Below are 105,662 nucleotides of genomic sequence, written 5' to 3' on the forward strand. Positions count from 1 at the left end.
ATCTCCTGAGCCAAAGATCAAGTCCAGTCCAATGTTCACTGGGTAGCCTTGGGCAATTTGATGAGTTATGTTAGCTGCCCACCTGATTTTCCAGCTCAGGCCTTTCTTAGAGCTTCAGGATGCCAAGTATCTCTCTACTTCTACCACCTTTCTTCTGATTGACAGATGGGACCACAGGCCCCCCCACAGTGTTCAGGAAAAGCCACCCCAGGTAAGAGGTTTGCAGAGAGCTCAGAGAGGCGACACGTACAGGCTCAGCTCCCCGTCTCCCAGCAGCACCCCAGTGTCAGGCTTCAGTCAGGTGTTTTGTAAGTGGCAATACCTGCTGGTGCAACAGCCTCAGCTTGTTTTAGTTTCACCTCAAACCAGCATCTTCCCTGCTGTGAGCACCACAGATTCTGATGTGCAAGCTTGGTGGTCAGTGCAGCATTTCTAGAGAACCCACGTCCATCCGGATGGACCCGCCTTCACACAGCAGGTCCTGACCCTGACCTGATGGCCCCATGAGCAGACTACCCTGGCGGATCACTCGCTCCTACCTTGGGTTGGGAATTGTAGTCATCCGTCATAAAAGGTTGGCTGGGAATCAGTGTTAGAAATAACCTTCTCATTACAGGTGAGAAACAGGTTGAAAGATGGGAAAAGGGCAGCCCTGCCCTCCTGCTGCCTCCTCTGTTCGGGTCCCACGCTCTGGCTTTCCCCCCACGCTTGCCTCCTTCTGCCACATTCTCCACAGTCCTCTCTGGGAATGAGCTCTCCCAGCCCCCAAACCACAATGTGCCCTTTGCTGCCATGCCTTTGTCTGCAGGCCCATCTCCTTGAAATATCCGCTTTCCTCACTTGACCCATTTGTACTTCTTCAAGATTCAGCTCTGGTACCCGCTTTCTAGAAAGCTCCTCAATGGTGTTTGGGAGCCTTTTCCTGTTGCCTCCCCTGGTGCCTTGGGTCAACCTGTGTCCATTTTTCATTTTGAGGTGCTAGCTCCCACTGGGCATGTGTCAAGGAAAAGCCTGATGCCTGGCCGACTGAAGGAAAGGCAGAGAGGTGAGGTGGACAAGCCTGAATCCAGCCCAGCACGGTGCTAAGTACCTTATGGATGATTTTCCATAAGGCTTTGAGAGAGAGAGAGAGAGAGAATAAAAGGTAACCTGGTGAGGAGGGGCCCTGCCCCCTATTATGCCCAGCTCAGCTCTAGCACATGGAATGGTGGGCAAAGGCTGCCCAGTCAGCAGGGAGTCAGATTGAAGCCCTGAGAATCCAACAGGAGCCTGACTGCCGCCCAACTGCCACCCGACGACCAGAGGGCTGATGATTCTGAGCCTGGCCCCGAGGAGAAGCTGGGGTGGAGAAAAACTCAGACTGTTTTCTAGCTTCGTGGCCCTGCCATCAGCTGCCAGGCAGACAGCAAAGAAAGCACCGCATGGTTTCCTCCAGGAGCTGTCAGATGGTGTCCCATGCGATGAAGCCCCTAGTTACAAACAAGCTCCCAACGACTGCGCCTCTCCGGGACCCAGACCAGGGCGAGCGCGCTCCAGGTCTGCCCTTTACCCAAAGAGCGGCTCTCAGCTGTTCAGTTCTCAAAAGTGAAGGCCCTGGAATAGAGGAAAGTCAACTCGCTTTTCTCCAGACCACGATCAGTCTGGTTTGGTTTCCCAACCAGGAGGTGGGTCTAAAGAGACTTCAACCCAAACCTGAGGGCTAGTCTGGTGCTATATTTTGGTAATATTTGTAATTTCTCTAGTTTCTGAGATGTTGCTAATCCCAGATGAAAAGGGACTATATTTCACTGTTGAATTTCACATGCAGTTCCTTTTAGCTCAAGAAAGCAGTGAACAAAAATCTCCACTTTGACCCCCAAGCATTTCTCTCCCTGTCTACCTGTACCTCATCTCCAATTATGTCTTCCCCTCCTTTACTTTCAAGAGCCATGAAACACGTCACACGCAAAGCTTTTTGACTGGAGGAACGTGTTACCCATTAACCCAAACCCTTCCAATACAATTGAGTTAGAAAGTTCTTCAGTTTCTTTCAACAACATTATCAGCCTGTTTGTCCTGGCACCTTGCCATTGCTGGACTCGTAGTGACTTTAATACACATTTAAATTGCTCATCATAATGACTCAAGCCAAAATCCACATTCCAAAGCAAGGCTTACTTTGTTTACTAAATAATAGCCAGAAAACTACTGAGCCTGGGTGTCTAATTTTAAATAAATCAATTTAAAAGGCTTTGTAAATGTAAGCCCACACCTTTGTCAATAAACAGAATCCCTAGTTGAACCCTATATAAGGGACAGAGCAGAATCAGGGCCTGTGTTAGGACCTTCGTTTTGCTTTAGAACTTTTGTTTGTAATTATCAGGTTTCTAGGGTGTTGTTCTTACCTTTCAATTGGGAGGACGGTGGCCACCACCCATAGGGCTTCATTTACACTACATTCCGAGGGAACTTCCTTATTCCCAACCGGTGCCGGTCACACTCTACAGGGCGCTCACTCGCGTTGCTTGTTCCTCTGGTACAAACATCAGATAGCCTATCTGAAGATTATGCAGCTAAATTCAAGATATAGTGGAATTAATTTTCTTAGCATTTGTCACTTTAATGTACTCACTATTTCTATCTGCTTGTTAGTCTCAATTCAACAAATAACTTGAGTCCATATGAGGTGGGGCAGGGACATGGGACAAGCATCATGATTAATTTTTCCTGCCTATGATGAAAAATGCCAAGATATGAATCATATACTAAGAACAGGAGGGAATCCATCTTAAGGCTAAGATTCCATTTTAAAAATGAGGGAGTTAGGAGGTAAGATTCCTAACACACATTTTATAGTAATCAGCCAATAACTGACCCTATCTTAAGGCAGGGCAAGCAGTCCTAAATAATATGTCCCCACTACTTGAGGGTAACAACTATCTTGGAGAAGAATAGGATCAAGTAATTCCTTGTCTTAAGTTTATCTACAGAATATCTAGAGGATTGACTACAGATGGTGACATAATGTCTCTCACTGGAGACAGACATCCTGAGACCACATGTCAAGCCTACTGACCCACCCCCACCCTGTCTTATGCCCCACTCGTGAGTCTTAAAAGACAGAATCCTAAGCCTTGGAGAGTGCCTCCTGAGGCTGCCTGCACTCCCCTTTCTTTGAGTGTGTAGTTTGCCTTAAATACAGCCTTTTTGCTGCCCAATTTACTGTGTTTTGTCTCTTTGCTCTTCCAGTAGTGTCTTTGTTACTTTGCTATTTCATTCAGTTTTCTAGACTTGGACAAGTCTTCATTCTCTCTGTCCTACTTCAGACAAGTAGGGAAGGACTAACTGAGATCTCTGATTCGGGTCTGCCTGGGTGACCCGGACAGGACTGCAGCTGTATGATAATGATCGCGCTCTTTGGTAGCCTGCTTGAGAATCTCCTTTCTTTGCCTTTGGGAAGTTCTCAGAACATACTCTCACTCCATATGCAGTGCCCTGCAGCTCTCTCAAATCCTGGGCTGGTAGGGGCTTAGTTCCCACACCGTGCAGATTCAGGCGGACACTGGACACCAGGTGCCCCTGGCTTTAGGAGCTGGCAAGGGATCGGCCTTATGTTGAACAGGAGTTCAGTGAGCTTCCCTCCCCTCCCTCTATTCTTCCTTGCTCTCTGCTGCCTGCACGGCTGCTGCCATTCCCTACTCTCACTTTAATGAATTTCTTCCTTCCCTATACTTGTCTGACTTGTTTGAGAATTCTTTCTCAATCAGAGGCAGGAACCCTCTCCTGTCAGGTTGAAGCTTCACGAAGTGTGCAGGGAGAGGCCTCCCCAGACACAGCTGCCCTGCAACGCACAGGTAAATCTCTATTTGGAGGACCCAATTTTTAAAAAATTGAAGTATCATTGATACACACTCTTATATTAGTTTCAAATATACAACACAGTAGTTCAACAGTTACCCATATTATTAAACTCTCACTCCCCACTAGTGCAGTTACTATCTGTGGTGGACCCAATTTTAACAGAATCTCGGTCATGGTAAAAGAGCCAGCCCATAGCTTGTCATTCCGCGCACTGTTAGCGGGAAGGTTAAAGGCAGGATCGAAGCCTCAGAGGCAGCTTGGTGATCCTTACCAGAATCATTTTCTTCTTCACTGATTTGCCAGTGATCAAATTAGTGTCATTAGCATTTAATATTATTATATCACTGTTTCTCCTAAATGAAACATCCTCACGCTCTAGCATCAGAGAAACCTGAAAAACTTGTTAAAGATTCAGATTCCTGTTTTCCACCCCTACTCTAGGTGGACAAAATCACAGTATTTGGTGGGATTTTTGTGTGTGTGCTTTACTTCAGGCTCCCCAGGAAATTCTAATGCACACTAAAGCCAGAGAACCAACTGGTTCTCTTTTCTGCCTGTTCCGGTTGCCTTATTTTTCACATTTTAGCTAAGTCAGCATTGTAGAAGTCCTACTTCAGATTGCCTATAAATTTTTCAGTCTTCCAAGGCAAATTAGATATTGGTACTTATGCAAAGGTTCCTTGGAATCTTTGTACAAAAGGAATATTATTATCTTTGTAATTTCAAAGTCCAAGAAATTTCTAATGAGCAAAGTTGAAAACTGCATTTGGATGATAAAAATGGAACTCAACACTAGTTTTTCAAAGAACAGGTTAGCATTTTATTTTTCTCTTCCTGACACTCAAATTCATATGAGGTGAAGATAACAGAACATAATCAAAATAACATACAAACACAATTTAAGAACATTTAACCATCTATTATAGCTATTCTTTGTAAAATACATAAAGGTAAACAGAAACATCTTCATATAAATTATGCTTAACAATCTGAATACACTGTGAAACAATTGTTGAACTTCACACTGAGATGCTAGTGCAAGCAATGGAGTACAAAAGTGCAAACAAGGTGAGCGATGAAAACTTATCACCACCTTACCACTTCAACAGACTCTGCATTCAGCCGAACACTGGAGGCCTTGCTATAGAAAACACTTTGATCATTGTTAAAACACCTTGACTCTGTTCGCCCTGAGTGCGCTGGCCTCAGTACGGCAGCTGCTCAGGAGTCCAGGTTAGCAGCGGCCCCAGGGGACACAGCAGCCCACGCGGAGGCGGCCATTCGGATGTGAATCTTTACACTTGATGATGAAAACAATTCCAGAGACAACTTATATGTCAAAAACTGTAGAACTGTCATTCCCACTTTACTCCAAAATATTTAAAACTAGAATTAAATCTACCCTTCCCTCTGCTCCATCTCAAACACATGCTGAAGAAAAATTCATCCACTCCAGTGTAGCTTTCCCCAAAATAATTCTGCATGAAATCACTCAAAAGCCCTTTCCATTTCTGCCCTAAAATCTATTTGGGGTGGGGGAGGTGGTAATCCCGAAGCAAAATTTACTTTGGTGTGTTCACTTTACTTTGACTACTTTGGGTTCAGGTCAAAGCCCTGAACGATCAATTTGTGGTAATACATTAGCCATTTAATGTTCTAAACTATGAGGACACAAATTGACTGGTTCTAATCTACATCTTCAGTAGACTCTGTTACTGAACAAAGCCCTTCATACTTGAGAATCGTTTCATCCAGGTGTGGTGAGGGATGTTGGTGGGGAGGAGAGAGGGAGTTTGGGGGTGGTTGCAGGGTTCAGAAATGGAAACACGGTCTTAACAAAATCCCAATTACTTTAAACAGAGGCACAGCCCCCATATGCCAGGAGTTTGTTCTATTCTTTCTTTTCTTTTTGGTTAAAAGAGCACTAATTTGCATTTCAAAAAGAGAAGCACAATGATAGAAATGACCAGAAGTATCAAAACGTAGCTCTGACTATTCAGACCTCACTTTCTGAACTCTTATATATTTATAGCAAGAAAATTAAAGGTTTATGTAAAAGCTTGAATTCCCTATTGATTTTGCATTAAGGACTTTATATTTGCTAATCTCTATTTTCTCATGTTTTCTTGGAGATTTTTTGAAGTTTTACCAACTTTTACACATGTTTAAAATGATCCAAACAATATACTCTAAATAAAAGAAACACAAGATATTTTGAGAGACTTCCCTGCATATAAACTATTCTCAGTGTACTCTGGTCAAAATTTATTTGGCAATAAATTCTTGCAAACTTCAGTTATGTAAATGACTAACAAGACTGAAACACCACATTGAGTCACATACCAAATAACCTTTCTTTCAAAACTCTTAAGTCATGTCAACTAGAACTATACTGTTTGTTTGTTTTTTTTAACTATACTGTAAGTGTTTTTAATCATGGGACTTGTAAAAATGCTTGCTTTTGAATGCGGTTGATTAAATAATTCTGCAGAAGGCAAGAAACAGTATTATCACAACCATTACCCTATTTTAATAATTCACAAGTAGTGTATGTGCTCAAAGCACTATATTGAGAAGTGTGAGCCAGTTGAAACTAAGGAAAAGAGACAATGTTCTTTCTGCTTGTAATTGTAAGTCACACTAAATTTGCATATATACACAGGCACACAAAACTAAACTTTAGATCTATGTGGGCAATATCTGAATTGTACATCTTTGGCACTCAAAGATACTGTCAACTAAGCCAATGGTGAGGAATATTTTTTCATACATTTTAGTAAATGTCTATGCACTAACTTTTAAAAATGCTATTATCTCCATTCTAAAAATTCACTGACATAAAGACAAACTGGAATCTATCAATGTAACCAGTTAACCAAAAGTATAATTAACAGCAGTAAATGAAGCAGGTGTGGGGTAAGAATCTCTTTAAAAATATAAAAATGGGCTGAGACATTTTATTTTTAAGAGTTTTGGACTTAAGATTTTAAAACATTTTTTCAACAGTGCCTGATTTATATGGAATCCAATCTCAACTTGTATAGAACAGTGTATAATGCCATTTTCCCACCTTACAGTGGGAGGTACAGGCTAACTGGTGAGCCCAATACTACCGCCTTCTTGAAATACACACCACGGGTGCACATACTCCACTGCCACATACGAAGCGTATGTCTTCCTCGTGTGCTTCTACTCTGTCTTGCCATTCTCTTAATCTGCTTCTCTTGGAGAGGAGCAGTGACTTAGTGCATGTGCCCTGCAGGCTCCTGGAGCTGGATGGTAAGCCTGAGGGCTGCAGGACTCTGCAGGCCCAGCTCCCTGGACCCGAGAGGGAAGCCGGTTGCTGTGAAGGGCAGCTTCATTTCTAAAGGTTCAGGCTATAAGAATCCTACATCGTTGGAAAGATACCCACAATTTAGGTGTGGTCCACAAAGCCTTTGTTTCTTTGATTTGAGTGTCAGAACTAGAATGAAAATTCTGGAGCGAGATATTTTGTACCAGAGAACAGTTTTCCTCTAGAGAAACCAGAAAGCTTTTTCCTTTTTATCAACTTATGACAAATAATTAACTTTACAAGTATCCCAATAATACTAGGAAATACTTTAAGAAAGGCATATCTATGTAGGTAATGAAGACAGGTATCAGTGGGAGGCAGCTAAAAGTAAGGCTTAGTTCTGTTTAGTCAGGACATTAGAAGTACTTTACACATATCTAGCAGAATAAACAAGCTGAAATATATCACTTCCTATTTTTCCCGTGGTACTACTGATGTTTCTAAGCAGGGAAGAAGCTCTTTTATTTTCATTTAGAAGGAAGCTGAAAGTGAAATGGGAGAGCCAAGTAACTAAAACCAAATGTCATGTTGAAATGACCTTGGTGGTACAGCTACCTGGCAATTCCTTCCAGTACCTACTCCTCAATCCTAACCTGCCTCACAGTACATTACTGATGACAGAAAGAACTATTATAACTCTGACTTGGACAACAGCTAGAGAGAACACTAATCCTGCTATTAAAATTATTCTTGATGAAATTACAGCAATCTATTCTCAATAGAATTGGTTAAATATACTATAAAATCTTAGAATATAACCAAAAGAGAAATCCTAAGCTTGAAAGCCTTTAAAAATACCTATTTGGCACTTAACTTTCACTTATTTTATTAATTATGGAAATCTCAGACATATGGGGGAAAAACCTAATTTCTTAGGATAAAGAAATTCTAGGATAAAGAATGTCATTAATAACTCTATGAATGAAGCTTGCAAACCCTATCACACAGCATTTTATCTAAAAACAAAAGCCTTTGTACTACAGAGTAAAAGCTAGTTGAGAGCATGTAGGATAAAGAAAATTAAATACAAGGATGCATTTTCTTTCTACCAAGAAATAAATTACACCGAAGAATGCAAAAACACTATAGGATAGGAGCAGAATCCGCACACATCTCAGAGACAACTGAAGCAGACGGGCTTTCTTTTTCCTCACATATGCAGGCCTCCACAGTGAGACTGTGCACACGACCCTACTTGCTGATTGCCCTGGAAGTGCCACTAAGTATAGGGACTGGGGAGGACCTCAAAATGTGGAGAGATTGGTTCTCGTCACTACTTCTGATAGAGGCACGGATTATAAAACCTGGCACCAACAAGATCTGAGCACTTCAGAATTAGATGATTAGAATGGAGTTATAGGGCCTATCAAATCAAAACTTGATCTTGTGTTGTACCAGAAGATGTACTTTTCTTCAGAAAGTCAATCCCACAGGGACTAGGACATGAACCCCCAACAGCACTGATAATGGTAGTGTTACTGATAAAAATACACAATTCAGAAATAAATGTGACATAAGGTGCAACCAAATGCAGCTTGTCTCCTGGTAAACGCAAAAGTCTCTAGGGACTTAAACATTATTCTAAATAATCTCAAGCAATGTCCTTCTGCAACAACCCTTCATTTGTATACTACTAAATACTCAAAATTTCAGAGCACACTAGCTAGATAAGACACATTTAAGTGAAACATTTGCCCAACAAGGATGCCAAACATTAGGGTTTGTTTTATTGCATGACGTTTGCATTAGAAAAAATATTATTGAAAACTGTAAGGCATCATGCAATCATCCATAAGCTAATTATTAACTGTACCCTTAAGCTAGGTGGACATATAATCTAAAATTTAAAAACTAGTTCCAAAAAAGTACATAAAAATTTAACATGATGAACTTTTAAATATGGTTTGTATTTATAGTTTCATGTTGTTAAAAATTGCTTAAAATGTACTGCTGGAAAGTTGTTTTTTATAAATGCACTAGCGGGTAATGTCAGATTAGAAATTGTAAAAACTAATTATTTTAATTATTTTTATGGAATTAGAAAGCAAACATTGTGATATTCAAACTTTCTTGAAACAGTTTTCAATTCTCACTCAAATTAAGTTGATATAATATAATATTAACAATCTAAAAAACATTTGTTTTCTAACCAACAAGTCTATTGAATTCAAGTTATGCACGTTGAGTGATCAAATCTCTGAGGCGGCCTGAATGGTGAGCCCTAGAGCCGATGCTGGTTGGTGTTAATCAACGTACTGTGCCATCCAGCGGAAGCCTTCTCCATAACCTTGTCTTTTGAGCACACTGCACATGAAAACTTCTAAGGGTCGAGCATTCAGTTCTTTCAGAGATACATTGCCCTAGAAGGGAAGATAGACATTATGTTGCATGACCCCTTTATGAAAAAAAAGCTCCATTCCAAGTAGAATTGCACCTCACACATCTTAGAACAAAGGGTGACTGATCAAGTCATGGCTGTTTAGCACGAGGTGCCCTAAACACATAGGAAGCACCCTTTTCTCACGCTGCTTTCGGATGGGATGTCCACTCAGAGGGGAAGAGATGAATTTGGGAGGCACATGAGAATGAATATAATTGTTGACTTAGAAAAACCATAAGTTACCCAAACTGGCTTCATTAATATTAAAGACAAACATAGTCTGAGTAGGTTTATGACTAACCACGTTGTTTCATAAAATTAAGACGGAGTTGACATTTTAAAAAGTCGACACAGAAAACAGACTAAAGTCTACCTTGTCTAACCTGAGAGTCTTCTTTCACAGGCTGCAGTTACTTCTCTACTCTGGAAGGGTATGTAAACCAAGGAAATTTTATTTGTAAACCCTAGGATTTTTCAATACTAGGGTTCCTCCCCCAACCAAATCCTAGTAAAAAATGAATGCAAAAATAATGCATCTTAACATCATAAAGTTTATGCTCAGAAAACCCCAAACACTCATGTCCAACTTTTGTATTTTAATTTTATCTCTGGTGAATTAAGGGTTTAAATACCAAGCTGGGGGCCTAAATATACTACTGGTATGCTTAAACATTCAAGTATATTATTTGGTGGCTAATTCTGAAAATTTATGGTAAATAAAACTTAGAAAGTTTTCATGTAGTTTCCCATAAGCATGAGCTTTGATATTTTTGTTACCAGCAAGGAAAGGTTTCATTCAGTGGTAGAAAGAAAACAAATAAGGACATTAAAAAAGACCCAAATGTATAAAAGATAGTTTTCAAGAAAAAAACACAACACAAAACAATAATGGGCACATGTAGCTGGACAATAGTAATTTAAAAAGACACTTGGTTGTATACTTGAAACTAATAAAATGTTATATGTTAATAATACATCAATTAAAAAGAAAAAAAAGCCAGACTATACCAACTGGACTAATAAACACGATTACCGTTAGGGCTAGTACTGGAATAAACTACTTCAGAAAATGAAAATAAGTAAATACAAGAAAAAGATATTTGTGTTCTTGACTGAAATATTCACACTTGTCAAAGTAAATTATTTTTTTACCTTTCCTGTTGTCTGACCATATAAACCAAACATCTCTCGTAACCTCTCTTCACTGATGGCTTCAGGTCTGTCGATCTTGTTCCCAAGGATCAGTATGGGCACATTGGCAATGGTCTCATCTGTCATTAGTGACTGGGAAAAATGAAAACAAAACAAAACACAAGACAAGATGTTGATATGAAACCACCTGAAGGGCTCATTCTGACATGACACCAAATGGGTATCAAGGACTCCTTCTCTCCTATCACGTTAACTTTGCTTTCTTTGGCAAAATTTTCCTACATTTTAAAGTGAGCTCAATGAACCCATAAGCTCATTTCTTCTTCTGTAAATGCTCACTCTGTGAATCAGTGACACACACTGACTAGAACTAACACTGTGAAGGTGGGCGGGCTTGGTTTCATTTCTAGTAATGCTGCTTCTGAATTATGAGATTTTGATGCTTCGCTGAAGTTTAAAGAGAATTTAGAATAGTAGCACCTACCTTAGGGAGCTGATTTCAGAATTAAATGAGGTAAGATACACAGTGCCTGGCATAAAGTAGGAGTTCAGGAATTCCCTGAAATGTGTTTCATGACCACAGAACCTACCTGGACTTTTCCACATGAACAAGTATTTGCCTGCTCTGGGAGATGTATGGCCAGGCCAACCTGAGGTCAAATCATGGACCTGCTTTCTCTTTGTCCCAGATCTAGCACTGGCTTTGCCTGCTGCTTCTGAGCCCCTTTACGAAGAAGCATCTGACCTAAGAGAGGGGAGACAGGGTGGCTACACATGGCCCTGCTCACTCCTGGGAGTGAGGACAAAGATAGCATGTCATACCATTTCCAGGTTTGGGCCAACTCCTGCAGAGACTAGCATCCTAGGGACTCAAGACCAAGTCACCCCAGGAATGTCACAGATGTGAGCTCAAGTCTTCAGGAAGCAAAGTATGTGTTCGTACTTCCTCAACAGCTACAATTATGCCAAGCTACTCCCTCTGCATTCTAAGCAGAGTGATCACTGAGCTTCACAAATTGCCAGGAGTTACATCAGAGACTGCAGAAAAGCTGCACTATGATACCTAAATCTCCAACCTATTTCTTCAGGCTTACCAGAGTGATTCAATAATGTTTAATTTTAATTATTTAACTTACATCAAGTTCTTCTTTTGATTCTAACAGCCTTTCATAGTCTGCACAATCCACCAGAAATACAATGCCATTGATAGCAGGAAGGTAGTTTTTCCACACTCTTCGAGCTAACAAAAATAATCAGGAGTTAGATTTTATTTGCTGATCAAACCTAGAAGATGGTTTTATGGAAGAGTCCAATAGGGTATTCAAGTGTTATTATCCCTTAGCTGATGCTACTTCATTAAATACTTAAGTTAACCTTTCGTCAATATAATGTGCGAAAATCTTTCCAGAAGACCAAAGAAGGTATTTCAGGCTTTCCTTGATTGTGGACAAGTCAAATACTTTACTCTGCCCTAATTTTCCCATGTTAGAAGTAAAGTACTTGCTACCAATGAACAATGATACAATATTAAGTTCGCTGGAGGACCATTACTATTTTATTATATGTAGTATTCATTTTTTGACATTTCTAGTTTATCAGTTTTTTGCCAGTGATAAATTTGAAGTCAACAACAAAAGGAAATTAGTATAGTGTACAGACTTAAAATAATACAAGCAAAGCAAACTGTTCTATTTGTAACAGAAATTAACTAAAGTCTATGAAACCATTAGGGTAATTTTTCCATGACATTATTTTATAAAAGAGAAAACAGTTTTGGGGGTACCCTGGGGGAAATAACTTTCTTTTCCAACTTCAGTTTTGTGACATATCTTAAAAACAATATAGAAACAAAGTCTCAGGCAAACTCCATTAGGTTGTAATTCTAATCATTATATTTCATAGTCCATAAATATACTTTATCTATATTTCAAACAATTTTTACATGTTTCAAATACATTTAAGGCACTTAAAGTCTTCCCAACAATTTGTTATATGAGGTTTTTAGAATGCCCACCAATTTTGTAATATATATTATTTATCAGTTACTATGTGCTGGATACTGCAAAATCCTTCTAGGAATATAAAAAATGAAGGATTTTAGTCCTAGGAAGTTTAATAGAGGAGATAACAGGCTTTCCAAACTTGCAGACATGTACACAAATGCACTAAGTGTGACGGGGCTCCCCAACTGGAAATGGCTTCTCCGAGGAGGCAGCAGCAGTGATAATGGCCCTGAAGGTGGGTTACTCCTGTGCAGACAGGGACAGTTCGAACCAAAGCACAGAGGAGAGAGAACACCAAGAGGGTTTGGTTGGTGTTCAGAGAATGGGAAGGAGAATAAGGGGAAATAATCAAAAAGTAAACCTGAATTAGATTCCCAAAATCCCAAGTGCCAGGTCAAGTTTGGCCTTTATTTTGTAGGTTAGCCATTGAAGTTGTTGCATAAGCAGCAGTAGATATTCATAGCATGATAATGACAGTAAGTGAAAGGTGGACTGGAGCAGACAGAGAATGGAGGCTAAATTCTACTTACATGTTTCACCACCAAAAGCAATTCAGGCTTAAACTGACCAGGAGTATCATGAAAATCACCCTTGCTTTTAAAGCATCCATCTAGGGTAATAATTCCTAAATTTTAAATCTACTCTGGCCTTCCTTGAATAGAATGAGATTTCATGCACTGGAACATACTGGTCACATTTTTGTTAAATTAAAATACAATAAAGCAACTGTAAGAGTAACAGAATCTTACCTTGAACATGACCACCCAGATCAAAAGTTGTAAAGGTCATGCCAGCAATGGTTAGTTCTTCTGAAGCTAAATAACAGTACAAGGTATTTTTACAACATGAAATCAGAAATCCCTTCATAGTATATATTGCTACTAAATGTTTTATTAATTGCAAACAAAGTCAACTCAAACATTTAGGAACTAATAAAGGAATTTTGTTGTGATTAGATATACTTCAGTTCATATGGGCAACTTAACACAAGTAATGATGATACTCAATTCTATTATCCACCACCCACCACAAACCCAACATTTATTTTTCCTTCTTTATTTCTCCTGGTAAAAATGATAATCTATTCAGATAGTTACTGCTGTGAATTCAAGTAACTGTTCCAATCTAGTAATCTTTTCTGTAAAACATCTTAAATGATACAAGTGAAATAGTAACTTTTTCTCATGGCTGTCACATTTCACAGGTGACAATATTTAATGACAAATACAATAAAAATTTTTGGTCATTACTTCTTCAGGTATTTTCTCTGCTTCCTCCTTTCCTCTTCTGGAACCTTAAAGGTTTGCTAGACTGCTTGATATTGACCCCACCAGTCACCAAGGCACTCTTTGTTCTTTGTTCATTTTTTTAAAGTTATTTTTCTCTTTATGCTTAATTTTATATAGTTTGTATTGTGTTGACTTCAAGTTCACTGTTCTTTCCTTCTGCAGTACTAGCACTCTCTAATTTGCTGGTAATTCTATCCAGTGAAAATTTCATTTCAGGTAATGTATTTTTCATTTCTTGAAGGTGCACTTAGTTCTGACTTATATCTTCCATTTCTTTCATAACATTCATGTTTTCCTTATATTTTTGAGCACATTCATAATAACTGTTTTAATGTCCTTATTTGTTAATTCCATCATCTTTGTCACTTTTGGATCTGTTTCTACTGATTTTCTCCTGGTTATGGATCCAGATTTCCTGCTTCTTTGTATTTGTACTAATTTTTGACAGGGTGCTGGATTTTGTTGGATTCTCATGAAAAAAGCTGGATTTTGTTCTGGCAGGCAGTTAAACTGCTTGCAGACCAATTTTAAAGTTTCGTTAGGGCAGATCTAAAGTAGTCTTTATTTTGGGACTATTCAAGCCCCATTACTAAGGTATGATCCTTTTGGCATCTCTATTGAATGCCCTGTATATTCAACAAGGTGTATCCATCTGGCTGGCGGGAGTATGAATGATTTCCAGTCACATGTGCACTCTGGGAATTATTTGGCCAACAGCTCTGCTTGCTGTAACTCTTCTTTCTCCAGAAATTGTGCTTTGACTGGCCATGTGGATTTTACCCTATGCATGCAAAGACTGGTGCCACTGCTTTTACTCCTAGGACTTAGAACAATGTTTGACTTAAGGTAGGTGCTCAATATTTGTGAGTAAAAGAGAGGAACATCAAAAATTTAGCCATGAACATTTCTGGAGCTCTTCCTCTGCAAAGCTCCTTCCTCTCTGCTAGTCGCCCAGCATATTCTAGTCACTTAAGGACCCCCAAATTCTGGTTTCTGTCTCCTCAACCTAGCCATACTACTGGGTTATGTTTGGGTTTCCTCTCCCTGTACCATGGTCTGAAAATTATCTCCTGTGAATAAAGAAAGGGTTTGTTTGCTTTTTCTCAGGAATCATAGTCCTGTGCTAACTATTGCTCAATATCTGAAAACAGTTGCAGTATGTTTTTGTCCAGTTTTCTGGTTGTTCATACAGTGGGAGGTTAATGCCAGACTGTCGCTCACTCATGGCCCAAGTGGAGGTCCCCTACAATTAAACAAGGAAAGGTTCAGTGTAATTGTTAATTATTCAGTATAACTGCCGTGGCCCCATAGCTTATCTTGTTAAAAAATTCTGTATGTAGAGTGCCAAATGAATGAATAATTAATGCAATTTGTGTTTAAGTGTATCCCTTTCCATACGTAAAACACAAAACTTGGGTGTGATTGGCAAACTACCTCTATGGTTACAATTCCCAGAACACTCTCTGCTTTATAAAAGAAGTCCCAATTTTATTAGTGAAGATACAGAACACTGTTAACATCCCAAGAAGCCCTCTTGCCCCTGCCCAGTCAATCCCCGCCTCCATTCCCAGAAGCAACCACTGATCTGAATTCTATTACCACAGGTTAGCTTGCCTGTTCTAGATTTTCATATAAATGGTATCATACAATTTATAACTTTTTGTGACTTGCTTCATCCATGCAATATAATATGCATTGTATGTATCAGTAGTTCATTCCTCTTTCTTGTTGAGTAGAATTCCATTGTTTATCCATTCTTTTTTTGACAGACATCTGAGCTGTTTCCAGTTTTTGGCTATTACAAATAAAGCTCGTGCAAACATTCTTGTACAAGGATTTTGGTGAATGTGTTTCATTTCTCCTGGATAAATACCTAGCAGTGGAATTGTCAGATCATAGGTAAATATATGTTACCTTTTTCACATATGCTTCTGATTAATTGAAAAATGTAAATTGAATGAATGTGAGCTGCAAGAAGGTTGAGGTAGCAATTGTTTTGTGCCACTGCTTTTACGCCTAGTACTTAGAACAATGTCTGACATAAAGTAGGTGCTCAATATTTGTGAGTAAAAGAGAGGAACATCAAAAAATTAAAAAATGACTTACACCTAATATAATGCCATTCTATAGTCTCTTTCAATTCTGTTTTTGCAGACAATTTTATATACTTAATCTCACATGACCATTTTTTTTAATAGTATTGTTCTTGTATCAGAATCTTATTTGTCAAGCCTCACTCTTTTCTCCTAATACAAAAAAGAATTTATCAATTTTGTGAAATTTTCCTTTTCCAACTTCACTTACTAACATTTTATAGATAAAATGGTATTTTTTTGTTCTCCTTCCTTATTGAGTATTTACTATATTTACTAAATAGCTATTACATGATCTACTTTTTGTTCAGTTCTCAATTTTATACTCATTATTAAGGCCACACTTTATTTCATAATCAATCTGTGGAGTAGCTCATCTTTAAATTCTGTGTCTACTTGATTCATAGTCTTTTCAACAGTAAAAGTAAGGTCACAGCTATTTGTAAGTTAGGCCTCTGTTTCTAATAATTTTGTTACTTTACTTTCTCAAACAGTACCAATTACATAATACATATAGGATGGAATGTATGTGGTGTCCACCAGGTAGTTTTCCTTAAAGAATGCACAGTAAATTATTTTTCGAGTTGTTTTAAAACTTCCAATAAATGTATCAACACATGCCCTGCTTTTGGAATAGTTCCATGGTCTTTATATTAGATATCCTTGAGGCTGTTAATACTAGGCAAATAACTGGTTATAAATTGAGAGTTACTAGCAAAGTATAAGACTATAATCTGTCCACTAAATAATGATTAAAATAGTACAGTTTTCAAATTTGAAATTTAACTTATTTAAACAGGGTAAAGGAGACTATTTACAACCTAAGCAATGTATGGTTGGATAGACCTCAATCATGTGATAATCCCTGAGACAATAACTTTTTAATCCCTCTAGCTAGATGGGGGTGACTAACTGATAAGATTATTTCAATATCTAAATATACTCCCTGGGAGTTGGGTAACTTATTACTTACTGTACTATGTTAAGAATAGGTTAAATCACCTGATCATAATTTATCCATACACAAAAAAACAAAACACCCAAAACAAAAATTTTTAGTTAGCACCTATGAATTGGTATCACTGGACAAAGTAATCCATTGCACAGAGGAATATACTTACTGGGATGTAACGTGGGGACATGTTGTCCAAGTCTGTCATCTTTTAGCATGTGTAGCAATGTCGTTTTTCCTGCATTATCCAATCCAAGAAATACCAATTTACCGGTTTTCTTATATAATCCTGCAGAGTAGTAGCTATGATTAATCAAAGTAATACCTGACACAGTTATTCAAATAAAATGGCTTTAAATAAAAGTATAATACTTATAGCTTAGTTATTGAGATGTTTTCCTAATTACTCTAGAATTCTGATAAACAACTATTAACTTTTTACACTTTTAAGATTTTATATTGGCCTGAACAAGCATAGATTTCTAATCTATTTTTAGTTTTGAAAAGCTATTTTAAATCTATTATGATTGGGGAATTCCAGTCATAATAAAATTAAACGTTGCTCCAATCAATGAATGTGTGTTATGTAAACTTATCTGCAATGCCAAAATGTCAATTTCCTTAATAATTTAGTGGTAAATATTTGTGTCCTTGACTACTGAAACACTCACGAAATACTTGACCTCATGTATTTATGAAGCTAGAGCAAAAGATAAACTGAAGAGATTTTTCATGGATGAAAATAAATATTATTTGGCAATAAAAATTATGGTGAGTTTTTTCAGTAAAAAGATTTTAGTTCATTGTCAAATCATCCCTGAAAATAAGGTTAAACTATTCACAGGATTGCATAACTAAGCAACAACAACAAAAAACTCCAAGCAAATAATTTTAGATACATCAACCACATACTACTAGATCAAAGCTAGAGAGAAAAAGAGAACATTGACCAATTTATAGTAGACTGGCATTTACTGCAGAATTACATATTGACCTTTTTTTTTAAAGATTTTTTCAGAGCAGTTTTAGGTTTAAAATAAAATTGAGAGAAAGCTATAGAGATACCCCATATACCCTGTTCCAACACATATACAGCCTCCTCCATTATCAATACTCACCAAAATGGTATATTTTTAACCAAGGATGAACCTACATTGATACATCATAATCACCCAAAGTTTACCTTAGAGTTCACTCTTGGTGGTGTACATTGCGTGTTTGGACGTAAGCACAATGACATGTATCCATCATCATAATATCACAGATTATTTTCACTGCCCAAAAAATCCTCTGTGCTCTACTTATTCATCCCATACCACCCCCGCTGCCTGGCAAACTACTGATCTTTTTATTGTCTTCATATTTTTGGCTCTTCTAGAATGTCATATATTTGGAATCACATAGCCTTTTCAGATGAGCTTCTTTTACTTAGTAATATGCATTTAAGGTCCCTTGATGTCTGTTCCTGGCTTGATAGTTCATTTCCTTTTGAGTGCTGAATAATATTCCATTGTCTGGATGAACCAGTTTATCCATTCACCTAATGAAGGACATCTTGGTTGCTTCCATGGTTGGCAAGTATGAATGAAGCTGCTATGAACACCTGTTTACAGGTTTATGTGTGGACATGAGTTTTCAACTCCTTTGGGCAAATACAAAGGAGCACTACTGCTGGATTGTATAGCAAGGATATGTTTAGTTTTTTAAGAAATCAAATCCAAAGTGGCTGTACCATTTTGTATTTCCACCAGCAGTGAGTTAAAGTTCCTGTAGCTTCACATCCCTATCAGCGTTTGGTGTTGTCAGTCTCTGGATTTTGGACATTCTAATAGGTTTGTGGTGGTACTGAACTTTACCTTTCATGTGTTTGATTGCCTAATACCCATGGAATTATGTGAGGACAGGGAACACAGTAGCACCTCAAAAAACATTTACTCAATCAATAAATGAACTTTTAAAGATTTTAGGCAATTGTGATGCTATATTTTTAACATAAAGATCCTCACATTATTTTATACTATCACTCCACTACAGGTCAAATATCAGATCTCTCTATGCTACCTCCAAGAGAATTCTTAAATCTTTTTATCGGACTGAAATATTTTGAAACATTTTTTACAGAGGGGAATGAGGCCACCCTTTTTCATGCCAAAACAACACCTCATTCTTTATCCACATTTAAGGTTAAGAAATAAATTGTTTGAAATAGCAGTAGACTCATAGACACTGAGAAGTGACTAGTGGTTACCAAGGGGAAAGAGTTGGGGAATGGAGCAGGGGAGGAGGAGGGGGACAAAGGGCCCAGTAATTCGTAATCACAATATAAGTTGGTCCCTGGGATGGTAGCACAGCATGGAAGAAAATAATCAATTATTCTGTAATATCTTGCTACCCTGACATATAGTAACCACACTAGAGGATGTAAAGATTAAATAATATGGGTAATTATTGAACCACTGTGTTGTATATTTGAAACCAATATAAGATTGTGCACCAGTGATACTTCAATTTTAAAAAAAAGCAATGAACAAAAAAAGACATGGAAGTCATAATCATTTTTTTAAATTAAGGTATCATTGACATACAATCTTATGAAGGTTTCACATGAGCAACATCGTTTGTGGTTTCAACATTCACCCAATTATCAGTCACTATCAGTGTAGTAAGATGCTACAGTCATGCTCCTGTCTTTTCCGTGCTGTACTGCTGAAATCATAATCTTTTAATCACCTACTGAACAATAATTCTGATCCTAATGGGAAGATTATCTTCCACATTTGAGATTGAACTGGAATACTACATTTCTCCTTTAATTATGAATTCTGAGTAATAATTTATTTAAACATTTCTATTTCTTAAAAGGTTTCTACAAAGATTGTTTCTAACCAACACTATGAATCTTACCATCCTAACTTATAAACAGTAAAACTGCACTGAAGAGTGAAAAGGGAACACCTAGACTTTAACATTTAAAGTGGGTTGGAACAAATTCTTTTGTGGTAGGCACAGTTAAGCACACCTGTATACACTATTTCATTTAATCCTCAAAACAGTTCTTTGAAGTAAGCATTTATTATCCTCTTTTTTACAGAGGGGAAACAAAGGTTAATTTGCTCAAATATTGGAAGTCAGATTTGAACCCATGAATGATCCGAAAGCCTTGGTGTGCTTCCGTTTCTGTATGCTGCCTCTTAATGTTACCCCTATAAACCACCCTGGTTCCTGATTGTGATGTAATCTTTTTGCCTTTTTAATTTAGCAGATTCATTTTTCTATAAGCCAAGATATAGAGTCCTAACTGTTACAACCCAAAATCCCAGTATAATAAAGTTTAAAACCCCTATTTCTGACCCAGTTATTCTAAGTATATGACAAAATACTTCAGTCCAATAAGAAAATTTAAGAATTCTCACTACGCTGACGGACAGTGACTGTAATGGGGTATGTGGTGGGGACTTGATGGGGGGAGTCTGGTAACCATAATGTTGCTCATGTAACTGTAGATTAATGATACCAAAATTTAAAAAAAAAAGTGCCAGGAAGCCTGGGGGAGGATTGAGCCAATTTTTTTTTTAAAATTCGGTTTGCTAATATTTTATTGAGTATTATTGCATCTACATTCATCAGGGATATTGGTCTGTAATTTTCTTTTTTGGTGGGGTCTTTGCCTGGTTTTGGTATTAGGGTGATGTTGGCTTCATAGAATGAGTTTGGGAGTATTCCCTCCTCTTCTATTTTTTGGAAAACTTTAAGGAGAATGGGTATTATGTCTTCTCTGTGTGTCTGATAAAATTCCAATGTAAATCCGTCCGGCCCAGGGGTTTTGTTCTTGGGTAGTTTTTTGATGACCGTTTCAATTTCTTTGCTCGTAATTGGTTTGTTTAACTTTTGTGTTTCTTCCTTGGGCAGTCGTGGAAGGTTGTATTTTTCTAGGAAGTTGTCCATTTCTTCTAGCTTTTCGAGCCAATTTAAAAAAAAAATAGCATGACACATCTGTGTGTAATTGTGCACTAAATAAAGGCCAAGAATGAAAAAAAAAAAGAATTCTCTTGGAGGTAGCATAGAGAGATCTGACATTTGACCTGTAGTGGAGTGACAGTATAAAATAATGTGAAGATCTTTATTTTAAAAATAAAGCATTGGTTTTTAAAATTTTGCAAATATTGAGGTTCAACTAGGAAATAAAAACACTGTGATAAAATATGATCTTACATTTTATGCTTTTAATATATAGTAGTCAATAGCCAAGATACAGAATCAACCAAACTGTCCAACCCTAGATGAATGGATAAAGAAGATGTGGTACATAAACACAATGGAATATTACTCAGCCATAGAAAAGAATGAAATCTTACCAATTTGAGTCAACATGAATGGACCTTGAGGGTATTATGCTAAGTGAAATTAAGTCAGGAAGAGAAAGACAAATACCATATGATTTCACTTACATGTAGAATCTAAAAAACAAAGCAAATAAATAAACAAACATATAAATAACCCAGAAATAGGCTCATAAATACAGAGAACAAACTGGTAGTTACCAGTGGGGAGAGGAATTGGGGATAGGGAATTAAGGGGATTAAGAGGTTAAATTTCTAGTTTAAAATAAGTCAGTCACTGAAAGGTCTAGTCGGGGGAGTATAGTCAATAATATTTTAATAACATGGTATGGTGACAGATGGTAACCACACTTACCATGGTGAGTATTTTGTAATGTATATTAATGTCGAATCACTATGATGAACACCTGAAACTACTAAAATGTCAACTATACTTCAACAATAACAAAAATAGTTATGTGTGTGTATGTACATGTATCAGTCAAACACAATTTATATTTCCCAAACAAAATTTATTTCCTTGGTTAAGATTGTTATTTGTGGAGAAAGAAATATTTACATAGGAGATACTATTCCATTAAGTATGGTCGTGACCACTTTGGAACTATGTTGACCACTCTGTAATTACATGAAAAGCTTCTCTTTCTGCCAATGCACATGATGATGATTACAAGGAGACTACCCTTAGGGCAAAATTGGAAAATAGGAGGCCAGAAATATTTTCATTAATTATTACAATAATAATAGAGTTGTGTCTATCCCAACATAAAAGTTAATCAAAAGCTTGTTCCACTGAAAAATGTGGCAAGTCAAGTGTATCAATAAAAGAATGAGAAGCAAAGATTTCTCCTATCTTTAAATCTATAAAAAAAGGAAAATCAGTAATTAGAACTGTTGGGTAAACAAGTGCTCAGTTAGTAGATTGTAAACTGCCATTTATGATAAAGAAGGTGCTTCATGGAAAATGAACTTTTATAATAACAAAAATAAGGCAGTGGATTCCTATGAGGCTGAATGAGATAAAGTATGAAAAGCACCTAGGTAAACTGGCTAATAAATGGTAGCTATTCCTGTTAAAACTATTTCTATTAACAATCTTAAGAGATAGGAATTACTACTGTTATTTTACAGATAAGGAACCCAAGGCTAACATGGAGAAAGTAATGTACTTAAGATTATGTAATTTATTAGGGATACAATGAGTAATTGAACATATTTGTATTATTCAAAGCCCACATTAGTAACTACCGGGTTACATATAAAGATGCTTTAAATAAATAAGCGCTTTTATTTAAGTAGGCTTAAATGAGATAACAAAGATAATAAAGGGCCAACATTACCTAAAAACTGTAGCACACTGCTGAAACCACTGTAAATCCAGTCAAATATGAAGGACATATCCAAATCTTATAGGGTCTGGAAAAAAAAGAGTTTTGAATTTAGTCAAGCATTTAGTCAGCATTAAATACTAACAATATCAAACGTCAACTCTGAGTAAATCAACCTCTAACAACTGTACTACAAAGAGTTAAACACTCTTATCCAGGCTGGTCTAACCTAATATATACTGGTGCATAAAAAACAAAATGCTGTTAAAGTACCAAGTAGAGACCACTCTGCCCACAGAGTAGCAAAAATGAAAATGAGTTTTAACAGCCAGGACTAGAAAAGATGTGGTAAAAGAGCACTGTTAGTGGCAGCAAAAATTGGTACAAATCTTTTTCAAAACCAACTTGGCAATGATGTATCTGTTGATGTCATTTGACCCAATAATTCTATTTTTATTAAATTATCCTAAATATGGAAAGGCATTATGTGTAAATATATGCATCAAAATGTTACATAAGAAAAATTTTGGAAATAATCTATGTTCAATAATAAGTTAAAGTTAAATTAATTATAGTATATATGGCTTATGGAATATTTACTAAAACCTTGGAGTTGGGGAGGAAGATCAGGGAGAAGAAAAAAAGGAGAAGAAAGGAAATTTATGATAATGAAATTAAGTTTTTAAGTCACATTATACCTATACAGAGTATAAAAACCCTTTTTCTATTTCTTTTGGTCTTTTTTAGCTGTTGGTAACAAATGGTAAATTCCTGGGTTTATTACCTTTTTGCAGTTTTAAAATTTAAGTATTACTGAGTGTTAAAAAAATTTCTTACATCACAGTGCAGAGTCTAGTTCAATTCAGCATTTACTTGACATGTGCTTGATAAACTAATAGAGCTAATGTGGAAAATAGGAGAAAAAAAGCTTCTTGAGAAAAGAAAGATCACATACACAAAAATACACTTTCAGATCAACAGAGTTCATTTTCTAGAGCTTAACAAAAGAACCCAGGCCCCAAACTAGGGCCAAGTCCAACAAATTTGAAGGGTTATGCTATCTTTGACATTTAGACAAAGTAAGACACACAACACTGCTTTCTTTAACCCTCTCTCATTCCAGTAGGCTGTCAAGCTGGCACAGATGGGCCCACCAAACTCAGTTCCTAGAGGATAAGTTGTTAAGAGACCACACTGTCTTGAGTGTGAGAGATACAGAAAAGAGACAGCCTACTTCCAATATGTACAAGGCCTGGCAATATTTACTTGGAGATTCCCTGGATCCTGACAATAGTCTCTCCCCTCTTCTATTTCTTAACTTGAACTAGCATAAGCAGAATTCTGTTCTTGCAACCAGTAGATTCCTGATTAAGACAGAGTGACTGTCAAATTTAAATAGTTTCATTCACAAGAATGAGAACTACAACAGCAACATATACATAAAAGAATCTAGTATCTTACAAGTTCTTATTTAACTCCAGTTGAAAATTATACCTCCTTCTACTATTATCATTCTTGGTCGTGCAGAAAGTAAAACCTGTAGTCAGAGAAAACACATAGGGTTGGGATGTCTTTTCTGAAGATTTTCAGGTATGATAGATGTTTTTCAAAGAGGATCATACTTCCACTGCAGAGAACCAAATAAAGCAGTGATGTGTTGAGATATTTAATTCAGTACATGTTTACTGGGCTCATATTATATCCAAGGTGCTGAGCTAGCCACCATGGGAATACAAATATTAATGATAAACATGAATCTTTCTTTCAAAAAGGTTATAGTCTAGAGTGATAAGTCAGCTACACAAATGGGATTTAACTTAAAAATGTTAAAACTGAATAAGATATTATCAAGGATGGTAACAACTTATCCTATAAAGTTTCAAGACTTACACAAACACACACAAAAAAATTGCCCATACTGTAAAGTATAAACTTAAATTAGGGGATTAATGATCATCAGAGCACAAAAACAGAATAAATACTGCAACAAGAAGAGGTGTGGTATGCTCACAAATGTACTTTATATTATGCATAAAAATAGAGAAAAGAAAACAAGTCCTTCTTGTCTCTACATCCAAAGTCCTATTTCCATAGCTCTAAGGTGGCAACAAGGCATGGTTAAGGAAAGGTCTCCTGGATGATGTTAGGCCTGAATCTTGAAGATTATGTAACAGTTTGCTAGAAGACTGTGAAGGTTATACAATGTACAGAACTGCGAAACTGAATGGGTACAGCAGGTACAGCAAAATATTAGGTACTGCTGGATGATGACTGGGACCAGGGAACCACAGACTGAGAGTAAAAATTAATGGTGCTAACAAGTGAGGCAGGAGCCAGAGTGATAAACCTGGGACTAAATCTAGGCACCTGCTCTTCATGCTTGCTACCTATAACACGTGGACATAAGAAACAGCACTGAATCCATTTTTCAATTTAATGAAACAAAGCAAACAAAAAATAGCAGCTACCACTTCTTGAATCCCTAGCAGCATTATGGTCTAGAGGTTAAGAGCAACAGCTCTGGAACCAGGACTTTACTACTTATTATCTACCTTACCCAACTTACTTCACTTTCCTTACTTGTAAAATGGGAATAGTAGTAGCTGAGATGGCAGTTGTGAAGATTAAATGAATGACTACACACAAAGCACTTAGAATCTGGCAAGGAGTAAGCATTCAATGTTAGCTGCTGCTATTTTTTTTTTTTTACTATATAACCCACAGTACCAGACACTTTATATATATCACCACCAAATACCCCAATCTTTTAAAGTAAATATTTCATTGTTCCCATTTTATAAAAGAAGAAACTAAAGATATAATAATAATTAAAACTCAGCTACATATTAGTGATTGGCACATCAACGTTTCAAACCTAGGTCTCTCTGATTTCCCTGTTCATGACCTTTCCCTTATAGTGCAGTGGTTCTCTGAAGTTTTATAATAAATAGTTTTAAAGGTTTATTACATTTGTTTAAATGATTGGGTACGATTTTTAATCACCCCAGCTTACGACTGTGACCACATGCAATTCCTTCCTCTACCTCACATCCCACATACATTCCCCAAATCAATTTCTGCAGTGAAGTCTCAGCTTTCTTTGATTCCCACAGGAGCCACCTAGTGAAGAACTTTATGTTGCATTTCTAGTTACCACCTTAACTTCAAAATCTGTTTCTACCCATCTGTACACAGCCTCCAGAGCAGCTTCATCAAAATGTCACCTTGGACTTGACTTGTTGCATAGCCAGAGTGACTATAACTCCCAGTTTGTTATGGCCAGTCTCACAAAGTTATCTCAGTGTAATTATTTACAGTCCTTCCTTTCATTCGCAAAAGGATCCTGATTTAGGTGTGAAACTAAATGGTTACCTTACACATGTGGATGGCGAACCACTGGAGGTTTGACAAGTGAGCTCAGAAATAATCCAATCAAATGCCTAGTCCAGTATTCCAGAACTTCCATTATCTACCTCTAGCTACCTTTCCAAGCTTAATACATATTACTTCCTTATTTATAAGCTTTCCCTGGGTCAAAGTAAACCATTTGCTATTCACTACTGGTGACCTGTACTTTACCACCTTAAAACCTCTGTCCGTTCTCCTTCCCAACATTAGATTTTCTCTCACTATCTCTGCTTAAAGTCCTCCTGCCTCAAGCACCAACAAAATGCTATGGAAGAAATGAACTGTTGCTTGAGATGGTCTTTAAAGGACAGATGGGGCTGAAGAACTAATGGAAGGTAGAAGAAGGAGAAGAGATACTGAGAAAGTGGGAACGAGTCAGCTCCATCAAATCCACTACAGAGATGTCTCAGCTAGCGCTGGTGACAAGGAGACAGCTGCTGAGAGCATGAGCAGCCTGCAGTGGGTTGGCAGTGCTGAAGAGCCTATGGCCAGTACTTAAAGCACAGCAGAGCCTATGTAACAAGTTACAAGTTTCTTCTGCAAAATCTCTCAGGGTGCTGTAGAGATCAAATGAAATAAAATGCTCAAAGTATTTAACACCTGGTTGCTGTTATTATTGAGAAGTGAACAGGATAGGAGGTTAATAGGTGGAGCCACTGAGGAATTTGAAATGGAATGAGAGAAAGGAGATTTTTTTCTTACGGAAAGTGAGGCTTGAGTATGTTGATGAAGTGAAGGAAAGGAGCTAGTGGACAGGGAGAGATTAAAGATGAGAAAGAAGAGGGAATTAACCAAAAGGGGAAAAGTCTCAAGAGTAGTCAGGGCTGACAGCACATCTCTTCCTCTAATACTAGAAGGCAGGCAGGCCAGGAAATGTAGAGGGGAGGTGGTAGGAATCTGGCTCCAAAAGTGAAGAAGGGGCAAAGAGAAATTCTGAGGAGCACAGTGAAGATTAGAATAGCCACACTGGCAACGAGATCAAGTGAAAAGTTGGTTAAAAAAGAGCCATGTGACAGTAACCATAATGTGGTTGTTAGGGGGACCTGATATAGGGGAGAGCATAGTAAACATAGTATTCTTCATGTAAGTGCAGATTAAAGATTAAAAAAAAAAAAAAGAAAGAAAAGGGGGATTACTCCTTGATAGGATAAAACTATTGGTAAATCAAAGATCAACGCATGCTTTAAATATCCTTAATGTTGATCACTTAAAGGGTGTCAGATGATCAGCTATGGAGGTACTCTTTTCTGATAATATTCCTTTCTCTTAATAAAAAAAAAAAAAAAAAAAGAAGCAGTTCTTGTGTGCTGACCTCCAATGAGTTCTGCACAGTGGTATAGAGGGCATGTCAAAGTGTGGGCAAAGGGTCTGTTTGTTTCTATGCAGAAGATCAAGGCCTAGCTTGGATACCCAGAAAATGAACTAAGATACAATATGAGGAGGAGCTTCCGGCATCAGCACTCTCTGGGGGACTCGTGCCGGGGAATCATCATAAAAAAGCCTCCACAGGGATCTGGGTGATGCTGCGGTTGTGGCTGCATCCACCCCACCGTTTCCTGGACTTGCCATTGGAATGAGGAGGGAGATGTCTAGGCTGGCATGTGCATACAGTGAGACAACGAATTTGACCGGATCTGTACTGTTGGAACTCAACCAGGAGTTGGGAGGGGTGCAAGTTGTAGCACTCCAAAATCTCATGACTATAGACTATCTACGGTTAAAAGAACATATGGGATGTGAACAGATCCCAGAAATGGGCTGCTTTAATTTGTCTGATTTCTCTCAGACTGTTCAAGTACAGTTGGACAATATCCATCATATCATAGACAAATTTTCACAAATGCCTAGGGTGCCTAAAGGTTTTCTTGGCTTCACTGGAGATGGATGGTAATTATAGATTTGCTTTGTTTATGTCACCGTATTCCTATTATGTTAATATGTGTGTGCAAATTAGTTAGTAGTTTAAAACCTATACATACTTAAGGTACTCTACAAGAAGATATGTTAAAGAAATAATCAATCCTCCCATGTTTTCTTCCATATGCTACCTCTATAGCTTTTCTTCTTCCTTCCTAATTACAACCCTTAAATAGAATTCGTGCCTCATATCGAATTTACCGAGTATCATAATTCCTCCAGGTGGTAAAGATACCTTGACACAAGTGCTGGGCATAGAAGCCACAGGGCATAAATCTGCAAAGAAGTAAAAAGCTAACCTTTTCAAACAATATGGCTTCTCTCTCACTTACCAACTTTACATTTCCCTGTATGGCCCCGGAAGATGACTGGTTAGCCAGAGACGGGTAAGATTCCTCAAGGGAGGAACAACCTAAGACAGGCACAGTCGCAGGGGGGCCATCAGGTGAGAAATTGGGGATCAACAGAGGTGAGACTCAGAACCTCACCCCCCCTGCTTTGAGAGAAATCTTCTGCATCCGTGGATGTTTTGCTGCCCTTGTCTAGCTTGGATTAATACTTAGTCCATAGGCACACACCTGACCATCTACATTTGCCCTCTTACAGCACTAAACTATGTTTTCTACCTTTATCTTGCATCTACCTACCACTTCAGCATTTTAAAAATAAAAATAAAAATAATAATAATAAAGGGAGAAATGTGGGATCAACATATAAATCAAGTGTAAAAATCAAACAAATATTCATATTTGACCTGATTGTTTATAGTTCATAATGTGTGATCAAAACCGAAAGTTTCTGTGATTAATGCCCTTGTACTGTTCACCATGTAAGATTTTATTCACTATGTAAGAATTCGTTCACCATGTAAGAACTTGTTCGTTATGCTTCAGAAGATTGGAGACTGACGAGAATTAGGCTTGAGATGGATTAATTATTGTACATTGGGCATTGACCCCCCTATACTGAATTTTATTGTTGTTAACAACCATTTGATCAATAAATATGAGAGATGCCCTCTCAAAATAATAAAAATAAATAAAATAAAATAAATTAAAAAAAAATAAAAATAAATAAAATTAAAAAAAAAGAGCCATGTGTTCTACATATGGCCAATTAATATACAATGAAGGAGCCATGGACATACAATGGGGAAATGACAGCCTCTTCAACAGCTGGTGTTGGGAAAACTGAACAACTACATTTAAGAGAATGAAACTGGATTAGTGTCTAACTCCATACACAAAAGTAAACTGGTAATGGATCAAACACCTGAATGTAAGTCATGAAACCATAAAACTCTTAGAAGAAAACATAGGCAAAAATCTCTTGACTCTCTTGAATATAAACACGAGCAACTTTTTCCTGAACACATCTCCTTGGGCAAGGGAAACAAAATAAAAAATGAATAAATGGGCACATCAAACTAAAAAGCTTCTGTACAGCAAAGGACACCATCAGCAGCACAAAAAGGCATCTTACAATATGGGAGAATATTTTTGTAAACCGTTTATCCGATAAGGGGCTAGCATCCAAAATACATAAAGAATTTACACACCTTAACACCCAAAGAACAAATAACCTGATTAAAAAACAGTCAGAGGATCTGAACAGACACTTCTCCAAAGAAGAAATTCGGATGGCCATCAGGCATATGAAAAGATGCTCCACATCACTTATAATCAGGGAAATGCAAATTAAACTGCAATGAGATTTTATCTCACACCAATTAGGATGGCCAACATCCAAAAGACAAGAAACAACAAATGCTGGCGAGGAGGCAGGGAAGCAGGAACCCTCCTACACTATTGATGGGAATGTAAATTAGTTCAACCACTGTGGAAAGTAATATGGAGGTTCCTCAAAAAACTAAAAATAGAAATACCATTGGACCCAGTCATTCCACTCTTAGGAATTTACCCAAAGAAAACAAGATCCCAGATTCAAAAAGACATATGCACCCCTATGTTTATTGCTGCACAATTTACAATAGCCAACACATGGAAGCAACCTAAGTGTCCATCAACAGATGAATGGATAAAGAAAATGTGGTACATATACACAGTGAAATATTATTCAGCCATAAAAAGAAAAGAAATCCTGCCATTTGCAACAATGAGGATGGAGCTAGAGGGTATTATGCTCAGTGAAATAGGCCAGGCAGAGAAAGACATGTACCAAATGATTTCACCCATTTGTGGAGTATAAAAACAAAGCAAAACTGAAGGAACAAAACAGCCAGACTCACAGACTCTGAGAAGGGACTAGCGGTCACTAAAAGAGAAGAGTTGGGGAAGGTAGATGGGGAGGGAGAAGGGGATTAAGGGGCACTATAATTCACAATCACAATACAGGTAGGTCATGTGGAAGGCAGCAGAGCATGGAGAAGTAATGACTCTATAGCATCTTACTATGCAGACAGACAGTGACTGCAATGGGGGGGGTGAGGACTTGATAATGTGGGTGGATGTTGAAACCACAATGTTGTTCATGTGAAACCTTCATAAGTGTACATTACCGATACTTTAATTTAAAAAAAAAAGAGCCAAGTGCTCAGCCGGAGTTTAAAAACATTCACAGCAGTGCCAATCTGCACTATCTTCCAATCTCCCACCTCTCTCCCCACTTCCACCCTCCAACAATACTTAGCTTCAGATACATGGTGTGAATGGGGATTACGAATTTTCAGAAAAGGAACTGAAAAAAGACATGGGAACAGGAATTTGAGAGTACTAGTGAGAGAGGCTGAAGTGATCTGACTGGAAGTTCAGGCTGAGTGGATGAAGGTATAGGGGTAGTTAGTACATAGGAATGGGGTAGGGATCAAAGGCAGCCTTCCCACAGAATGGAATAGGGGGAAAGTCTTAAGTCAAAAAGCTGGTGCAGACCTAGTAAAAGGCTGAGAAAAGTGACAGGCGGGCCAGAGGTGTGCCAGCAAACTGAACGAGAATGTGGGATTCAAGAATTTAAAAGATCAGGTCTGGGTGGTAGCAAGGTCCAGGGCCTGGCACTGGCACAGACAGCTGAAGAGACCTGGAAGTGAGGTGAAAGATATGCGAAGCCAGGCTACAGGGCATACCATCCACAATAACAGGCGACAGAATCACGCAGAAGGACGGAGGTCATTACTAGAGAAAGCAAGACTGACTGTCAGGTGAGAGCTATGAGGGCTGATGGAGGGTGGGATTGAGGTAAGACTTGAAAGAAAAAGGAGTTTTTGCATAAAGATGGTACCAATATGCTGCTGTAAAATTTGTCCCAAGAGAAATAATCTAATAACACATGGGGAAACTCTGCTTTAGAAGATAATGAGATATTTATATTTTCATAAAGTCAGTTTCTAAGAACCTTAAAACAAGCTAGGAGTCATTAGCCATTTAAAGTAGAGGTAAAAATACCCAACCAGGAATAAAAGTTATTTAGACACAGATACCTGGGCCCTGAGAACAGGTTACACAACACCAAGAACACACTATTAAGACATGTGAAGAGCAAAGGTCAAGAACAAGGAAACATATACACGTCAGCAGATTTATTTATTGCATGAACACTGAACAGGAAAAGTACCGTATGCAGATTAGAAAAGTGACCTACTCAAGTAACATCAAAATCAGTGCAAAGGGTGTAATGGAACACAACCTCTCAGATTACAAATAACTTCTTAAAGCCTCGTCCCATTAAACTTATATAGATGACTCCATTTATACGAAATGTCCAGAACAGGCAAATCCTTTCAATAAGTAGGTTAGTGGTTGTCCGTGGGGAAGGGAAAGCAAGGAGTGACTGCTAATGGATACTGGGTTTCTTTCTGGAATGATGAAAATGCTCTGGAATTAGACAGTGGTGACAGCTGCACAACATTGTGAATATACTAAAACCACTGAAGTGTGCACTTTACAAATGTAAATTTTACGGCATGTAAACTGTCTCTCACTAAAGCTATTATAAGAAAAATTAAAGGCATAGTCTAAAAAGGCAAATATGACACCTGAGTAGGATTAAAGAATACATTAATAATTGGGGTAAGCAAAGTATGGCAGAACTATGAAATGGAGTGAAATGGAGTACCTATCCTGGAATTTAAAAATCTGGATTTTTATATGCATTTTTTGAAATGCTATTATTTCATTCTGGGAAAGCCAGTCTTTCTGAGTCCTAGTTCCCTCCTCCCAATAACAGGAGCACCACCTGCCTCAAAGAGTTGTAAGAATGATTAAGTATGAAAAATACTCCAAAACACCAGAACTACATAATATAAGATGGTATTAACTCATTCAGACTAAGTTAATTGAAATTCCAAATTTAAATGCCAACTTTCAAATTAACTTTAATATTAACAACTTCTAATATGAAAATGGTTTTAATGATATTCTGATTTTACTTTCAATATTAACACTACCATCACTGACTGTCACCAGAAAAGGCAGTCATTTCCTTCAACTCCAAGTAAAGAAATTTCACCAGAAGAGATCATAATTTTCTACCTATGTCAGATGTATGATTAAATATGTACACATTCCATAAATTAGTATATTATCTAATTAGTATATTAAGTATAATAATATAGTATATCAGGCTAATTTAGGAATTACACACATCTCTCTCTAGAATTCAAACAGTACTAGAAATACAAAGAAAGTAAAACTCTGCTTGACTGTTTCGTAGCATTTGGCAAGACCCTGGCTGGGCATTACTAAGAATGGACAGTAACAATGATGAACATTTCAAAACGATCTGCTTTGTACATATTTTTCCTTAAAACTGTTAGAGTTCTTTTTATAAACTTTAAAGTTTTGAAAAACTGATGCAAATAAAAATAAAACATTTTAGGATTGAATGCACAGCCATCATAATAGAACTAAACCTTTTGGTTCATGTAATCAACAAAAAGTCCATACTCAAGTTTCCTTTAGTGAAACTTAATTAAAAAGTAACACGATTAAAAGGTTAAATCTGTGGCAAATATAAGAAGTTGGATTCTTTCTTTCAAGAGTGAGAAAAGGGGAAAAAATTCTGTATTATGAAAAAAGCTGGTGAGTCTGAGTAATGAACTTAATTATAATGAATTAAGAAAATGAAAACTGACATAAGCAGTGACAAATTTCAATCTTTAAAATACTTTTAATTGAAATTGTTCTAAAGCTATACACAATCATGAAAAATTTTTCAACACTGTGATTTTAAAATTATTTGTTTAGTAATGTTTTGCAGAGAAATAGCTTCAAAGAGTTTCAGCCAAGAGTACTTAAAGAGAAGGGTGGAGAAATAATGAATCATTACTATGGAATTCTGATTTGTAACCTTCAAATGATGCGGCAGTGATTTTCATCTCTGACGGACATAATCTTTTGTCTCAATTCTTGCTTAAAATTCAAGGAAAGATTAAAATGTATCATATTTAAACTGCTAATCTTCATAATTACTGACAATGCTTTTCTAACATTTCTAAAATAAAGGCAACACCTTCCTTTTCTGCAACTCAGAAAATGCCAATGAATTATGATTAAAAATTTTTAATTCAAAGTATTTTGCTAACGAATGCAAATCCACTAAAACAATATTAAACATATACACATTGCTGTGATATATCAGCAGCACTAATTATTAACAAATAGTAAATCTTCCTTGATTTTTCATCTGTAAAATAAAGACAATACTACTACCTTCCATAGCCGTTGTGAGAATAGCTAGCGCCTTACACATATTAGAAAATCAATAAATGTTCCTTTCCTTTCATTTGCTTCATGAGACTTATTTTTAACTGATATTTTAGCACTGAACATAGGAGGACATTCTTCAGAGTAAGACACGTAGTAATACAGAGCTTGACATAAGAACATGAAAATAATTGCTTTAATTTTTCAAGTTAAAAGGATTTCTTCACTTGCCTCATTTTGTTTAACGTACCGAACACCTGACATCCCTGAAGAACTTGGTTCTTTTGGCCACGATGTCAGAGTTTTAGCTGTTGCCAAAACAAATTTCTACCTTGTTGGGAAATCTTGGAACAATTCATAAATCATTACAATTTTCCCCCAACAGTCTAACTTTTCCCCACTCAACTGGGACCCGGGCTATGGCAAAACGTTAACTACTATTAGTAAGGAAGCTCAGTTTGCCCCCCACACTGAGAGCTGAAACAACGCGCCGAGTCACAGCTTCTTGAGTGGTCAACGATCCCCGCCGCCTTCATCTCACCTCAGGAAACTGAGGGCGGAGGGTAAGGAAGGGCTTGCCTGTAGTTTCGAGTCATCTCCTCCTTTCCTGGAATAACCCACCGTTTGACAGCAGCGGTGTCCTGCTTGGAGGACCATAAGAGCTGCCCTGCAGACCAAGAAAGGAATCCGTCCTCCCTAGCGCCGCGTGACTGCGGGGCGAAAAACAGGCGCCCCTTCCTCACCCCCCGACAGGCAGGGGCCCTGAGGGGGCCCAGGAGCGACAGGTGCACCTTCCCCGGGGTCCGCGGCTGCCGCCTTCCGGTCCTCGCGGGAGGAGAGGTCGCCACTCACCTGAGATTGCGGAGAACACAACTTCTTGCTTGGCGTCAGCCCTACGCTCTCCGACTCCCAACCGCAAGGCGCGATGGCTACCGCGGTCTCAGGTTGAGTCAGCAACTTCCGGGCCGGCAGGTGCTTCACTCCCGACCGTCCGCAGGACCGCAGCGCCTTGAGCCCGAAGTTCCGCCTCCTCGCAGTTCCGCCACCAATCCCCTGGCTGAGCGCCCTCACCTACTTTTGAATTGTTTTGGTTTAATAAATACTTTTAAGTGAACTGAGGCACTTTACTGAGCTCCTAGAGATTACTTTACAGCTCTTGTCCTGGATAGCCTTTTTTTTCTCCTGCTATCCATTTTTAATCAGCCTTTGAAAAGTCTGAATTATGGTTTCTGCTGGCTTCAGCAACGAAGTGTAAAATGGCTGGGAATGGGGGGATGTGTGACAAAAAGCAAGACAGTGCCTTCCCTCAAGGACCTTTTGCTTGGCAAAGATATGTGTTAGGTCACAACTAACTATAAAGTAAGGTAGGCAGAGAGAGAGGATAACAAAGCACAAAGTGGCGGCAGACGTGAAGGAGTAGATAGGCTGGAGATGCCAGAGTTTCAGGAGAACCTTAAAGGATACATAGGCTACTTTCCCACAATTTTCTTGATGATTTTGATATCAGTTGTAAAAGTAATACACAGCAATTGTAAAAAGTTTGGAAAAATCAGAAAAATATAATGGAAACAAAAATCACCACCAGTTGTACCTTGGCAGATATAAATAGGATTATAATCATACCACAGTTTTTGTAAAACATTTAAAATTAAAAACTTATTTATTACAGGCACTTTCCCATGTAATTAAGTATTCTTCTGAATCATGAATTTTTAGTAGCTGTATTTTTAAAAGTGCAATAGTTAAGAGTACAACCTCTAGCTATAAGCTATGGTTCTAATATTACTTAGCCACTCAAAGATTCAGTTCCTGCATATATAAAATGGGGATTAAAATCTCAAAAGGATGAGAAATTATAACAACATTCAAAAAGGAACTGAGATGGGAAAAGCACCAGACAAGTATTATGGTTTGACTGGATAGATTTGGGCTGTGCTATGGGAATCTTGACTCCCAAACCATAGAGCTTCTGGGTGGTTTTGAGCATAACAGAAGCATGATCAGGGGTGTTTTTGAAATTCTGCTCTGACAGCGGTGTGTGGGCTGTACTGGAGGAGGTCAAAACTGAAAACTGAGGTCAGTAATAAGGCTGCTACAATCATGCAGGTGAAAGGTCTCCTGGGCCTGTTTTGGATCAGCGGGAATAGAGAAACAGAGGGTCACGTGTGAGAAAGTCTAAAGGTTGGAGCCTACAAGATTTCATGATTGATTGCATATTGGTAGCAAAAGTAGATTTCAAAGTCCAAAGTTTTTATTTGGATTAGTGAGTCTACTCTCTATCGCCACTACACCCACCTTACTACATACAGGCTCCCATCATCTCTGGCCTAGGTTACTGCAACAACTCTATTATTTCCCTTCCAATCAACAATCCTCAATGCTGGATTGGATCAAATTACTCCTCTGTTTACAGATCTTCAACTGCTTCCCAAAGTCTGTAAACTCCTGATGTCTTCCTTATCATGCTCTGTTGCTTTGGACCCCTTTATTTCTCCAGTCTTATTTCTTGCCATTCTACCTTGCTCACCAGAGGAAGCTCATTACTGCCCCTGAGCCTCATGGGTGCTGTTTCCCTTGCCCAGGGCCCTTCTTCTCCCCATTTCTTTTGCATAGTTAGTTTTCTTATACTTTAGATCATAGCTTAAATGTCCCCTCCTGTGCTAATCATCCTATCCAATTAGGTCCCTGCTTTCTATCCTCTATCTCAGTACCAATACCTCAATAGCACTTACCAAATTTTAAACTTGAAAATATGTATTTATTTACACTTTTATTTCATTTGCTCCACCATAAGCTCCACAGAAGGAAGAGACCTCATTTGTCCTGTTCTGTTTTTGCTTGGTGCTTAGCACAGTGCCTGGCATATGGAAGGCATTTAATCAATATTTTCTGAATGAATTAATTCATCAATGAAGGAGGCTGGTGATGTCAATTCAGCAGAAAGTATAATGAAAAGGATAGGTTTAGAGGGGATGTTGCATCTCAGATCTCTGATACTATGGTGCTAAGGTGTTTGTAGAGGGCGTTAAGGGCAGAGGGACATATTTGGGGTTAGAAGAGGAAAAAGAATTGGCATTTGATATTGCACCTCTAATGCTGATCAGGGGGTATGGGGTCTGACACTATTTCAGTTACACTATTAGGTCTGCATCAAATGGGACACCATACAGCATAATAGTTAAAATAAACTAAAAGAATTACAGAGGATATAGTTTAGAAACAAGTGCTAGGGATGTGGTTCAGGCTGTAAGTGCAATATGAACTTGTAGTATTGAATTAGTGAGGGTCAAAATAGTGAGAACAGAAGATTGGAAGAGATGACTATTTTTTTATTAAAGTATCATTGATATACACTCTTATGAAGTGTCACATGAAAAACACTGTGGTTACTACATTCACCCATACCAAGACTCCCCCATACCCCACTGAAGTCACTGTCCATCAGTATGGTAAGATGCCACAGAGTCACTACTTGAAGAGATTTAAATTTATTCACTCAAAAATATTTACTGAACACCTGTTAAGTGTAAGGCCCCAACCCAAGGGCTGAGACTACAAATGTGAGCAGGACATAGTCCCTGTGTTTCTGCTCTCTGACAGTCTAAACTAGTAGACAGACATGAAATCAAAACGATTATCTTAGAATTGGCAGGTTATGCACAGAATTTTATTCCATTAAAGATAAACACAGACCCAGATATATAACAATGATAAGTGTCACAAAGAAAAACAAAAACAAGCAGTATAAGAGGGATAGAGAGTTAGCAGGGAGGGTATGCTCTTGCATAGGGTGTTCAGAGAAGCCCTTGTCAATAAGGTCTTATTTGAATAAAGGCTGAATGGGTGAGAGATTGAGCTACATGGGTGTCTTGGGGAAGAGCAGTCCAGGTAATGGAACTAAGTGTAAAAGGCAGGTTTTTATACTTGATTGATTGCATGTTGGTAGCAAACAGCAAGTTTGGAGTGGAATAAGAGGGAGTGTGGAAGAAAATGAGGCCAGGTCAAGGGACGCCTTGCAGGATATAGAAAGGACTTGGGATTTTACTCTGCATGAGATAAGCCTTTCAGAGAAACTTTAACTTGATAGAGTAGGCACAGGGAGCAATTTACAGGTTTGGCGGTACAGGAAAATAAGAACAGAATCAGTATTTAGGAACTCATTTCACCATGTAGGATAGATTGGAGAGGAAACCAGAAAGGCTATCCCAACAGTTCAAGATGATGAAAACTAACCAGTGGGCAGTGGGAATGGCAAGAACTATGTAAAGATGAAGTTTCAAAAAGAAGCAATGGGATTCACCTGCTTGGTGTTAGATGCCCGCACTTGGGATGCAGCTTCAGAGTACTGACTTAGGATACAAACAGATGTCCTGCAAGAGGCAAATGAGGCTAAAGGAACTGTTCCTAAAATGGAGCCACAGAGAGTTTCAGAATAAACTTATTTGTAATCGAAACCATTTTTTTGTTTGTTTGAAATAGAACAAATTTAAAAAAATAATTAAAGGACCTAAAATAATTCTCCTATCCTGAAAAGTAAATATGATTCAGTTTATCATCTGACAATTCAGCATTCAAGAGCAGGCAGGCAAAGGGGCCTTGGTGTGAGCTGAAGTTCACTTCTGCAAGCCAGCAGACTTTATTAGGAATGACTGTTTTCCTCTTTTGAGTCTAAATAATCAACTTTAATGGAATACTTTTTTGTAGTGCTGTTTCCTCACTGAAACGTTTTTATATCACTTATTTTGTTGCTTATAATTTTAAGTAGGGTTGAAGGCTTTGCAAATAATGTGCATGACACCTGAATATACATATGAAGGGTGTATATGTGGCAGAAGGGTCCTGTTATTCTAGAAAACAAGGATAAAAAAGTAGAATATATTAGTGACATCAATTTAGGAAAGTGTGTGGTAGTACAGGGCAGATAAAGGTAGTTGACCAAAGAAATACCAATACCTTCAACAACTGGTAATTGCACTAATAATTTTTTCTTGATGTTTATGTGGCAATACTTTAAGAAGTCAGAGGAGGATTTGACAATGTGTGGATATTTCATGTAAAAATTACTTAACTGTTTTTAAGTGCTGTTTCACCTCAATTACTTAAACTTACTTTCCTACTATCCCTGAGGGCAGGCAAATGACAAACGTTGCTTTTCTCCTCAATATTTTAAAGCTGACTACAGTGAAAATTTTAAAAACACTTGAAAGACTTAACCAAATTTTGGGGGGAATAAAAGCAACATAGAGACTTAGGAGTGGAGAAAATTTTAGAAAAAGTATTGTTTAATTACCAGCCAATTATTTGTTTATTTAACCTGATTTAATCAATGAGATTATTTATGTTTAAAAATGTCTAATCTTTTCCATCAGTTTTTTTTTTCCTTTGAACCCACAGATATTGCTTGAACAGAACAAAGTCCAAAGAAAACTTGATTTAACCAAATCAAACTCTTGAGCTAAGGTCAACAAACCAAGATCATTAAGGAATTGCCTTAAAAAAAAAAAACTAAACTAATATAAGTTTGAGATCAAATATAAGCATGTGCCCCTTTGAAGAGTGACTCTACTTTTCCACCTGACCTCAGAAAGATTCAGTTTCTAACATCTGTTTCTCTTGAAAACATTGAGAGGCTTGTGTTTGTCTATCTATTTAAGTGTTCCTGGGATAGAGGATTTGAGATTTTGTTTATAGGGGCTCTAAGAGGAAAACGGTTTGACCAAAAGCAATCTCTTCATCCTAAAGAAGACGTTGCACTTGTATGTTGAACAAAGGAGTTTAATTGTTGAATTCCACACAAAGCAAGTATATTTTTAAGTATGGTTCTGGGGTAACCGATAAAAACATGGTTAGGATAAAATTTAACAGTTATGTGAATTCTTACTGTATGCTTTTCAGGTCTGACACAGGAGTTTAGGTCTTCCTCATTTTTTACCTAATACAACATTTCATAGCAGGGATTTGATATTAAATAAGTAAAATGTACTTCACCCTTCACAGGTTGCGAAACCCTTGGCATGACACTTTAATCAACAGTACAAATTTGTAGTTTAAAGAAGGGCTTATCATTAGCTCAGAGCAGGAAAAACCTAAGTAGAGTAAAGACAGTTAAAATGATTACTGAGATTGTCAATTAACTATGTTGTCTAATCACTCCAGTTTCCACCTCCCTCTGGGGGGAGGTGTAAATTAAAAAATCTACTTGGGGGAAAAAAATGTCTACTTGCCCAGAAAGGAAGTTTCAACGTTTTACCTTACTGTAAACTCTTAGAAGAGGAACTGAAACTGCCATTTAAATGTGCTATTCAACGTGCTGTTAATGAGCTTTGGCGTGACTATGCTGTGAATCCTCCAGTCCAAAAGCAAAGGCCTCCTCCTTGATCTGATTAACTTTTAACAAGTGTACATATCAACCACCCTTTAAAAAAAAATTCCCTTACAATTTACACCTGGAAAAAGATGAAATATAAAGGTGCAATAAATATTCATTGCTTCAACTACCAGAGGTATAGTTTCAACAGAAGACGATGACGTCTGTCGTCTCAGGTAATCTTCAAAAAAAATCCAAGGAGACGCTCCGTAAGTCCCCCGGCAACGAAAGCGGCTACCGAAGCACTGATTGCCTTAAGATCCTGACTCGGCCGACGAGATGACGTTCACGACTGCGGGGATTTCCGTGGCGGTGACACACGCCACTTCCGGCCGGCGGTGAGAGTCAGTGACGTGGCAGGCGAGGCCGAGCACGGTCTTTCTGGCCGGGACACCCGAAGCTATCAGGTAACCTTCCAGGCAGTCCCGTGGGGAGAAGAAAGCGGACCGATAGCAGCGGCGGCTGCTAGCCCGGAGCCGGAAGTGCCACGTGTCCCGATTGCGCTTGCGCGGCCGGCTGCTGACAGACATTTCCGGCCAAGGCCTCCCTCCTTCTCTCTCCGCTTGGGTGCTGCTTCCAGCCCGGCGTTCTGTCCCCACCTTGCCGACTCCCAAGTCTTAGCTCCCAGGTCAGGCCGTGGCCGCCGGCGGGCTGGGAAGAATGCCGCGCCATGCCTAAGGCTGGGTGCGCTGCCCTCTTTCCCCGCCTTCATTCCTGAGTCGTACCCCGTTCCCTGGCTTCCAGCAGTCGTCTTTCAGCTCTTCGTTTGGCACTGTCGCCGACCCGACCAGCCCCTTCCAACTCCGATAACCAGCGTTGTCATGTCCCAGCCGGGGGTACCGGCCTCCGGCGGCGCCCCAACCGGCCTCCAGACCCAGAACGGGGCTGCCTCGGCCTTGGGGTCTCCTTACACCAACGGTAAGTACCGCCTGGGGACGGGGGCAGGGCGCAGCGAGGGCCCGAGCTCCAGCTGATACTTGGTTGCTGCCACCGTCCGAGGCGACGGGAGGAGAGGGTGCACTCCGCGCCGGGGTAAGTAACGAGTGGTTGGGGGGCTGCTGGGCACCGAGACCGCGGCGAATATGCTCCCGCAATCCTGGGCTCGTTTTTATGTTTCATAGTTATTTATTCATTTGCTCATCAAACTGTTAATGAGCATTTGGCGGTATTCAGTCCTGGGTCTGCATGGCTGAAAAATATAGATTCGGTCAATACTTCAGAACCCGCATACAAGGCTCATAGTGTCTATGTGCTTTCCCACTCCGTGTCACCTCACTCCTGTCTTCTGGAGAGCAAAGTTTGGGGTTTGATTCGTTTCAGTCCACAGGGGGGTTCGCACTCAGTCTGAATTTGCGGAGATGAAGGAATGATTGTGCTTTTGGGAGACCCCCTGGGGCCTGCTCATTTCTCTCAGAACCGTCCCAGAATTGTACTTAGGCCACCTGTTCAGTTTTTCAGCTTTAGAAGAACCGAATAGAGGGGAGAATCACCTGTTTGATTTCCAGAGGTCTTTTCACCACTTGAAAAATGATTGGACAGAACTCTCTGAACCTCTGATGAGAGTGTATGGCACTATAATTTGTCATTTGGTGCGAGAGTGTCTTATAATTTTATAATCCTCTTCTAGGATTCTTTAAGTTGTTCTGCATTGTGATTTGCTAAGTTCGCAATTGATGAAATGGAGAAAGATATTTCCTGCCAACAGCTTATCAAGTAACCAATTTACTTATAACTGGTTAATTGAAACAAAACTAGTAGAACAATATTAATATACTTAAATTGCACATTGGAATCTAAGATTTCTGTGAAGCTGGTGAAAACAACCAATAATTAAAATAGTTCGTTTACATTGTTTTTAGAGATGACTACTGTTTTCTTTACAAAAAAGCTCTTAAAGATTTTTAAAAATGTGAGTAGGCAGGTATGTAGGCAGAAGCAAGAATAAGTGTGAGTAAACACTGAAATGGTGTTACGTTGAATTAATTGTTTACTCAAATTTATGGTAACGTTATGTAAACTACGTCTTATTCCAGGCTATTTTTAGTAACATTTCCACTGAAGATGAACTAATTTTAAGATACTTTATGGTCAAAAAACATAAGATGCCATAGGGCAATGGCTTCCTCTTATAATCTGTAAATCATCATTTTACATGAACTTTAAATGGTAAATCCAACAGATATGCTTGTAAGCTTATATTTAAGGGTATTTTTTATAATTTTGAAATGTTAAAGGAATTCAGCTGCTGTGATGTGCTGTATTGGTTATGTTGTCACTATTTTGATTTGATTCAGCCTAACAGACATTTGTTGCACACTTTTTAAGTTATGTCCTTGAGAATTTAAATGAGACTGAGTAAACAGTGATGTACACAGGTTGCCCAGAGCTAATTGTGGATTCAGATTGGGAAGAAAATTATAGGACTGCAAATACACCCTTTTTAAGATAAAATTTTTAGTCTTTTTATAGGCTCCATTTCTAAAGTTTTTTTATAGCAGTATTCTCAGTGAAATGGCTAATGTCCTATAGTGGGTTCCTTTATTATTCATCCCACTAATAGAGAGTAGGGATGTGGTGGAGAATTGTAGGGGAGGATATTTCTCTAGAAGGATAAAACAAAAGTTAAATGTTAGAGTCTAGTTGGTTAACTCTTCCAAGGCAAAGATATCCTATTGCTGCTTAAATATCCTAATGGATACTCCTAAGCTTTAATTTTAATATAGCTTGCTTAAATTATGTAATACCATTCAGTGGGCTCTTCAGCTATTTTTTAGATTATAATCAAAAGGCTGAATAGTCACCTTTTTCATTTCTCTGTAACTTACTTTCATGTTACACGGTGTCATAGAATTCCACACACACCAAGACATTTATTTCTGTGGTAGATTGTTTACACTGCACTGCACTCTAAAGGTCGTCTAGACAGGTTTTTCTAAGTCTTTGTGTAGACTTGTGTACACAATTTCTTTGCTAAAATTTATAGTGAAAGTGGGAAACTACTTCAATTCGCAGATTTCATCTGATTGCCATATAATAAGGCTAAAGGCAAACATGACTCCCACTTTTTTTTGTATCATTAATCTACAAGTACATGAGCAATATTATGTTTACTAGACTCCCCCATCATCAGGTCCCCCCCACATATCCCATTACAGTCACTATCCCATCAGCGTAGTAAGATGCTATAGATTCACTACTTGTCTTCTTTGTGTTGTACATCCCTCCCCATACCCCCCGCCCCCGCTACATTATGTCTGCTAGTAGTAATGCCCCTTTTTCTTCCCCTTGTCCCTCCCTTCCTACCCATCCTCCCCAGTACCTTTCCCTTTGATAACTGTTAGTCCATTCTTGGGTTCTGTGAGTCTGCTGCTGTTTTGTTCCTTCAGTTTTTTTCTTTGTTCTTATACTCCACAGATGAATGAAATCATTTGATAGTTGTCTTTTTCTGCCTGGCTTATTTCACTGGGCATAATACCCTCTAGCTTCATCCATGTTGTTGCAAACGGTAGAATTTGTTTTCTTCTTATGGCTGAATAATATTCCATTGTGTATATGTACCACATCTTTAAACATTCATCTACAGAGGGACACTTAGGTTGCTTCCATTTCTTGGCTACTGTAAATAGTGCTGCAATAAACATAGGGGTGCATATGTCTTTTTCAAACTGGGCTGCGGCATTCTTAGGGTAAATTCCTAGGAGTGGAATTCCTGGGCTAAGTGGCATTTCTATTTTGAGCTTTTTGAGGAACCTCCATATTGCTTTCCACAATGGTTGAACTACTTTACATTCCCACCAGCAGTGTAGGAGGGTTCCCCTTTCTCCACAACCTCGCCAACATTTGTTGTTGTTTGTCTTTTGGATGATGGCCATCCTTTCTGGTGTGAGGTAATACCTCATTGTTGTTTTAATTTGCATTTCTCTGATGATTAGTGATGTGGAACATCTTTTCTGAATGTGTCTGTTGGCCATCGGAATGTCTTTGGAGAACTGTCGGTTCAGCTCCTCTGCCCATTTTTTAATTGGATTATTTGCTTTTTGTTTGTTGAGGTGCATGAGCTCTTTATATACATTGGATGTCAACCCTTTATCGGATCTGTCATTTATGAATATATTCTCCCATACTGTAGGATGCCTTTTTGTTCTATTGATGGTGTCCTTTGCTGTACAGAAGCTTTTCAGCTTGATATAGTTCCACTTGTTCATTTTTGCTTTTGTTTCCCTTGCCTGGGGAGATATGTTCATGAAGAAGTTGCTCATGTTTATGTCCAAGAGATTTTTGCTCATGTGTATGTCCAAGAGATTTTTGCCCATGTTTTTTTCTAAGAGTTTTATGGTTTCATAACTTACATTCAAGTCTTTGATCCATTTGGAATTTACTTTGTGTATGGGGTTAGACAATGATCCAGTTTCATTCTCTTAGATGTAGCTGTCCAGTTTTGCCAACACCAGCTGTTGAAGAGGCTGTCATTTCCCCATTGTATGTCCATGGCTCCTTTATCAAATATTAATTGACCATATATGTTTGGGTTAATATCTGGATGGTCTATTCTGTTCCACTGGTCTGTGGGTCTGTTCTTGTGCTAGTAACAAATTGTCTTGATTATTGTGGCTTTGTAGTAGAGTTTGACAAACTGAGATGAGTGGTCAAGTAAGTAGCTCAAGGTGGAACCTAGAACCTAGAATCTCTTTGATTCTGAAGCTGCTGGTTGGTGACTGAGAAGCAATCATCTGCATTTATTTTAATCTCTTGTTTGCTTCTTTGCTTCTCTAACCTTTCTAATTTAGCTTCTGTTCCCATGCACCCCTGAAAACTGCCCTTAATGAGGCCACAAATGATGTTTCGGATATTAAGTATAAAAAACATTTTTCAGTCCTCTTTTTATTTTCTAAGCAGCAATTGATAAGCTTTCCAATACTCCTTTTTGTTTCATGCTCTTCTGGTTTTCTTTCTACCTTTTTGGTTGCTTTTCATTAATAGCAGTATTTTCAATATTTCAACCCTTTTTGATTGCTTCTTCCACTTTCTCTCTCTGTCTCTCCCCCTCCATCCCTCCCTCCCTTAAGTGCTGGTGTTCCTCAGGGTTCTGACCTGTTCTCTTCCTTTTCTTTCCCCCTTTGTTTTCTTTCTTTTAAAAAATAACCATAAACACATAGTTCACATGGTTTCTTTGACTGGTTGTCTTCTTTTCATACCCTATACATACGTACTCCCTGGATGATGTCATTAATTTCCATGGTATCAAACATTGTATATATGCCAGTGACTCCCAAAGTTATAAGCTGAAACCCACCTCTTCGGCTTCAGATAGATGTCTCTCTGTTGGACACCTTCACTTGGATTTCTTGGTGGCACCTGAAAGTATGTTCAAGAACATTCTTCACTCTCTCTTCCCTTTTCTCTCCTCTGCAGTTCTTTTCTCTTCCTTCTGTCCCAGTGAATAGCACTGCCATCCACTGAGCTGCTCCAGTTCGAATCCTATCATCCTTGATTCCTTTCTCTATTCAAGTCCACATCAATTCCCATATTCAATTCATTTCCACATAAAATCTCATGAGTTCCATTTCCTCATTTTTTTAAAAATTTATGTAATGTATAGGTGCTAAATATTTCTTTGCAACCCTAATGTTAAATTATTTTTTATAAAATATGTATACAAACACAAAACTTGGTTTAAACTTTCTCTCTTTATAGGTGTTGTACCATTGTAAAACCAAACAAATTAAAATAAAAACGTCTACGAAGGCAAACAATTCAAACACAAACATCAGATAATGTGATGGATTATGTTTGGCCAAAGCCCAAATTGATTAGACTGTTCTAATTTTGAACATGTTGAAACATCATCATTTGGGTAATTTTCATGGTCACTATTTCTCCTTTTTAAAGACGAAACCTGTTTTCAGTTGTTGGGGGAGAAAACTTTTCCTCTGCCCACTCAGTTTTAGTGCTTGGAACTCTTCAAATTAAACTGGCTGGACAGATTAACAAGAGAAAAGACAAAATTTACTCATGTACTATGAGAGTTCACAAAAATGTAACTCAAGGAGGTGAATAGAATTTGGGACTTACATATCATTTTAATAGAGGAAGTGGGGAGAGCAGGGCACTTATGGGAAAACACATGATTTTTAGGAAAAAGAAATGAGTCCTTAGAATAGATGGAAGATTTGATTGTTTGTGACAGTATATGTTTAGGTGTGGCATGAAGACTTCTCATCTCAGTCTTCCCTGGTTGCTCCTGTCGTGGGGGAGATTTATGATAATTGGATTCTTTTGCGTTCTTTTGGGAGGCTCTGTTTTTAGGCAGATAAAAAAAAATTTCAGGAACTCATGCCCTTTGCTCAAAGTCATTTTTATGCCACAGTTGTGTATTCTGGACCCTTTTACAATTTCTGATCCGTTATTTTGATGAGTTATTATTAATGACTTCAGAGTAAAAAAATTAAAATCCATTTAATGAAAACTTCATTATATATTTACTACTGTATTTCTAATGAAGTACTGCAAATGGGTACATATAAAAATAAAGTTTTCACATTATAGTCACAGTGGATCTATGAGAGTGGTTACTACAAAGCAGGTTCTGTTGTATTTGTCTTTCCACCATGTGGTCTTATGACTGTGTATTCTCATTTTCTTTATTGATCTACTGTAAAACTCTTACTTATTTTGTGGATTTTGATGACATTTGGTTTTCACTTGGTTGCACCTGGCTTGAAGGCCTCTTTAGTAATAGCCTATGATAAAACAGTAAATAAATATTTGAAAGTGTACCATGAAGTCTTGTGGCAGTACTAGGCTGTGAGATGTCCTATTTTATTCCAGTTGATCCAAAATATTCTTACAAATTAACTTTATAAATGTTTCCATCAATTCAAACACCTCTTATATTCTGACTGCTGCTATTTAGTCAGTCGGATTACTGCTGAGGACTCCATCCAGTCTCTAATATCTCCTCCAGTCCCCAAGAGGTTCTTTTATGTGCAAATTTATGTCTCACAGGCATATGTCTCCAAGGCTCCCATTACCCTTAGTTTCAAATTCAGACACCTTAAGGGTGTAGCCCCAAAGTCCTGTTTCATTCAGACACTTGACTCGGTCATTTGACTTTTGTTCTGCCATACTGAAAATTTTCAGAATGCCCTTTCATCACTGTAGGTCATTGCACATGCTTCTCCCTTTTTTGGGAATACCATTGAAACTCCTTTTCCTGGGTGTAACTCCTATTATATCTGTAAGATTTCAGTTTAAAATTCCCATCCTCAGGAAACCGTCTTTGCTACCTTTCTGCCTTCAGTTTCAACCCAGTTCTGCTTCCGCCGTGCTCTCATAGTGCCCTGTGTTTCCACTCTCACAATTGCCCTTGCCTGGTTATTTGTCTTCCCATTTGGACTGTGAGCTCCTTGAGAGCAGGGATGGAGTGGATCTTACTCAAATGAGTCTTTTTCATCTGGGAATGAATAGAATGTTCTTAACTATTTGAAATAAAATGAATGATTAGCTTAAATAAAGGCTCAGTATTTAAATGGAAGAATAGAAAAATACTAGTTCAGATTTAATTATTTGGTTTACTGATAACAGTGTTGCAGTGTTAAGGACACAAGTACATGCTTCTTAGATGATGGCAGTAGCAAACATTTATTGAGTAGTAACTAAATGAGAAATACCATTATAAGTGTTTCATATAAATATGATCACTGTGCTAATTTCCTATTGCTGCTGTAAGAAATTGCCACAGGCTTAGTAGCTTAAATACAAATTTATCATCCTATACATGTGGAGGTCAGAAGCTTGAAATGGGTCTTCAGTGCTACTTTCGTTTCTGGCAGAGAATCTTGCCTTGTCCACCTTTGGAGGCTGTCCTTGTTCTTGACTCTTGGCCCCCTACCATCTTTATTTCTGCCTACCATACACATCAGCACTTGAGTTTAGATATGATCACTATTCCCATTTTATAAATGAGGAAACTGAGGTCTAGAAAGGTTAAACATCTTGCTCAAGGACAAACTACTACTAAATGTCAGAGCCAGAATTTGATCTCAGGTGGTTGTGCTCTTACTACTTTATAATGCCTCTTTGCATATATGTTCATATAGAGTGACATGCACTGTCATCAGGAAGTTGATTTGTATGGATTTATGATATTCCTTTAGATAGTTTTCTTAGAAAGTTCCAGAGATTGAATACGCACTATAGAGTTAGACTATATAGAAAATGTTTAGGAGTTTAGTGAACTGTGTTGACTTGTAGTGTGGAATCTGTAATCCCTTAAATCTTAATTTCTCAGGGAACCAGAATCTTGAGTCCTTTGAATAGGTCGATTTTGTAATTCATATATTTGTGTTAGGTAAATCATACATAATAAGCAAAGTATTAGAAACTGTAAATAGTTAATTTCCCAGAGTGTTAACTCTCTGATTTGATGTCTTGGAGATCAGCCAGGGTAATTTAAGTTACTTGTGTATTCTTTCTCCTTCCCTACTCTATGTGTTGTTACAAGAAGGATTCAAGATGGTTTTATAAATGGGTTATATAAACATTGAGAGAGGTAAAATTTAGGGAAAGTGAAACCTTTTAAGCCTGTGTGTATGATAAGATAATCACAGTATTTGGCTGCCTTCCATATATGATCAGAGTAGGTCAGTCTTATGGTTCCCAGAATATTTTCTTGGTTCTAAACATAGATTTATCATTCCCATTGGTGACTTCTAATTGGTGCCATTGAATAGTGGCTTTTCCCCTCTGACCGGTGTTTTTGTCTGCTCATAGTAAAATGATTCTAGGTCTAGGGCCACCATTGAAGTACTTTAAACACTTTTCTGTTGGCTAAGCATGGCATATTCACATTTATAAATAATATTGCTTTCTTCAGGGTCTTTAGACAGGGAGAATGCACTTGAAAGGTGCCAGGACTAAATGAATTTATTTAACTGTTCCTTTGGTCCCAGTGTTTTTCTTTCTTTTCTCTCTTTTTTTTTTCTTGTTTGGAAAGATGACTGTGATTTTGGTAATCTTTGATTTTCTGAAAATTTATAATGCCCTAAGTTTTAATTTATCAATTAAATAGGAGAGGGAATCACATCAAATATCTGATTCAGAATGGTACCATGCCGTATGGGGGAGACAAAGTTTATTTTGTGTCCAAAGAAGTTAAAATGATATTTTGACAGTAAAATTTAGTCTATTTGGCATCCTGTGGGATGAAATACTATATATGCTTAAATATAAGGTGACCCCTAGAAAAAAAACCAGTCCTCTATTTTCCCAATGAGAAGAATTCCTCCTTCCGAAGTTTTTTCAACTCACTTGAAAGTATGAAACTTTAGGGATGTGGATTAAGTGACCAAGTGACTACTTGTAATATTTAATGTTTTTTTATACTAACATGTACATATTTAAACTTTATGTTTAAAAATATATGTCTAAGTAACATTTCAAATGTTATATATATTAGATACATATACACAATGGAATATTATTCAGCCATAAGAAGAAAACAGATCCTACCATTTGCAACAACATAGGTGGAGCTGGAGGGTATTATGCTCAGTGAAATAAGCCAGGCAGAGAAAGACAAGTATCAAATGATTTCCCTCATCTGTGGAGTATAACAGCAAAGCAAAAACTGAAGGAACAAAACAGCAGTAGGCTCGCAGAACCCAAGAATGGACTAACAGTGGCCAAAGGGAAAGGGACTGGGGAGGGTGGGTGGGAAGGAAGGGAGAAGGGGAATAAGGGGCATTATGATTAGCACACATAATGTGGGGGTGGGGCACGGGGAAGGCAGTGTAACACAGAGAAGACAAGTAGTGACTCTACAGCATCTTACTATGCTGATGGACAGTGACTGTAATGGGGTATGTGGTGGGGACTTGATAATGGGGGGAATCTAGTAACCACAGTGTTGCTCGTGTGATTTTATATTAATGATACCAAAATTTAAAAAAATAAAGTCATACAATTTGTGGTCTTCTGTGATTAATTCTTTAATTTAGCATGCTATTTTCAAGGTTTATTAGTATAGCATGTGTCAGTTCTCCATTCCTTTTAAGACCAAATAATATTCCATTGTATGGATATGCCCCATTTTGTTTTTCCATTCATCAGCTGAAAGACTTTTGAGTTGTGTCTACCTTTTGGCTATTATGAATAATGCAATGAATTTTCCTGTGAAAATTTCTATATGGACGTATTTTTTCAGTTCTCTTGGCTCTATACTTAGGAATGGGCTTGATGGATCATTTGGTAATTCTAAGCTTTACATTTTGAGAAATTGCCAAACTATTTTCTAAAGTAGCTGCAGCATTTTGCATTCCCACTAGCAATGTATGAGAGTCTCTAATTTTTCCACATCCTTGGCAGCATTTGCTATTGTCAGTCTTTGATTTTAGCCATCCTAGCAGGAGTGAAGTGGTATCTCATTGTGGTTTTTCACATTCATGTTTGACATCATTGTTGTCAACATTACTAGAACAGTTCTCCATACTACATAATTTTCACTTTTTTTAAAGTTGTTTGATTTATCACACTTTGAATCTGGGTAAGATGTTGTCCTTGATATTTTACCCTAAGCCACTAAGCTCTTATTAGCCTTTCTTATTTATTAAATATGTGTGATTTGTGGTCTGTACAATATAACCACTTAGTATTTCTTTAAACATTTTATTTTGGACCAATCCCAAATTTGTGAGTTGCAAGTACATTACAGTGAATATTTCCTTACTTTTTATTCCCTGAGCCATTTGAGAGTTAAGTTGCTGACATGATGTTTCATAACTCCTAAATACTTTAGTTTGTTTGTATTTTCTACAAATAACAGTGCTTTCCTAAGTTACTATCTTCTATTGCTCAGACATCATTCAACTTTCACCAGTTATCCAGTAAAACGTTTTATTTATAGCAAAATAATCCAGTCCAGAATCACAGTTAGCATTTAATTGTCATGCCTCTTTAGTGTTCTTCAATCTGAAACAGTTCCTCAGTCTTTCCTTAACTTTCATGATCCAGATGCTTTTGAAAATTACAAGCCAGCTGTGCTGTAGAATGTCCCTCAGTTTGGGTTTGTCTGATATTTCATTATGATTAGATTCAGATTATGCACAATACCAGAACTGTTACAGAAGAGATGCTGAATTCTCACTGCACCTTATCAGGTGGTGTATGATTTCATTTTTTTCCATTATTGATGATGTTTACTTTGATCACTTGATTAGGGTGGTGTCTGCCAAGTTTCTCCATAGTAAAGTTGCTCCTTTTCCCTTTGTAATTTGTAACTATTTTGTGGGGATATACTTTAAGACTAGGTAAATATCTCATTCCATTTTAGACTTATGTATTTATATTGGCATGGACTGTTTATTCAGTGGGTTATAATCCATCATCATTGTTCATTTTGATGCTTACCTTATATCAGATTTGGTCCATGAGTGCCCCTTCAGGCTGTCTTTTGTGTCCTTTTATCATGTCTCATCATTCTTGGCACTTCCTTGCTTCCTGGCACAATTAAGGTGTTGCAGGCTCATCTTGCATTTTCTAGGCTCAGGAATCAGCCATGATTACTTTTAATGGAGAATAGTATTTAGAAATCAAGAGCTTGGTACTAGATGTGACCCGTGCTATGAAAAGATGTGTGCTTCCAGTTTCACACTAGAGCTAGGGAATCTATCTATATAAATCCATTAGTTTCGATTGTAACCTCTAATGCAGGCCCACCATCACAGGTTCATTCTGGTGTCCCCCTTTGCATATATGTGACACCTTCTCTGAGAGTGAGAGACCTTGCTTCCACTGTCCTATACTCTCTATTTGATTAATTTCCCGTATGTAACCACTCTCCCATTGCTGGTGCTGCCCCCTCACTGTATTCCAGCTTCCTCACCTAATGTCTTTAGGACTGAATTTTTCAGGAAAGGGACTGTTTTGCTTTTCAGTTTGCTTGCAAGAATATCCAACATTATGGTGCTATATCATGGAATAATTTCTTTACCTTTATTTTAAGGGATCCCATCAGGTGATCACTGTAGCTAATGAATACTAGCCTTTATTAGAATTTATTCTCACTTTTCTCCAAATAATACTTTATTTTTCAAAGTAAGAGAGATTTATTCTTTTACTCATTTAACAGGCATTTATTGAGTACCAACTATATCATAGGCATGCTTTAGGTTCTGAGAATATAATAATGAACAAAAAAAGTCACTACCTTCATGGAGATTATGTTCGTTTTTGGTTTTGTTTGTTTAGTTTTTTTTTTTCCATGGTACATCTCGCCATTTATTTAGTTCCTCCTTAGTTTCTATCAGCATTGTTTTGTAATTTTCAATGTAAAAGTTATATACATCTTTCATTACATTTAACCACTGAGCATTTCATGTTTTTGATTCTTTTGTGAATGGAAATGTTTTTAGATTTTCCAAATGCTTGTTGCTAGAATATAGATGTGCACTTGAATTTAGTTTTTATTTTTAAATTTTTTGGAGCTTATGTTATAGTGAGGTAGACAGACTACAAATAAATAATGTAGTGTCATGAAAACACTAAAAAGAAAAATAAGGCAGGGTCAGAGGAGAAGAGAATAAAAGGTGCTATTTTAGATCCAGTGTTCAGGCAATGCCTTTTTTAAAAAAAATAATTATTTTAAATTAAAGTGTCATTGATATACAATCTTATGAAGTTTTCACATGAGCAACATTGTGATTTCAACATTCACCCATATTATCAAGTCCCCCCCACCCCATTGCAGTCACTGTCTATCAGTGTAGTAAGATGCTGTAGGGTCAGTACTTGTATTCTCCGTGCTCTGCTGCCTTCCCCATGACCTGCCTATATTGTGATTGTGAATTATAGTATTCCTTAATCCCCTTCTCCCTCTCTCCCCATTCACCCTCCCCAACCCCTTCTCTTTGGTAACTGCTAGTTCCTTCTTGAAGTCTGTGAGTCTGCTGCTGTTTTGTTCCATCAGTTTTGCTTTGTTGTTATACTCCACAAATGAGGGAAATTATTTGGTAGTTGTCTTTCTCTTCCTGGCTTATTTCACTGAGCCTAATACCCTCTAGATCCATCCATGTTGTCACAAATGGTAGGATTTGTTTTCTTTTTATGGCTGAATAATATTCCATTGTGTATGTGTACCACATCTTTACCCATTCATCTACTGATGGACACTTAGGTTGCTTCCATATCTTGGCTATTGTAAATAGTGCTGTGATAAACATAGGGGTGCATATGTCTTTTTGAATCTCTGATCCTGTTTTCTTAGGGTAAATTCCTAGGAGTGGAATTACTGGGTCAAATGGTATTTCTATTTTTAGTTTTTTGAGGAACCTCTATATTACTTCCACAATGGTTGAACTAATTTACATTCCCACCAACAGTGTAGAAGAGTTCCCCTTTTTCCATATCCTCACCAGCATTTGTTGTTTCTTGTCTTTTAGATGTTGTCCATCCTAATTGGTGTGAGGTGATAACTCATTGTGGTTTTAATTCACATTTCCCTGATTATTAGTAATGTGGCACTTCTTTTTTTGGTGTGCCACATCTTTTCACATGCTGGAAGGCTATCTGAATTTCTTCTTTGGAGAAGTGTCTGTTCAAATCCTCTGTCCATTTTTTAATTGGGTTATTTGTTTTTTGGGTGTTGAGATTATTATCCAAGAGAGAGACCTGAATAAAGAGGGGAAGTGAGATTTGGGGGAAGAGTGTTCTTGGCAGAGTAAAAAGTGAAGACCCTATGGTGGGAGCATATTTAAGGTTGTTATTTAAGGTTGTTGATGTAACATTAAGGTGGGTTTGACCATTTAGAGAGGAAGAGTAGGAAATTCTTTTTATAGTTCACTAGTGAACGAGGCCTTTGGCCATTAAATATACTAATTTTGATGTCAGTTGACATAGTAATCTCACCATAGGCATTTACTAAACTCAAAAGACGAGGGTTCCATTTATATATACATATTTAAAAGCAGCTTTCAGTTTTTACTGGAAATTATTCATTAAGCCATTTTATATTGTATGGTAAACTGTTGTAAGGTAGACTTGTGAGGATTTACATTTGTTTGGAACCGTAGATCTGCTCCAAGTTGGTTTAAGTACAACGTGCATAACCACATCTCCAAAGTTAGAGATATCAGATGAAAAGACTGCTGCTTGCCTATACAGATGATTAGTTATTGACTAATAGTATAATCAAATTAGGACTAGGGCCTAATGAGAGAAGAATGATGCTTGATTAAAATAAGGAAGAGAGATCTATAACAGCTTTAAAGTGTACAGTTCAGTGGTTTTTAGTGTATTCAGAGTTTTGCAACCATCACTGTGATGAGTTTTAGAGTGTTTTTATCATCCCATAAAGAAACTCTATATCCAATAGCAGTTACTCCCCACCCCCTCCTTCTCCCAGCTGCTGCAAGCACATATTTACCTCTGCATTTTTGGATTTTTCTATTTTGGACATTTCATATAAATGAATCATACAATGTACAGCCTTTTGTGACTAGTGTCTTTCACTTAGCATAATGTTTTCAAGGTTCATCTGTGTTTTAGTATGTTACCAGTACTTCATTCCTATTTATGACCAAATAATATTTCATTGTATAGATAAACCTGTTTTGTTATCTGTTCATCAGCTGATGGACATTTGGGTAGTTTACACTTTTTTGGCTATTACAAATAATGGTGTTATGAACATTCATGGTCAAGTTTTTATGCAGACTAGGAGTGGAGTTGCTGGATTATATGATAACTATGTTTTACATTTTGAGGAATTCCAAAAATGGTTTCCAGTGTAGGTTGTACCATTTTATATTTCTACTAGCAACGTAGGAGGGTTCCAGTTTTTCCACATCTTTGTCAACAGTTGTTATTTTCCAACTTTTTTATTTTAGTTGTCCTAGTTGGTGTGAGTGATATTTGACTTGCATTTCTTTAATGACTAATAATGTTGAGTGTTTTTGCATGTGCTTACTGGCCATTTGTATATCTCTTTGGAAACATATCTGAATGTCTACTTAAATCCTTTGCTTATTTTTTAATTGTTTTTTTAATCGTTTAGTTGTAAGAGTACCATATGTTTTGCTGTATATCTTCTAAAGTATTTCTTTATTTGTTTGTAAGACTAATTTTTCCTCCTCTTATTGAAAGGTCCTGTCCAAAGTGCACTGATATCTTCACAAGTGTCAGTGAGCCAAGAATATAATTCTCAACTTCCAGGATCCTACCCTCATCTAATGCCAGCAAGGACTTTGAATCCAGTCTCTGGACAGTCTAACTATGGTGGTTCTCAAACTGTTTCTCCATTAAGTAATTATCAGGGACCCAGGCAGACTCTTTATAGACCACCTGTGGCTTCTAATCCAGTGACACCTTCACTCCATAGTGGTCCTGTTCCCCGAATGCCACTAACCACTTCTCAGAACCCAACTGCTACACCAATGCCTTCTGGTAACTTTCTTCCTGGAGCCAACGTACCACCACCTTTGAATTGGCAACATAACTATCCATCCACAGGATCACAGACAAACCATCGTCCGCATGCGTCATCCCAACCAGCTGTGTCTGGGAATACAAATTTGACAACAAGTCATCAATATGTATCTTCTGGAGATCCTTTGCTTCAAAACAACCTCATAAAACCAGGTAGAGTTCTTAGAGGAGGGATTTAAATGTAAAAACGGGAAGCTTTTGCATATTTGGATGTTTGAATTAATATTTCAAGCCTTAAAACCACATTAACGACCATTCTTTTTTTAAAAATTATCATTAATCTTTAAATAAATTACCTCTCTAACTTTTGAATTAACTTAAAATCATGGATTGTTCCTGCTTGGCTTTTTTCCTCTGAAGGTATCCTTTGTATTTCTGTGAGTCACCCATGGTATTTCAGGGATTCCCATATGCCTTCAGAGCCACTTCTTTAAGGACTGACCATTGCTCTTAGTAACTGGTTTCCATATTGTATTCTAGGGAAACTTTATCCCTGTGTTCTCTTTTTGGTCTTGATCTGAGGCTTGGTTATCTTTTTGTTATAGCTTAGACAGTTTTTGGCCCCAGAAACTGAAGGATCCTGTAGGGGCAGGTCAAAACAGGCAATACTTCTGGAGTGAGGAGTATTATTGCGCATAACTGCTGTCAGAAAGCAGTGCACAGAGATTCATATCAATGTTTTCTTCTAAGAGTTTTATAGTTTTAGCTCCTACATTTAGGTATTTGATCAATTTTGAGTTAGTTTTGTGTAAGCTGTTAGGTTAAGGTTCAGCTTCATTCTTGTGCATGTGGATATACAGTTGTTCCAGGACTATTTTATGGAAAGACTTAGTTCTTCCATTGAATGATATTGGCACCCTTGTTGAAAATGAATTCCTCATAAATGTATGGGTTTATTTCTAGAATCTGAATTGTATTCCATTGATCTATATGTCTATTTTTATATATCAGTAGTTCATATCTTGATTACTGTAGCTTTGTAGTAAGTTTTGAATTTGGGAAGTGTGATTTCCCCAACTTTGTTTTTCGTTTTCAAAATTATTTTGGATCCCTTGAGTTTCCATAAGAATTTTAGGATCAGCTTGTCAATGTTTGCAAAAAAGACAGCTGGGAATTTAAGCAGAACTGTGTTAAATCTGCACATCAGTTTGGGAAGAAAACTATATATTCTTGGACTAGTTATCATTTTCTTTTTTAACTTCAGTGTTTGGTCATACCTGATTCAAACAGAGATTCATTTAACCATTTCACTACTTTTTTTCTATTAAATTTAGTGTCTCATACACTTATCAACATTAGTAGTATTACTTTAAAAAGCATTTAAAAATATGTTTTGAGATCTGCAGGTTGAGTCTGCTCAGCAGACGTCATCGAGGACATTTACTAGTAAAAGCTTCCAAGTGAAATAGTAATATCAATAGTTACCTTTTATACTCGCAGTGTTTCTGCATCCATTTACTACATATACTTCATCAGGCTTATAGTATGTTAAATGCTGAAACTGTTTTTCTTGGTTTCCGACCAGCTCTTGGCCCTGGTAAATGCATTTTGCATTTTGACCTTGTAAAGGTTAAAGCTACTTCTAGAAAATTAGTTTCTTTGTAGAAGTCTTCTGACCCATAATTGTTAGAACCAAAATCCTCTGGTTACTTTTTATTGTTGTTCATTTGATATCATGAGTGAGCAACAGTCACTTGAAATTAATGAGTATTCTCTTCATTATTAATAATTATGGATTACATTTATTGAATATTATTTTCTGGCACTTTACCAAACTTTTATATGTGTTATTTAATCTTTATAACCATCTCTTTTGCAGGTAAGAAAAGTAAGGCTTGAATAATTTGCCCAATGACATAAGAAAATAGTTTGGGAAAATATTCTATTTAAGAGTAGGTATAGCTTCTCATTAAAAGGTAAATGACCAACAATCTGAAATTATTTTGGCTGTAACAGAAGCCCTCATAGAGCACCTTGACTGCAGCACAAATGGGGTGAGAGAGGCATAAGCAAGTGCCAAAACTTGTAAAGGTTCCTATGTAAAACAAAGGGAAAGAAAGATACATAAACTAATAAAGTGAACCTAAAATAAATGTATGACTACCCTTCTTTTTTCTTATGAGACCTCTAAAAAAATTCCTCATTATTTTTATCTCTGTTTTTTCAACCCATCATTGATAATAGGTGACTGACTGATTTCATAAATTGTATCTAGATGCTACTTTCTAGTCCACGTATGAAAATTCTTTTTTTTCTTAATATACCATCTTTTAACATCCTCATATTAGCTTTCGGGATCTCAGAAGAGAGGTTCTAAAACTCTAGCTGTTAATGTTATAAATAGTAATTATTCAGCTTGAAAAAATGATGTCTATTTTGTAAAATGTAGCCTATTCTGGATTCAAAAATGTTTATAAATCTGAGAAAAATCTCTGTAAGCTCACTTGTATTCTGTTAAACATTAGGTTGGTATATCTCTGCTGCTGTATCTCTGTGACCAGATGTATCATACATTCTGGTTCATGCTGAGTTAGTAGTGTACCTTGCCCTTTTGTTCCTTTGACTTGTCTGTATTGCCATAGATACGTGTGGGTGCTTCCTCGATAAGGGAGTTACATGGCAGTAATCTTTGTCTTCCCTTTTGTCAACAGGGCACTGATTAGTCTTGTTGGGAGCTGTAAGGTTCAGTAATATCATTTTTCAATTTGGCCTTTTGGGGAATTGAACAGTAATGAAGCATTGAAAATTTTTGTATCTGAGTATCTTTATTCCTTTGGTTTTACAAAATAGAGTTTTACAAGATAGTTAGAATATAAGTAAAATTTATTACTATTTCACTTACAGAATTGGCATAAAAGTCTTATTAAATTAAGTATAAAAAATTAAATCACTTATTTTATCAGTAATATTCTATCTACTTTGTAGATTTTGTTCCCCCTCTTTGGCAAATGAGAAGGTAAATGCAATATTGTTGACTTGAATGAAAGGGTGATTGTGGTTTTTGGAACTTTTGATACCACATAGAAGAATTTCCCCAAAAGTAACTAATAATGCTTTCACACTAGTCAAAACTTAATGTCTTAGAAAATTGGCAAAGGTGAAGCAGTGAGATACTGGTAGAAACGAGAACAAATAACCATGTCATTCTAGTTTAGTTTGATGGGTGCTTTTAAACCTTTTGGATATCTATGTTTTATAGGGTATATACATAAACTTTGGATTGTTTTCTAATTTTTAAGCTTAAGGAGTATTCTCAATATGGTATTTAAAAACCATCAATGAAAGTAAATGTCTTAATTATTATGAGGTTAACATTTTGTACAAATTTATAATCTTTATTTTTAACAGGTTATATACCAATAAAAATGAAGCAAAATGAAGTAAATGTAGAGTAACCACAATACTTTGTAATTTTAGAAAAACTAACTGTAAACCTAGTTGATGTTAATTGAATGGATTATGTTGGTAAGCCACTAGTAAAATTTTATTCTTATTAATTTCTACTAGAATATTGTATCTACCCTGTAAGTGATTTGATGCTGATTCTGTATTTATACTGCTTTACTAATTGAGAGCTAAGCATGATAGGAGAGACTTGGAAATGTGTAAAGTATGCATATCTGGTAATTTGGTGATTATAATTAAAATATAAATTTGGAAGTTACTCAGTTTTGGTAAAAGGCTGTTGTGGCCTTTGTTTTAAGTTCTTAAGCGATATGTGAAAAACCAATGTTTCCATAGGTTCTGCACCCCCCTTAGTGAATCCACCTCTGCCTACCACTTTTCAACTAGGAGCTTCTGTTGAGCGCCCTCCCAGTGGAGGACCACCTCCAGTAAGGGCCCTCACTCCTCAGAAATCATCACTGAGAGCTATGCCCCAGCCCTCACTTAATTCAGCTATCAACCAAGGTAAGCACCGCAAAAACCAAGTCGGGTCCTAAGTTTTGACTTGAGGCAGAAGGGTGGATATTACTTGAGGCAGAAGGGTGGAAATTCCTGCTTTTTTGAACATAGTGTTTGAACTATACTTTTACTATATTGGCACTTTTCTATGGAAGCAGTATTTTGATTTCCACTATTATTGTAAATATTAACAAATATTTATAGACATAACTGAAAAGGCAAAAATACGAGCATTTTGAAGTTATATATAAATGATAAAAAGTTTATAAACACTGTCTTTGGATGTAACTTTAAAATATATTTTCTAATTAAATGAAATATTTTATAAAGTAAGAAATTTGATTTTTAGCAGTAATACAACCATTATAGCAAGATGTGGGAAGAGGAAAACAGAAGAGGGGAAAAACGTTGCCTGCATCTTACTACTGACTACAATCAGTATTACTGTGTTTATATTTTCTCCCAGCATTTCCTTTTTTTTAGTATTATAAATAGGGAAAAAACTGACCCATGAGTAGTTTGAAAATAATGATGTTAACAATGAGTAACAAAGTGATAAAGCAACGCCCTACTGGCTGCCACATTGTAACTTTGAAAATCAAGCTACAATAAATAAGTACGTTTTTAACCAAATACAAATATGCCCGTTGTTTTTGTTTGTTTTAACAAACAGTTCTAGTAAAGTTTTCCCTATCAACTCATCACTGTAGTCACGGTAGTCTTGAGAATTGTAAAGAAGTTACTATCTTTATTAAAATCATTAAGCTCATCTGGTGTTAAAATTACTATTAAAGTTAGTGCTTTTGCACTTAAGAGCTAGAGGTTGAGGCTAGTCACTGATTTTAATTTCTTCTCTACCTGAATTAAAGCTCATAAATTATTTGAGGTACCTAGAAATAAATGTTTATTCCTCATAAGCAGATGGCTTAGCATTTATCTTTAACTCTTTTAATTGGGGAAAAACAAGTTAAGATTTTATTTTATTTTAATGGTAGTTCTTTAGACTAAAGCAATTGTTCTAATTTATATCACCTTCAGATTAATTCTGGATTCCAGAATTGCACCTTAAAGGTTTATAATGCTGCCCTCACAACTGCTGAAATCTTTCAGATAGTATATAATTTTGTATACTCCAGAAAGAAACATCCTTTTTAGAAGTTTATTAAAATTATTTGATACTTTCATTATTTTGTCCATTTAAAAACTTGCATTGTTTGAAATTTTTATTTCGACATTTGGCATTGTTCCTGGGCTATGATTTAAATTGTCATTTGGAAAGTACCTTAAATTTTAAACATTAGCTCTAAACTTGCAGAAATTGTAATAATTGTTCTAATTTAAATATTGTTAATAAACTCCCTTCTTAGGTATTGCATCAAATACCAATAATGGATCTATGGTGGTTCACAATAGTTATGATGAAATTGAAGGCGGTGGCTTCTTGGGTGAGATGCTATGAAAGTTTTTTTTTTATATATATATATTCATTGTAGGAAACAATGAAGAAAACTTCTTAATCATGTCACACAGTGATACCTCCTATTAGCATTTTTGAACTCCATGCGTTTAGATTTTCATTAGATTTTTTCATGGGCTTTATTATTATTATGTTATGATTATGGAGTATTTTTATTAGATCTATTTAAATTTATTTAACCAGTCAAACATTTAGTATGTTTTCATTTAAGTTGTTTTGAATTAGAATTTTAGTCTGAATACAAAGTTGTAGTATATTATATGAAGGTAAATTATACCAGACTTATTTTTATGTGTTCATGGCTATGGTTCTACATTAACTAGATTTCAGTCTTTGATATTACTTTGTTACTAGTGTTTGTTTGTATTATTTTATAAAATTGATAAATGAAAATATCAATACCCAAAGGATTTTGGAATTATAATTCCTATAATTTAATGGATCAGTGTGTTGATTTTAAGTGTTCTGGAGTATAAAATAGAACTTAAAAGTTACATTGTTTCTAGCAACACCACAGCTTACTAATAAGAATCCCATCATGAGCCGAAGTGTTGGATGTTCATATCCCTCCTTACCACCTGGTTATCAGAACACACCACCACCTAATACAACCGGAATGCCGCCCTCTTCCTTGAGTTACTCAAGTGGGCCAAAATCCTTTACTCAGGTATACTTCTTGTTTGTGTATTTTTTTTAGCCATTTTCCGTCTTTTGGTTTAAACTGTATACACATAAAAAGTTTTAGGAAGGCATAAAGAACATTTTTAGCCAATTAGAATAAGAATGGATCTTTCATAAGGCCTTTGTTCTATTACATATCTTTAGAACCAGAAAAATTGACCAGGACCAGTGAGATAAGTCAGGCAGAGAAAGACAAATACAAATGATTTCCCTCATTTGTGGAGTATAACAACAAAGCAAAACTGAAGGAACAAAACAGCAGCAGACTCACAGACTCCAAGAAGGAACTAGCAGTTACCAAAGGGGAGGGGTGGGAGAAGGCGGGTGGGGAGGGAGGAAGAAGAGGATTGTGGGGTATCATGATTGGTGCACATGGTGTGTGGGGGGTCACAGGAAAGACAGTGTAGCTCAGAGAAGACAAATAGGGACTCTGGCATCTTACTACATTGATGGACAGTGACTGCAATGGGGTATGGGGGGGACTTGATAATAAGGGTAAATGTAATAATCACGTTGTTTTTCTTGTGAAACCTTCATAAGAGTGTATGTCAATGATATCTTAATAAAAAAAAAATTGACCAGGAAATCTAGATTACAGTTTTGTTATTTAGGGAGAAATTGAGTAACAAGTCCTTACACACTTCTGTTTTCAACTTGGAAGACATTATAAAGGCTACTTACTTTTAAAGTATATATTTTTAGACTCCCTTAGGTGCTAATCACTTAACTGCAAGCATGAGTGGATTAAGTCTACATCCAGAGGGGCTAAGAGTTCTCAATCTTCTTCAAGAAAGAAACATGCTTCCACCAACACCTTTGCAGCCTCCAGTTCCAAATTTGCATGAAGATATCCAGAAACTCAACTGTAACCCAGAGTAAGGCCTCAAGTAATGTTTTATTATTAAGTATGACATTCTACTTGTTCTGGAAATTTTGCAAAGTTTTTTGGAGCTCCGTGTATTATGAACAAGCTATGCAAATATATTAATTTATTAAAGTAATTGTGCATGCAGAAAACAGAACACTGTTAGTTGCTTACTTAACTAATAATCTGACATGTTTTAAGTCTAAATATAAGGTTGTAATACCTGAGTTGATTGCTGCCCTTATCAGCAATAATAGGACTATGATATTCATTATTATTATTATGGTGACTACATTTCTTCAGAGTCCAAAGAACAGGGATTTTATTCTATATAATCCTTTATTTGCTTCTCATTTAAAAATATTTTTTGTAACAATCATAATTATAATATTCTTTTCTCCCATAAGATTGACTTAATAAGTTTAAATGTATATGGTGAAGGCTTTCTGATAAATTGAATTTTATTATTTTTAAATCTTTTAAAAACTTTCAGCCAAACTGAACTTTGTTCATAAACTTAACACTGCATTTGCAAGTTTGGGTCATCATATTATAATTCCAGTATAATCTAGATTTATATAAAGAAAAATATGTTATTTGATAGTCTGTACTGTCTTATGCTCAAGCTGATAGGAGACTTTTTTTAGTTATATAATATGGGTTTAACTGTCTACCTTTTCTGAACAGAGCTTAATTATTTAAATGGGATGAAATTTGAGAGGACCTATGGAAATATTTCACTTGTAATCTGATCCAGTGTTAAAATGTGTGCCTTTCAAACCTTTTATATTTTTTTGATCCAAAAATAATCATAGTAACAACTGATATGTGATTTTCACTTCAATACAGATTATTTCGATGCACCCTGACTAACATTCCTCAGACTCAGGCCTTACTGAATAAAGCCAAACTTCCTTTGGGACTGCTGCTCCATCCATTCAAAGACCTAGTGGTAGGTTTCACTAGTAAAGTAAATGCCTTAAGGAAATTAGCTTGGTGGTGAGGAATTTTCTACAATAGTGCAAGAATCATATATAGAATTTGAGCTATCTAGGAATTTGACCTTTGACAGATTTATTTGTAATTCAACCAAAATTTTAGTTACCAAATACTTTCAACATGAGGTAAAATAAGCACATTGAAAAGTCTAAGAGGTACTGAATAGAGGTACTAAAAGAAAATCAATAAATGAATCATACTATTTTAAAAAGTTGTAAATTACTTACTCATTAAAATACTTTACCCAGTCTCCCAGTTCTGCCATTCTTAGAGTAAAATTTGTTGCTTTAAGAAGCCGTTCCAAAAAAAGAAGAAAAAGCCCTTCCACTTCTGTCCTAAGGCTCTGGGACCATGACACAGGGCCACACACACTTGAGAGGATTAGTGCATAAGAGAGGTGACTTTCCCACAGCCAACCTCCTTTTGGTGATAGGATTGTAATGCCTTTATTTTGAATTTTGATATTCAACTTTAGAATTTTTAGTATATAGGATTAACTTTAAATAGGAATATAATTGAAAAATTTAATTGAATATTTAAATATAATTTAACCTTATTTACTTTGTGACAGTTCTTTTAAGGAGAACTAAGTGAGTCTATTAATGTACCATGAAGAAACTTCCTAATAATTTCATTAGTCATTAATTTTATAATGTTGAATCTTCCTTTGCCACCCATCTCAAGAATGTATTGGGTATTTACTATGTTGGTTTTATAGTGTAAATGTTTAATGAGAAAATAAATACTTTTCCTGGAGAAAAACAATAGGGTTTAAAATCAGTACATTTTTGCAACATAATTTTTTGTGTGTGGCAATTTGGACACGTCTTTTTACCATGGGTTTTTTCCTCCAAAATTATAATGTCCCAACACTTATTTAGAAGGTATGGATTAATGCGTGACCTTCAGACATAATGATCATTGCCTTTAAAAAATTAGTTTTGTTTTTTCAGCAATTGCCTGTGGTTACCTCCAGCACAATAGTGAGATGCCGTTCATGCAGGACATATATCAACCCTTTTGTCAGCTTTCTTGATCAAAGGAGATGGAAGTGTAACTTATGTTACCGAGTCAATGATGGTATGTTGTGTATTTTGGAAATATTTAAAAATTTCTACTTGAACTGTAGGGAAATCAGATAATACAAATGCAAAGTTTGAAAAAGAAAACTCTTATTTATCTGTTATCCTTCCATTCAGAGAGAAAACTTCTGTCACCTTTTTTCTAAGTATTATATATATGTAAATAATTACATACTTTTTAAGCAAAAAAATGTGATAATATTATTTTGATACCTTTTTTTACATTTATTGGGCATATAATGAATGGCATATTTTGTGGTATTATTTAAGCCTGCAATTTAAGAAATATTTTTATTTAGAAATTGTCCCATGCCTTTTCTCTAGGGTGAACGAAAATAAGTCCACAGAATAGCTGCCATTAGCTTCATTCACTGCTGTATGAAGGGAGGTGGGCAGTGCTAGAAGGTTAGTTGAACGTAGTTTTCTCAGTAATTTAGGAAGAGAAGATCTCTTTCAGTAACTGTCTCACAGTTCATATTCAAGGAATATCATCTAAACAATAGCACTCTATTAGGATTAGAGAATAACAAGGGTATGCTGATACCCATTAAAAATTAGGTCTCTCTTTGGAAGGAAATTTCATTAAGCATGGGGAAATAGAGGAATTTAAGAGATTTTTAACAAGTATTTTTATTGTTTGTGTCTTTTCTTAAGAGTAAAGGAAAATGAGGATAGAGTAAACATTCTTTTTACTCTATAATGTTTCAGGAAAAAGTATATATTGTTTAATAAGTCCTTTAAAGTCTTATGTGTATGTGCTTCAGTATATGAAATGAAATTGTAATAAAGGATGAAATCACTTTCATATACAGCCCAGACTATTTCATGCTATAGTTTACCCTTTAGCATACATAGGAATTTGAATTTCTAAACAGTTACTGGGAAGACAGATGCAACAATAATTAATTTAGAAAATACTTTTTGAGCATTAGTGTAATGTAAGTGGTAGGCAACTGATGTTCCATAGAGACTTCATTAATTAATGAAAGTCACCAAATCCTTAGGCTTTAACTTTTGAAGTGTTTTTCCATAGCTTTCTAGGGACAGCCAGAATTTATACATTTCATATGTCAAATGTTAGTATCTTTGGTACCACTGTGATATTTAAGATAAATTTAGTCTTTCATTTAAAAAAATAATTGGCTTTGAGTTCTTATCGTCTTTTCAAACTGTTTTAGGAAAGCAGTTGTAGCAAGAAATAAGACAAAAAGGGTATTAGAAGATAGGAAAAGAAAAATCACAGTGATTGAACTTGTAAAAGCAAGACATACTGTTGAGTAGACCTCAAAGTGTGTTTACTCTTAATATGTAGTTTATATTGAATTACTTATAAATCCATTTATATTGAATTACTTATAAATTAAGAAAATGGCCAAATATAAGGTATCTTAAACTTAATTCTTTCAGTTTTATCATTATATGTTGTTAATTTACATAGTTCCTGAAGAATTCATGTACAATCCCTTGACCAGAGTCTATGGCGAACCTCACAGAAGACCTGAAGTTCAAAATGCTACTATCGAATTTATGGCTCCTTCAGAATACATGGTAAGCCTTCATTTTTTTATACAGCATATTTATTTCAGAATACTAGGTTTTAAATAAAAGAACATCTTAAACAAAATTTTGTGTTTTTAAATTTATAAAAGTTATACTGTTCATTATAAAAGTATTTGTATATAAGGGTAAGTTTGAAAAGTAAAAGTGTATGTAAAGATCCACTTATTTTCTTGTACATCCATTCAGAAATTTGCAATGCCATATTGGGATTATATTTACTTTTAAATCACTTCCAATCTTTTCTATTATAAGTAATGCTCTGATGAATATCCTCCTGCAGGTACTTTCATACATTAGTGTATCTGAAGACTTGCATTTAAAAAATAATAATTATACTTAATGTTTAATTAGCACTTTTCATTTTAGAAAGCACTTCCATATTTTTGATGATCACTAATAACCCCCTGAATTAAGCTGGGGGAAAGCAGTTAATCCTGTTTTACAGATGTGAAAACAGATTTAAGTTGAGTGAGTTGCCAAATAATCCTTTAGTAAATGGTAGAGCCTGCACAAAAATCCAGGACTTTGGATTTGGTTATTCTTTACCCGTGCTATAATTGCATCTAAGGAAGAGGAATGTGAAGATAAGACTTAACACCAATTTTAAATATTTTATTTTAGCATATTTTTGTGGGATAATCTCTCTCTGGGTATGGGGCCATTCTAATACAGGAATTATGAGGGTCCAATCTCTTTTCACCACAGAAAAGTTTCAGTGTAGAACACATTTTTGTGATACTCAAAATGGTTGGTAATAACTTTCTGCAATATAGCTGTCTCTTTTTTGTATTAATACCAAAAAATCAGAAGCATTTGTTCTTTTGAATTGGTCTTCCTTGGTTCCTTTTATCTCCCAGGTTTTTCAAAAATGACTTCCTTTAAATCTGAAAACTTGCCTATAGCAAGACATTTTGCTCCTTCCTGACTTTTCTCTGGGGCAACAGACTCTATGAATTCAGCAAGTGATACATGCGCAGAAAAAAAAAGTTAGTACACTATATGCCCAGTTCTGACTATGGTTATTCGATGCTTTTTATTCAATTGAAAACAGATGTTTGAATTTGGAACTTTAAAATATAGTTGTTCATTTTTTATGGAACTTGACTGAAATGTGTTGTTAAGCAACCAGCTCAGGCTAATTTGATTTATTACTTTCAGAACTGTAATTTTCCAAAATAGTGAAATATAATGCACATATGGAAAAGTCTGTAAAATATAAACATATGGGTTACCAAATAATTATAAACACCTGTGTTAGGTTAGTACCAGCCAGGTCAAGAAATTGAACATGGCCAATACTCTCAGAAGCCCTCTGATCACATTTCCTCCCTTCCCAGTCCTAGAGAAAACCCTCTTCTGATTTATTGCAATCACATCCTTATTTATGTTTTCTTAAGTATGCATCTGAAAACAATATAGTACAGTTTTGCCTGTTTTTAAACTTCTTTCTACATTTTCTTAATCCATTATTATTTATTAGTCTCCACTTAATCCATAAATAATGTTTATATTATTGTTTTGCTATATGTGACATGACAGTAAGTTTAAATTTAATCACACTAAATGGATTTAATAAGATCCATTTTTTTTCTTCAGTTACGACCACCTCAACCTCCGGTGTACCTCTTTGTATTTGATGTGTCTCACAATGCAGTTGAAACTGGATACTTGAGCTCAGTTTGCCAGAGTTTGTTAGACAATCTGGATTTGTAAGTACCTCAGTTCAGCTTAAATTTGAAACTAACAGTGTATGCAAAATAAAGAGTTTCAAAATATGAAAAAAAAAGCTATGTAATTATGTTCTAAAAGTCCACTTAAATCAGTGTGAACTTCAGGCCTATTTTCTCTGAGACACATTAATTTATTTTAACTTTTTATTTTGGAAGAATCTCAAGCATGTAGTAAATAGGACAAATGTAATGAATTTCTGTGTACCCATCCCTCAATTTCTACATTTTTACCATTTGGATGTTGTTGCTTTATCTGATCCTACCCAACCCCCCACAACCTTTTTCCCCCTTGAGCTTTTTAATGCCAGTATCAGTCAGTGTATCATCTCATCTGTAAATACTTGAAATTATTTTTAACCCTAACTGAAATATGAATATAACACCCAACAAAGTTAGCAATAATTCCATAATTAGACCTAATAGCCAGTTAAATTTTTGTTCCAGGTTGTCTCAAAAGTGTCTTTTTACTGTAGGTTTGTGGAATAAGAAACTAAACTATGCCCACACATTGAATTTGGTTGTCATATTGCTCAAGTCTCTTAAAATAACTGCATTTTAAATGGGTACTTAGATACTTAGTGTAACTCATAAAAACTAGTGTGACCTTTCGGTGTAATGAAGTATATTGCTCCCGTGTGGTATGGAAGAATGTGGAAGATGAAATCAGAAATGGACTAATTCCCTCACCTTGCTGAAAAAGACATCTTGTTTTTGTTAGCATTTTTATTTTAATGTTGTAGGTTGTATATGGGGATTGTCTGTCGATGAGACAGTCCTCTGATTCTCCCATCATAAACTACAAGTTTGTCTTTCCCCATATGAAATTGTACATCCACATACTTAAGTCTTTAAAATAGATCCTTTTACTTCTTTTCTTAAATGAATGCAATAAGAAATATAGGAGGAGATTTGGGCAAATTTTCTAAAAAGGTATGCACTACCTAAATTATTATATTTTAGAGTTGGTATATGGTAATTTTTAAAAATACATTTTATAAATTAAAATCATCTACAAAGTTTTATATATACTTTCCAGTATTTTTTATATGCCATTTCCCAAGTGATTTATATAACTTTATATAGGTGTAAGGAGTTTTGGATTGCTGTATTATTGCTGAGTTTTGTTGATTGTTTGGCTACTGCATAGTCATTTCACTTAGAGTGGGGTCTGTTTTCATTGTGAATTAAACATTTATGCTGGGACAATTTATATAATATGAAAGTAGATATTTGTATGTAACTTAACAAATATGTAATATATATATATATATATATATATATATATATATGTATATGTATATGTATATGGGAAAACATGATTAAGTACTCTTCTGAATTTGTTTTTAGGCTTCCTGGTAACACTAGGACAAAAATTGGCTTCATAACATTTGATAGTACAATCCAGTTCTACAGTCTTCAAGAAGGTCTCTCGCAGCCTCAGATGCTGATAGTTTCAGATATTGAAGGTATGTATTATACACTGTAAGATTATTGAACTGCCTTAGGAATTGTCAGTTTCAGAAATACTTCATGATTATTTAACCCAAATTAGGAGTGTATGGTATGATTCCACTATATTGAGAAAAAAAAACCTTGAGTATAAAATCATAAGATGGTAGGAATTTTAAGAGTCCTTCAGTTCAATCCCTCATTTTATAGATGAGGAAACAGAGTAATAGAGGTAAAGTGAATACTGAACAAGGCAACAAAGACAAGTTAATGTTAAAACTCATATTAAAATTAGGTTTGTTTTTCCCTTCTCATTCATTCATTTAAAAAGTATTTGAGAATAGACATACTGACCAATGGAATAGAATAGAGAGCCCAGAAATAAACCGTCACATATATGGTCGACTGGTTTTCTTTTAAGCTTTTTTTTTTATTAACGTATCATTGATACACAATTTTGTGAAGGATTCACCTGAGCAATATTGTGGTTACAGCATTCACCCATATTATGAAGTTCCCCACATTCAACCCATTGCAGTCACTGTCCATCAGTGTAGTAAGATGTTATAGAGTCACTACTGGTCTTCTCTGTGCTATACTGTCTTCCCCGTACCCCCCCCACTACATTATGTGTGCCAGTCATAATGCCCCTTAATCCCCTTCTCTCTCCCTCCCAATCCACCCTCCCCAATCCCTTCCCTTTGATAACCACTAGTCCCTTGGAGTCTGTGAGTCGTCTGCTGCTTTTGGTTTCTTCAGTTTTGCTTCGTTGTTACACTCCACAAATGAGGGAAATCATTTGGTATTTGTCTTTCTCCACCTGGCTTATTTCACTGAGCATAATACCCTTTAGCTCCATCTGTGTGGTTGCAAATAGTAGAATTTTTTTTCTTCTTACAGCTGAATAATATTCCATTGTGTATATGTACCACAACTTCTTTATCCACTCATCTACTAGTGGACACTTAGGTTGCTTCCATATCTTGGCTATTGTAAATTGTGCTGCAGTAAGCATAGGGGTGCATATGTCTTTTTGGATCAGGGATCTTGTTTTCTTTGGGTAAATTCCTAGGAGTGGAATTCCTGGGTCAAATGATATTTCTATTTTTAGTTTTTTGAGGAACCTCTGTATTGCATTCCACAATGGTTGAACTAATTTACATTCCCACCAGCAGTGTAGGAGGGTTCCCCTTTCTCCACATCCTCGTCAGCATTTGTTGTTCCTTGTCTTTGGATGGTGGCCATCCTAACTGGTGTGAGGTGATATCTCATTGTGGTTTTAATTTGCATTTCCCTGATAATTAGCGATGTGGAGCATCTTTTCCTGTGCCAATGGCCATCTGAATTTTTTCTCTGGAGAAGTGTCAGTTCAGATCCTCTGTCCACTTTTTAATTGGGTTATGTGCTTTTGGGTGTTGAGGTGCGTGAGTTCTTTATATATTTTGGATGTTAACCCCTTGTCAGATATGTCATTTATGAATATATTCTCCCATACTGTAGGATGCCTTTTTGTTCTGCTGATGGTGTCCTTTACTGTACAGAAGCTTTTTAGTTTGATATAGTCCCATTTGTTCATTTTTGCTTTTGTTTCTCTTGTCCGAGGAGATGTGTTCAGGAAAAAATTGCATATGTTTATATTTAAGAGATTTTTACCTATGTTTTCTTCTAAGAGTTTTATGGTTTCATGACTTACATTCAGGTCTTTGATCCATTTTGAGTTTACTTTTGTGTATGGAGTTAGAAAATAATCCAGTTTTACTCTCTTAAATGTACTGTCCAATTTTGCCAACACCAGTTATTGAAGAGGCTGTCATTTCCCCATTGTATATCCATGGCTCCTTTATCATATATTAATTGGCTGTATATGTGTGGGTTTATATCTGGACTCTATTCTGTTGCATTGATCTATGGGTCTATTCTTGTGACAGTACCAAATTGTTTTGATTATTGTGGCCTTGTAGTAAAGCTTTAAGTTAGGGAGTGTAATCCTCCCAGCTTTGCTCTTTCTCTGGATTGCTTTGGCTGTTCTGGGTCTTTTCTGATTCCATATGATTTTTGAAACTGTTTGTTCTAGTTCATTGACGAATGCTTTGGTATCTTGATAGGGATTGCATTGAATCTGTAGATTGCTTTAGGTTGGTCAAATGATTTTTGACAAGGCTGCCAAGATCTTTCAGTGAGGAAAAGATAGGCTTTTTCAATAAATGGTTCTGGGAAAACTGAACATACAAAAGAATGAACCCTTACCTTAAACCATATTAAAAAAAAATTAACTCAGTGGACCAAAGATCTAAACTGAAGAGCTTAAACTATAAAACTCTTAGAAGAAAACATAGGGGAAAATCTGCATGACATTGGATTTGGCAGTCATTTCCTGGATATGACACCAAAAGCAGAGGCAACAAAGGAAGAATAATAAATTGGACTTCGTCAATATTAAAAACTTTTGTATATCAAAGAGTACTATTGAGAGTGAAAAGAACCAGTATAATACTCTATATCAACTTTATTCCAATTAAAAAAAATAGAGTGAGAAGACAAGTCACAGAATGGAAGAAAATATATGCAAATCATATATGTGATGAAGGATTAAAATCCAGAACATATAAAGAACTCAATTCAGCAAAAAAAAAAAAAAAAATGACAGAATTCAAAAATGCACAAAGGATTTGAATAGACATTTCTCCAAGGAACATTTAAAAATGACCGATAAGCACATGAAAAAATCCTGAACATCATCAGTTATTAGAGAAATGCAAATCAAACCACAATAAGATTACTTCACATCCATTAGGATGGCTATTATCAAAAACAGAGAAAAACAAGCACTGGCAAGGATGTGGGAATGTTGGAACTGTCATGAATTGCTAGTGGGAATGTAAAATGTCTTGGTGCTATGGAAAAGTTTAATAGTTCCTCAAACAGTTAAACATACAATTATCATGATCTAACCAAATCTGTTTCCCGGTATATACTGAAAAGAACTGAAAGTAGGCACTCAATACTTGTGCACCAATGTTCATAGCAATATTCTTCACAGTGCTTCCACCAAAAGGTGGAAACAACCCAAGTTTTCATCAACAGATGAGTGGGTAAACAATGTGGTATATAGACATGTAATGAAATTCATACCCAAGAATGAAATTCTGTGCATGGCACAACATGGATGAACCTTGAAAATATTATGCTAAGTGAAATAAGAGGACAAAGATGGTATGGTTCCACTTATATGAGGGACCAAGAGTAGGCAAATTCATGGAGGTAGAAAGTAGAATGCAGGTTTCCAGAGGTTGAGGGGGTGGGGATGGGAATGGGGAGTAAGCAGTTATTATTTAATGGGTACAAAGTTTCTGTTTGTGATGATGAAAAAGTTCGGAAGGTACATTATGATGATGATTACACAACATTGTGAATGTTGTACTTAATACCACTGAATTGTATGCCTGAAGATGGTTAAGATGATATATTTTGTATATTATGTATATTTTACCACGATTAAAAAATAGCTCAAAGTGGATCATAGACCTGAGTGTGAGACTAAAACTATAAAATTGTTAGAAGAAAACAGAAATAAATCTTTGTGACCTTGGATTAGGCAGTGATTTCTTAGATATGACACCAAAAGCACAAACAAAAAAGAAAAAATAGATAAATTGAGATTCTTCAAAATTAAAAACTTGTGCTTCAAAGGTCACCATCAAGAAAATGAAGACAACCCACAAAATGAGAGAAAGTGTTTGCAAATCATATATCTGATCAACAATTTATATCTAGATTATATAAAGAACTTTTAAAACCTAACAATAAAAAGACCACTTTCTTAAAAAGTGGGCAAGTATTTGAATAGACATATCTCTACTCAATACACAATATTCAATATTCTCTGTATACAGTTGACACATAAGCAATTAAAAAGATGCTCCATATCATGAGTTATCAAGGAAATGCAAGTGAAAACCACAATGAGATGCCACTTCACACCAGTTAAAATATTCTCAAACTTAAAACTCAAATTTTTTTGCCACTCTGAGCATGTCTGTGAATAACCATGGCAGCACCATGAGTATTTGTTTGGGCTTAGAAATAAATGTTACTGAGTAGGCAAATTTGCAAAATACAGAATCCATGAATAATTTAAGAATTGACTGTAGGTCTTTAAAGGGCAATCAATAGCTGAAGAGAGCCCCCTTCTGTCTTGGTTGTTATAAATCACACAACAGATCAGCCAGGTCAGTCGGTCATTCCCTCATCTGTTCACCCAGATAATTATTTAGCATAAAGTAAAAGAACTGATGTGATCATTATTTCACAATCTTTGTGTAAGTATATATATAATTAATATGTATATCTCTATATAAGTTGTACACATTAAACATGTATATTTAAATAAATATTTAATTAATTAAAATAACTGAACAGGTGACTCTGATGATGGGCCAAGTTGTGAATTCACTGATGGGGTCCAGCCTCTCAGTGTTACACATCATGAGCTGATAGATGGAATAGCCATTGCTGGACATCACATATCAAAACAAAAACAAAATAGTAACAATGTAACTGCTGCAAGGACCTGGAGAAATTGGAACCCTTAGGTACTGCTAGTGGTAATGGAGAATGTTGTAGCCACTATGGAAACAATCTGTCAGTTCCTCCAGAAGTTAAACAGTTAACCATTTAACCCAAGAATTCTACTGAATAGGTATATACTCTAAGAATATTAAAAACATGTCTATACAACAGTGTTTACATGAATATTCATAGCAACATAGCTAAAAAGAGGAAACAACCCAAATGCCCATCATTTGATGAATGGATAAACAAAATGTAGCAGTATATCCATACAATGAAATGCTATTCATTATTAGAAAAGAATAAAGTACTGATAGGTGCTACAAGGTGGATGAACCTTGAAAACATGCTAAGTGTTAAGAAGCTAGTTACAGAGAATCTCATAGTGTGACTCCATTTATATGAAATGTCCTGAGTGGGCAAATCCAGAGACCGAAAGACTGGCAGCTGCCTAGAGCTGTCGGACTTGGTGGGGAAATGAGAAGGGACAGCTAATCAGTGTGAGATTTCTTTTTGGGACAATGAAAAGGGTCTGGAACTGGGTAGTGGTGATAATTGTACAAGTCTTTGAATGTATTAAAAGTCACAACTGTATCTTCCATAAGTGAATTTTATGGTTTGTGAATTACATCTTGATAAAACTAAATTTCTTTTGATTTCAAAGAATAGGAAAAAATCTAAAACAATAGAGTACTTATATGACAGCTAAAGTAAATAATGTTTAAAATTATTTGTTATTATTTTTTACAAACAATAGAATAAGCTTTTTTTTTTGTTAAAGTATCATTGCTATACAATCTTATGTTGGTTTCAAATACACAACATAGTGGTTCAATAGTTACCCATATTATCAGACCCCCCCCCTCCAGTGCGGTCACTATCTATCAACATAGTAAGATGTTACAGAATCATTAACTGTATTCTCCCTGCTGTACTACCTTCCCCATGACCAACCTATATTGTGATTGCAAATTATTGTGCCCCTTTATTCCTTTCCCCATCCCCTATCATCCTCCCCCATAACCACTAATCCCTTCTCTGTGTCTGTGAGTCTACTGCTGTTTTGTTCCTTCTGTTTTGCTTTGTTTTTATTATTTTTATTTTTGTATCATTAATATAGACTTACATGACAACATTGTGGTTACTAGATTCCCCCCATTATCAAGTCCCCACCACATACCCCATTACAGTCACTGTCCGTCAGCGTAGTAAGCTGCTATAGAATCACTGCTTGTCTTGTCTGTGCTATACTGCCTTCGCCATGCCCACCCCCCTACATTATGTGTGCTAATTGTAATGCCCCTTATTCCCCTTCTCCCTCCCTTCCCACCCGTCCTCCCCAGTCCTTTTCCCTTTGGTAACTGTTAGTCCATTCCTGGGTTCTGTGAGTCTGATGCTGTTTTGTTCCTTCAGTTTTTGCTTTGTTTTTATACTCCACAAATAAGTGAAAGCATTTGGTATTTGGAATGAGCCTTATTTTTTTGTAACAAAAAACAGCACAGTAATTCCCCACCACCACCTTACCCCCATGGTTTTGCTTTCCATGGTTCAGTTACCTGCAGTCAGCTGGGGTCTGGAGGCAGATGATCCTCCTTCTGACTTACCATCATTAGGTCAATAGCCTAATGCTCTATCACAAAGCCTATGTCATTCACTTCACTTTATCTCATCATATAGGCATTTCATCATCTCACATCATTATAAGAAGAGCAAGTACAGCACAATAAGATATTTTGAGAGAGAGACCACATTCGTATAACTTTTAGTACAGTATATTGTAATTCTTTTATTGTTTTTGTTTATCTTTTACTGTGTCTACTTCATAAGTAAAACTTTATCACAGATATGTATGTATAGGAGAAAACATATATATAGGGTTTGGTACTGTCTGTGGTTTCAGGCATCCATTAGGGGTCTTAGATCATATCCCCTGTGAATAAGTAGAGACTACTGTACAAAAATGTAGAAAGTGAGGCCCCTCATAACCTCACCACCCACATATCCTGCCCAGTTTGCATCCTTCTAAGAAAGGGAATTTAATTCCTAAGCAAGAATAAATTTGAATCCTGAGAAGCTCATCTGATGTGGTCAGTCAGCACACCTTGATTCACTTGATTTTCTAGTCCCATATGTAGAAGCACTGGTCGGGGCCTTCTTTATGAGAAAGTATCTGCTTCTAAATGACAGAGCTGTTGGTGGGCTGTATTACTTCTATGTAAAGACATAGTATTCTTGTGTGTCAATTTAGTCAACGTTTTTAAAATTCCAGGAGTGTTTCTTTGGCTCCCAGGATGAAGCAAGAATATAAAGCAGGATTCTAAACTGTTGTCTTTAACCTAAGAGGCAGAGCACTTGTACAGATGTTTACTGAGTGCTTACAGGTCAATGATCTTTAATTGAATGGCTATTTACCTTCTACATGGTAGCAGATAAATTGCAATAAATACCTGAATCAGTACTCCTTTAGTGGCTTTTTCAATGTATGTAGATATGTTAGTTGAAGAGAGGTGGCTTTTATGTAAGTATGGGGGTGGCTAATTATATCAGTGTTATATATTAGAACATCTTTAATAATTAAAGTTTGTGTAAAAGAAATATTTATTTATTCTTTCAGATGTTTTTATACCTATGCCAGAGAACTTATTAGTAAATTTAAATGAAAGTAAAGAGGTAAGACACATTTTCCTATCTGACATGTTTAATTGAAATATTGAAGGAATATATTTTTGAAATGGACTTCTAAGTCCATCTTGCTTCTTTCTGTGACATTTCTAAGGTGTGTAATATTTTATATTTGCTGATAGTTAAAATTCATCAGATGAACAGCTCTTGAGTTTGCCCTTGAACTGAATAGTTTTAAGTGTAATGTCGCAAGCTATTTGTACTAGGGTAGAAGGTAAGCCTGTTCCATTAAGGAGGAAAACCTGAAGGAAACCTGCCTTGCCAGCCATTTGGGAAATTGGGAGGGTTGCTGAGATGAGCTTCTGGTCACTGCATAGAAGCACTTTAGCCAGGCTGCTTTCAGTGCCCTTTGCTTTTCTGATTCACAGAGTGTCATTGGGGTCAGTTCAGAAGAAACTCTTATTACCTGCCTGGAAATTGCCATGACATAATACAGTGAGAGGTGAACAGAATGTGTCTGAAGGGGGGATGTTGTCTACCCTGTATATGCACATATGCCGTAGGGGTAACATTTTAACTAGCAAGTCTATAGTCTCAGCTGTTGGCAATGGTGACTTCACCATAGCGTGAAGTAGTTTTTTTCCCCATTAACTCTCTTTATTTGTACAACCTAACATGAATAGGTAGTTGTTTTTTGTTTTGTTTTTCTTTTGTAGTGTTATTACTAGTTGGCAAATTTACTGGCTATCTTAGATTTTACCATAGGGAAGAGTTAAACTCACTTTAAACTGAAAAGAATAAAGTGTGTAGAGGTGATTGAGGCCATATTTCATGGCATTAAAATAAACCAAATCTCTAGACTGTGATAGTTCTTTTGATACATTTTGGACTTATAGTCTTGCTGGACTACTGCATGTGCAAGAAGAGTAAGGCCCCAATTTTGATTTGTCTTGCTTGCCAATTTACAATGTTGACTTAAAATGGCCTTTTTGTCATTTGACCAACTTCATTGTTTACTGTACTGTCTGTAGATTCCGATCATCATCATGACTCAGTGTCTTGTCTGTTGTACTAGTTACTGACTTACTGTTAAAAATTATTTTAATCGTAACGGGCTTGAGTTTTCTTGCTTTATTTCACAAGCTTGTTCAAGAATTACTGAAAACTTTGCCGCAAATGTTCACCAAGACCCTGGAAACCCAGAATGCCTTGGGTCCTGCGCTTCAGGCTGCCTTCAAGCTGATGTCCCCAACTGGTGGTCGAATGTCAGTTTTTCAAACACAGCTCCCAACGCTTGGTGTAGGAGCCCTGAGACCCCGAGAGGAACCTAACCCAAGGTCCTCTGCTAAGGTTAGAAAGTTTTCAGATGTGTTTAAGTTAAGGTAATGATGCTCTTGTCCCTTTGAGCACAAAACTTGGTTTCTATTTATTTATTCTTTTGGTTGTGGAAAAAGAGAGTATCAGGAAATGGATTAAGTGTTTCTCTTTTATGTAGATATTTATTACATTATCTTCTACCTAATTATTCATACCTTATTTTTTGTCTTTAGCAGGCCACTAGAAATGCAGCCTGCCTTTCATGAGGAAGTCTGACAGACTAAGAGAATATGCCTGCTAGGGGCAAAAAAGAATCTGGATGACCTGTAAAAAGTAGCCATAGTTTGGCTTATTGACTGCCATGGATTGATTTTGAGCACCTTGTGTGTATAAACTCAGTTTGAGAATTGTGTTTCTCAAAAGATTATGAGAATGCAGCCATATATTATACTGCTTATAGTGTCAGTCCTGGAGTCAACCTAAGTTCCACTGCTTTTTAGATATGTGAGCTTGAATAGTTACTTAATTTCTTTGCTCCTCAGTTTTCTTGTATTTATGAAGTGAAAATAATTATATTACACCTCTTAGGTAGTTGAAAAGACTAAATAGATATTACATATGAATTGTTTAGAACAGATTTTAACATACTAAGCATTTAGTAGGTTATTGAAATGAGCGTAATAGATGTATTTTTTTAAGTAAAACAAAATAGAAAATTCTTAAGCAGAACCTGTTTTTTACAGAAAAAAAACCCAAAATATTACAAAGCAAAATAATTTTGTAGACTGCCCAAGTGTATTGTTAACACCTTGGTATATATAGATAAGTATTTAAGTTTTATGATAATTTAATGATTTTTAACTTTTTCTCTTTGTAATTTATTATTAATAGGAAATTCACTTGACACCATCTACTGACTTCTATAAGAAATTAGCCTTGGACTGTTCTGGTCAGCAGGTAGCTGTTGACTTATTCCTTCTCAGTGGACAGTATTCTGATTTAGCCTCTCTGGGTAAGTTATTTATGATGATTATTTTCCTCAAATAAATGCTAGAATGGTATTTATCTGATGGTATTCTAAATAGAAGACAAAGTGAAATAATTTTTATTCCTCTGGAGAGTTTAATCTATTACAAACCTTATAATCTTCTACTCTAAACAGTTAGAGTAGAGAAATTTCTATACTTCTATTTAAAGGAATGAAATAATCGTTTTTTGACAATACTTTGGATGGTTAAAGAAATATTGATTTAAATGCCTGGAGTTACTTTGGTGCAATAATGGTAGTTAATGGCAGAATTTAAAAGGAGTGTGTGTTTTCTTCCAGGTTGTATTTCTCGATATTCGGCAGGCAGTGTCTATTACTATCCTTCTTACCACCATCAGCAGAACCCAGTCCAAGTACAGAAATTACAGAAGGAACTACAGAGATACCTTACTCGGAAGATTGGCTTTGAGGCAGTCATGAGAATTCGTTGCACCAAGGGTGGGGGCATTTTTTTTTTTTTGGATACTTACATAGGAGAAATGTTTTTGATATTAGTAAACATGCATGTTTCTCTTTTTCTTTTTTATGGTAAATGTTATTGCAAGTGAAATAATACGTATACTCTTGGTAAAGTTAAAAAAAAAAGGTACAGTACAAAAAAATGTAAAATGTGAAATGAGATTTAACCCAGGATGTTTTACCTCACAGTTTCTCTTATGCCCTTGAAAAGTTTTTCCATGCATATATGAGCTTTTATTTTAGCTTTCAAATAAAAGCAGAGGGGATCACATCTGGCTTCATTTTAACCACTTTTTTTTTTTACATGAAGATTTATATCCTTTTTTTTCTGATGACTGTTTTAAAGTTGGCATTTATTTCACAAGCAATGTATACATCCCTTCTTGTAAAAAATGAAAACATTATTGAAAAAGCTGAAATCTTGTATCAGCTTGTGTGTGCGCATACTTTGACTTTTCTTCCATCCTTATGTAGTCACTGAAACCATATTGGTTGGTATATTGGACTTTTCTATCCATTTATATACTTACATATGTATCCATGGAAAATATATAGTAAAGTGCATTAGCCTAAATAATATTGTACATGTTTTTAGCAAATCTTGAAGATCCATTAAAATTAGTTAATATAGATCTGTCTCATTCTTTGTAACTTCTAGTATTCAGGAGAAGGTACTAATCATGAATTAGTTATTTTCCTACTGATTGGCATTGAGGACATCTCTGATATTTTTTGTTATGGTGAACAAAAACAGTATTGCTTTATTTTTTTGCACATAAAATTTTGGCACTTGAATGAGTATATCTGTAGGATAAATTTTTAGATATGGAATTACTAGGGTTAAAGTAAGTATTCATTTAGAATTTTAGTAGAGATTGACAAATTATCCTCCAAAAAAGCTTTTTGAAAATTTAATCTCCACTTTCATTTAACAAGGTATGTATTATATCTCCTGCCCTTAATATGGTGTATTAACTAATATGATTCTGCTTCTAGTTCCAGTGTGAGGGTTGTTCTTCCCCACACCACCAAGCAGTCACCTCAGTTCTGACACTGTCTACCTAGAGACAGCATCAGTTCCCACAGGTTAAGTGATCAGCCTCACAAGACTCCTCACACACACACTGCAGCCACCAACTGCAAGTCAGAAGTGCTTCTGACCAACTAGCAATACAGTGGAGGTTCCAACTACCCCCTCTGTGGCTTTAATTAATTTGCTAGAGTGCTTACAGAACTCAGAAACATTTTGTTTCCTAGATTACCAGGTTTTATAAAAGGATATAACTCAGAAACAGCCAGGTGGAAGTGATACATAGAGCAAGGCATAGGGAGTTGGCAGAGAGCTTCCATGCTTTCTCCGAGCAGTCCCCTGTCCCCAAAGCTCCCTCCTCGTGTTCACCAACCTGTAGGCTCTCCAAAGGACCTCATCCTTTTGGGTTTTTAATGGAGGCTTCACTGCATAGTTGTGATAGACTAAATTATTGGCCAGTGGCAATTGGTTCAACCTCCAGCCCCTTTTCCCTCCCTAGAGGTGGAGGGGCAGGGTGTTGGACTAAAAGTCCAACCCTCTAATCATATGGTTGGGTTCTCTGGCAGTTAGCCTCCATTCTTAGGTTACCTAGGTGCTTTCCAAAAGTCACCTCAGTAACAGCAGAAGACACCTTTGTACCACTCATCACTTAGGAAATTCTGAGGGTTTTGGGAGTTCTGTGCCAAAAACAGTGAACGCCAAATATATATTTCTTATTACAAATCACAATGTCATACCTAAACTTTAAAAATTTACTCTGCTTGTCTGATAAGTGAGAAGGATAAAATATAAATATCCATAAGCAGGTGATATATAAACCATTATAATAACTTTTTCTCTTCTAGGTCTTTCCATTCATACTTTCCATGGGAACTTCTTTGTTCGGTCAACAGACTTACTGTCTTTGCCTAATGTAAACCCAGATGCTGGGTATGCAGTACAGATGTCAGTAGAAGAGAGTCTTACTGACACTCAGTTGGTTTCCTTTCAGTCAGCACTCTTGTATACGTCCAGCAAAGGTAAATTTTTGTCTTTCTGTGTGTGTGGCAAAAAACACATGAGAATTACCGTCTTAACAAAGTTTTAAGTACACAGTATAGTATTGTTAAATATAAGCACAATGTTATAGCAAAAGTAAGTTTTGATTTGGTCATGATTGTATGGCTTGTGATAAATTCCCTCTTCTTTGGAGGTAATACCAATTTCTATTAAGCCAAAAAAATATTCCAAACCTTAAGAGCTTTGTTGCTGTTGTCTCTAAAGCTAAGGTGTGTGTTTCCCTCGAAGGTGAAAGAAGAATTCGCGTTCATACTTTGTGTTTGCCAGTAGTTTCAACTCTGAATGAAGTCTTTCTTGGAGCTGATGTTCAAGCAATTTCAGGGTTATTGGCCAATATGGGTAAGAATTATTATCATCTATTATAAATACTTTGTAAGTAATAATATTAGAAAAATCCACATAGCTTTGTTTTCCCTTAAATAATTAGCTATAAGGGTTTCAATGTTTTGGATCCTGTCTGTGCCTGCTGAGTAACTATTTGAATGACAGGATCTACTGCAGATAAGCTTATCTCTTAAAAAAATTTTAAGCAGCTTTATTGAGGTATAATTTATGTGCCAAATCACTAAACCCATTTTAAATTTACAATTTCATTGTTTTTAGGGTGTTTAGCATTGTGTGGCCATCGCCTCAGTCAAATTATAGAACATTTCTATCACCCCAAAGAGAACCTGATGCCCATTAGCAGTTACTGCCCACTCCCTTCTGCTTCCCTCTCTGGTCTCAGGCAACCACTAAACCACTTTCTATCTGATAATCTGCATTAAATGACGGTATTTTACTTTTTTTTTTAAATTAAGGTATTATTGATGTACACTATTATTAAGGTTTCACATGAAAAACAATGTGGTTACTACCTTCACCCATATTATCGAGTCCCCCCACATACCCCATTGCAGTCACTGTCCATCAGTGTAGTTAAGATGCCAAAGAGTCACTATTGTCTTCTCTGTGCTACACTGTCTTCCCCATGATCCCCTTCACACCATGTGTACTAATCATGATACCCCTCAATCCTTTTCTCCCTCCCTTCCTATCTGCCATCCCTCACCCCTCCCCTTTGGTGACCTCGAGTCCCTTCTTGGAGTTTGTGAGTCTGCTGCTGTTTTGTTCCTTCAGTTTTGCTTCGTTGTTATACTCCACAAATGAGGGAAATCATTTGGTATTCGTCTTTCTCTGCCTAACTTATTTCACTGAGCATAATACCCTCTAGCTCCATCCATGTTGTTGCAAATGGTAGGATTTGTTTCTTTCTTATGGCTGAATAGTATTCCATTGTGTATATGTACCACATCTTCTTTATCCGTTCATCTACTGATGGACACCTAGGTTGCTTCCATATCTTGGCTATTGTAAATAGTGCTGTGATAAACATAGGGGTGCATATGTCTTTTTGAATCTGAGAAGTTGTTTTCTTTGGATAAATTCCTAGGAGTGGAATTCCAGGTCAAATGGTATTTCTATTTTTAGTTTTTTGAGGAACCTCCATATTGCTTTCCACAAAGGTTGAACTAGTTTACATTCCCACCAGCATTCTCCGCATCCTCGCCAGCATTTGTTATTCCTAGTCTTTTTTGATGTTGGCTATCCTAAGTGGTGTGAGGTGGTATCTCATTGTGGTTTTAATTTGCATTTCCCTGATAATTAGTGATGTGGAGCATCTTTTCATGTGTCTGTTGGCCATCTGAATTTCTTCTTTGGAGAATTGTCCATTCATATCATCCACCCATTTTTTAATCAGGTTGTTTGCTTTTTTGGGTTTTGAGGTGTGTGAGTTCTTTATATATTTTGGATGTCAACCCTTTTATCAGATATGTTATTTATGAATATATTCTCCCATACTGTAGGATGCCTTTTTGTTCTGCTGATGGTGTCCTTTTCAGTACAGAAGCTTTTTAGCTTGATATAGTCCCACTTGTTCATTTTTGCTTTTGTTTTCCTTGCCCAAGGAGATGCGTTAAGGAAAAAGTTGCTCATGTTTATATTCAAGAGATTTTGCCTGTGTTTTCTTCTAAGAGTTTTATGGTTTCATGACTTACATTCATGTCTTTGATCCATTATAACCGTATTTTACTTAATGTTTAATATTGGTGGTTAATAGCTATTTTATGAGCTCTGTAACTTGGGTTACTGTAAAGATGATTAGACTTAGGCATCATGGATTTGGGGATTGAAAACCAGTATCCTGTCATATGTAAATTTGTAGCCTTGGCCAAATCACATGGACTAGGAGAAAATTTACTGATACCTCATCTCTTTACTTCCATCTCAGATATAGTTGCCTTCTTGATTTTTTTTTTTTTTGTCCCTTTTTCAAATTATAGAGCTTAACATGATTTTGGTTCTTGGTCCCTTTCTCCTTCAGGAAGAACTTCCAGTGAGTCCATTTGCTTCAAACTCAAATTGCCTGTAATAGGAATAATTACCCATTTCCTAGAATTTCCTAGTGGGAAAATTGTTCCTTATTGGAGCCTGGTAAAAGATCCAACCCCACTTTAGTCTCATGTTGTTAAAAGTTAAAGATTGTGACATAAGAGATTTGAGAATCACTGCCTTTATATTTTGTTGAACTAATACTTTTTGGTAACAGTATGAACATTATTATCTTTATCATCATCAACAACAACTATAAATCAGGCAGTATATGTGAATTTAAAAATACTTGCCAGCAACTTGCTTCACAAGAAGTATTGGTTCTGTTACTAAATTTGGTTGATCCCATTATGCATATTTTTTCACATTTTATCAGTCTTTAAAATCAGGATATCTTCAGTTGATGAAGGCTTAGAGTTACTGTTGACCCAGTAATAGTAATCTTGATTTATTCTTGCCTATGTATAAATTTGGTCTAAGCAGTTAATAACATCACTTCATTGTATTTTTGGTAGCACATAACTTAAGTTTAATTGTAGTTTGAGAAGTCTTCAAAACAAATGTAGTTTTTTTAGTATTGAAAACATTTTTTGAGTATGCAGAAATGCATATACACAAAGTGTGGCATGACACTAAGAGCTCTTGCAATAAATATAAAATAAAAATTCTCTCTGTTAAGAAGGCATGTGTATTTAACTGCAGAGTTTTTCCTTTCTCAGTGGTATATAAAACATGGTGGATTACAATAACATCTTAGGCTGACAAAATAGTTTTCCCATTTTATAGATAAGGAAACTGAGGCTTATGAAGGTGAAATTACTTGCCAAGTTGCCACACAGCTAGGAAACAGCAGAGCAGCATTTCAGCACATGTTGGTTTCATTCTCCAAAGTATGTGTCTTTTAACTGCTATGTTTACTCCTTGTTTGTATAATAAATTGGAGAGAGAATTTGTACAATTAAGAAATTGTTTCTTCTGTCCGTAACAGTGGGGTAGGTAAACTTCTGTCTTACTGCTCTTTTGTCTCTACCTCCACCTCTGTTAGCTGTTGACAGGTCTGTGACTGCCAGCTTGAGTGATGCCCGGGACGCCCTCGTCAATGCCGTCATAGACTCTCTTTCAGCTTATCGTTCTTCAGTCCTAAGTAACCAGCAGCCTGGACTCATGGTTCCTTTCTCTTTGCGGCTTTTCCCACTCTTTGTGTTGGCTCTTCTTAAACAGGTAAGAGAAGCAAAACCAGAAACTGATACAGAGAAAATGTCAAAAGCCAAAGTTTTTATCCTGGATCCATTAAACATTATGTATATAAAATTTATGCCAGTTAAATTTTCCGAGGACAGGAACTCTAACTCTTATTTGAAACTTGAAAGGATTTGTAACCAAAAAAAGTTACAAAATACTGATTTAAAGCATGTGCTTTGTTTGTAAGATATGCTCACCAAGTATTATCTGATGTTATTAGAGATGGAAATGATTATCAGTTTTCCAGTTTTCCAAAACAAGAACTGAATATTTTCCTGCTAGAGTAAGAAGTCACATTTGAGACTTTTCTTTTGCCTGTTTCGCACTCCGTATTGTATTTCAGCCACATTCCACTGCTTAATCTTAGATATACCTTTTCATTCCTGTGTACTGATTTCCATGGCCTGCATTGCACTTTCCTATCCTTTTCTTTGAGCTCAAATGTTAACTCTGGCAGATACCTTTCATTCTGTGGTCCTCTAGCTCTTTGTGCATATACTTATTTATACAGTTTTTTATTTAATAATTTTGTCAGTTGTCTCCTCTACCTGCCCTTTGCCCCTATCCCTGGCTCCCTTTGTCCCCTCTTCCCCCTCCAAAAAAAAAGATAGAGAAAGGAAACTCTGGGTTGGTGGAAGAGGTTTATATTCCCAACATCTAAAATACATAATGTGCAAGCTTGTCGACTCAGGATAACCTTCCCTTATAAAATTTTACTAAAAAGCTCATGCTAATAAATCACCTGGGGAAGCACTCCAGATTCCAGAATTGATCAAGGACTGCTCTGGATCCTGTCAAGTTTTATACTTTTCTGAACTCCAGAGTTGAACTGTCCAGTATATGTTGTCTCTTCTAAGTGAGCAGAGTAACCCACTATACCCTAACAGGAATGGCTTTTGAATCTTCTAATTTCTTTGACTCAAATTATATATTTCCACTTCTGGATACAATGTAAATACACAGAGGTTACATAAATATTTAAATTTTAATGCTATAAAATTTGAGCTTGTCCCTTTTTGCCTTGAATGGTGTCCTTTCACTGTGACCTGCCTTCCCTGACCTCCCCAGTGAATATGCAGCTCTCTCCTTCCACACCACCCTGGCGTTCTTTATCTTTCTTCCCTCATTTGTTTTTTTCCATAGCACTTAATCCTGACATTCCTCATATTTTGCTATTTACTGTTTACTTAGTAATGCTATTTACTTCGCCCTTACTAGGATTTTTTGTCAATGAGGACAAGCATTTTATTCTTTTTTAAATTAAAGTATCATCAATATACAATCTTAAGAAGGTTTCACATGAACAATACTATGGTTGAGGACAAGCATTTTTTATCTTTTTGTTCACCACTTGGTCTCAGCATCTAGAACAGTTCCTGGCACATACTGGACACTCAGTAAATGTCTTTTGAATGAATAAATGAAACTTTTCCTTCTTCCATTTCCCATTTTTTAGTTGTTATGCACATACAATTTGGAAAACCTAAGAGCATTTTCTAATACTGCTTTATTTATAGTTAGTGCATTTGTTTTAAAGTATAAGTTCATAGCTGAAATCTCTGCCTCTTTCTATTCTTTCTATCAATAGGAATGCTTAAACCTTACCTCAAAACTTCATTATCTCCCTAAAGTTAATACATCAGTTAAAACTCATAAATACTTATTAACCCTATTCTACTACATAGCTACCCCCATATTTAAAATTTTTTTTCCTGGTTGATTTATAAATTTTATTACGTTATTTAATTTCTCTAACTGTAGAAGAAACAAGGATACTGTTTAACCACCATTAATCATCACCTAGCATTTATAGAACACTGATATTCTGGTCCTTCTTATGTGTCTTTATTTTTGTCATCTGCAAGGTATAACTTTACCCTTCTCTGGGAGATGTTTGGATTTTTACATCACTATTGCTATATAGTAGTGTTTAGAACTATTTCACTGTTTAGGAAACAGGTACCAGAGAGATCTAATGATCTTGCTATGGTCAGGTAATTGATTTCTTAAGACTTTAGGTAGGGATATGGCCACAACTTAATAAATGTGTGTCACTTCTTGAAAGGTACTTTTCAAAGAATAATTAACAGTACATCTGCTCATTCTGTCCGAAGATAGTCTTTTAACAACTGATTTGCAAAGTTTATATATATTTGTTAAATACTTCTTTTTTGGGTTGGGGGGTGGTTTTTATTACAGAAATCATTCCAGACTGGGACTAATGCACGTCTGGATGAACGCATTTTTGCTATGTGTCAAGTGAAAAATCAGCCCTTGGTTTACCTTATGCTTACAACTCATCCCAGTTTGTATAGAGTTGACAATCTCTCTGATGAGGTAAGATTGAGTCTTTTTTTTAGTGGCTTTTATTTAAAGATTTATAAGCCTAATTATGTTTAATCAATTGCAGAAATGAGAAAAGGCCTGTTTTAAGTTAATTAAAACAATACATTTTATTAAGTTTATTTAAGGCAAATCTCTGGAGCAGATCTAAGTAAATGAAGAGGTTGTCAGATTGACCAGAGCAACCTCTGATTTATTTATTTAAACAAGTTGATATAAAAGGCGTATCCTAAAGTGAAATTACATCTGAACACCCCAGCTAATTGTTTATTACAACACTGCTCTTGAATTAAAGAAACCAAACTTATCTAAGTTGTATCACTGCTTGCCCTTAATAGGAAATTTACCTAAATTAAAGTCACAAGCATGAAAATACTAAGTCACAAGCTTTCTAAAGTTGGTAGCAAGTTAGCATATGTATGTTGGAAAAAATTTTGGTTAAAAACCTAAGGATTTTAAAATAACTTACACATATAAAGGACAAATTGCCTCTGAAATTATTTTTTTATTAAAGTATCATTAGTATATGATCTTATGTTGGTTTCAAATGCACATCACAGTGCTTCAGCAGTCCCCATGATCAAATTATATTGTGATTGCAAATTATTGTGCCCCTTTATCCCCCTCTCCCTCCCTGCCACCCCCACCCCTTCTCCCCCTTGGTAACGACTAGTCACTTCTCAGTGTCTGAGTCCAATGCTGTTCTGTTCCTTCTGTTTTGCATTGTTTCTATATTCCACAAACAAGCGAAATCATGTGGTATTTGTCTTTCTCTGCCTGGCCTATTTCACTGATCATAATATACTCTAGATCCATACATGTTGTTGAAAGTGGAATTTCTTTTCTTTTTATGGATGAATAATATTCCATTGTGTGTATGTACCACATCTTTATCCATTCGTCTGCTAATGGACACTTAGGTTGCTTCCACATCTTGACTATTGAAAATAGTGTGGCGATAAAAATAGGTGTGCGTATATATTTTTGTATCAGGGACTTTGTTTTATCCAGGTAAATTCCTAGAAGTGGAATTATGGGTCAAATGGTATTTCTGTTTTTAGTTTTTTGAGGAACCTCCATACTACTTTCCACAGCGGTTGCACCAATTTGCATTCCCACCAACAGTGTAGGAGTGTTCCTGTTTCTCTGCATTGTTGCCAGCATTTGTTGTTTCTTGTTTTTTGGATAGTGGCCATTCTAACTGGTGTGAGGCACTGTCTCACTGTGGTTTTAATTTGCATTTCCCTGATGATTAGCAATGTGGAGCATCTTTTCATGTGCCTATTGACCATCTGTATTCCTTCTTTGGAGAAGTGTCTGTTCGGGTACTCTGCCCGTTTTCTAATCAGCTTACTTATTTTTTGGGTGTTGAGGCACATGAGTTCTTTATGTATTTTGGATGTTAATGCTTTATCAGATGAGTCATTTACAAATATATCCTCCCATACTGTAGGCTACCTTTTTGTTCTGTTGATGGTGTCCTTTGCTGTATAGAAGCTTTTAGTTTGATATAGTCCCACTTGTTCATTTTTTATTTTGTTTCCCTTGCCCTAAGTGATGTGTCCAGGAAAAAATTGCTCATGCTTACGTTCAAGAGATTTTTGCCTATGTTTTCTTCTTCTAAGAGTTTTATGATCTCATGACTTACATTTGAGTTTACTTTTGTGTATGGAGTTAGACAATAATCCAGTTTTATTCTCTTTCATGTAGTTGTCCAGTTTTCTGAACACTATTTGTCGAAGAGGCTGTCTCTTCCACATTGTATATTCATGGCTCCTTTATCATATATTAATTGACCATATGTGCGTGGATTTATATCTGGGCTCTCTATTCTGTTCCATTGATTTATGGGTCTGTTGTGCTAGAACCAAATTGTTTTGATAACTGTGGCTTTTTAGTAGAGCTTGAAGTCAGGGAGCTTAATACCTCCAGCTTCGTTCTTCTTTCTCAGGATTTCTTTGGCTATTTGGGGTCTTTTGTGATTCCGTATGAATTTTAGAACTGTTTGTTCTAGTTCATTGAAGAATGCTGTTGGTATTTTGATAGGGAATGCATTGAATCTGTACATTGTTTTGGGCAGGATGGCCATTTTGATAATATTAATTCTTCCTATCCATGAGCACAGGATGTATTTCCATTTTTTGGTGTCTTTAATTTCTCTCATGAGTGTCTTATAGTTCAGAGTAAAGGGTTTTCACCTCCTTGGTTTAGATTCATTCCTAGGTATTTTATTATTTTCTTGATGCATTTGTAAATGGAGTTTTTTTTCCTGATTTCTCTTTCTGCTAGTTTGTTGTTAGTTTATAGGAATGTGACAGATTTCTGTGTATTAATTCTGTATTCTGCAACTTTGGTGAATTCAGTTATTAATTCTAGTAGTTTTTTGGTGAATTATTTAGTTTTTTTTTAATGTAAAATATCATCTCATCAGCAAATAGTAAGAGTTTAACTTCTTCCTTACCAGTTTGGATGCCTTTTATCTCTTTGTGTTGTCTGATTGCCATGGCTAGGACATCCAGTGCTATGTTGAATTAAAGTGGTGAGACTGGGCATCCTTGGCTTTTCCTGATCTTAGAGGAAAAGCTTTGAGCCTTTTGCTATTAACTACATCAATGTTGGCTGTGGGTTTGTCATATACGGCCTTTATTATGTTGAGGTACTTGCCCTCTATACCCATTTTGTTAAGAGTTTTTATTATGAATGGATGTTAAATTGTCAAATGCTTTTTCAGCATCTGTTGAGATGATCATGTGGTTTTTATCCCTGTTTTTGTTAATGTGGTGTATTATATTGATTGGTTTATGAATATTGTACCATCCTTGCATCCCTGGAATAAATCCCACTTGGTCATGATGGACGATCTTTTTGATGTATTTTTATATTCAGTTTTCTAATATTTTGTTGAGTATTTTTGCATCTATGTTCATCAGGGGTATTAGTCTGTAATTTTCTTTTTTTGTGGTGTCTTTGGTTTCGGTATTAGAGTGATGCTGGCCTCATAGAATGAGTTTGGGAGTATTCCTTCCTCTTCTCCTTTTTGGAATGCTTTAAGAAGGATGGGCATTAGATCATCCTTAAATGTTTGGTAGGATTCGGCTGTGAAGACATCTGGATCTGGTATTTTGTTTTGGGGGAGTTTTTTGACTACCCTTTTGATTTCATTGCTGGTAATTCATTCAGATTTTTCTGTTTCTTCCTGGGTCAGTCTTGGAAGGTTGTATTTTTCTAGGAAGTTGTCCATTTCTAGGTTATCCAATTTATCGGCATATGATTTTTCATAATATTCTCTAATAATTCTTTGTATTTCTATGGTATCTGTTGTGATTCTTCCTCCTTTATTTCTGATTCTGTTTATGTTTGTACATTCTCTTTTTTTCTTGGTAAGTCTGGCGAGGAGTTTATCCATTTTGTTTACTTTCTCAAAGAACTAGCTCCTAGTTTCATTGATTTTTTTTCCTATTCTCATGTTTTATTTATTTTTGCTCTGATATTTTATTATGTCCCTCCTTCTACTGTCTTTGGGCTTCATTTGTTCTTTTTCTAGTTTCTTTAATTGTGAGTTTAGACTTTATTTGGGATTATTCTTGTTTCTTGAGGTAAACCTGTATTGTTGTGTACTTTCCTCTTAGAACTGCCTTTGCCGCCTCCCACAGATTTTGGGCTGTTGTGTTTTTGTTTTCATTTGTCTCCATGTATTGCTTGATGTCTGTTTTAATCTGTTCATTGATCCATTGATTATTTAGAAGCATATTATTTAGCCTCCATGTAATTTGCAGGCCATTTTGTTTCTTTTGTGTAACTTATTTCTGTAGTTTCATATCATTATGGTCTGAGAAGCTGTCTGATAAAATTTCAGTCTTTTTGAATTTATTGAAGCTCTTCTCATGGCCTAGTATGTGATCTGTTCTGGAGAATGTTCCATGTACACTTGAGAAAAATATGTATCCTGCTGCTTTTGGGTAGAGTGTTCTGTAGATATCTGTTAAGTCCATTTGATCTAATGTATTGTTCAGTGCCTCTGTTTCCTTGTTTATTTTCCGTCTGGTTGATCTGTTCTTTGGAGTGAGTGGTGTGTTGAAGTCTCCTACAATGAATGTATTGCAGTTTATTTCCCCCTTTAATTCTGTTAATATTTGTTTTATGTATGCTCCTATGTTGGGTGCATAGATATTTATAATGGTTATATCCTCTTATTGGACTGAATCCTTTAACATTATGTAAAACATTAAAAAAACTTGTCTCTTGTTACTTTCTTTGTTTTGAAGTCAATTTTGTCTGATATAAGTACAGCTAATCCTGTTTTTTTCTCCCTATTATTTGCATTGAATATGTTTTTCCATCCCTTCACTTTCAGTCTGTGATGTCTTTGGGTCTGAAATGAGTCTCTTGTAGGCAACATGTAAGTGGGTCTTGTTTCCTTATCTATTTTGCCACTCCACATCTTTTGATTGGTGCATTCAGTCCATTTATACTTAAGATGATTATTGATACATATGTACTTACTGCTGTTTTATTAACTGTTTTCTGGCTGTTTTTTATAGCTCCTCTCTGTTCCTTTCTTTCTGTCTTATTGTTATGGATGGTTTTGTCTAGTGTTGTAATTGGATTTCTCTTTATTTTAAATTTATTTATTTATTTTTGAGTGTGTATTTGCTGTAGGCTTCGTGGTCACCAAAGGTTCAAGGATAGCTTACATACTACATAGTAGTCTATCTTAAATTGCTGGTTAATCTATTTCAAACACAATATAAAGGTCCTTTTTTTCCTTCTTCTTCTTCCTCCTCATTTTTCATATTAGATGTCATAATCTGCACTTTTTGTGTATACCTTAACTGATTTTTGTCTATAGTTGATTTTGCCCCTTGTTTTGTTTTCATTTTGTACTTGCTTAGTAATTGGTTGGTCTATTACCTGTACTGTGGGTTTATATTCACTTGTGAAAGCTATTTAGCCTTTGGGTCATTTCCATCTACAGCTGCCCCTTTAACATAGCCTGTAGGGTTGGCTTAATGGTGGTAAATTCCTTCAACTTTTCTTTATCTGGAAATTGTTTAATTCCTGCTTCAAATTTAAATGATAATCTTGCAGGGTAGAGGATTCTTGGTTGGAGGTCCTTCTGTTTCTGTATGTTAAGTATATATCATGCCTGTAGTGTTTCTCTTGAGAGGTCTGATGATAGCCTGATGGGATTTCCTTTGTAAGTAATCTCTTTTCTCTGCTGGTTGCTCTCAACACTCTCTCCTTATCCTTGATCATTGTGTTGCTGGGGTTCCTCTTGTTAGGGGATCACTGCACTTCCAAATCCAATTACAACACTAAACCAAGGAAATAGTGTCTATTTCCTCCCCAAATTGGGCAAGTTTTCATCAGTTATTTCCTTAAAGAGACTTTCTATTCCCTTGTCTTCCTCTTCTCCTTCTGGTACCCCTATTATGCAAATACTGTTTCATTTAGATTGGTCACATAGCTCTCGTATCATTCTTTCATTCCTAAAGATCCTTTTTTCTCTCTGTTTTTCAGTTTCCTTGTTTCACTGTGCTCTAATTTCCATTTCATATACCGTTTCCTCTACCTGTTCTAGTCTACACTTAAATTCGTCCATTGTATATTTTATTTCAGATACTGTATTCTTCAGCTCTGAGTGGCTCTTTTCAGATTTTTTCTCTCTTTCTTAATATCTTCCCTGAGATCTTGAATACTTTTCTGTGTAAATCTATGAGCATGTTTATGACTTTTATTTTGAAATCTTTATCAAGAAGATTGGTGATCTGTGTTTCATTTAGCCCTCTTTCTAGGGTTCTATCCTGTAGTTTTGTTAGGATCATATTCCTCTGTCTACTCATTTTGTCCAGGTTTTTTTTGTTTCTTCCTTTTTATTAAATATCTCTGCTATGCTTTCTGACCTACAGAGTAATAGCTTTATGAAGAAGGCATCTTATGGTGTCCAGAAGCTTAAGAATCTTTACTCTCTAGTGCCTGGTTCTATTGTGTGGGGGCCCCAGCTTTTGGTGTGCTGTGGGCGGGGCCACCTTTCTGCCTGGCTTCTGTAGTGGTGTAAGTCTAGGTGGGCAGTTTGCTTGGCCACGCCTTTGTGATCAGCTCAAGAGCCTGTCAGGTCACTGTGGGTGGGGCTGCGCTCTACCTGGGCTGCAGGGTTAATGGCTTGGGTGGACTGATGTTTGGCTCTGCCCCAACCAGAAGTGCAGCATTGGGTTTGGACACCTGCAGGGAGTAAGAAGCTCTTGGGACTGGCTCCTCCAGGCATCTCTCTTATTGGGCTGAAATGGAGCAAAGCAGGCTAGGAGAGCCTCCCTCTGCCTGCCAGGCAGCAAAGTCTGATGCTGCCACTGGACCAAGTGGGTTGGCTCTCAGCAGCTCACACAGGGAAGAGCCTTGGGTCTGTGTGCCAGCATGGGGGATGGAGCATCTGGGGCTCCCGAGAGTTCCCAATTGTTGGGCCAAGGGAGGGCTGGAGAGGTGTGGTCCACCTTCCTTTCCTCCTGTGGTGAGAATTCCATCCAACCCTTACCCCTCTGGTACCCCTCCCACTTCTGGTAAGTCTTTCAGACTGCTGCCTCTGCTTTGGGTCTCAGGACTGGTGGAGCGTGCCTGCCCTCCACACTGGATGGAGTCTCAGCCTCCCAGAATGTTCCTCCTGCCCCTGGTGTCCAGCCCTGCTATTCACCAGAACCCAATGTAATGTGGGCCCATGAGCCTAAGTCAGAGCTCCAGGGCCAGGTGGCAGTGCTCCTGGGCTCTGACGCCTTCCCTGCTCTGCTCCTCTTTCTTCCACCTATAGGCTGGGGTGGAGGTCGTTCTTGGGTCCCACTCAGTCTCAGCTCTGCCACTTTCCCCTTTTCTGTGTGGTCTTTTCTTCTTCCTCACGTGTAGGGGGTCTATTCTGCAGTCTTCAGGCCATTTTCAGGTTTAGGTATATTTGCTGTATTTTCTTCTTTTATGTGTTTTGGGAGGAGATTGCTGCCTTTCCTTGCCTTCGTATTCTGCCATCTTTAATCCAATCTACTGCCTATGAAATTTGAAGTAACTTTTTAGCAAATGAAAACTTGAAAACATCATTGGTTTATATTATAAAAATAACAACTCATGATTCTGTGTTTGACCTGTTCAGCTAACTGTGCTTACCTTTTTCTCACATTAAAAAGTGGCAAACTAACATAAAAATATAAACGCAATATATTGTAAGTCTATAATGTGGAAATTACCAGAAAGATGAAGAAATCACTCATAATAGTTACATCCAAAAATAAGCACTATTACCATATCAGTGGTGCATTTCTCAGGGAGCCTTTTGGTAGCAAGTATTCTTAGGAAGGAAAGGGGGCTGCTGTGGCACTCATAAACAAACCACAGGAGGGGCTAGGGTAGAGTCAGTCAGGTCTGGCTCAGAGATACTCTTTGCAGATGCATCTTCCAACTGTAAAACAGGAAGTCATGGGGATGAAAACACAGCATAGGGAATAGTCAGTATTAATGCAACAACTCTGTATGGTGACAGTGATCACATACACAGTGGTGAACATTTTATGATTTATCTAAATGTTGAAACACACTATGTTGTATACCTGAAACGTATAATATTCTAATTTCTAATAAGTTAACTATTCTTCATAAAATATAAACAAAACCAATCAACCAACCAAAATCCCAAGGACTCTGTACATTGCATCATTCTTTCAGATCAGCCCCCTCTACAAGACTGGAAAACTGAGCCACCAAAGACAGACAAGGCTCTTTTCTTAGTTCTGATTAGAAATCCTCTCAGATAAATTACTTATTGACTATATTTGGGTTATAGTTTCTCTCCTGTTCACCACATGCCCTAAAGTCAGAGGTATTAAGGTACTGTGGTTAATAGTCCCTGATAGAAATAATGCCTCTTCACTGGCAGGGGAGTACCCCTTGTTAGGTCGGTATTTTATTTACTTCCTCCCTTAGATAAAGCTTAATTAAGTACCTAGTTTAAGTGCTTAAGTTTATTTTTGGTCAAAATGAATACTTAGGAATATTCAAAAGGTATGTGTATGTTTTCAGATAACAGTATTATGGTCAATTATAAATGAGAAACTTCCATTTCTGGTCTTAAATAAATTTCAAATTGGAGAGAACTATTAAAATCTCATTTGTATTAGGGTTTTTATTCCTCCCTGCCTAAGCCATGCAGTCAGCCATTTTTATCAGCTAAGTTCCAGACTTTATTTGGATTTCACTTGTGTAATTTATCTGTCCAGGATGCATGGATATTGATTGTGTTCATTGTATTAGTTTTTAAAATAAGTTAAGATTGGAAGTTAATTTGGCTTTTGGGGATTCACAGTGGCTTTGTTTAAATAAGTGATAGATATTTTTTCATCTTCTTTATATTTAAATATGCATAATTGTGATTTACCTAAGTAGGTTTCAAAGTCTCAGAGGTAATATTCATTAAACATCTTTTGTTGCTGTGTGATTGCGCCTTCGTGTTACCTGTCTCTGAAAGCTTGACCCTTCTGCTTCATTCTCAGGGAGCACTCAGCGCCAGTGACCGCACCGTACCTCAGCCACCTGTTCTTCAGCTTTCAGTGGAGAAGCTGAGCAGGGATGGGGCTTTCCTCATGGATGCGGGCTCTGTGAGTAGTCCGGCTATCTGGATTCTTCTCTTCATACTACTGTACTTCCATTCTGCTTGGTATCTCTCTCTTCCGGTACAGATTGTATGCTATTTCATCTATATATTTTTGTATTGGCCACCTTCTCCCTCCATAGACTTCTTTCATGCCAGTATCTTGTCATGGTACATAGTAATCATTGTTAGTTCAGTTGAAGGCTGCACAGTCTCAGTAACCTTGCTCATTGTTTTGATCTTTTGAAACATACTCCATGGTAAAGATGAGTCAACAGCTCACTATTATGCTACATCTCAAAATAATTTTCTTCTTGTCCCCAGGTACTGATGCTTTGGGTTGGAAAAAACTGTGGGCAGAATTTTCTCAGTCACGTTCTAGGAGTTCAAAACTATGCATCAATTCCACAGACTATGGTAAGACTGTCTTATTATAGTGATTGTAGTAGACTTAAACATGGCAAAAACATGAATATCCCACTTTGAAATCATAGCATAATACTCAAGAGTTTTTCCAAAACAGAATATGTTCCCAGAGATTATGTTTTTCTACTTACTGAAAATACTCATTTTATGTTTTTTTTTAGAAGGCATTCTTTAGGTTATTTTGCATCACTGACTTACGTGTTCTTATGTATCTATGACAGTATACTATTTTAGGGAGAAAATAATAGTTTAACTAAGGGCAAAAAAAAAAGTAGTTTGCTGCAATTAGCATTAGTTTCATGGCTTTCTGTTTTTGTGATTTTGGCAAGTGATTTCATTGTTGCTTGGCTGGGTCCTTTTAACTTCTGCTTTAGAGAAAGAATTAAGTTAATGGCCTCACAAGAAAATCTCTTGTGATCAGTGTCAGTCAGATTAATATTGATGATTGAAGGAGGTAATAATGGACTATCACTAGCTCAGTGACCTTGGACAAGTCATTAATAGCCTCATTTGTGAAATAAGAATATTGTTGCTTATGGAAGAGTAATTGAAATAATCCATGAGAAAGCATTTATTAAATTATATAGCATTTGGACAGTTTTGAATTTTAAAGTTAGAATTTAATTATAACATGGTCTTAATATAGTGTCATTTTTCAGTCCCTGCCATCAGTTTTCACCAGCTTTGGAGTATATATTATAAGTCCGCACATTTTCATATTTACTGATTTAACTCTATTTACGGAGGTCATTAGGAGAGCAATGTAGGTAAAAGACTTCTAAATTAGGATTATAGCTAGGATAAGCATTAGCTTTCATGCTTTGAGTAAAACTACTGTTTCGGATTACTAGAAATTGTCATATTTGTAATAACTGCCTGAATGAATTGATTCTAATGAAGAGAAGGTTCAGGACTTGGCAAACTATGCCTAAAGTGGTGTGCCACCTGTTTTTTAAATGAAGTTTTATTGTAATATAGCTGTGTTGGTTCACTTGTGTATAGTCAGTCTATGGCTACACCAGTGGAACAACAGTGGAGTTGAGCAGTTGCAACAGAGACCTGCAAGCCTAAGATATTTATAGTCTGGCACTTTAAGAAGTTTACCCCTTACTAGAGAATTGTGGCACACAGATTCTCACACCTCTCCCCAGACCTCCTAAATCAGTATCTGCAGTTCAGCCAAATTCTTAGGTGGTTCATTTACATGATAAAGTTTGACAAGCACTGTAGGTGTACATTAGATATATGATGAGAATAAGTTGGATATTGCTGTTTTGCTCAATAGACAGACCTTCCGGAACTTGATACACCCGAATCTGCCAGAACAGTAGCTTTCATCTCTTGGCTTAGAGAGCAGAGACCGTTTTTCCCAATACTTTATATAATAAGGTAAGTTGAATTTTTCATTTGCTAATAATGAAACCATTTGGCTCTTCAAAGACCGTTTTTGAGTGATAGAAATATATGACCTACTGCATATACAAACCCTTCAGAATAATACAGAAAAAAAGAATTTTCAATAAATTATACTAAATTATGCTTTATATCTAATTTTAGTAAAAAGGATGTCAAAAACCTTATGACAAACCCAATGTTTATTTTACTATTACATTTTATCTAATGTATATAAATATTTTTTTATCTTTTATTCCTAAGGGATGAGAGTCCAATGAAAGCAAACTTCCTTCAAAACATGGTAGAAGACAGAACAGAATCTGCATTATCATATTATGAATTCCTCTTGCATATACAACAGCAAGTGAATAAATGAACAAATGATCTTTGACTTTGTTATTTCTAAGGAAGGTCACAATAATGCAGAACACCTGAGAATGTTTAATACCTTCTGTTTCTGTTAGGTTTATAGACTAATGTGATGTTTATATGTTCTCACTGTGATTTCAACAAACAATAGCAAATAAAGCACCACAGCAGAGAATCAAACATGCAAATCTGAAATACTGTATTTTTCAAATCAAAGTATATGTACATGTGATTGGATACCTTTTTTCCTTTGCTGCCAATTATGTTTAAGTTGTTACGGATTGAAGTAAGATGAGACAATATTGCAGAGGCAAAGTACATTTTGTGAAATAAAGACTTTTGTGTTCCAAATATATATTTCTCATTTTTTTCTTGAAATTTTGGCTGCTATGTTTAAAACCTCTCAAGACTAAGTGTTGCAGGGAAGTTGCAAATCCATTGATAATGCCTTTTTTGTTCTAAAAAAATTTCAGAAGTAAATTATATGTAGAAAAACTAGAATCCATTCCCCACAACCTGTTTTTTTTTTTCTTAAGGAAGAGAACAGATCATCATGTTAACTAAAACTAGAGTAAACTAACTCTAGTGTAGCTTGAGAAGAATATAATGTTCCTAAAATAATATAAAACTAATAACAGTCAAGCTTTAAAATCTGTCAGTATTTTCTATACTTGAAGAACAAAGTCACTTTGATTTGAAGAGAAAAGTATAATTAAGTGGTTTTCTGATTTGACTGCAGAAGACTTAGACATACTATTTTATTTTGCAGTGAAAAATATCTGAGGTGTCTTCATGAATATATTGGGACTGGCAATGATATAATAGGGAGATGAGAAACTTTAGTTATCTTGATCCTTTAAAAGTGGGTTTTGTTTGGTACATTTCTGCTCTGTGATGTCTAAGTGTTATATTGGTGAAATGAGGATGAATGAGAAAAGGCTTCTTAAATGTCTCAAATGCATCAGTAACATTTTTATGAGATTAATAATTAAATTGGAACTTGCTCATAAGATTTATTATTGGATAGTAAAACTTATTAAAGCATAAATGCTGCTGTTTGATTTGGTGGATATTAAGATTATACAAATCAAGTATATTGAAATTGATTTCTAAATATGCTAAGAGACTGCTTTATTGATTCAGCCAGAGAAATACTGTAGTCAAAACCATTAAGTGAATTTTGTTTACAAATAGGTGAATTACACATTTGTATATTTGAAGTGCTGTGATAGAATATTTTTAAAAGAGTTTGTCCCAATTTTCACAGATTCATCTTGTCTTGTATGAACTTCTTAAAGTAAAAGATGTTCATGTGTAATACTTGATGAAGAGATTTTTGTTTCTTTGTTTTAATGGTTTAGAAAAATGTGTTTACAATCTTGGTCTCATATGATCACCAATGAAATAGTAACTTTCAGGTTTACGTCAATATGAGCTGACTTTAACTGAGTTGTTCTGAGATAGGGAAGAAGCAGGTCTCGCTAGAGTAAACACTACTGCTTGCCAGCAAGACCAGAATAATTGTGTTTTATAAAAATATCATATCCCTTAAGCAGTGTTAAGATTTATTTTCAATATGCAAATGGTTCTTTGAACTGGAAATTTTCTCAAAAGCTGCTTCATTTATAAGGAAGCAGTTTTCAAATTGTAGCAAATTAGATTTACATTTTCCCCTCTGAAAGAAACTGAGAGTCATTATGCACTGATGTTTCTTAAAATAACTAAGAGTCTCTTCTTAATGTGAATTTTAAATGTTGGTATTTGTAGGTCCTTTCTTAATAGTAGCAAAGAATGTTCCACCGGGAAAGTTTGTGCTTCTAAGACAGTAATCTTCCTTGTACCTCACTTCATCCCTAAGTGAATATGACTCTTGTTATTCCCACATTCTTTGTTATCATATTTCACAAATTTACTTTTAAAAATTTACTTTAAAAAATTGTTTTAGATATTGTGTAACATGTGCAATCCAGAATCATTTTATAATAGCCAGGTCAAAAACATAACTTCAGTTAGGATTCACAGTATTTGTTCCCTGGATAATGAGGGAATGAGTGAACCTTTTGGAGATACTGATATTAAGCAATTATTTTTGGCAAGATTGAATGTTTTTTAGTTTAATTTTTTTTTTTGCAGTAGTGCACACTACCTACTGTCTCATCTTGTATTACTTTTTGATGGAAAGTAACTAATATTTACACTATGCCATATTTTTTTTATTGTAGTTGTAAATTATGAAAGATCCTTGAATTTTCTATGGATCTACAACTACTAAAGTAACAGACAAGGGCAATCTTGGTATTTAAATCTGAGCATGGCAGTTCTACCGTAAAAAGTACTCTATTTTTCTAATTTATAGATTTTTAAAATAACATTCTGTAAGTCTGACATACTAATATTCACTCAAGCCATAACATTTATTTTAGTTTGCATATACTTCATTGTTTTAATTTAATGTGATGTATTGAGTCTAACAGACTGTTTTAAAATAATTAGAATAAAAGATTTATTTCTTCTAATCAAAGATGCATAATAGCTATTATCTAGGGGACCACCAAATGTGATTTCAAGATTTTGTTAACTATTAAAATATAATCCTTGCATAGAAATTTTAATTTTGTAAAGTAGTGTATAATATTGTAACATTAAATTCTTGTTCTCAAATTCCAATATGTATTGATCTTCAATGTGCTGTGTTAAATCTTGTTTCTCTGATACACTACTAGAGACAAGATTTGTCTTCCTTTTTACAGTTTGTAATTTTCACTGTTTTATTCCTGTAAAAAAGAAAGTCATTTGTAACCCATGCAAATAATCGTTGAAACTGTGCTAACTTATCAATTTGGCTATTCAATAAAGTTAATTGAAAGAGCTTATATCTAGTGACTGGTTATTTATGGTGATATGGATACTTTGTCACTGCATAGTGTTACGTTGTACATCCAGGTTAAGTCGATGGAAAACTGCTTATGTCAGTGTCTGGGAGGTCAGAAACTGAATTCTTGATTCTTACTTTTCAAGGATAGCTAGATTTAAAATCTAGATTGAAGTGGCTTTTTTCATTCTCAGTATGTTTAAGATGCTACTACCTTGTCTTCTGGACCCTTTTGTTACTGATAAGATGCCTACTGTCAGTCTAATTGTTCATTTGAAGATAATCTGTTAGCCTTAAAGCTTTTTTCTTTTGTCTTTAATACTCTTTAATTTTATTCTGAGTTTCTTGTTTATCCTGTTTTTAAAATTTTTACTTTTTTTGAAGTGTAACTGACATTTAAAACTAATTTTCTTTTAAAATATTTGCTGCTTTGCCATTCCCTCTATTCTTTACCCTAATAATTCCTGTAAGATGTGTGTTTTCAATAATTTCTCTTGTGACTAGGTCCAGATTGGAGTTTAGTCTCATCTACTGAACTTTATATTTGCATGACTAGATTTTTCATTTATATTTTAGATTTTTTAATATAATTTTTATTTGTTTTTGTTCAATAATGTATGAAAACTATTCTATAAAATTAATTGCTTCTGCAGTGAGTTCCAATTCCAATTTTTAATTTGGCTGACATAATTTACATGTACTTGTGTTGGTTAGAATTTGGGTTTGAGTGGAAGGCTCACTTGAGTGGAAGGGTTTTTATTTTCATTTTTATTTTTGCTCATCTCTCTAAGTTTTCTCCCTCCCTACCTATGGGTTTTCTTAGTTGCATTTTCTGTCCCCTTCCCCAAAACTAGGGCTTATCACGGTGTTTTAGGGCTCCTGTCCTGCAATGTTTTGGGATACCACCAGCCCAGTCAACAACAGTGGGAAGTCTAGTTGTTACCCTGCTTAACAAAGCTGAGGTCCAAGGCCGTGTGGGTCAACAGCAAATGATGTTTTGAATACAGATGCCAAGCCCTGCGCTTGGCCTGTTTCATCGCTGGGTCTCATGTAGAGTACTTGCAGTGCCTCTTAGTCGGGGAATGTGCTACTGTTGCCTACTTCTGGACCTGCAGCTCAACAGGCACCCGACCTTAGCGCCACAGTGCTGTGTTTCTGATACTTAGATCTGCTGAGATGTTTCTCTTGTTTTTGAGTCCAGCAATTTCGTTTTCTCCCTTTATATTTTTAACTGTTATTACTGTGTGGAGTAGAGAGGGATCCAAGCATGAACTTAACTGCCTAAATTTAACCTCAGAAACTGAATTCTGGTTTTTTCACTTACGACTCAGCTGGTTCAGCTTTGTATCTACAGTTTATCAAGAAAGTATTAGTATTAGCCTACTTAAACAATGCGAGGGTCAAATAAAAATTAATGTAGAACTCATAGAAAATGCCAAGTTTCGACACTTCCTCTAAAAGGAAATTTTCTGCAACTATTGAGGTAGGTTTGATCTAGTGCTTTCAGTGCTAGGCTTGGGGCAAAGTGGTAAAAAAAAGAAAAAATGGGCTTACCCTTGGAAAATCTATAGTGAGGGAGATAGAAATTAATACAGAATTGTAAATATGCACATCATTTGTCAAAGAATCACATATGTCATGAGAAGTACTAGGAAGTTTAATTAATAAACTACAGAAACCCCAAAGGGAAATGGTTCCTCAGAAGTAAGAAGGCATATAATATGAAATCTTGATATCTTACCTGACTAAATGAGCCATTGTACATCAACACATCCATATAGAACCCAAATTTTCATTTGGTTTCTATAGGCTCTCTGAGGAAAAAAAATATTTTCTTTATCCTGGAATTACATTTGGTCTTGACTCGTCAGGACTGTACCTTATGAAGTTCTGCACATGTTACTATTTTACAATGAGTTCAACTAGAATTTTTTTAAGGCACAGTGAGGCTGAGAGATGTAGGTCTGTACAAATATGCAGGGCAACGTTTTCTAATGCTTTAAAGTTATTAACTAGGGCGTGTCTTGGGATCTATAACTCCCTGGGGGAAAATATTTTCCCAGCCTGGGGCAAAATACCTTTGAAACCGAAATCAGTCAAAAGGAGAAATAAAGTAGGAGAAACCCATTTTTGCTTCTAAGCGGTCAGCCGTCCACTTCTGCTTCACTCGTGTTTCTCGGGTCTCTCGCGACCTGGCTGCAAAAAGGGACCCCAACAAACTTCTCCAGTCCAGTTACACCCTTGCTCCCCCCACCTCTGTAATCATCTATTGATCCGGAGATGGTACTTTCCCCCTTGGAAGCATCTATTGATGTGGAGATTCAAAAGGCCAGGCAAGAGATTCTGGAAATACTGCAATTTACCCACAGGATCAATCTTTCATCCAATCAAGGGGGAAAGTTCAGTATTTATACTTGAGCTCTTTATATTGTTGAACTCTGAAGATAGTTTGTTTTTTTAATACTTTTTTTCTCAAGCTCCTTTTGTCTTGAGACAGGGTCAGGTGACTAACAGTTACATATAGTTATTTTATTACCTTCTGAGTGGAATTTCACCCACTTCCTGATTTTAAGCATGATCATGCAGAAGAATTCATTGCAGAGGACCCACTAGGTGGCCTCACCCTCTGCAGCCCCAAGTGTGAACTGGCCATGGTGTTCATACAGCAAGGGTTGATGGGGGATTCAATTCCTTCATTCATTTACTCATTCATTTAGTCCTTAGGAGCACCAGGGCTGCCGTCATGCTTTTGTGGGCCCTAGGCACTTTGGTTTCTTGGGATCCTTTCTCCATAAAAGGATACTTAAATTTACTTAAATTTGATGACTGTGTTAGTGATACAGGGCAGGGACCTGAGACAAGCATCCTTATTTTCCAAACAAGCTGAGATATAGGCGGTATAGTAAGAACAGGAGAGATTACATCTTAGGGCAAAAATTCTATTTTAAAAGCCAGGAAGTTAGGAAGTAAGATTCCTAACATATTCTTTAGCAAACAGACAATAACTCAGCCCATTTTGGGGGCAGGGCAGGCAGTCTCCATTGATAAGTTCCCAGAGGGAAGCTGCTATCCTTGGGAGAAACCAGATCAACAAATTTCTTGTGTTGTTTATTCTACAGAATTAGCTGTAGGACTGATAATAGAAGAAAGGAGGCATGGTGTCTATCATGGGAGATGAGCATCTAGAGACCATTTGAAATTTTACACCCCTTAGCCCTTTGTCACATTCCTGAAAAATCCTTAACAGTTTATAAAACCCCAGACCCTAAACGCTTAGGTATGCCTCCTCTCTGAGGACACCCACACTTTTCTCTAAGTATGTAACTTTAAATAAAGCTTTCTCATTGCTGAACTTAATTGCATTTTGTCTCTCTGCACTTTTCCAGTGGTAAGCTTTCATTTTATTTCCAAGTCTTCACCTAGTCTCTGCTTTACTCCTGATAAATAGGGAGAGGCTGCTGAGAGCTCACATTTGGGCCTGCGAGTTCCTGTTGCCCAGGTGACCTGGAGGAAACCGGAGCAGCCTACCTGGAAATCTCCCATTTGGGGGAAGTTCTAAGAACACAATCTCACTCCGTCCTGTGCTCTGCTGCTCCCCCAAATCTTTGGGTGGTAGGGGCTAGCCCCCACACTGTGCAGATCCAGCAGACAGGAGAGGCCAGGTGACCCTGGCTTCAGGAGCTGGTGAGGGAGACTTACCTATGCTGAGTTTAGCAAGCTCCCACTCCCTCCCTATGCACTTTCCCGCCCTCAGCTGCTTGCAAGGCCGCTGCCATTCATTACTACTCTCGCTCTAATCAATTCCTTCTTTACCTACACTCTTCTGACCTACTGGAGAATTCTTTCTCATTTAGAGTCGAGAACCCTCCCCTGAACAGGGTGAAGTTTCACCTGGTGCCCAGGGGAACACCTCCCAGACGCGGCTGTCTGGTGAGAAGGACGACTGTAATCCTGGTTGTAATCCAAGATACCTTATTTATTATTACATTTCAAAGAAATTAAAAACATTTTTTTGTTTTTTTTTTTAACACTATAGAGGGCCCTCAACACCAATGGCTAAGTTGCTGAGCACTAACGTTGTTTTAGGAGTTGCAGGAGTTGCAACAAAACACGATGCTTGTATTCATGGAGCTTTTATTTTAGTTAGTGAGAAACAATAAACTAAGTACATTTAGCTTGTGAGTCAATTACAAGTGTTGAGGAAAATAAGGGAGATAAGGAGAATACAGTGTTAAGGCGGGATGGTATGGATAAAATGAAGGTTCCTGTGGCCAGCATTCTCACCTGGCCCTGGTTGGCTAGCTCACTACACACATGTGGGCAATACGTTGCTATTGACTCTATATAAAGAGCTCCACCCAGTTGTCTGGGCGACAAGGTGGCATGGCTGCAAGGCTGCAGGAGAGCAGAGTGGAGGCTGGAGCAGTGGCAGCACCAAGGACAGAGGCCCACAGGCCAGCTGTGCGGGAGGACTGTGCAGGTAGAGAGGCCCAGAAGACAGCTGTGTGGGACAGCTGTGTGGGCAGAGAGGCCCAGAGGGCAGCTGTGCTGGCAGAGGGGCCCAGAGGCAGAGACTGGCTTGCTGCATGCAAATTCGCTCTGAGTGGATGGAATTTTAGTGATTGACCTGCC

The 105,662-nt window shown here is 36.4% G+C and overlaps 2 protein-coding genes across 5 annotated transcripts; one reads left to right on the plus strand and one right to left on the minus strand.

Annotated features, from left to right (window-relative positions):
- Positions 1 to 4,636: 4,636 nt before the first annotated feature.
- SAR1B (secretion associated Ras related GTPase 1B) lies at positions 4,637 to 34,699 on the minus strand. Its single transcript, XM_017647379.3, has 7 exons — positions 34,546 to 34,699; positions 22,724 to 22,799; positions 17,213 to 17,332; positions 13,459 to 13,524; positions 11,843 to 11,946; positions 10,707 to 10,838; positions 4,637 to 9,534 (listed from the first exon to the last, which is right to left on the minus strand). The coding sequence occupies exons 2-7, from the start codon at positions 22,779 to 22,781 to the stop codon at positions 9,418 to 9,420; spliced, it is 597 nt and encodes a 198-aa protein (XP_017502868.1). The 5' UTR covers positions 22,782 to 22,799; positions 34,546 to 34,699; the 3' UTR covers positions 4,637 to 9,417.
- Positions 34,700 to 40,396: 5,697 nt separating this feature from the next.
- SEC24A (SEC24 homolog A, COPII coat complex component) lies at positions 40,397 to 101,031 on the plus strand. 4 transcript variants are annotated; one of them, XM_037016205.2, is made up of 23 exons: positions 40,397 to 40,978; positions 55,199 to 55,693; positions 59,282 to 59,449; positions 60,811 to 60,888; positions 61,427 to 61,587; positions 62,304 to 62,476; positions 63,316 to 63,418; positions 64,419 to 64,545; positions 65,986 to 66,095; positions 67,704 to 67,816; positions 69,185 to 69,303; positions 76,470 to 76,525; positions 77,621 to 77,827; positions 78,686 to 78,806; positions 79,122 to 79,280; positions 81,177 to 81,350; positions 81,619 to 81,729; positions 84,809 to 84,984; positions 87,205 to 87,342; positions 95,871 to 95,975; positions 96,293 to 96,385; positions 97,680 to 97,783; positions 98,051 to 101,031. In XM_037016205.2, exons 1-23 carry the CDS (start codon positions 40,882 to 40,884, stop codon positions 98,163 to 98,165), a joined length of 3,303 nt encoding a protein of 1,100 aa, XP_036872100.2. In that variant the 5' UTR covers positions 40,397 to 40,881; the 3' UTR covers positions 98,166 to 101,031. The 4 variants fall into 4 exon arrangements, with proteins under 4 accessions (XP_036872100.2, XP_036872099.2, XP_036872101.2 ...); XM_037016204.2 differs by having other exon boundaries at positions 40,720 to 40,978; positions 59,333 to 59,449; XM_037016206.2 differs by lacking the exon at positions 87,205 to 87,342 and having other exon boundaries at positions 40,720 to 40,978.
- Positions 101,032 to 105,662: the final 4,631 nt, after the last annotated feature.

This window comes from Manis javanica, chromosome 14 (assembly GCF_040802235.1).
Source record: "Manis javanica isolate MJ-LG chromosome 14, MJ_LKY, whole genome shotgun sequence".
NCBI lineage: Eukaryota > Metazoa > Chordata > Mammalia > Pholidota > Manidae > Manis > Manis javanica.

Bases quoted from the DNA above. Each gene is read 5' to 3' on its own strand.
- SAR1B (XM_017647379.3), bottom strand. From the start codon at position 22,781: ATGTCCTTCATATTTGACTGGATTTACAGTGGTTTCAGCAGTGTGCTA. The intron at 13,525-17,212 runs GTAAGTATATTC...ACTGTTATTTAG, and splicing joins TGTCCCCACGTTACATCCCA to CTTCAGAAGAACTAACCATT. The intron at 10,839-11,842 runs GTAAGTTAAATA...CATTTTTCCCAG, and splicing joins AATCAAAAGAAGAACTTGAT to TCACTAATGACAGATGAGAC.
- SEC24A (XM_037016205.2), top strand. From the start codon at position 40,882: ATGTCCCAGCCGGGGGTACCGGCCTCCGGCGGCGCCCCAACCGGCCTC. The intron at 55,694-59,281 runs GTAGAGTTCTTA...ATGTTTCCATAG, and splicing joins AAACAACCTCATAAAACCAG to GTTCTGCACCCCCCTTAGTG. The intron at 61,588-62,303 runs GTATACTTCTTG...ATATATTTTTAG, and splicing joins GGCCAAAATCCTTTACTCAG to ACTCCCTTAGGTGCTAATCA.